This window comes from Cydia pomonella, chromosome 3, assembly GCF_033807575.1.
Source record: "Cydia pomonella isolate Wapato2018A chromosome 3, ilCydPomo1, whole genome shotgun sequence".
Lineage (NCBI taxonomy): Eukaryota > Metazoa > Arthropoda > Insecta > Lepidoptera > Tortricidae > Cydia > Cydia pomonella.
This window is the reverse complement of record NC_084705.1, coordinates 9,056,523-9,198,836: the sequence shown is the minus strand read 5'-3', so window position 1 is coordinate 9,198,836 and position 142,314 is coordinate 9,056,523. Positions and strand designations below refer to the sequence as shown.

Sequence of the window (142,314 nt, the reverse complement as noted above, 5' to 3'; positions counted from 1 at the left end):
CATGCATTTTGCTCGTACTTGTTCGTACATGTATTGGCGCGGGCGAGACGCAAGAATACCAAATAACATGAGTCAAATATCATTCTGATGTCCAGTGAACGTCCGAATTGGCCTGATTATCAAATCATCACCGTCGCCCATGATCACCCGCAATACCAGAGGGGTTGTAATTGCCTTGCCGGCATTTACGATGGGATTAGGCTTTTTTCTTGAATGGTTGGTAAAATTACAGAAAGACTACTTCGAATCACTAATATAAAGCGTGACATCAATTTTATGTCACCGGCACCAAACGTACGCTATCATGTCATTATATTAGAAAGTAAGGGTATTAAGTATTATGCCAGCGTGCCGGCACATACGAGATACCAAAATATGAGAAACTTAAAAAGTTTGAATAGGCTTACATAATCTCCCAATTCTATAACATATTTTTTTATAAAGTACCTAAAAACTTCTGAATAATGATTTTATTTAGAGAAGGCATAAATCGTCGCATGAGAATACGTTTGTACCATACGCCACTTACATTGGTTTGCAAGACAGCGAAAAGAAGCAAAACAAAAATATCTTTCTAAAAGTTTTATATTTAGGAAATACTTATTCAATTTTATAATTTAACCATATTGATTGATTGATTAGTTTTGATTAGTAGATTAGTACTCATTCTCTTTTGCAGTTTTTATAGTTTAAGATTGCGACAGAGTGACATAATTTATAAGATTATATTGTTCGGGTTCATGTAAAGTGGGAGCCCTACAGCCACCGAATTAACAAAACATCATTCCGACTTTCCCCTCTCCCCCAGCTATAACGAGACCTACGGATCCGTAACAACTTTATTTAATAAAATATTCCTCTTATACTGGTTAAGTCGTAGTTATACGTTCGAGGGAGTTTGTGAGTTATACTGGCTGGGGCGGGTCTGCCTACGCACGTCTCCCGGGTGACCGCCAGCCGCCGGCCGCGACGCTGAGACGATCACTAATGTTCATTGACATAATCTTGCTATCCAACGGCAAGAACTTTATTTACGTTGTAAAGTTCTTATAAAAAATATAAGTTTTTATAGAACATTAAGGATATAACAAACACTAGACTAGACTAGAGAACTTAGTTACAAACCACTAGACTAAGGGTAGACTTAGTAGAGTAGGGTAACCGGTCAAACTTTGTTTTATTTAAGCAGAACCATCTACTCACCAAATTTCATTTTTAGGGTTCCGTAGTCAACTAGTAACCTTTATAGTTACGTCATGTCAATCTGTCTGTCGGTCCGCGGCTCTGCTCCGCGATCAATAAAAATTGATAAAAAGCTGCAATTTCGCATGGATACATATGTTATGCATGGCGACAGAACTGTTAAATAAAAACTATCCCATCAAAAACAATACTTGTCAAAAAAACCAAGTCTCGCAACTCAGTTGTTCTGCGGTAAAAAGTTGTGAGATCCATGTAATACCAAGTCGGTTATTAATTTATTCAGTCTCTACTTAAGCGACTTTCTGTCTTAATACGTCCAGTCTCTAAGACCACGATCGTGGTCCATAATAATTGAAAATCAATTGTGTCTGGAATCTCCGTACTCGAAGCATTAAGTTGTTACGTAATAATTAACAGCATCTTATAGTGACGCATATCAATATTAAAATTCTTTAATGTTTTATATAAATATATTGAGACTTGGCCATCGCACTAAATAATTGAATTTACATGTGTTTTCAGGCGATTGAATTTACACGTGTTTTCAGGCTCTGACTTATGAACTTTTTTTCATGACGGGAATACCCATTTTTTGCTCGATTTGGCAGGGGCACTACCATGCGCCTATATTTATATGGGACTAGCTTAAACCCGCGGCTTCGCACGCAATAATAATAACTGCCGTAAAATATAAATAAAACATCGTTACGAATAAAGCCAATATTGAAAAATTTAACTGAAGACTTGGCTGTATGGGCTTAATTTTCTTTGCGGTCTTTTCTAGATTTTTTAGTTTTTCCTTGATTCATACACCAAACACTACTTATATTCCAAATTTGAAGCTTCTAGGTCTGCTAGAAGTGCCTTAGAATTTTGATGATCGGTGAGTCAGTGAGTGACAAAATTAAGAAATTTGACCCGTTATAATTCTTAAAATACTGGTTCAAATTGAATGAAATTTGAAATATACCGTGTCTTTACAATGCCTGCATGGTTACTGAAAATTTCAGTCTTCTAGTTTTATCCACAACGAAGTTACAGGGGGTCGAAAATGGTCTGAATTTCTTCGAGAAAAGGATGGTACGGCCGTGATGCTTCTTTGCTCGACTTGGTGGGGGCACTGCCGTGCCCCCAGATAAAAAAAATACGTCCCATACAAAATGTATTTTTATGATTTATTTTGCTTTAAGCCTATGGTGTAGGATATAGTTGGATAGATATTTCAAAACGAATATGGGTCTCCAACAACCATTTTTTAATTACTATTTACGGAAATAATCGCTCCGAATTCCACCTTCTAACTTTTGAACTATGGATCCGAAAAATATGAAAAAGATCGTGAAACAAAAGTTTAATAAATACTATATTGAACATGATCGGTCCAGCCGTGATTGAGTTATTGCAAAAAAATCTTCTTTCCTTAGTAAAAAAAAGTAAAAAGCGCTGCGAAGTTACTCCCTTATACTTGTAATATACATGATACTTACTAATAGCCCCCGTTTAGCCTATTCTGACATAATGGTAGCTACGGAGCCCTACACTGAGCATGGCCCTTGCCCAACATGCTCTTAATCGATTGTTAAAAACAGTTTTAAACACATTTACTGCCAGTGATTAAACACATTTACTGCCAGTGAGAGCTAGGCGCTACGAGCGTAGTCGATATATTTTCCGCCTTGTGTAGCGAAAAGCGCCTACAAACAGAGAAGCTGCCTAGCAAGTCGCTGGTAGCGAAGGTCTCAATTAAGTAGTTCATTCAAAAGCGAAACATAGTTGTGTCTTTTAGTAATATCATATTCAGTTTATTGATTAAAAATTAAATTAAGAATGTAGGATAAAAAAATCGAGACATAGTGGCAAGAAAACTTACACAGTTTTCTTCACATGAATATTTTAAAATTAACACATCATCTGCATATCAAATTAAATTAAAAAATATATTTCTATAAAAATGTTATTATAAAAATATTTTAATTTTAAAAACTGATAATAGTTTTAATAGTTAATAATCGAAAAAAAAAATTAATTCACAATTGTCTGACCAAAAAAAAACCAGAAGATTACCTAATTCAAAGCTATCAGTACGACATACTAGAAGTATGCTATTAAGTTCCCTTTATAGTCTTAATATAGGTATTCATTTTAACCTAGTTTCGTATGCGATCAAAATAAATCACTCGCCGATTCTCATGACACGGTGAGCCGGTGACATGCTTCGGAATATGGCAGCTGCATTAACTAAAACATACGTTGTTTGAATTTTAATTACAAAGGTTCCATTCCATATTCATGTTTTAATGGCCATACTTTTTTTATATAAATAATAAATAAATAATACTTGGGGCCTGTTTCACAATATCCAAATAAATTATTGGATAGCTAATTAACAAATAAAGTAACTGCCAGATAAAACTTCCTGCAAAACTTAGCACTTTATCTATTACCAGTTAAGATTATTGAATGATTGTGAAACGCCAACACCAATGACTTTATTTGCCAGATGAGTGGCAAGTAGCTTATTCAGGACTTGGATATTGTGAAACAGGCCCTAAATCTAACACATACATACACACTAAGAGAAAAGCGGGGGAAGCGGTAGCAGGTGAGTTTAAAGTACCTACAAGTTGTATGTAGCTATACCTATTATTACATTGCTCAAAATATATAGTTAAGGTGACGTTATGGTGTTGACTGCAACTGCATTACTGTTGAGGCGACGTTGTTGCCACGCTGTATCTGTCAATTTGACGAATCGCGGCAGTAAATAATGGTGCGGTAAACGTCACTCATTATACCAAGGATATTGCCAGATAGAAATTCTACCTACAGGGGCGGTAACGAAGACGCCGCAACAGCCTTACTCACTTACATGTTCTTTCATTTCCTAGCGTTGCCGCGGCATTCCGACGCGAGAAAGCTTGACACTGATGATGGTATTAGGATACGCCATGCACTCTGTATTAAAGAGGACGTGCGCGGGTCATTTTCGATACAAAAGTGTTTGCATCTTTTTGGAGTAGGTATTTAAGGAACTAGGGAGGGACCTATTGTTTTGAAAGGAGTGTGAGACGGTGCAGATTACTTGGAACACTTGGACTGCAGTTGCACGTACACTTGGACTGCAGTTGCACGTGCACTTGGACTGCGCTGGTGCTGGTCATTGGCGCTAGCTTTTTAACGGCATCTATACCTCTGAGGTGCCTTGGGATATAAACAATGACATACAACGCGGTATTTTAATTCACATTTAAATAAATATTCTAAACTATTTTATTGTACATTTAGAAGTGGTAAAAGAATACCAGCACCACCTAGGTTACAGTTCCACCATTTACCATTCCCTACCCTACTCTATTTATAATAAATAGCTCTGACAACTCTTCCCTGTTGGTACATTTATTTATCTCTATTTCCCCCATATTCAGTTTGAATAGAGGCCCTGTTTTTTGTTAAAAAGGGGTTTTTCAATTAAATTCTCTATTAAGATAAGATACGCTTAGTAGTAAAACTTGAGTCACTACGGAGATTTAGGTTGCCATTATCAAGCGTCTGCTAGCTATATATTTTCTAATCACTTCTCTGATATGTCATGAACAGTCTGTCAACGAAGTCTGTGACGAAAGCCTGTCATCATGTATGTAAAGGCTTTATAATAATATAGCTATCGGCGACCGGTTGTAAAATCAGTCATATCGTAATTTTCCTAGGTATATCGTGAAACGTGTAAATCTTTGTCTCGTTACCTGAGTCGACGGAGCCCCGCGGCTCCTATTTCTACAGTTTGCCTTTGGGCATCTGCAGCAACCTAACGGGCCTATCCTACCTATCTATTGGTTTAATGTGACTACCGTCAAAACATTACATAGAAACATTAACAATCTGCCTGATATTATCTGCCGCCGATATAGCAAACTAGGTATGTACTAAAAAAGCAAAACGTTACACACATCAAATCTAATTACTTAACATACCGTTACGTACTTATCTAACCTAAGGACCATAATATAACGTGTCTTATGCCACTGTGACTCTAATAACCAGTGACTAGTTAATTAGTAATAATGTGACTGCTGTTATTGATTTCGTCTATCTTTATCTGTGTATCTTCAATATAATTTACGAGCGGTGAGAACTGTTGTTGTTAAGTCACAAACGTAGACATATGGTATGTAATATGTGGTAACTATTTATAGTAAACTATTAGTTTGTAATTTGTTACAGTACCTAGTTAAGTAAAAATAAAAAATAAAATACACTGTATATAAAAATGCAACAATACAACCAAAGCACAGTTCTCACTTTACAATGTTCAAGTATCTTTCAATACGCATAAAATCTAATAAAAAGTTCAACTTTCAAGGTTGCGAATACTGTAAGAGTTCTAATGCTATACTATAACTATTCATTCCTTCGGCTAAAGTATGTTTCCCCGTAGGTAATGGTGTTTGGAAAGTTTCTTCCAGTTCTGCCTCGATATCACAACGATTGTTTATGTCACATGTTAAAAAGTGACTTTATTCCATCTCTTTACGGCTAGTTTCTATTTAAGGTGCCGTAGGTTTTTTAGAAGGGGTTTTCGAAAGATGGTACCGCTTTTTTAGATTACAATATGGTTGCCAATTTTTTAATTAGCAATCTTAAGGATTTTCTCTAGGGGCTTCATTCATTCGAATCCTGTTTTTTTGACTTTCCTTTGATAGAAAAAAATCACGAACATAGGTCTAAAACGCACTTTAAACGTTTGTAATAATATATGCACTAAAGCTAAAATAATAAACATGCTTCTTCAAATGTGCAATTTTATTTTCGAACTCATCTGTTACTTTTTTTTGTCAAAACTTACAACAAATTAAAATACAAAAACATGATATCCGCGGTCCCGAGCACGCACATCTATCTCGCTCACGCGTACGCTCAGTGAGAGTGAGAGAAGAACACGAACCCACGGGGCCTTAAGAGAGTTTATACATACATGACAAGTGTGATTTGGTTATTTTTCCATTCAATACAATCGAGGTAGGACGTAGTTGAAAATCTCAAAAGCAGTCTTAAATTTTGGTATGTTCTCTCCCTATCGATAAGATCGCTCTTTAGCGATAAGACCGCCCGTTGTCTACCATAGTCTAAGTTGTATGTCATTATATTCTTTCATATTGGTGAGCAATAAAGAATATTTGTATTGTATTGTATGTTTGTTAGTTAGGTCCCTTCTTCATATCCAGACCATTTCACGTTTAAGGATCTCGAGAGACTGCCGTAATTTTGACCAATTTGTGAAGCACCTGGAAACATAATTTGTAAACTCTGAATCTACGCATTTTACGAAACAGAGTAATAATAATTAAGACATTAGTGTCTACAAAACAAGTATTCAGGTTTTTAAAGGCGGGCTGTACTGTTTACTTGTTTGCCATTGACGTAGAATAGATGTTAAAGAATCTTAAATTAAATAGAAGTATACTTACAAGTACATCATTGTGTAGGTATTGTTTATCTGTTTCCATTTACAACGTCATTTATTTATAGAGTTCATTAAGTTAATTAATGAAAGGTAATTAATAAACAACTCCGTTTTGTAACCCTTTAATTAATCCTTTACTTTAGTTTAATTTTCGAGAACCCCGTCGTAAATATAAGCCTTGTGGGAGGTATAATAAAAACACGTGAAATGAAAGAATTCCAGTAATTCATTTTGCACATTTACTTACTTGCTTCCCAATGATACTAAATAAAACAAGTAATCACTATTGGAATTGGAATTCGCGCGACAATGATACCTAGCTGTGCTTGGGTCGCCGCCGTGAACATTGTCAGGGTTGTGCACAAAACAACCGTTAGGTACAGTCACATCTGAAAAAATCGATACGAAAAATGTGCCAAAAATATGTATACACTACCTTAATATATGGGCAATGAAGTCGTGTATATATATTTTTGGCACTTTTTTCGTATCGATATTTTCAGATGTGACCGTACATGTGAAGATTTAAAATGTGTTGACTAATTGAATTGACTAAGTACCTAGGTAAAGGTTGGCACTTTTTATGGATAGGGCTTAGTGACATAATAACGCCGAATGTGCTAGGGAAGCTCAACCCAAAAGCAACTGGAAGAAAACACACATGTGAGTTGGGTTGTCATGGGTCAGGGAAAACACTTAGTGCTGTATTAATTTGTATTTTGTTGTAGTAAAAACCTCAACGTAAATAAAAAATTATATTTTCACTTATTTTATAATCCTCTTTAGTAATATTCTAAACTATTTTTGTATAGATATTGTATAGATCCACTTACCTACAAATTATGTTATAGGTCCAATGCTCAGAAATGAGTAATACTAGTAGACAAATACCACATTAAAAATTATATATTTCATATATATTTATTTATTGAACACAATGCAAGTTTACAGTGTCAGACCAATTCACTTACATGCTAGGAAAACATAAATTATCAAGAATAATAAATTAATAAAGCTGAATCAAAGACATACAAAAATATAAAAATCATGCGCATAAAAATGTCAAAACTAATTAAAATTCTCATTTTACTTACACTCTAAGACAACAAGAAAATAAAATAAAATCAAAATCAGGAATATGGTAAAACAATATAAATAAAATAAATTAAATTAAATGTCAAAACAGATTACATAATTACCTTATACAATGTCAGTCAATCAAATTTATGAAAATTTAAAAATATTCTACCAATTTTGCACAAGTGTGCTAATCGATCGGCGAACATGTCAGCGTCATCGTGCCGAGTGAGCATCAAATGAAGCAATGATAAAGCACGCGTGGTAGGTGCGTGCCTCGCGAAACACGTTCGAGCGGACGGCCGCAGCAACACACACGGCCGGCGGCGCGGAGCAACCGCCCCGTCCACATCCCGCGGTACCCTCCTAGGAACCAACAACCCTATCTTCTCTAACACCTCTGGGCTATCAACTTGGTGGTGAATGATTGAGAGATAGTGCACCAGGAGCAATTATATAGGAACAGTTATTATTTACACCTTAAGAGTCCGCAGCAAGCTCTGTTCTCCATACAAACGTAGGTACGCTCTCATTTTAAAACGACTAGATATATTGCTCTGAAACTTTATACTTACAATAGAATGAGGTATATCTATGCCTGTAATTATTTTATGTAGCTTTAGATACGATAGTTAAAAAAACCGGTCAAGTGCGGCTAAGAATAATTGGGTAAGAGGTGTGATTTATTTTTTCCTGTAATATTTATGATAATATTAATGTTATGTTAAAAAAATAGAATTATTCGTTGATAAACTTCGGAGATAATGGGGAAATGGTTTTTTTTCTTCTCATTTTTGTTTCATAAAAAAAAAAATAACTACGAAAAAGAAATTAAATATGTTGTTGTTGAATTTGAGCTCTTTCTTATGATACCACACTTGACCTAGTAACTAGACTTTGAAATTATTAAGAAAAAATACTTTTGATGTGTCTTGGTAAGCGTTATTAATAACTATTCCAAATTTCAAATCGGTAGCTTAAGGAATTCTTGAGATATTTAGGAATGTGACAGACAGACGGACGAACCAAGTCGCACCATAAGAATTCCTTTTGTACCTTTTGGATACGGAAGCCTAAAAATAAAGCGTATTTATTTTTTTCATACAAAACTTGTTTTAACTACATTTTGTTTGTTTTATAAGCTGAAGTTATATAAACTAATAACAGGCATAGATATACTTCATGTCATTGTATGTACAAAGTTTCATTGCAGTCCAACACGACATAGTTTTAAAATAAGAACAAAACTCCGTTTGTATGGGAAGGTGAAATTCAGCTGAGCTTGCTGCGGACTTTAAAGACTCATGACGGATGAACTGTAGAGTATTGTTCGAAAATAGATTGATTGAAATATTTTATTGCATTGAAGCCACCCCTCCGCGGCAACGCACGCGTTCCCACAAAGATTCGATGCCGCGCGGCTATTACCCGTCCAAATTAGGCGGCGTCGGCCGCGGGCGTCTCCGGCCTAGGGCGGCGTTCACGTCGACATTTTAACTAATTTTTAGCAAACACAACAACAGCTAATAAATTCACATGTTAGCAATGAAACATATTGAAAAAAACTTGAAAACGCTGTTATTAGATAAATACAGGCTGTACGACAATTACGAGCATTGCATATTGTTGGTTATTAAAGCTTGCGTTTCCAGGCCCCTTTAAATGCAGTTGTATACCCAGTTGTTGTAGCATTATCCGCGTTATTGTTTTTTTCAAGAAAATTACCTTCATATGTGGAATTTAAATTGTTTATATTATTACAGACAAGAATTGTTTGAGTTGATATTTTTAGAAAATTATATTTTAAATATTTCCGGAATAATTCCTTCAACTTTATTTATCTTTGATGTAATCGTACCATTACAAAATCAAAGTTCACAATAACATGGTTCACAAGCGGGATACAAGCGCACGGAACCAAATATTTTCACACATGAAATACAAGTTCGAGAATAAGTCGCCTTATTAAATGTAAAGTAAGACTTTAGCACACCACACAACTCCATTGTGTACGCGCCGCAGCCGCTAGGTAGGCGATGTTTTGAGTAAACAGGGACCACATCAACATTCATTATTGCTGCTTATGACAAAGCGGCTTAGAGGTAACACGCTGATCGATTGCTAATTTCGTGCTACGGCGGTTGCCCGTCAAATGGACGACAGGGCTTGTTCCAAATTTGAATAGGCAATTTTAGGAGAAATTGATTGGTTTTTGGAATATTGATTGATTCAACGGGGCTAGTGATACAATGTATTAGAACCACCATTTCTTTATTTCGTATTTAGAAATCTGTCAAAGACAACATATTTTATCCACATATGATGCCTGTCAGTATCAAAAGCGACATTTCTTCAACCAAAAACGTCATTTTGACACTGACAGATCAGTATCATATCGGATACAGATCGAATAACTAAAACTCGAATTAGCCTATCACTGCTATTTACGTGTCCGATACTCAACGTTAAATTTTTGAAGTTTAGGTACTAGTAGAATATATACGAGTATTTACATGAGTTCATTTCATACTACTAAGAATAGATTTTCTATAAAATACTAATGGCCTGATTCACAAAGTCCAAGTAAAGTATTGGATAGCTAATTTTATTTTATTTTATTTTTTATTTTATTTATTAGGAGAACAAACAGAGTAAAATGTACATAAGGTTCTATTAAAACTAATTACACGTAAAACATGCATTTTCCTCCACGACAGTCCTCACCGAGATACACAGTCCAGTTCAGTTTACTTATTCTAATTATGATATGCATATCTATTTTCTATTGGCACAAACTATTGCATGTTGGTAAACATAAACAAACAAATTATAGCATCTTATGTGTAAAGGCTATATTTACAAATAACAATTATTGGATTTATATTTTTGCAAGGAAAAGAAAAGGTAATCTAATTAACATATGATGTGACTTATTAACTATCAGTCTTCTGGGATTATTCCAAGGATTTGCTTTTTAAATTGAATTTTGGTAGTGTTAAAGTATTAACAAATAAATAAACTGGCAAATGTAACTTCATGCAAAACTTTGCACTTTATCTATCAGTTAAGCTTATTTGAAGATTGTGAAACGCCAAAAATGACTTTATTCGTCAGATAAGTGGCAAGTTGCTTATTCAGGACTTTACTTGGACAGGCCCTTAGTAGTTAATTCTTTAAATATAAAAGAAGTTCTTTACTTAATGGTGCCTATAAATTTCATATAGTTGTTTTTGTAGATAGCTTCCAACGTCCTATCTTTAGAGCGCCGATATACCGCTTTATGATATCGAGAGAACAACAGATCACTAATTGAAAAGCATTAATCCTGTCTCGATGGTGACTGTCCTGAAATCCCCAAACCGTGGACCCGTCGGCGATTCCATCGATTGCACGGCGGCATGTAAAATGCATGGCCGGCGCGGTGATTGCGTTGGATTACTTCAGTGTAAGGTAAATATACAGTCGATTGTGAGGACACAAACTCGGCCCGACTCAATTCTTCAAACAAAAACGTTACTTTTGACACTGACATATCCGATCCATATCGTATCTAGACATAATATTTGACGTATCTTAAAGTTCGACTCGGGCCGACTGTCATGTTCTTGTAATTATATTTAGATTTTTAAGTCACCTAATCTAATTTAATTCTCTAATTCTAATTAAATTAGGATTTTCGTAATCGTGTTATCAGCAGACAACCGGCGATGTTGGACAAATACCAAAAATCCTGCTAAACCTTTTTTACAATTTATCTGCCTACACTAAAGTAATGTAATCGAGTTACTTCGTATAAATGTCTATTGTATGTTCTAAAGCTTCGAATTTCCACTCAGTCAGCTTATAAAATACCCAGTATAACTTTTAATATTGCATTACTGCACCGAAATGTAATCTTATATTGAAAAATAGGTTTTTAATTAAGTTGTTCCCGAAAATGCACATCTGCTCAGACATTCATAATTATCTCAATTAGAGACTGATCGCCTGGATTCCCGGATTAAAAACTATACAATATTGAAATGCTGTTCGTATGAAAATCCAGTAATAGAATTATCAGACGAAAAAAATTTCAATACTTTAAAAATGATATTTTAGTGCCTTTCATTGGCTACTCGCCATACCGCTTGTGAAATTCAATCATAGTTAACTAAAGAATTTACAAGACTAATGTTTTCCAGATTGGTTTTCCAGATTCCAGGTTCACTAGGTACCTGATATTTAATCTACGTATCAAATAAATGAATGGAAGTAGTATAAAAACAGCAAACTAAATAGTTTTTAAATAAGAGACGCATAGATCAACACTATGGTTGTAGCATATGTATTCTGCAACCATTAAAATATTTGAATTAATTATAATTATAATAATAATTATTATTTGACATTTAGAATTTATTCTAGAAACATTCTAGACTAGTATTTTTTATACAATTGTTTTTTTTTGTTGTATGACGATATTTTGTGAAATTCTTAGTATTAAATTTGATCTATGAATTATATTCATTAGTATTATATATGGAATAATATTTACAACATCAATAAATTGCTCTGATAATTAGCTTAAGATAATTATATGTAATACTGTCTTACTATTCATAAGTGCTTGTTGCTAGGCCTACATGAATAAAGTATATTTGAACTGAACTGAACTAATTCAACGTACCTATATACATCCCAGTGCTGAGACACATGCGCCAGAGTGCTTGGGCTATAGTCCCCATATATATTGTAATATTGTATTGTATTTAAATTAACACAAGTTATTATGATGACGTAAAAAAGTATCTCTAGTTTACCTACATAACTAGAAGCGGCTTTCGAACTTTAGAAATGTCTTATTTATTTGTTATTAATATGCACTCGTAAAGCATCTGACTAGCTTTTTATACATAGAAGTGCAAGATCCACGGACAAGTGATGTCAAAATGAGATCTGATCTAATCTTTCTAAATTCTAATTGGCCTCTAAGTCTTATTTAAAATTGAGGGTCGCAGTTACAATACACGTCGTAACCGAGAACCTTAGAGATCGTGTCATTCACGACGACGCGTGCCTTGACTCGTATTGGCATGTTATTAAAGGTTAGATTTGACAAATCTGCGCGTTATCATAGAGGACACGAACTATATCCTCCTGGCGACCGGGTATCAGAATTTTCCATTTTTAATTTAACTCTGCCAAATTGATCAAGACTCAAAAATTTGTTGGGGTCTACGTACATGTAGGACTCTAGTCGTCAGAACGTTAAATAGGTAACCTATTTTTTATCAGTTTCAAATTTTGCTTTTAAGTACAAAGGATTCGCAGGGTACCAGTAGGTTCATAAGATTAATATTCAATTATCGGTGTGTCTATCGACAGATTGGCCGATCATTCTAATTTCAGATTTAAACTAATATATATTACAGTGAAACCTGGATAACTGAGACTTCAAGGGACCTGCCAATTTGACTCACTTAAAGAGGTATTCCACTTACCCAGGGTCTCAGTTAGCCAGGTATAAGTAAATTTCTGTCTCATTTACAGAGGGTTTTACTAATAGAGGTGAAAATAGAGGATGTTTCAGTTATAGAGGTGGTTAGTAAGTTATTTTTAAACATTATGGATGAATTGTATTCTTTAACAATAAAAATAAGGTAAAATAATACTTGTCCTTCATAACTTTGAGTGAACGTTCAGTCTATTCAAATATTTTTTTTCCAATTTATTATGAATTATTCTTCACAGAATAGATTTTGTCACATTACATTTGATATTGCGTCTCACTTTTTAAATAATGGGTATTAATTTTGAGTCGTTCATGTTACTTATCAAGAATTTAGTTTTCGTTTCTCTAGTTTCAACTATTTAAACTAAGTCAATAAAACTAGGAGACCTTTAGACACTATTAACCAGATGCGGAATTTGTGGGTAAAGTAAGAATTAGTCAAAAAACGAGAAGTTAAAGAGGTCATAGATTGACGTTATTTCAGATACAGAGGTTGATTTCTATAAAATTCTAAAAAAACAATTGAGAAAAAGTATCCTTGCAAACATAGTCTCAGTAATAGAGGCAAATACACTCTGTCTCAATTACAGAGGTAAAAGTGACTATAAAATCCAAAATCCTAATCTCAGTTATAGAGGTTTGTTTTGTCTCACTAACAGAGGCGATTCAGTGCTAAAGTGTCGGGACCGCACCATGAGTCCCAGCTATGGAGGTTTCTCACTTATCCAGGTCCCACTTAACCAAGTTTCACTGTATATTATAATTTAGGTATTATACTTCTGTAAAATGAAATCTAAGAAAAAATATGATACATTTATTGAGTTTAAGTGAGTGAAGGCTTACCTTCAATGTTTTGTAAAGGTGATTTCAATTTCAATTAATCATTAAAGTACCTAATAATTAGACATCATAATCACCTTTTAACATAATTATATCCTGTATTGAAAGTAAATTAAAAACTCAACCCTTTCTTAATTCGATTTATATTAGTAAGTAATTACCAATTTGATACATTACAAGCAATAATTAATTAGGTAATTAGCTGAAGGATGCAACCGCTACCTACCTAATTAACTCAAAGTTAGGTCGGGCAACAAGATATATAAACGCGGTAATTCATTTAAATTATTCATTTAATTCTGAGCATTCAGCGAATATGGACTTACACTTACATTTAACTTTTGCGTTCCGGTCCCTGGATCAAAAGTGGGGGCAGGCCGTGGACTTGGATATGGAAGAAGATTACTCAACGGGTGTTCCAGCTTTTGTTGACCACTCTTTTACAACATTTTCATCAGAAGAATATCTGCGGACCATGAAGAGAGAGAAAAGAGACCGAGCAAAGCCCTATTTGAAAAAGCGGCCTCGTTTTAGTGACGATTCACTAACAAATATCTCCGTGCACAGAATACCGTCAGTGTCTGACTTAGAAGGGTCAATTTCTTTAATGAACACCAGTGGATGCAGTGACTTCTCTTCATCAGCTGATCTGTCGAGAACCCTGACGACAGAACACGCGTTGTTGGACAACGTAGAACACCAAGGGGGAGATGTACAAAAACCCATGGAATCTATTCTAATTCAAACAAAGAGTTTGGATCCGGATTTGAATGTGGAAAAACTGCAACGGGTTAACATGTTTAATAAACTGAAGAGAATTGCCAAGACACTAATCGAGCCGAATATGGGAATAAAACGAAGAAAATTGTTTTAGATTGTACGCACTTTACCAATAATCTAGATTATTTATTAATCCATTTGTTGTTAATTTATATTGACTACTTTTTTACCTTAATGATTTAGTTTTATAAAAATAAAATGTTATCGAAATTTTTGTTTTTATTTGTTATAATACCTTATAGTTTGAGTTTGACTCATTGGGTCTAGTTAATTAAAACCACATAAAATATAAAAATGTTACTCTCTTCTCTCTTAAATACTTAGCTGGTAAAGTATTTAAGAGTTCGCTAAGTCAACACGTAACTTAATGTGTATGTAATGATACCGATTGAGTTCACTTACCAATCTGCCCTAGTTCTAGCAGGTGTACATCATTATCGGTCATTATTTTATACCTAAATACAGAGCTCACTTTAAACGTTGGCTTTGTAATTTTAAGCCATATCGTTTTTATAGGTACTACTCTCTACGGAGTATGTTGTGACAAAAGTATGTTAAATGACAATCTAATATTTTTAGGTGCCGTTAATTGTAAATAATTAGATGACGTTACTATGAACTTGAACTTGAAAAGTGAGTAAATAGCTGACATAAGAGATTACTTTAGATTTATTTTGTTGTGGCGTGAAGGTAATATGACCTCTTTTCAAAAGGCACTAGAGCGTCCTTATAAATTATTCCCTTAGTGTACTAACGATAACTTTACTTAACGTCTTATTCGCCATGAAAATTAATGAGTAACGATGCTTATTTATTGTACGTATTTTTATTGTAAATGTTATGGCATCCACTTGAATTAAAATCATTACTCGTAGGTACATGAATAAAATATTTCAAAGTTGATTGTGTGTAGACATGACAGCGGAGAACGAGTATGTCTGGGAATCCGCAACGTGGGAATAATTGCACGTAAATGTGTTCTATTCCCAAGAAAACATATAAAGCACTTTTAATCGCTTCCATTCTAGATGACCTGACTGCTTAAATAAAAGTTGTTCAAGCCATTTGTGAACTGGGACCTCATAATGGTCAAATTTTTTCAGGTTCTTTTTTATTTATTTTGTGTTCTAATAATAAAGAAATAGAGACAAAAAATAAAATGAGGGTTTGTGAAAACAAATGGTTTTCTCGGCAGCACAAACACGCTTGGCAGCGTAAAGCGCGCGCGTTAAGCCCGTTTTACAAGGTTTTTAAATAAGGCACTTACGTTTTGAACCGCCTTCAAGAGGGTAAAAAGAAAATGCAGGAGCAGCATTCTTCTTTAAAAATCAGACCTTAATTTGTTATTAATATGATACAAACTTTATTATTGAAGCGTGTGAGATTCACTGCGAGGTGTCAAGGTCGTATCATATCAATAACAAGTCAAGTTGAGATTTATAAAGTTCGAATAGCCCTCCATGTTTATGTCTGCGGTCCGGAAGTTTTCTACCGAAAATAATTACTAAAAGTTTAACGACGAATTCGTGAAGCCGTGTAAACGATCCCTGTAAATACGAGGCGTCATCTTTTGAAAATGATTATAGAATATATGGAATATCATTTAGAATTTCTATTCGATGTTTTTAAAAGGGGAGTATATAGTGATCGTCCATAAAAAAAGAGAAAACTTTTTTTAATACTAAATATTTTACATTCTCCATGATTTTTAGTATGTTATTGACACAATAAAAAACTAAACTTAAAGGTTTTCTTTTTTTTTCAAAATTTGCAAATCAAAACAAGAAACATTTTTTTAGCGAAACCTATAGATATTTAGAGAGAGAGAATATATTATGCTGAAGCGATTGACATCAAAATCAAAGTGATTTTTAAGATACATAATCTAATCCGTTCTGCCACCGTGGGACTAGACGCGGACTTGCGTTTCACCCTTACGTCGTTACTCTGCCGCTGATTCGCACTAATCGCTACGCATCCAGAGGGCTTACCGCGAACCATGTTCGACGTGTTGTCTCCCTGTCACACTTACGTACGAATTTACAAGCGCGACAGAGTGGTAACACGTCGAACGTGGTTCGCGGTAGGCCCTCAGCTTTATCATGCGAACGCGTAAGGAGTGAAATTCACTTCCTGCAAATCTATTCCCAGTCCACTATAATTTAGATCTTTTAAAATCGAGAGTGAATAGACATCTTTTAGGTAAGCATGTTCCATCCTAGACTGCATCGGCATTTACGATCAGGTGAGATTGTGGTCAAATGCTTATCTTTTCCTAATAAAAAAAAAAAGATTTAATTAGTGGAAAACGTTTTCTCCCGAAATGGAATTTCATGGAAAAAATACCGTAATTTCGCTAGGATCGCAAAGCTATTCTTCCCCCTTAAAACTGACGTTACTTGTGAGTACATCCTACATAATTATTATGTCATAGATAATACACCTACTCTATGGAATATTGCGTTTTGATTTATTAGAAAAAATATTATAGAGTAATTTTTTTCACACCTATGTTTTATAATTATAAAAAAGACACAAACAAACAATATATTTACCCCCCAATAGTATTCTATTCAACCATCCATCCATCCATCCATCCATCAAACCATCAAAATTTAACTCTGACCACGCCAATTTTGCACAAAAATTACAAGTAAGAACGCATCCCTTTAAACTTTTTACTTAACGTAGCACTTGGCATCAAAACTTAGCGTGGTCCGATTTCGTTACTGTCACGTAAAAAAAATCAGTGAAATATATCTATGTGCCTGTCTGGGGTTTTTCTTTTTGTCTTGACATTTTCGTTGTTTACTTAAAAGCTGCATCGCAGATCGCAAATTGTTTTCTTTTTACTACATCAGCGATGCCAGAAGGAACTATGATTCAGCGTGTCGGTGAGTTTATCTAATATTCATTTAAAAACATTAATTATTTTTGAATCCACGTGGTGTTTTCGAGTCTTGGTCCATTTTGATTTAGAAACTGAGACGCGTTTTAATGAAAATTGTGATAGCGTTGTGACAAAAAAAATCAAGAGAATCCTGTATGCAAATGTGAATCCCTCAATATTTCATAGGTTGCGTAAAGCACATTCCTGCAAATGAAGGCAAAAACGAAGCCAAGTTTTATACAATATCTAGCTAATATTCGCAAGGACTTTGTTACAGGTACACCTAGAGAGGTTTTGTCTCGAAATGACTATCTGACAGAATATTCTTTGAGTACGGATATTTTTTCCTGAGTCATGGGTGTTTTCTATTTGTGTAAGTATTTCTATACTATATATATCGTTGTGTAAGTACCTACAACACAACCTTTATTGAGCTTATCGTGGGACTCAGTCAATTTGTGTAATAATGTCCTTATAATATTTATTTATTCTTGTCTCATATTACTTAATGTCAATGGTCACATTACGATATGCATAAGCAAAATTAAGTGTGGGATTCTGGGATTTAGGCGTCGATGCGATCATCGTAAATGCGTAAAAACTTATTGAGATTAAATAAAGCACCTATTAGTGGCAAGTGTCGTATTAAATACAGACAAACGTATTCGAACAAGCTCTCCTAAACTCAAAAAATTCGCTCTGATAAACTCATAGAAATTAAATGATTTTCAATTGATTGTTGTCGGTAGTGAATGTGGGGCTGAGTCAGTTACTCTACGAAATCTTACTTACCCACCAATGCAATATTCCACAAGATAAAACTTCAAAATAATTAGACTTCCCTGACTATATTTCTAAACTTGGCTGTCACACTATCAGTGTGATTAATAGGCAGAGTAATTTGCTTTTCATGTGCGGACATGAGTTGATATCAATTTCGTGTCAGTTTTTGCAAAAGCCGGCATCGGCAGTGTCGCTTAAACATTCAAACGACGTTAATAGCGCATTAAATTTGCGAAGAGACAGGGTTATAGCGATAACTGGAAATAAACAAGTACATGCACTAATATAAAGTGGGTTGTCGGGTTCGAACGCGAAATGATAAATTAATGCAATTAATTCTATAGGGTATTCTATAGATTTTATTAGTATGTAAAGTTTAGATAGAGATAGGTGACTTAAGATATGAAAAAGTAAGCTAAGTCGAAATGAGCGAGGTTGGTATCGCGAATAATAAGATTGTAGTAGCGTCCTGATAATATATTAGTAAAAGGTATTAACGTAACTCAGTTTTTTATTTTATTTAGATTGAACTATTTCTAAAAGTAAATTCTAAAAAGAATAGGAAAGTGGTAATTTTGCCATATTCGTTATTAGCATCATTTACAAATAGATAGTAAATTATAGTTAAGCTCAGTGGTCTAATTAGGTATCGGTTGACGGTTCGAATCAGGAACAACGCCTATAAAAAAGAAAAATAATAATAATTCTATTATTTAATTCCAATTATATATGCATGCGTCGCGCTCTCACGCGTGCGCTTGACCTAATAACGTAAAGAAATGTAGGCACGCAATTTTACATTTTCGGTATCATTTAAATTTTCGGTACAAATTAAATGCAGAGTCAAGAATAGAAGCCCAGACCAGAGTGGATACGTATTGTATTTTGCCCGTAATCGAGGAGTAGAGCACGCGCGCTCCGCGTACGAAATCGACTGACGCGTCCCTCAAAATCATAAATATATAAACAACACTCCACCTTATTCCATTCAAATAAGGCATTGAACGTAAGGTCAATACCTTACGTTCTTTTTAATTTTTCCGCCGCTTTACAGCGTCGTTTTCTCCCATCGTAAAGACTTTTAATTATTTCTGACGGAGCAAAATTTGACCCGAACACATAAACCATATGCATTCTTTACAGCTGAATTTAGAGACTATTCTGGCTTTCACTCCTTCTAAGGTACTGTAAAATAGCTATCTTCTCTCGTATTAAAGCTTCATCCTAATCCTTTTATTAATATCAGAAAAATGACGCATCTTATAAATTTTAAATGTCTGGATTGAGAACTTTGCTTTTACGTTTCTACAAATAAAGCTGTGCATCATAAGAACTTACTCAAATTTGAAACTACCCCCGGCAAAACATTTCATAGTTAGAAAACAACGCTCTCAGAGTGTTGGCATGAATAAGCCGATTAATTTGTATTTAAAATTGAAACAACGCACGGAACGTTTCCGTTTACCTACTCAAACCTGCACATAACAAAGTGCAGCACTCATTGTTATCCCTCTTGTTCAATCCCTCCTTGTTGTTTTGCCAAAATGTGACATGTATTTTGTGCTAGAAGCAGACCAGAATTGAATAAGTGTTGTTATGGAATATTTTACCAAAGTTTTTGCATTATACCTATTTTACTTACGGTGATGGAAAGAAGTACGGTACCTGCATTGAATTTAGGATGACAGGCTATTTTTATGTACTTGTACTTACGTGTCCTCGCACTACTTACTTTTTGAGATTAACAATGACAATAAACATACATAATCGATATATAGGGAAGACTACTAAAAATAAATAAAATAAATATTATAGGGACAATCTTACACAAATTGACCAAGTCTCACGGTAAGCCAAGAAGGCTTGTGTTGTGGGTACTCAAACAACGATATATATATATTAAAATCCATATAAGACATCCATGACTCTGGAACAAATATCTGTAGGTACTCATTACACAAATAAATGCCCTTACCGGGATTCGAACCCAGGACCATCGGTTTCATAGGCACTATAACTAGCATACCTAAATCTAAAATAGGCCCTTGAGGCATTGTACCAAGGATGCTGGCGGCATTTCCTTGTTGTATACTTATGCGAGGAAGCCGCCAGCTCTTCGGTCACCAGTTACGTTAATTGAGATTCAATTAAGATTTTATTCTCGAAATGGTCCTTATTTTGGTAAATGTTTAGGGTTATACCTACATTACGGGTACCTATTTACAAAGTCAACCAAAAAAGTAGTTACTTAAGTACAAAAACGAATCACTATTAAATAATTGAAATTATGTAGACTACACTTCACAAGGTGATTAGAAATGCTGACCATGCTGTCTAGTATAGTCAGCATTGTCGTTTCTAATAAACTTATGAAGTTTTGGTGAATTCTGACAAATTATACACGCCCCGGACTAATTCGGCTGAAGTGCGCCGCAGAACAAAGGCGGGCTACATCGGATTCTAATTTGACTTGATTAGATTTGACCGACATTTTAAACACTGGTTTAACTCAAGCCGGCAATTTTAATTGCTTACTATTCACGGTACGGTACATAAAGGTTATCTGTTGTTATTACTTACGGGTAATGCTGATTTAATAGCTTGAATGGAAATGTGATTATATTTTAAATGACGTAATACTATTAAGCTACACCGTATAAAAAATGCCAATCGTTCGCTCAGTAGCGAACGATACGCGAATGTTTGCAGCCACACTAATATTTGCAGAGGGCCTACCGCGAATACCGGAGTTCGGAAATTGTGAGCATCTTTCTCTGTCACTCTAAATAGGCCAAAAGAGATTGATGCCTGCAATCTGCGAACTTCGGTGTTCGCGGTGGGCCCTCAGATGTGTAGAAGACTCAAAATAAAAGCACTATGGAAGTATCCTTAAATTCATTAACAGTAACGCGTTTTTTGCATGCAAATGGAACAGATTAATTCACCCAATGTATCAAATAATATAAAAGTTTCAGTGACGTAAATGTATTAAATATTCGTTTTATTTATATTTATCTATACTCTGATTTAAAATAACATTGTTATTTTTTTATATACATATTTATATATTATGGGGTCCCAGCGCGCACAAGTTTTTTGGAGAAATCGCGAAACGTCTGGTTGACGTAACTGGTGACCGAAGAGCTGGCGGCTTCCTCGCACAACGTATCAGTATTGCGATACAACGAGGAAATGCCGCCAGCATCCTTGGTACAATGCCTCAAGGGCCTATTTTAGATATAAGCTAGTTATAGTAATCATCTGTATATATCCATTATGTATATTGTTATTGTCAATAAATAGAATATTTAATATGTGAAAAAAAAAATTATATATTTATATTTCAAAATTGTTTAAGAAGCGGCGAAGGATTTCTTCAGACAAAAACGTCACTTCTGACACTGACATCCAATCCATATCGTATCTTTAGCAAACGTTTGACGTATGTTAAAGTTCGAATCGGGCCGTTAGCTACGCGTACGTGGAACTGCGTAGACCTCAACGAGTGCATGCATCAGCGTAGCTATGTACACCTCCGTAGCAGTGGCAGACGCCCCGCGCCCGAGCAATTAAAACTTTACAGCGAAAAGATTCCTCGCCTCAACGCTTCTGTAAGATCCGTATGCATGTAAACAGATTTCTCTAATTTAAAAAAACTTGGCTTATGAAAAGATGCTGCAAAACTAGAAGTTAATGAGTCGCAATCGCATCATTTGTAAATAGAGGCAGGATTAGAGATGTGCCATGACCGGAAATTTCCCGGTAACTGCTCGAAGAGATTCCCCGCTGATACTGGGGTTTTTTGTAAATTAATTTATTTTAATTTAAAGTGTACTCGTACCCTTACAATTAATAGTTAATGCAAGTCGTTTCTAAAAGATAATTAAATACTTCGCAAATATCGCAAATTCCCCTATATTTCATGGAAATTTCCGAATGTTACCGGGAACGATATTGAAAAAAAAATCATGGATGCTTTGGCGTTACTCTTTTATCTCATGCCTTCCTATACGTTTAAGGCATTGTAAAATATATCGGGTGTGACCTGTAACAGAAGCAAACAAGTTTTAACTTTTAGCACATTTTAAAGTTTATTCTAAGTCGCAATGTATTGCGAATTTTGTTACGTTTAAAGCATGACATGCAACGTCAATTATACTGGTGACAGCGAACATTGTAGATAATATTTATTTTGTATGGTATATAGGAAGTCTAAAGCCTTCATAATTTTTAAAAGGTATAGAACAAAAGTGTCATCATTTGAGGTACAATCTGTGTAAGGTATTTGCTCGTGTTACAGGCCACACCCGATATAATAAGCATTGGATTTATGTTAGAATGAGAAATTGCTTTTTTTTATATAATTATGTCCGAGATAATGTTAGGTACTTTGCCTTTACATTGCAACTAAGTTAAAACGCGATATTGTGCTTTATTTAATCCAAATCATATGCATCGTCATTAATATGCATACAGATTTGACAAAAATATTTTTTTTTTACAATAATTAAACTAAAATCAAGTCTATATTTTAAGTTTTATTTGGTTACACTTGGGATTAGTAATTATATTTTTAATTCAAAAATATAATTACTAATCCAACGCACACAGAGAGTTAAATTCAATTTCCAGTTTCACTAAACGAAAAAATATAACTCCGTTGATTCCGAGTCAGCTTGTGAAAATGAAGTTGCTGAGAAATTGCTTGCATACAAAACTGTACAAAACTTCGCTATAGCTTTTCAGATAAGTAACTAGCTCGTGTTAATGTTTAGCTCTTTGTGATTCCGCTGCGCGTGTGTATGACGGAGTGTCGAACTGTTTTCTAACTTAATTTCTGTCTCGCGCAATCCATAAAGTTCCGAGTGGTGCCTCGCGAGGCATAACGCTTGTCGTGAATAAAAAACGTTGTCTTCGCTCAGATTTGTTAACTATCTGAGTTTCTAACTTTGCAGGAAACTTTCTTGGTTTTAAAGTAATATTTGATATGCACAAATAACGTCAGAAGCACGTATGCAGGTTGCGCATCTGGTGTTGTTTTCAGAAACGTGAAATAAGATACCAATCGAAGCGATTTGCTAAATTGATATCGCATTTATTTATCTTTGAATGCGTCTCATTATTACTTAGGTAATTGAGCTCTGCTCATTTATTTAGAATGAAACCTGCACGTACAACGACCTGCAATATTGCATGGACTTTTGAACGAATTAATTCATTCATAAAGTGGCCATGCAATTTTGCGGCTGGGAAATTTATTTTATGTAAAAATATAAGCTTTAATTTATAGTTTATTGCATCCCCGCTGCAGTGCATGCTAGATAAGCAAGAAGAATATCAAGTCAAAATCGTATTTTTTTTTATTGAAATGCTATTCTTATGATGGAAGTATACCACGCGATTGTCCATACAAAAAAAAGGTTTTCCACTTCTAAATATTTTCCATTCTCAATGATTTTTTAGTATGTTATTGACGCAAAAAAAAACTAGGTTTTCCTGTTTTTTTTTTTTAAATTGGGAATACAAAAAAAATTTTTTTTCAACAATTCTCAACCTATAAAGGTATAAACCTAGAATATATTATGCTGAAGCGATCGACATCAAAATCAAAGTGATTTGTTGAGATTTATTTAGTGGAAAACGTTTTCTCCCGTGATGGAATTTCATAGAAAACTTACCAATATTTCGTTAGATTCGAAAAGATATTCTTCCCTCTTAACATGAATATCATTAATGAGAATAGCTCACACACACAGTAACTATTTCTTTTTTGCTCCTAAATATGCGCGCAATGAAAACTAACTATAATAAAAATAATCTATGGAATTGGTAGGTTTATTCGGGCCCACCAAGAATATAAGCCATTGATTTGTATAGCTTTTTGTTTCTAAGACTGAATATTTTAGCAATATGTCGATAAGTAGCTCCAAAGAGTATGAGTGCTTTTTGTCTTGTAAATCCGATAGTGCAGGCAACGACTAGCCGTCTCCGTCGCTATCGGGATTAGGAACGCCTGTAACGATTGAATTCTTATTAACCGGGAGGCCAATTCAAACTTACATATCGATATCTAAATGATTCCATTTTGCTATCATTCCCACGTACATTCCACTTGTTCTTCTTCAGAAATGCATTGGCGCGAGCGAGCCGTACGGGCAAATGATAACAAAATGGCATAAATTTGACATCAAAATTTAAGCTCGCATTGGCCTCCGGAGCGAAGCTGATTTCCTTATGGAATTGATAAGAAACAATTCGATCCATGTTTAAGATAAGACCTTATTTGTGCAAAGAAAATAAACTTTGAAATTTGTTGTAATGCAACCTGCTTTGTGAATATCAAAGTATTTGCAATTTTGCGTAGATAGAACGCCGTCGCTTTAAGAAAATGTAGACAATCTTGTCTTAAACCAACTGGATTTATTATAAAACAATTTTAAATATTGTCTGTTATTAGAATTTCAAAGCACTTGTTTAATCTAACGGTGAAAATTAAATTGAGGTTTTTCAATAAAGTTCATTTAATATATCAAAACCAAAAGCTTATTCTATAAATAGGCCACGTGAGCGCCTTACGCGTTGGGTTATGCACAACAGGGCCAAGGGTTTGAAAATTGGACACTTGATAAGGAAGGACACTATTACAATAATAACTAGATTTTTACATTGTTGATGTTGATAAAATGGTCTTTGTTAAATATTGTAAAGACATGTAGAAGGTAGGTAGGTTTGCGTGGTAATTTGTTTGTTTTCTGTGTATTTTGTGAAATATGTATTTCATTGCATTTGCAACACCTACTGACACATGTAAATCTATTAATTTCCGCTACCCAATAAAGGTTGTCTCGAAGATCGCTTTTTAGCGATAAGACCGCCTGTTATTTAACCTCTGCTTGTGTTTCTGTTTTCTTTTGTATTGTTTTCTTTTATTGAGGTGTGCAATAAAGAGTTTGTTTTGTTTTGTATTGTATTGTATTGTACTGTAGGTAGGTTTAGGTACCTTCTACATGTCTATTAAACGATCATTAATATAGTTTTTGAGTTAGAAAGCTATCTTTCTATTCCGCCTAGTGCATTGCATATAAAAGCTATATTAACTATGCAGAATTCAGTAATACCAACCAACAAAGTTTTGTTTAAAGTACCCTAAAGTATTTGATATATTTTTGCATATAAAGAGATAACCGCGATCAAAGGATTGCTTTCAAAGTGGTTTACCTAGCGAGCATATTTAAGTTTTCATGAAGTGCGGAAATGGGAAATAAATTGGATTTGTATAACTTTCTTAGAGCAACATAAGGAAATATTTATTTTGAGTTTAACTGCGATTATAAGAACTTCATTATTGTTTTAAATTGCCTGGCACTAAATGGTACTTGTTCTGTTAACTATACTTGCGCTTGAACACATTCAACCTTTAAAACGAATGTAGAGGACCGCTTCTCCATACAAACGTAGTTAAGTCCCCATTTTCCTCCCTGGGTATTACATTAGGTATAGAATCATTTCTTAATAATTGAATGAACATTGACCATAGCTACTTATATATTTCTTTTTTTTTATTAGTATTACAAAACACTTCGTAGAAGTAAGCTTGTGGTTTCAAATCGGGCACTTTTAGCGGTAAAATTTTGAACTAACTAACCACGCTACATTAGATAGGTAATTCGATTATTAAAACTGCACGTTTACTTCTGTGGTGTTCTTTCTAAATGCTAAAAACGATGAGTAGGAGCTTAGTTAGACCTTTAAAAAATTGTATGGAGGTTGTTTTTTGCTCCTAAATTATAACTATAATTAATAAACATCTAATTTATAAAAATATTTTCCGTAATGTCAATATTTAGAGAAGAAAATGGGGACTACGTAGTCGTTGTAGTAACAGTATGAAGAACCAGTCGACCCCTTTCATCTTAAAAGTTCAACTGTAAATAAGGTAGGTATTAAAAGGAATCAACACTTCATTAGATATACCTAGATCGAAGTGGTAACCCTTATAGATTCGTCATGTCCGTCTGTCTGTCCGATTCTGTCACAGCCACTTTTTTCCGAAACTATAAAAGCTATACTGTTCAAACTTGGTAAGTAGATGTATTCTATGAACCGCATTATGATGTTCACACAAAAATAGAAAAAAAACAATAAATTTTGGGGGTTCCCCATACTTAGAACTGAAACTCAAAAAATCTTTTTTCATCAAACTCATACGTGTGGGGTATCTATGGATAGGTCTTTAAAAATGATATTGAGGTTTCTAATATCATTTTTTTCTAAACTGAAAAGTTTGCGCGAGAGACACTTCCAAAGTGGTAAAAAGTGTGTCCCCCCCCCCCCGTAACTTCTAAAATAACAGAATGAAAAATCTAAAAAAAATATATGATATACATTGCCATGCAAACTTCCACCGAAAATTGGTTCGAACGAGATCTAGTAAGTAGTTTTTTTTTAATACGTCATAAAAATTTAAAAAAAAAATTTTTTTCATCAAACCCATACGTGTGGGGTATCTATGGATAGGTCTCCAAAAATGATATTTAGGTTTCTAATATCATTTTTTTCTAAACTGAATAGTTTGCGCGAGAGACACTTCCAAAGTGAAAAAATGTGTGTCCCCCCCCCTGTAACTTCTAAAATAACAGAATGAAAAATCTAAAAAAAATATATGATATACATTGCCATGCAAACTTCCACCGAAAATTGGTTCGAACGAGATCTAGTAAGTAGTTTTTTTTTAATACGTCATAAAAATTTAAAAAAAAATTTTTTTTCATCAAACCCATACGTGTGGGGTATCTATGGATAGGTCTTCAAAAATGATATTTAGGTTTCTAATATAATTTTTTTCTAAACTGAATAGTTTGCGCGAGAGACACTTCCAAAGTGAAAAAATGTGTGTCCCCCCCCCCCTGTAACTTCTAAAATAACAGAATGAAAAATCTAAAAAAAATATATGATATACATTACCATGCAAACTTCCACCGAAAATTGGTTTGAACGAGATCTAGTGAATAGTTTTTTTTTAATACGTCAATAAATTAAAAAAAAATTTTTTTCATCAAACCCATACGTGTGGGGTATCTATGGATAGGTCTTCAAAAATGATATTTAGGTTCCTAACATCATTTTTTTCTAAACTGAATAGTTTGCGCGAGAGACAGTTCCAAAGTGGTAAAATGTGTGTCCAAAGTGGTAAAATGTTGAACAAGATCTAGCAAGTAGATTTTTTTTTAATACGTCTTAAATGGTACGGAACCCTTCATGCGCGAGTCCGACTCGCACTTGGCCGCTTTTTTTGCGACATAAACGGCCGTATATTTTCGGGGTCGAACGTACCTTTTTCTATATTTTTGCTCATATCTTGAATATTGGACAAAAGTTTAAATATAAAATTTCCTACAAATTTGGTTGTCTATTTTTACTCTACGATCAATACTTTAGGAGCTACAGGGTGTTTAAGTTAACAAAGAGACATAAAATAGGCGATTTAAGAAAACGTCGTTTTTTCGTAATTGCTCATCATAACTCTTTTTTTGTTTAGAATAAGTAAGCTTAGTCACCTGCTGACCAAATATAAAAAAAACGACCAAGAGCACGTCAGGCCATGCTCAGTGTAGGGTTCCGTAGTTACCCGTCCGTCAACCTTTACTTTCACGATTTTTTTCATATTTTTTGGACCCATGGTTCAGAAATCAGGGGAAGTAGAGGGGAAAACCTATTCTATTTTCTTTCAGAGCGATTATTTCCGAAAATATTACGATTATCAAAAAATTATTAATGAAGAACCGTATCGTTTTGAAAGACCTATTCAATTCAACGACACCCCACACTATAGGGTTGGTTCAACCCTATATTGCACAATGCACAACCTGCACAACCTGCACCCTCGAGGACTTTTTAGTATGTTTATCTGGAGACCACAAGGTATAAATATACCAATTTTCAAAACTACACGAATTATTTCCCCTGATTGCCCATATTCAGGTTCATTTTCTTGAGCTAAAAAGGAACGTTCCGTAACGAAACCCAAAAAGCGAAGTGCGTATCAGACCACGCATAATGACTTCAGGGCTTCGTAATACCTATATATAAAACTAAAACTAAAAATATCCCGGCACTTAGAAAAAATAAGGATTTCCTAAAAATCTGTTCAGAATGTCAAGTGTTATAAAAATAAAATATTATGGACATTCTTACACAAATTGACTAAGTCCCACAGTAAGCTCAATAAGGCTTGTGTTGAGGGTACTTAGACAACGATATATATAATATATAAATATTTATAAATACTTAAATACATAGAAAACATCCATGACTCAGGAACAAATATCCATGCTCATCACACGAATAAATGCCCTTACCAGGATTTGAACCCGGGACCATCAGCTTCGTAGGCAGGGTCACTACCCACTGGGCCAAACCGGTCGTCAAATGTTGTTGTTGTTATATAATAAGATCGTGTGCATTTTGAAGTCCTGACTGTATCTGTATCAAACCAAACCAGTAGGTAAATCTCGTCTACTGTAAAGATAGACTCATACTCAACAACATCTGATAGTAGAGTAAGGGTACAAGTGAATGAACCATTCATAATTTTTATTAAAAAAACGACTGATTGACTGAAGTTCCGTACTAACTATGCACCCATTTTTTTTTAAGAAGTTAATTTCTAAATTCTTCTCCTAATTCAAATTCAAATCAATCAAGATAGAGATATAATTATATATTTTTCTGTCACATTGATGGTAATTAATATTAACATTATGTATGATTTCATCTTTTTTCCTTGTTACACTTTAGAGAGACACTCCCTTGGGTGATGTTTTTTCTTATTCCTTCATAAATCAAAACTTATTCATATAAAAAAAAAATGTTTCCGAATGAACAAATCAAGTCCTTTCGTATTATACCCCCTCTTGACCTACTAGCTAGTCTTTGAACTTTTTTCCCCGACCTCCCCCGCAAAATTACTTTTTTGTATGTAAGCCCCCTTAAATATTTATTTTATTCTGTTTTTAGTAGGTATTTGTTTTTATAGCGTCAACAGAAATACATATTCTGTAGAAATTTCAACTGGCTAAGTATCACGGTTCATGAGATACAGCCTGGTGATAGACGGTCGGATGGACGGATAGACGGACGGACGGACAGACGTATCGATGGACAGCGGAGTCTCAGTAATATGACCCTTTGGGTATGGAACCCTAAAAATTATACGTGTAATGTAATTTAGCAGTGCCTTATTCGGATTATTAGCGCTTATATCACAAACGACGATTGAACCAGTGAATGAACAGGATTTTCTAGTAAATTAACAGTTAAATCCAAATTAATGTTTTAATGGCTTCTGGCTCTAAAAATATCAGTAAAATTAACTAGAACTGGTGGAATTAATGAATAAACCAACATTATGTTCGAATTCGAACTCATGTTTTCGTGGGATACTGGCCTAAACTTACATAATCATACAAAATAATGTATGTTACCTTATACCTTAACATAAATACCTAGGTATGTATGTGGTTCTAGTAAATTACCAAGGTTTTCAGTTATAGTTATAGAACATTAACATACCTGTTTATTAGTAAATTAGGTATATTTAATTATGAGCTAATAGTATGTATAAGTTACTTGTGGTTGATATATAACCATAAACCATAGTTTTAGATGCACAAAACAAGTAAGTAAATTGGCACATTAATCTCAGAGTGGTTTGCTTGTCTCCTTATTACCGGTTCATACTCGTATAATTATTTCACATCTTTAGCAACTCCATTTTACAAGTTATGTACTTTATTTAAACATGGATGTTGCAAAATAAAAAACAGCTATGGGAGAAATATTGAAAACCTTCCTTTAGAGAAAAGGTTTTGTTTATTCACTAATGCTTACTGTTCAATTCAATTCTTTATTCGTTCATCACAGGTACATAAATAGGTGATAACTCAGTATTCTAAGAAACAGCTATGTTGTGCCTTTTGGCGTACGAAATAACTTCTTATTATCACTTAATAACTTTTTATTCGTTCACTGGTTCACTTACCCTATCCTAGATGTTTCGACATGAAGTCTACGCGAGCAAGCCAAGCGCTCGCTTAATTAATTTATCTGTTAATGTTAGCTGTTTAGAGAATTACACACCGGGACGCATTGTTTTCTTGCGGGACGAGCTATTGACGGGCGCCGCCGCGCAAACAACGCCGCGCTGCCAGCAGCAACGGCATCCGCAGCTAACTAGATCTTTGAGCGCAGTTAGGACTTCGGTTTGATCGTGTTTGCTCGCTGCTCACTAGTTAGACTGCGAATAACGGATAGCTTCTTTGTATTTCAATTCGTAACTTTACTAACAAGCTGCCGGTGACTGATTAGCAACTTCAGGGTTCCGAATAACACGCTCTAATTATGACTAACTTTATTAACAGGTTGTAGTTCATTTAACTGACTGTACCGAGTTGTAAACAGTAGCCTATTTATAGATAAAAAGATATAGATATATAATGAACTCCCAAAAGTACAGTCAACATCTATTGAGAGTTGTCTAGTGGATGAAATAACACGCCAAAAGTAAATACCACGAGAAAATACTTTTCAAAATAGACATAATTATATCTCTACAGGTCGCGGTCAAAAATATCTGACAGCAATCTAATTGTTCTACTTAAATAGTAGTTATTAAACAGAGAATGGTAGAAACTTTTGACGCGCAATCTGATCCGCTATTTTTGAACCTGAGTGTATTAATCAAAATACTTTTTGTATAGCTATAGCCCATTATTAACAAGTAGTTAAACGTCTGCGAACGATGATATTAAATTAAAAAGTGGAAAAAGTCGCTAGGGTTCCCTAGACTCATATGGTGGGAAAATTTGCTGGCTATGGATGAGGTCTTGCTCAGTTGTTTAGTTGGCAGACCGCTGGAGTATAGATCCAGAGACCGTGACTTTAAGTATCACCTAAGGTAGTAAATTTTTCACTTTTAAATTTAAATATATGCCAAATCATCAAAATATTAATCAATTAAGTGAACAATTTATTTTATCCATCAATATATATTTGTAATTTTTACCTTCTGTATACTTCCATCTTACTAAGTACAAGACTTTGGAAGTAGCAGTAGGCAACTAGATGAGTACATACTTTTGGTCAAGTGGTTTAATCTCGTGAGACCCCGGCAGCTTTGTGACAAGTTAGGATAAAGATGATATCATCGGGCTAAGTTTTTACAGAATTCACGCAAGCGGTTTTAGGATTACTCGCCGACGATAGACAGGCACGGGAAAGATATATTTGGATTTCTTCCTGATTTTGCTTAACAAATGCACATCTTGATTCAATTTAGCAATATTTGCCAATTTAAGTAGCAACAAACGCCTTTGCAACATCTTTGGTTCTGTTAACGAAGCTTGATTCAGTAAAAACGGTGGTAAAGGCGGTATAATGCTTTTCCTCAACATGACGTTTTCCACAATTCCTTGTCTTGGATTTATATGTGGTGTAGTACTGTGACTTATTGGTATATTTGTCAAGATTTTTGCAAAATCTGGTTTGCCTACATAAGGACCACTGGTTCTTAAAACATCAGCCTCAATATGCGGTGGGTCATGTGGCTCAAGCAATTTGGGGTCTTTATTTGATCCTTCTTGTTTCCATCCTATTACCCCCTGCTGGGGTGTAGGACCCGAACCATTTTCTCCCACTGACTTCGTGGCCGGGTCTTTATTTGATACTCGTAAATTATGAGATTTGGGTTCATCTTTCCTATCGAGAGTTTTATTCAGAATCTCTTGAAGTTTATTAATTTTTTCATTCAATTTATTAAATTCCGTCTGCAGTTTTAAATTATCCTCGGCCTGCCTTGGCAGTTGTGGTGGAATTTTAAAATAGTTATTGTTTCGAATTGCACCTGCCATTGGAGACCTGCCTTTAGATGTCTGGGGTTTTATATGAGTGAATCCGTTAATTTTTGATTTGTCTGTGCTATTACTCGAGACATTTTTCAAACTTGAAAAAAATGGAAGATATGTAATAGTCATATTTTTTCCTTTGATTTTGGGCTTATTTGATGGCACTGGTTTTGGTGTTGTAGTATGCAAACGTATCTTTACGGGAGGATTTGGAGATTCAGGTGATTTTTCGTCTTCAATTTCAAAAACTATTTCCTCCTTAAGAACAACCCCTAAACCATGATCCGTCGGGTTACGTATTGTAGGAGGTATTGGTAAATTATCACTTAAACTGCGTCTATTTGGCAGATCTTCAAAGCCTTCTTTATAATTAAACCACGGTAGTTTATTACTATCTTCTAATGATGCCAAATTATATTGCGGCTCAGTTCTTTCATACATATTTCCGTTATTGGTAAAGCTTGGATTTAAATCTGTACTATCAGGTAAATACTCAAGTATATTATCGTCTTCTACTTTTTCAGAGTCTAAAAAAGGAAGTGGTATTTTATTTTCACTGTCCATATTGCCATCCTTGGCATGTTCTAAAGTCTTGTTGAGAGGAAAATTGCTTAAGTAAATGATTTTAGAATTTTTATTATTCAAATCATGTTCAGTAGAATTTGTATCTGCACCGGCACCTGTACTGACCGCATTTTGAACTATTCTTGTGGTCAATACCTCCCACATTTGTTTATTAGATGATGGTTCTTGTTCATGTTTCGGTTTCTGATTTTGGCTTATGGTTGTTTCTCCTGTTGTATGGTTTCCCTCAGTTCTTGCAATTATTTGTTCAATCATTTCATTGAAATGTTCAATAGGATTTTTCCCTTGTGCGGTGTTGTTCTTGACTGACACGCAATTTTTTATGTTTGCAATCACGGTTAGCGCGATGACAACTGAAATTTAGAAAAACACAATTTAGTTATTGATTAACCCAACTATTAAGGGTTCCATTTTTGCTACTTCGGCAACAGAATCTTAGAGTGAGTCCGCTTATTTGTTTTTTAAAATATGTTATCTGAGCATATAGCTCCTGATTTACATCCCAAGAAAATAAATATAAAGGGAAATTGTAAAATAATACGCGGAGTAACACAAAGATAGCATAGGGATATACAATACTTATAGGATAATTTAATGAAAAGGAAATAAATAACCACAGTATGGTTAGTACAGGATGGAGTAAGTACATTAACGGATTATCAAATAAAGTATACTGATTCAAGCTACTTACACACAGTTGGCTCCATGGCCATCGATTTCGGGCGGCTCGCACGAATCGCACTTTATATTGCCTCAATTATTCTCGGCTCCTGATTAATTTGTGTTATCGCTTTAATTCCAACTTCATTAACTTTCATTTGCTGTAAACACTACTAATGCGCCAGACAGAACTAATTGCTGTTTTGCCGTTTACAGAGTGATTACGTATTTTATTATTAGCGATTATGGTGCGTTTGAGTACGAGTTTGCGGCGCTCGCAGTACACTGGGCCCTTGGTCAGCCGACATGAAGACCTTTGTGAGGGTTCTGTCGGCACGGCTGATTGACACCACAGGAGACCCCAGCTCTGGCGCATATTTCTCGCAACTTATCGCCCTGGCGGTACAGCGAGGAAACGCCGCCAGAGTAATAATGAGCACCATGCCGCAGACGGACCTGCTGGATGGGGTGTTTTTTTTATGATTACGTTTTTTGTGTTAATTTTAATTTATTTGTAGTTTTAGCTTATTTAAGTTATTTTATATTTATGTTATTTAAGTAAGTTTTATGTTTAGATATATTCTACTCTGTGTAATCTGTATTTCTATGAAATATACAACATTATGAATAAAGATAGATCTTGACATATGAGGTATACGTAACCTTCTTAATGTTGGTGCGTTTGTAATCCGATAGATAATAAAACAAATACTTATTTTAGGTTCCCAAGTAACACAAAATGGATATTAAAGGGCCAACCCTTTACTGTTTTTTTAACCCTTCTTTGCATGGCGATGCAAATTTCCATCATAACATTGACCTATGAATTGTAGTTGTGAGAAAAAAATAGAATATTGACATTTCAAATATGAATTCGCGGGTTCGCCGTTACGCGCCAATTCCGAAAACGTTGGATTGTTAAGCTGCATCAAAGAGCATCCAGAGAGGGTTTTACTGCTAAATATGAAAAAAAAAACAGACATGTATTTTAATTTATTTAGTACTAAGCTTAAGACTTAATTTTGCATAATGTGGCATGTAATCTAAATTTTGTAGATATTCCCTCAATATTAAAAATGGATATATTCTGTTTATCTTGTCTTTTTTTCCTTAGTCTAGAGGTCAACTAATATTATCTTGATTTTTATCACAAATAAATAAAACATGCAAAGAAGGGTTAACTATCAGAGAAGTAAGCGGTAAGAAAGCCGAGTAAAAGCTGTACAAGCTAGTTAAAAGTTACATAAAGGCTTAATTATCAGCTTTTGCTCCTACTGACATAGTATAAAAAAATAAAATTACGATGGAAGTATATTGTAATAGTATAGTGACCGCGGCCCGCAAAACGCTCACTTTGTCGCTTGCCATAAGGACGCCTCGTCAAAGAATTCCTATAAAGATACAAGCAAATCTCGTGCTTATGGCAAGTGATTAATCCCTGCCGCTTCTTTTCGCCATCGCCCTACGCGACAACATTTCCACCTCATCACTTAGATGGTTGGCAGTCCTCAACAATGCGTTTCTCCAGGAACTTTCTGCCTCGCACAGCTAAACTGTGGCATTAACTGTCGCCTGCGTTATTTTCGGACCGATACGACCTTCAAACCTTTAAGAAAAGAGCGTACTCCCATCTTAAAGGCCGGCAACGCACTTCCAATCCCTTTGGTGTTGCAGGTGTCCATGGGCGGCGGTAATCGCTTACCATCAGGTGATCCGTCTGCTCGTTTGCCTCCTCTATCATAAAAAAAAGTGACAGAGCGGAACGTTTTACCAACCGCGGTCACATACTTATATGCCCATTTCTGTATGCTCATTGTTTCCATGCATAAAGCCTGTTGGAGCACAACTACCCAGTAGTAAAGTAGGCACATTTTACGATACCCACCTACTACAGTACTTTCTATTTTGTTTGTAATCCCGAGTCAAAATAAAGCCTATAGGTATCCACGTTCATACACAATTATGATTCGTAGGTATTGATGAATATTAATCCTGCTCATATTTACGAAAACGAGTTTATTAATCTGGTCCAAATAAGAGTCATCATCGGATTAGAGTCTCAATAATACGGTTCAAAATCAATTAGGTACGAGTCTATTGTTTCCCATAAAGTTTTACTAATGTACCTAATCGGATCTCTTTGTTTGGCATAATTATTGAAAGTCATAATGTAATGATAGTCATATTATAATTAGTCATAACTGTGAAACCGTTAACTTTTCAGGAATTTCCTTAGGTTATCCTATAGATAGGTTAGGTTAGGTTAGGTTAGGTTAGGTTTGTTTTATTGCAATCCTGAAAAGTTAAGTTTCTGAGATTAGAATTATTGAAAGATTTTATACATTATGACTTTAGTCATAATGTATTGTTTGTCTGTATTTTCGTTAGCAATAATTCTAATCTCAGAAACTTAACTTTAGTGACGGAAAACAAAACGAATGTGTGCTAACTAAATTTAATGTGTTTTCTGTGTTACGACGGATGGTGTAGTGTTTGATCTAATCACGAGTATCGTAATCGACATAAAGTTAAGAATAAAGCATAAAAGAGTTGGTCTTCAAGTGAGTTTTTGTTTTGGGTATGTTTGATTTTTTTTATGAGGGTGAACGTAAATGAATCTGCATACCAACGATCCTCCTCTAATACTCTACTCGAACTCATACGATCATTTCTCGATATACGATCACAATTCGTTATCTACGTCATATGCCGTGTAGTCTAGTGGCACCATCATTGCTTTTTGTTGGCTGTCGGCGTGCCTAAACTGCTGCGTTCGATCCCCGGCAGAGCGGTTGCAACTTTTTGTATTTATTTACGCAATGCATCGCGGAGGTTGCCAATGGTGGAGCTACTGCGGTGTCGAAGGTGCGAGGGAGCAATCAAGGACGTCGACGTTTGGCTTGTTTAGCCTTTTTTTATGAACTATAAATTTGTCGGCCTCTTTAAATTAGTGTGTGTACTGTAGTTTTTATTGATTTAGTTTTATATATATCTATTTTTTTTGTGTGTGATTAATTATTTTTGTTCCGTATATGTTAACGGATTTTTGATTATTTTTATTTTATTTCATATTAATTTTTAAAGGACTTTTGTTTTATGATTTTTTTTGTCTAATTTTTTATTATTTTTGACATAATGTTTTTTAAAGATTTTTATTTTATTTTATTATTTTTGATATAATGTTATTAATTTAGTTTTTTTTTGTACTATACAACCGGACATATTTTTCTATTATCAATTAATTTGAATTTTGATTGTTTTGACTATTAACAATTTTTGTAACGTTGGAGCAATTTACGCATTCTTGAATTATTTGCTGTTTTCGCTACCGTACTTTGTTATTTCGGTTCCTTTTATATATATTTTTTTTTTTTAAAATACCATTTACTATACGAAGGTGTTTTGAAAATATGAGCAGTCCATCTAGAGCAACGTGCCCGTATTGCCCGGGCTCGCCTAGGCTATATGTTGTACCTCGGGGTCTCAGCGTTCACATAAGTAAGGTTCACAAGGATGTGGGTCAGACCGCTACTTTAGCCGTTCCTGACGTGAATATCGTGAATACTGTGTCTCAGGCGGTCCCGGGTAGTACAACAGCTCTACCGCAAACGCAGGCAGTTAACTGGGAGGTTTTGCCAACCTTGAAGTCGAGCGTGCGTGTTTTAAGACATATTCCGAAAGGCGCAAGGAGTCAAGCTGCGCGAAGACTTTGCGAGATCATAGGGAAGGTTTTAGACACAAACGATGCTAATGACTGGTTCACCTTCCTAACTTTTTCTTTCGCAGCTCTCAGAGTACCAGAAAGTAAGTCGGATAGGAGATCGTTGACCACCAAAGTGAAGGAAAACATCGAAAGCTCGAGTTTGTGTTTTCCTGATGAACAAGAAACTCACGCATCGGGCTCTAAGTATCGCGCTATAGAGGCTAAGGTGTACGACGGAGATTTGAGGGGTGCGGTTCGGATGCTCCTGTCTGATTCTTCGTTGGCACCAATGGATCAGGATACGTTGAGCGCTTTACGGGATAAGCATCCATCTCCATCTAAGCCGCTGTGTTATCCCCCGGAACCAGATAGAAATAGCACCTTTTTACCGGTAACGTCCTTTGAGGTTGATAAGGCACTCGGCTCATTTTATAATGGATCGGCATCTGGACTGGATGGTTTGCGTCCACAACATCTTAAGGAGCTCACGTCTCCTTGCGCGGGTGATAACGGTCGGCGCCTATTGGATTCCCTTACTGATCTGTGCAACTTCCTATTGAAGGGTATGCTCAATCTGGAGGTAAGGCCCTACCTGTACGGCGCTTCGTTATGTGCACTTTCAAAGAAGGATGGCGGCATAAGGCCGATTGCTGTGGGCAGCGTGATCAGGCGTCTCACTGCGAAGTTGTGCTGCCACGCCGTTAGAGATATCATGTCTGAGCACTTGCAGCCAAAGCAGGTAGGATTTGGTACAACGAGGGGGTGCGAGGCGGCCATACATGCGACTAGATCGTTTGTTCTAAATAACGATAACTCTGATAGCGTCCTTGTCAAGATAGATTTAAAGAACGCATTCAATTGTGTTAACAGGGACATAATTCTGAAGGAGGTTTTAGATTTAGCGCCGTCTCTTTACCCTTTCGTGTACCAATGTTATTCGAGTGCTAGCAATTTGTATCTCAAGGATAGCTTAATTTTATCGCAAATTGGGGCACAACAGGGTGATCCTTTGGGACCTTTGATTTTTTGCTTGGCGATACAAAAGGCCATTGTCGCATTAAGATCGCCCCTTAATGTGTGGTACCTCGATGATGGTACCATTGGTGGAGCGCCTGAAGCGGTAATAGAGGACTTGAAGAAGCTCATACCCGCTTTAAAGGAGATTGGTTTGGAGGTTAACCCAACAAAATGTGAGCTTTACTCTTGTGGTCTCATACCAGATTCCACTTTAAGGTCTTTGGAAGAGTTGCTACCTGGTATTAAGAAGGTAGATAAAGCTTCTTTATCTTTGTTGGGGGCGCCAATATTTCCGGATGGTGTCTGTGCAGCTCTGCAAACTAAGAGAGAGGCCCTTGAGGCAGTACGAGGTCACTTAGGGAACCTGTCGTCACATGTTGCCTTAACTTTGTTGCGTAATTGTTTTGCCACGCCGCGGATGACATACGTTTTAAGGACGTCTCCGTCATGGCTGTTTGTCAACGAAGCAAGGGAGTTGGATAGGCAGTTGAAGTTGACCTTGGAGCTAGTTTTAAATGTGGAGCTCAGTGGAACTCAGTGGGTTCAGGCGGCACTCCCTGTTCGGTATGGTGGCTTGGGGATTCGTCGCGTGGAGGATATGGGACTAGTGGCGTTTCTGGCGTCTTCATATGGAACTGAGGGTCTAGTCACTCGCATTTATTCTTTGAACGGTGACAATTCCCCGGTACCATTCGTAACCGAGGCGCTGACAAGATGGTCGGTAACAGTCCCGGGAAATCTGCGGCCTCACAACCCTGCTGTACAACGGGAATGGGACGACGTGTGGAGTAAGCACGTGTACAGTTCTTTGGTGTCTGGTGCCTTAGGAGCGGATTTAGCGCGTCTCAAAGCCATCGCGGAGCCAGAATCAGGGGCGTGGCTCCATGCTTTGCCCTCACCACAGCTGGGTACCATGCTAGATAATGACTCGCTGAGGATAGCTGTGGCACTCAGATTGGGGGCAAAAGTATGTGAGCCTCACAGCTGCGGGGCATGGGTGGCGGAGAACGGACATCATGGCTTGAGTTGTCGGCGATGCGCTGGTCGATTTCCGAGGCACCACTCTATCAATGAGATTGTGCGGAGGGCCATGGTTTGTGCGAACGTGCCCTGTGTTTTGGAGCCACCGGGTCTCAGCCGCACGGATGGGAAGAGGCCGGACGGCCTGACGTTGGTGCCGTGGCGGAGAGGGCGTTGCCTTTTGTGGGATGCGACTTGCGTGAGCACCTTCGCTGCATCCCATTTGGGGCAGACCGTGCGTCGTGCTGGTGCAGCGGCAGAGGCTGCTGCTAAGCAGAAACACGCTAAATACTCCACACTGGCATCGGCGTACGACTTTGTGCCGGTGGCTGTAGAGACCGCGGGGCCGTGGGGTATGGAAGCCCGCCAATTATTTAGGGAATTAGGCCGGCGTTTGCGGGACAGGGGTGGTGATCCTCGTTCTGGGTCGTACTTGGTCCAACAGGTCTCCATAGCAGTTCAGCGGGGGAATGCTGCAGGCATTATGGGGACCTTTGGGCCAGGTGCAATGCAGGGGGGGTTATTTTAGGCTAAGCGTATGATTAAGTTTATTTTTAAGTTTTTATTTTATTTTAAGGTCTGTTTTCTTTAGTTTTTAATAATTTACTTGTGTGTGTTTAAAAATTGTGTATGTGACTTTTAGATTTAAAAAAAAAATGTAATGTTATAGTGCTATAAATCTAAATAAATGTTTTAAAAAAATATGTTCATATTGTTATCGTTATGAACTAGCTTAGGATGATTAAACCTGTGCATTAATTTGCACCTGACCTCCACAACATTAATGAGGGTGAAGTTTTTCACCAGTGCGTATTCAGTAGATATACCCAGTGAGTATAACGGTTAATATATGTTGCTTCGGCTATAACATACATATATATGGAACTACGTATATTTAGACTATTTTGAGAAATTATTTATTTAAATAACTCTACCGTATCTCGGAAACTGGGAATAGTTTTTACAGAATTATTACACAAATTATTCCTGTTTTCATTGCTCTTGTGTGCTTAAAATAAACCTTAAGTTTTAGCAGCTGCATTCAGCATTGAAACCCAATAACATTTTTAATTTACGCAATAGCAATTTACAAGTGAGTGGACATTGAAAAAAGCAATCTTGGGCGCCGTTAAGTTGGCTGCTGTGGCGGCATCAAGTAAACAGCTCGCTCCTGCCGCATTTCAATCGCTGAGGTATTTGTGTTTTATTGGAGATAGTCGGAGCGTGCAGCGCAGCCGGAACCACGGACGGAACCTTTGTTTTATTGACTCGCTTTATGGACTCGTCAATACAGTGAGTTATTAATAGAATATACTGTTTAATTTGAACATTTTAGACGTTTTTAAGGTTCTATAGTCAACTAAATAGAAACCCTTATACTATTCTATCGCTGTAATCCTATGGTTTGGGGTGTCGTTTAACGAATGGGCGTCTTCTAAAACCGTTCTCGATTATGTGAATATTTTAGAAATAATAGCTATGAAGGGAAAAAGTTCTCCCCCCCCCCCTCCCTCCACCGTCTACGTTTTGAAACGTTAGTGCAAAAAAATCATGAAAGTAAAGCTTAATAATGACTTTCAATTAAAACTGTACCGAAATTATTTTACCAAAGTACTAATCATACTTATATGATGAAAAAAACTTGTGTCATACTGAACGTCTCTTATTATAGGACCAATCAATTGCGTTAAACAATAAAATAAAAATCTTTGTTAGGTCTTTTTACTTATAGCTTTGCATCACGTTTTGCCATCCACTTTTTCTGTTTAATATTATATAATCTACAAAAAATAATAATTTACTTATATCGATAGGCATATGATGTATGCTGGTGACGAATGCTTAAAATACATTTTGGGTGTGTACTTCATGATCCCAGTCATTACTCGTTATAGTTATTTGTTAGTATCCGCCAGCGCATAGAATGGAAAATGTTTGTTAACAGTGTTACCCGTCCACAGAATATTGGCGAGGGTCACGTTGACACGTGGTTATTTGTCTACGCGCACGTTGGAATAATTGAGGTGTACATTTTCACTTTGTTCCATTTCCATTTGATTAAAATGGTTTTACCTCACTTGTACACAACCTATTCGGGGTTTACTAAACGATTTGAACGGTTCGCCGGGCTGTGCAACAGCCGCTGACTTTTTGTGCCGTTTGTATAAATTTTATAAAATCTGTGTTAGTTATCACAACTTCTCGGACAAAATACAGCGTAGAATATTATCAGTCCCTGAAGTTTTGAGTTAATATTATTGTTTCGTTATTCCGCCAAATCACCAGCACAGAAATTAAGCAAGAAAGTGACTACATTTTACTTGGTCAAGTGGTCTTTCAGTCCTACCGAACATCTACACTTTTTACAAAATATGATGCTAATTCTGACCATAACAAGATCAAAAGTATCAAAACCTCAGCAAATATTATTGTATACATCCGAAACAGCCTCTAAACCTGTACTATATATATAGGAGTATAGTACAATAATATGCTGTGAAGCTTTTTAACAAATAAGTACGAACTAGGCAGAAATACAAGTTACATTACATATGGTGCGTTCTCTGTTTCGTCGTGCGAAATTTTACATAGTTTTTTAATAAATCCATGTTGTCGGATTAAGAGGTCACAGCTTAAACCAAGCTCGAATGAAGTGCAATCTCATAGTTTGGCGTCAACGGCGAAATGCATACATCCCACTATATTAGGAGTCACCAGTTCTAGTTACTACCCAGTCTCGAACAATCAAACACCACTTTGCGATCTAAAGCTAAACTAACAAAGATAATAGTGGGAAAGTCGGTTAAACCCTAACAGAAGATTTTATGCAATTAAGTACCTAATGGTATTAAATGGCCCCGGGTACGTCCTTAAACTACGTCCAAAAGAGAGGTATGGGTATTGTGAATGTCATCTCGCTCTGTGGTAGGGCACAGCGCAGCGGATGTCATTCCAGATCTAGAGCGGAGCCCAACTGGGGAAGTACAGAAAACCGCAGCCAAATAACACTAGACCCTACTTATAGTGTTCTATTCCTGCCGGTGAGTAAGGTTGCCAGAGCTCAAAGAGGGGGGATGCTAGGGTCGGCAACGCGCTTGTAACTCCTCTGGAGTTGCAGGCGTACATAGGCTACGGAGACTGCTTACCATCAGGCGGGCCGTATGTTTGTTTGCCACCGACGTAGGATTTAAAAAAATGTTAACTATATTATAAAAAAATATACAGTAACTAGTGATATTTTACCAGCTCTACGTTAACGACTACGATTAACACACAAATTTAATTTCCACATAGGTACATGTCATACCACCGCCTGCGCAATTGAGAAACATTCTTGAGAAATGTATTTTTTTACTAGATGTGTCCCTACCGAGATCTTTTCGAGGCACTAACTACATCACTACAGTATAGGATCCTTAAAATAATTCCTTTTTGAAGAATCCTGTCCTGCAGTGCAGGTTTTAACCCATTCAGCGCTAATCACGACATGTTGTGGTTTTGGCTCTACGAAGCATTTTCGCTACATACCGGGAAACCTTAGCGGTGATGTGTTAAAGTGTTGGCAACGCGCATTCCCTCGACGTCTATAGAGTTGCAGGCGAAGTGTCCAAAATCTAGAGCAACCGCTTAACGTCAGACGCGTTATATGCTTGTTTGCTGATGTGGTATAAATGAAAAGAGCAAATTCCTAAGTCATTCTACAAAATGCAGCCAGTGAGGATTTATTTTATACGATTCAGTTTAACGTTCAATGTTTTATAAAGGTTAGTTACAGTTTACAGTGCAGTTTTAAATATATTAGCTACTAGGTCCCGCGGGTCGTCGGGTACATTTTATGGGTGTGTAGTAAAATTTTATCGTGTAACAGTAAAGAAGCAATCAGTCTGGTGGATATTGGCCTGCGGCATCCGTAAACACGTGCCTTTTTATGCCCGTGCGCAGTTTCCGCGATTAGAGGACGCGCGATGTGCATTGCATTAAGGATCTGGTTCGTTTTAAGTCTTTAGTGTAATTGCTAGAATACCTAATGTCACTAATGTATTTATATTTTTGGCTGGAAAGGAAGGAAAAGTAGCGTATGCACATAGTTATAGATAGACATAAGGTCAGTCAGGAATGAGGGAAGTAAACAGGAAGTTTAAATACCTATAAAACCCAATTGTTTTTATAAATCCATAATCTTGCACTTTTTACGAACAACCATGGTTCAGCATGAAATCATTTAGGTACATAAAAAGTAGTTAAATTATCCCCTAAGCTCCTTGTTTATCATGGTCATATTTCAATATAAATGAATTTAGGTTTAACTTAAAATTTCAATATGTGGCAGTAGAACATATCTACTAAGAACAAAACATCGACCATTAGTGTGCCTTATTTAATTGCGCTAAAGTTTATAAATGGGCCTTTAACCATGTTTGACGTGGCACGACCAAACTTCAGCCTAGGGAGTTAGGGATAGGTATATAGTATATACCTTAAGAAGCATTATTTTTGGTGGAGGAGGTATTTTGTCAGCTGATGATACAATACCATGTTATTGTTTGCACTAACAGATTCATACATAGGTCTACCTTCGTATGTAGTGCGTTGAACTTTTATACTACACCATATATTTTTATACACGAGAACTATATAAACAAGCGTCATCATCCTTTGTGTATTGTCAGGGGTAGGATGACAAACATATTAGTATAGCGGGTAAGTCCTGCGCAAACCGCGCGGAGCCGTGCGTGTCGGGGCCGGGGCGCGCGGGATCTCGCCGCGCCGCTGCACGCTGCCCTGAGATCAGATCACACTGCGTTTGTTGTCATTTCGGCTGCACTGTTTAAACACTAGAATACATAACGATTTTATCTGTTTTCATGAGAAATAGGTCATCGGTATCTCCCTTCGGTCGTGTTTTAATTTAACGCCACTCGTTGCGAATTTCCTCGCACTTGTATCGTAATGTATTATTTCTTTACTAAATTGCTTGAAACTTATAACTAGGTAGGAAAATTTCACGAGCCCTTACAAAGCTCTGCTTATTATTAGTTTTCTTCCAGTTCTCAAGAACATTTTCGAAATAGAATATTTTTATGATTTGTTTGTTTTGTTTTAGTTATCTACCCATCATTGTGACCTAGCCTTTGCAAGTATACCAACAACTTATCTCATTTCTCTAAAAAATATACGAGCACGTATACCTATTTTTGCCTAGCTTAATCATTAAATACAGGCTTTCTGCGCGAGTTCTAAAAACACTGTAACAATGAACTAACTTATAATAGTGCGGGCTTTGCTATTGGCAGCTAATTTCACTGAGCAAAACAGCGAGCATTCACACTTTTTTCTGCCGACATATCAACAAATTGCATTTAGGTAGTCGGCTGCAAGTGCTGAGAGTAGTTTTTGGGTTCTGTCGTAGAGATAAATATAATAATTTATGACAAATTAAATCTATGAAATTGTGATAAATAATTTTTAAAGTCACATATTTATAATATTTATACAAATCTAAATTTTCATTTCTAATGTTAGAATTCATTCTGCTTTAGGATATTATATTTCATGTTTCAATCGTTTAGGCTATAACTAACAGAATTTTTATTTGAATTCCAGATTTCGCTTCAAAAAATAGACCAACTTTTTGTTTATATTGTTAAGAATTTGAAGCTAATAGAGAGTAAACTATAGACTACCTAATTACAACAATCTGTCAGTCGGATCCGGATATTATAAGTACTCCCGTAGTCAACCATTAAGTTTAACGAGCTTACCAAACTTCAAGTCAATCCGGATGAGACCTTAACTAAGCCTTGACCTAATGAACTAAATACTAAGAGATTTAATTTAAACTGACCATTTGTAAGTATCTAAATCTCATAGCGTTGTAATAAGTTTAAATATATTATAGGTACATTACAGGTTGATCCAAAAATACAACAAACGTTTTAGGTTTAATTTTCTTAATAATACACATATTTTACAAAATGTCATTAAAAATCAAAACTACAATCAATTAACCAAAACAAAACTTAACGTATCTTCAAAATATTCTCCTTTAACTTTGATAAACAAACGAAAACGCTTGTTAAAATTATCAACAATATGCCGTAGCAAAAAAAAATTGGGCCAACGTACACAGGTCGGTATACACCTAGATAGAGTTCAAACAGGTTGTGTAGCATGTTCCCAATATCCTACAATTAACTAAAACGCTACGACTTACAAAACAATCTTGGCCGACCAGTAGAGCTTGGACTTTTAGCACTCGTGTGACTCGTCGCATCAAGAACTAATGAATAATCAATATTGTGGAGTGAATCGCGACCAGTTATGTTATCCCTTGTAGCCATATTCCTGTTGCGAGGATAGGCACGGACGCTGGGTATCCCTACGTTGGATACCAGTTTAACCAGCCAATATGTGTAATTGAAGAGGCACTTATTACGTCTGACAGCGGTTAGACTCGCTTGCGCTCGGTGCATAAATCCGTACGTAATTTACGCTCGTATACTATGTACCTATGCCTAACACTGGTCCCAGAAAGAAATACTTGGAACGGTGTTTTTATTTCGTTGAAATTTATGTGATGAAAAAGTTAATGGAATGATAATATTGATAATGGACTTCTATTTCTCTCTAATATAACAAAAACAACAAATTTGATAAATTTTATGACATAAAACACGTACAGCGCCCCATTGAAAGTCTTACCAAAATTTACCATCACATTACTGTACTAATTTGCACTAGGGTCTCGAAGAGGAAGCAAGAACAAATAATTTAAACGGATGTATATTTATTATCTTTCCAACTATCTCAACACAAATCCTCAGAATTAATACGACAAAAGTCTAACACCTTATTTTGAACTAACTTTCACTAGTTTGACGTAAGTAACAGCGCCGTCTACCGGATCATTGGCTAAACCAATTCCGGTATGCGTTTCGTACACGTTACCTACAACGTTCATTAGATATGCATAAAGAACATGTGAATATATTGTTTACACGGTTAGTTCAACGTAGTAATTACTCCTAATATTGAATATTATCACTTTACTGTGTTGGGCGCTTAACCTTTTGAGCGCAAAGCCAAAGCCTTACACCCTCTTCGATCCCTTATTCCCGATGCCACGGGACGGGAGCCTACTTGTTAGTGTTCGAACATAATTGTACGGGCGAATAATAACTATACGTGTGAATAGTAATAATTTAGATATCAAAATGTAAGTTTAATTTAAATTGGCCTTCATGTAATATACCAACAGTTAGCTGGAGAGGCGAATTCAGTTTTTTTTTGTTTGTCATGAGTAAAAATCGTCAAATCAATGACATATTCTAAAATAAGAATACTTGTAAAACAAGAGTTCGAATAATATATATCAATATTATATTTATAGTATGTATGTATGTATGTATGTATGTGTGTCTTATATTTATAATCTTATACCTTTAAAGTCTTTAAACGAGCAATTCTTGTATATATATTTATATATATATATTTCTGTGATCTCGGAAACGGCTCTAACGATTTCGCTGAAATTTGGTATATGGGGGTTTTTGGGGGTATACATCTATCTAGATTATTCTTATGATTGGGAAAACGCGTGTTTTCGAGTTTTCATGCGTTTTTCTTTCGTCGCAGAATATGGTCGCTAATTTCGTGTTGCCGACCACTGCCCGTCTGGTCCAGCGGGTTAAGACGCGGACTGCTAAACGAGTGTTACGGGTTCGAATCTCGCCCGGTGACTAACTTTTTTTTTTACATGTTCAAGTTTACATATAATTTTTTAATTTTTATTGTTTTAGACAAGTTTAATTTAGTAAAAATAATAACCGGCCAAGAGCATGTCGGGCCACGCTCAGTGTAGGGTTCCGTAGTTACTCTTCCGTCACAATAAGCTAAACTGGAGCTTAAAGTATAGTAAATTGTTAACCAAGGGATGAAACGGTACCTTTCACCTGAGTTAAACAAATAGGCAAATTTGCATAATCAGTACCTAATTAAAGTAAGTCTTTTTACTATGAAGGGAAAACTTTTTGCGATAACTCAAAAACAGCTAAACTGATCATGTCCGCTATAGTTTTCATTTAATGTCTTTCTTAAGCTCTACTTCCACGATTTTTTTTCATATTTTTTGGACTTATGGTTCAAAAGTTAGAGGGGGGGGGACACATATTTTTTTTCTTTCGGAGCGATTATCTCCGAATATATTCACTTTATCAAAAAATGTTTCTTAAAAACCCTATTAGTTTTAAAAGACCTTTCCAACGATACCCCACACTCTAGGGTTGAAGCGAAAAAAAAATTTCACCCCCACTTTACGTGTAGGGGAGGTACCCTAAAAAAAATTAAATTTTTAGATTTTATTGTACGACTTTGTCGGCTTTATTGATTTATATATCCATGCCAAATTTCAGCTTTCTAGCACTAACGACCACGGAGCAAAGCCTCGGACAGACAGACAGACAGACAGACAGACAGACAGACAGACAGACAGACAGACAGACAGACGGACATGGCGAAACTATAAGGGTTCCGTTTTATGCCATTTGGCTACGGAACCCTAAAAAATGAAGTTAAGATTATCACCTATACACCACCATATTACAATAAATAGTTATAACCGAGCTAAGCTCGGTACTGTGTATTTATGTGATATATGTGGTTTATAAGTATGTTATTTTGCTTTTCTTTTTAATTAATTGATTTTGTTGGGTCTCTATTGTTTCCCATAAAGTTTTAAGTCATAATGTATTGTTTGTCCGCATTGTCGTTAGCCATAATTTGGTTTTTCTCAGAAACGCGTAACTTTTCAGGATTGCCATAAAACAAACCTAACCTGACCTAATCTATCTATAGGATAACCTAAGGAAATTCCTGAAAAGTTAACGGTTTCAGAGTTATGACTAATGATAATATGACTATCATTACGTTATGACTTTCAATAATTATGCCAAACAAAGGGATCCGGATTTTGTTTTCTCTCTCTGCAATTGTAAGTGTCTCTGTTTCGCCCTATGGTTGACGGGTAGAGAATGTCATTTGGCATTAAGTCCGCCATTTGTAAATTAATTGTTGTATATATGATGTGCAGTAGATATTAAATAAATAAATACTTTTTAAGGTAAGTAGTTTCGAACTAAAATTTATACAAAACAAAATGCAAATCAATAAAAAATTTATAGAGATCACGATGGAACGTGATATTGCGCTTACGTATTGCGTCCATATACGATGCATATATGTTTATATGTACTTGCGACGTAATAAATTACTTATTAGTTTAACTAAAACAGGAACAATGGTTTTATCGGGATACCTATAATAAATATCTTGGCAGTGCAGCTTTTCGTAATTTCATCAACGTAATTTAACACCTTGGGCGCTCATATGGTGTAAGATTTTATTACGCCCCACCGGAACTCTAAAAACGTCATTCCCGTCTACAAAAGTTTTATAAAATGAGAACGGTTAGTATACGTATTTTAATTTCCTCAGTAAATGCGAAATTAACTGCTCACACCACGCTATAAAGGTAGCCGGGTATTAAAAGTAGTTGGAGTCGCGCGAAACGTTCCCTAACTTGGCCGCGTCCGTCTGCGGCGTAATAAAACCCGTCAGGATATCTCATGATATGCATATGTGACGAACCTGCCCACAGTACTTATAAACTATCAGTATACATCCTAACCATCACGTATCCCTGATTCCTCCCTGTTTTCTTACTCAACTCGTGTAAGTCAGATTTGTGATTTGTCAATGTTTTTTTATCCTAATCACCAATGGGTTATTAAACAGGGAGCGAAATAATATAGGTACTTATTTATGATATTATTTTAAGGAAAAGACTCCCAAAAAACCTTTTAAAAAAAGAGGTTTAAAAGAGAAAATGAAAATTTGAACTGTTGGAAACGATTATTTAAGTACGTTATCAGTTTTTGAATAAATACTAATAGTTACGTCGTAATCTTGAATGAAAAAGGAAGCATTTTACAAAATCCGCTCGTCTGTAGGAATAAGGCCTCTTAAAGGCTACAATGTATACTTATAAGGTTAAAGTATTTAAGGTGAACGACTTCCAAAATAACTTTCGTGAGTGGACCTCGGCGGCTAGTACCAATGCGCTGCTCGAAATGATTCGTGAATTAAGGCATTATTATTAGGTAACCCGACTTATCCCAACGTCTACTTTTCACTCTGGATTAGAAGGACAGTCGCTTTCATGATTTAAATAGGCAAACGGAATAGAATATAAATAGACACAATCAATTATTTCTTTACAAATGTTTGCTTATTTGGATTAGAGTTTTTTTGTAAGTCAGAAATGTTAGTTCTTAATAGTTTCAATTTGCACGCATAAATCTTAACAGGAGGGCGATTCGAACCTTGTAATCCATCAGACTCTTTATAATCTGACAAATTATGTCCATAAATGTTTCAAAACAAGATTATAAAGTTCGAATCACCAATTTTCACACGAGTTTTGTTTGCAAAAAAAATCCTTTTAGTAAAAAAAAAGTCATTTTAGCTACGAGCTACGGCGCTACGGCGTAGCACTCGTAGAATTGCTGGCTGGCTGGGCAGGGTAGATATTTAAATAATTTGGCGATGTTTGGATATTGATATATTACGGGTTATAATAATTTATCATGGGACAATCTTACACAAATCAAACAGTAAGCTCAATTAGGCTTGTGTTGTGGGTACTAGACGACGATACATATAATATACAGTGAAACTTGGTTAAGTGGGACCTGGATAAGTGGGAACCTCTATAGCCGGGACTCATAGTGCGGTCCCGACACTTTAGCACTGAATTAACTCTATTAGTGAGATGAAACAAACCTCTATAACTGGTATTAGTTGTTTCGATTTTATAGTCACATTTACCTCTATTATTGAGACAGCAGTTGTATTTTACCTCTATTACTGAGACTATATTTGAAAGATTACATTTGCTCTGTATGTGAGATAACGTCATCTATGACTTTTCTAACTTGGACTTTACTGAATATCAATTTCCGTATCTGTACAGTTTAAGTCTTAATCTATCCACAAATTCTGTTAATAATTTGGTTAATTGTGTTTAAACGAATTCAAGTTTTATTTAGTTAGTTTAAGTAGTTGACACAAAATAACAAAAAATAATTTTCATTTCTTTATGATCTAAGACGCGATGAAGTTCATGACAAATTTTATTTAATAAAATCTATCCTTTGTAGAATAATTCAAAATAAATTCGAATATAAATTTAAATAGCCTTAAAAATATTTAAGAACAAGGATAATTTTACCTTAATTATTTTCAAAGATTACAACTCATACTATAAAATACCTTATTAACCACCTCTATAACTGAAATATCGTCTATTCTCACCTCTATTAATGGAACCCTCTGTAAATGAGACAAAAATTTGTTTATACCTGGCTAACTGAGACCCTGGGTAAGTGGAATACCTCTTTAATTGCGACGAATTTGCTCGTCCCTTGATGTCTTACTTATCCAGGTTTCACTGTATATGTATATAATATACCGGTATATTCTAATTTTAAAATTATGGATATGAATTCGATCTGGGTTAGATATGGATCGAATCGTATAATTAAAATTAGAATACGCCTGATAGCAAACATTTACACAAAAATAAACACCCTTACCATTTGAACCCTCCTGCTTGTCTCGTAGGCAGGGTCACCGACCGACCGACTAGGCTAAGAGGCCGTTAATATATAAATGTAATAGGTAGTGAATAAATAGGTTTGTTGGTATCATATAATACGTGTTTGAAATAATAATGCTTCAGGATACTGATTATAATATTCGATTGTGACTGACATGGTGCTGACAGTAAAGGTGTGTCCTAATTGGAACAGCCCTAGTTTGACCATTCCCTCTTGGACCTCTTCTTCTATTACTCACACTATAATGGTTCGGTTCCGGGCCGAGGCGTCTGACACTTCATTTTTAGGGTTTCGTACCCAAAGGGTAAAACGGGACCCTATTACTAATACTCCGCTGTCCGTCCGTCTGTCACCAGGCTGTATCTCATGAACCGTGATAGCTAGACAGTTGAAATTTTCACAGATAATGTATTTTTGTTGCCGCTATAAAAACAAATATTAAAAAGTACGGAACCCTCGGTGGGCGAATCCGACTCGCACTTGTCCGATTGTTTTATAGATTGAAACTTGCGAGCCTCAGTGATCACGTAAGGCCTTCTATAGAAAACGAAGGATTATTTCAGTTACCACCAAGTTGTTACCGGTGTAACTACTGTAATTTTTTCCCCACCTTTACCACTGGGGAAAAAACCCTTTTTTTCTCCAGTAGTTACCACTGGTAAAAGGTGGGTTTTTTTTCCAGTAGTTACCGCCAGAATGTTGTTAGAGTTTAAAACTAATAAAACCAATAGAAATAGAACTGGGAAAAAGTCAAACGAAATCAAGTTGGTGGTAACTAGTGGAAAAAAAATCCATAAAACAATCTCAGTATAGTTACCACTGGTAATAACTTGGTGGTTACTATAAATAATCCATGACGAAATGTCGGATGCCTCGGCCCGGACCTGGAACATTTTAGGGTGAATCATCCTTAATAGCAAACTTACTAAAAGAGACTCATTTGTATGCTTTTCAAACATTTTTCGTATTCGAGGTGACGGTACGGACGTTAATTCCAATAACGACTATATCGACGAAAACGTAAAACGAAAAATGTTACGGAAATTTGTTCCTGAGACCCGTTTCTGGATTCAATTTGAATAACAAATAAAAACGGTATCAATATATTTTATAACAAGACATTAGTTTGTAATGAAAATGTACTGTTTTGGTGGTAGGTAAAACTGGTAGTTACATGACGCAAATTGACAGTTTTCACTTGTCGTAGACACATGATTTCTTAACGTCATTTGATTTTGAAAACCGTATAGACCACCCTATTAGATTAAATAAAACCACTTCTGATTTGAGGGTTTACCATATATTTTAATGCGGTTTCTATTTTTTCTTAAAATATAAACCGCAAAGAGCATAGTTAAAATATTTTTTCTAATAATGTAGTTCAATTGTTATGTTACTGTAAAAGCCCGAAGTACGGTAAAACCTAGGATATACCGGTAAGACCTAGGTTTTACCGATGCCGATCGGTAAAAGCCCGAAATGTGAAATAATAATTGTTCCCTTCGGGCTTTTACCGACATGGATTTGGTAAAACCTAGGTCTTACCACGGCGACCGGTAAAGGTTGAATCATGCACTGGTTCTTGACATTATTAGATGAAAATCTTGTATCAATGTAAGGGGCGTTATATGTAGCGCCATTTAGAGAGATGCTTCGTATTGTTTCGGCTATTTTACTAGTCATATAGATCTAGGTTTTTCGGTTTTGCTGAAGGTGAGATTGAACTCTACTCACTGCAAATTCGAACGCCGTGAGCAGGTATGTAGAAGTCCGGAGAGCAGAGTAATGTACAGTGTGTCACATACCCTCTGTAAGCAATATGCCTAGTTGGTGGGAATTTTAGGTACCAAGGTTTAGGTATAGTTCACAGTAAAAACAAATTAGGTATCTATTAATAGTTCTCGCTAGTTGAAGCGATCAAATGACACCCAGACACTTTCAATTAAATCAATCAATCTTGAAGATGCTGTTGCGGCTGCCGAAGCACTGCAGCGCGTCCGGCATGTTCGCTGAGGCGCGAGTTGGTGACTTTTTTGGCATCAGGCGGAAAAGAATCGCCTCCATGCTGAGACAGGTGCGCGGCAGCAGCAACAGTATACTCAAGGTGTTGGCCGAGCGCCCCGTTGTATAGAAATGTGTTGGAGAACTTTCTGGAGAATATTCTTGGGAGTAATGAGAAATTTGCTCTATTAAGTTTAAAATATTGTTTCGAGATCACTTCGCTTTACTAATATCAATAAAACACACATACGCATTTATTTGAGCAAAATAAGGAACATTATCCTAATAAATAAGTATGTTTCCTTCAATAAATGGACAAAGAAAGTGCTCGAGAAAGTTCTCGCGAGAACATTCCCAAGAATATGCTCGGAAATTTCCCAAGAGTGAAGAGAAAGTTGTCTTTAGAGTAATTTGTTGGTTTCCAAATTGTTTTAAACATGTATAGTTTATAACATTAGAGTAGTCAGTAGCTCGTAGCGCAACGACGACGGTTCGTACGCCTAAGCGAGTGTGTCGCAAAAAGGAAGGGCGAGGGACCGCGCTGGAGCTCAGGCAGTACTGAGCGAGACCATCGACTCTTGGAACTCCAGCTCGAGTAATAATTAATGCCCTTTGCATTTTGCTGGATTTTCGGGGGTCGGTGTGGGTGGTGCAACTAACACCTCTTGAACATGAAAAGCAACAGCATGAAAGATAAGCGTGTTCTCCCTGTCCTCCTTTTTTTTGACGCAGGAGTAAATGCATTTACACATCTCACCCCGGGCTGGGGAAGCCCATTGGGGGGTGGTATGTGGGACTCGCTCCTCCCATTACTCCCTCTGTTAGCCAGAGGAAGGGGAGGAGAATATCCACTAACATCCCCTGCGGTGTCATCCTCTTTGCCGTTAGGGAGCGTCATGGGATCGCTTGCGGCATTCTATCCGTGACGCCCCTCGGCAGCCCGACCAACCTGTGTTGGACACCCGCGCCACTGAGGAAGAGCACCAGGACGCTTGGCTCTCCTCCCACACGTGCAGAGCCGTTCCGTGTGGGCCCCCAATCCACTGGCTCTATAAGGGGGAGGAACTAACTGTTGGCTAGGGTATATTGCCTACCTAGGGATGAAACCTTCCCTCTCCGCCTACGCCGGAGCGGTAGCGCATCTGCACTATCTTCGCGCAACCGCTCCGCTGCTTCCTTTTGGGAAATCACGGTTTCGCAAAAGGCTTCAACTTCCTTTTATGCCCTCTTGCTGCGCAACGTGGCCGACACGACGTCGTGCAGCGAGAGGTCCCCACTCGTGATTTCCGCTGCCACCACCATGTTTTGGCGTACCACAGCCCATCGCCTGCACGATTCAAGTGTGTGCTGGGCCGTGTCATGGCAGATTGTCGTTGGCTCTCTCTTAATTTCATGCAGGTAATGACCGAAGCAACCGTGTCCGGTTGTTACCTGCGTCAATCTGTAGCGGGGGTACAGATTGACACGGGGTGTTCTCTATCGAGCCACCGGTTGAATGACGGGAGGAGAGCCCCTATACTGCGGACTCCATAGGAGGAATCCTCCAGGTCGCTCTTCCAGCGGTCCCTTAGTCTCTTGACAGCCTGTCGTTGCTCTCTCTTCGCCTCCTCTGGGTCGAGGCATTCTCCACGCGCTCTGACCTCTGCTCTCATACGGTAATTTCCAGCTATCATATTAGCTTCCAGCTCCCAGGGTGGAGTGCCTGCCAGGGCTCATGCCACCGCGAAATACACCGTATGGTATGCCTTTATTATGCGCAAGGCCACCACCCTTAGGAGAGGCTTGGCTTTAGCCAAGAGCCTGTCTGCCCAAATTCGTGCCCCGTATAAGGCCATGCTCCGAACAACGCCCACGTACAGGCGCCGACAAGGGACTTTCGGCCAACCCACGTATGGTAATAGCCGGCTTAGGGCTGAGGCAGCACCCACGATTCGGGGCGCTAACTTGAGGAAATACTGTTTAAAATTCCACCTCCGGTCAAGAACAAGACCCAGGTATTTCATGTGTGAATTGACCGGAACCCTCTCACCTGCAACAGCTATAGTTAAGTCCTCAGGTAGCGCCCTTCCAGGTCCGCCGAAGACAATTGCTTCAGTCTTCGGGAGTGACACATTCAATCCTAAGCGTTCGATGCGACCCACTGATATCTCTGTCGCTACCGCCGCTCTGAAAAAGTTATCTTCCATGTGCCTTCCCCACACAGCCACCATGGTGTCGTCAGCATAGCAGATGGTGATCATGCAGGGAAGCTGGGCCCCCCCCTTATGGCCCAGTCATACCATATAGTCCACAGCAGGGGGGTGTTCTCCTTGTCCCACCTTCCGTACTCCAGACAGAGCCGCCGCGGCTTGTTGTTGCCTACAGCAAAACCAGAACATTAACAGTCAGCACTATGACTATTTTTATAAAATACAAGTGTTAAATATATTATCAGTGGGAGCGGGACAGCAATAAACAGTGTAACGATGCACGTTATTCTAATCAAAGTAAGATTAGGTTATACTGTGCGCGACTGTACAATCGCGAGAGTAGTCTCAGCGTAGCAACAACGTTAGCAGTTTTGACCGCGCGGTACGTTCAGAGTACTCTGGCGCTGATGCACTGCTGCCTTTAGGGTCCGGTCCTGTGCGGTCGTGTTTATGAGCTTCGCGCCGTGACATCACACGCGACGCGTCGGACAGGTCAAGTGTCTCCTTTTCTTACAGAATAAAATGTTAGGTATAAAAGTAAATATTTTAGCACAACCTTTAATATCTAGAAAAGGACGTATTTAAGTTTCGTCTCGTACCCTGGGTATAAATAAAAAACAACAAAAAAAACCGTTTATTTCAGATCACTGATCCATAACGACTATTTGTATAAACTTAAAACTATGCTAATTAGGTACTAAGAGAAAAATAAAAATAAGAACTTATAACTAAACACTAAGATGTGTGGAGAGTAGGGGCGCAGGTTGCCATACTCTATTTCGCTCTCTCAATTGCCACCTCCACCCAAAACTTTATAACGGGACAGTCGAGGTGCTCGGCCAACACCTTGAGAAGACTGTTGCTGCTGCCGCGCACCTGTCTCAGCTTGGAGGCGATTCTTTTCCGCCTGATGCCAAAAAAGTCATCTACTCGCGCCTCAGCGAACATGCCGGACGCGCTGCAGTGCTTCGGCAGCCGCAACAGCATCCTCAAGATGTTATTATATTAAACGCGCAATGCGTTATAGGCTCGTTGTGTAAACTTTACCCACAGGCTGCACGTGTAGAAAGTCTGACAGAAAGCTCTAAAGAGCGTCAATTTTACTGATGTGTTACACCGTGCGAACCTGCGGGCAAGCATATTGCCTCTGCCTGCCGCCGCTCTTTTCTCCCTTTCCAGATCCAGATCGTCATTCAATTTAGTTGTAAGCATATGCCCCAGATACTTATAGCGATCTACAACTTTTAGGGGTACGCCACACAACATGATCCTCGGCTCCGTAGACGGGTTATACTTACGAGCTTTGAATATAACAAGCTGACTTTGGGCCGTCTTGTATTTTAGACCATACTGCCCGGCGTATTCCTCACAAATATTGATGAGCTGTCGTACCGCGTCAGGCGAAGACCCCATGTCGTCAGCGTAACTTATATTGTTAAAACACACATCACCTGTATGGCAAAACCGACAGGTGCTGAGTGCCTCGATCAACGTTTATGTAGACGTTGAAAAGGAGAAGGGATGTTAGCTCTCCCTGTCTCGGTCCACATTGTAGTTTGTACACGTCAGACTCCTCTCCCGCCCATCTCACTCGGTTGACCTGGCTGTTGTACCAATGTTTAAGCAACGCGACATATTCAATGGAATCTCCCGTTTTTGCAAGCTTGTACTATAGCTTGTCTTACACAACCAGATCAAACGCCTTTGACAAGTCCAGAAAGCACGCATAGATCGGCGTGTCCTGTCCTTGTAGTACCTGACAGCTTGCTTAAGACACAAAATCGCACTTTCGATCGACAGCAGTCTCACAGAATACAGCTGTAAGATTCCGGTTCAAATAACCCTTTAGCGGCGCGGTTTCTTTGTTCCGACCGGCCGTACCAATAGTTCCTAGGGACGCAGAGGCCTCCTTTCGCATCCACATCAGCTGTTCACGGCGCTTAAAGACGTTCCTGGCTAACCAGGAGCGGCCCTCGATACGACCAACTAGCATGACAGGGGAGTACCAACATACAACGGAACCAGACAGGTTTATATCTCTCCCTTACGAACCACTACCATGACCCACGCTTGGCAAAAGGTTTTTTGGCAAAAGGTGTCATTTGATCACCCAGCCATAGTCGTTTCAACAGGCGAGAACTATTAATAGATACCTAATTTGTTTTTACTGTAAACTATACCTAAACCTTGGTACCTAGTCAAGATGCCAATCGTTCGCGATATGATAATCTCTGCATTATGCAGTGCACCCTAGTCATCTGGAAAACGAAGCACACACGGAATGCGTTTCTGTTACCCATTACAGCGGCTAGCTACAGCCCGAAAATTCCCACCAACTGGGCATATTGCTTACAAAGGGTATGTGACACACTGTACATTACTCTGCTCTCAGGACTTCTACATCCCTACTCACGGCGTTCGAATTTGCAGTGAGTAGAGTTCACTCTCACCTTCAGCAAAACCGAGACACCTAGATCTATATGACTAGTAAAATAGCCGAAACAATACGAAGCATCACTCTAAATGGCGCTACATGTAACGCCCCTTACACTGATACAAGATTTTCATCTAATAATGTCAAGAACCAGTGGATGATTCAACCTTTACCGGTCGACGTGGTAAGACCTAGGATTTACCAAATCCATGTCGGTAAAAGCCCGAAGTGAACAATAATTATTTCACATTTCGGGCTTTTACCGACCGGCATCGGTAAAACCTAGGTCTTACCGGTATATCCTAGGTTTTACCGTACTTCGGGCTTTTACAGTAACAGTTATACTAACTTGCTTAATTAAATATTCGTTTTAAATTTTCATTAGGTACTAGCAACGGGTTTATGGTTCTTTTTTCAAATACTTGAATTGTTGATTCGCCTATATCGAGGCTACTCAAATAGATACCCAGCTTAAACCTGGAAATAGGTCCAAAGAGCTCCGCTTCAATGAAATCTAGTTTAATAGCTCTGCACGTAAAATATGAAGAATTTTTCTCGCATGCGTTTCTTTATTACACCTTATGACGAATGCTTTGCTTGGTGACACTTGATTAAAGTGGGATAGGTATTATTATAATTTCAATTAAATGGGTACGAGACTTGTAACTTCCAGTTGTTATTTCAATAAGTACGCAACGTATTTTAATAAATAATAAGAAGAAATATATATTAGTGTACCTATCTAAACCTATTAGTCTATATTATAATTCTGGAATCACAAACCTTGTAATTAATGTAGACCGTTTATACTTTTTACAGGTTCGAGCCACCGAGGGGGCGACCGCCGTCCGCTATCATCCCGTGCCTATGCCGCGTGCTGTTTTACCAATGGAATTAATTTCATAAATAATTGATGGGCCATATTCCGATGTTGAGTGAGCCGATGGAAATGCACTCGGCAAATTGACTGAAAACCGCAGTCAGAATCGGGAAAAGGCTAAATACCGGCTAATGACAGTGCAATTGATGCAGACTTTCTCGTAACCTCAAAGCCCACAACACTTTCGAAATTTGTCGGATATGAAAATAATATGGCCACTTAATTTAATTAATTACGATGAAGCCGTTCATTTCAGTTGAATGTATACGATTTTATATTAAAAGGTAGGATGGTATATTAAAACCTTTTACAGTACATACGGTGCTACTTTACCGCACTAGTGCGAAAATTAGCATATTACGTTACTGTGTCGAATATTTAAAGGGCCATATGTACTGTAAAACGTTGTACGATACATGTGCGAATAGTTAATTCGCAACTCGTGTCGATTTAAAACACTCCCTTCGGTCGTGTTTTAATTTATCGCGACTCGTTTCGAATTTCCTATTTTTCGGACTTGTATCGTAATGTACTATTCTGGATACATGAAATAAGTAACTAGTTAATTTACATTCGGACCTGATAAGTTGAAATAAAGAGTTTAAAAACCGTTACAGCGGTAGCATTAAATATTAATAGAATACATTTTTAAATAGTTCTAGATAACAGGTATACTAGGGTCGAAATTATTTTCGTTGTCTGGTTTGAGACCACTCTGGCACGCGTGTATTTCTGTATTTTATCAAATAAATAAATAATACTAGTACAATTGCATGTCTTTTTAGCTTTAGATAACATTTACCATGATAAAAATTTACAAACCTCATACAAAAAACCACAATCCGTCACATTTTTGGGGGCAAAAAACAAGACGAGAAGAATTTTGATCCACTTACACAGACAAATCCTAGAATAACGATATTTATCTTATTGACTGTACTAAAGACCTAGTTTTAATCTTTATTTTTTAACTAAATATACTTTGTTCATTTATTGTGTGGTGCACAAAAAATAAATTCCTGTTCTATTTACTATATCAAAATTAGATTTAATAATCATTACATACACACGAAACATAAAAGTTTTTCTAAAATAAACGGTTATTCTTCTATATTAACAAATAGGTAGGCATTACAGCAACTCTAACAATATCTTCCACTAACTCATTACTAGACGATTATCATACATCCCCAAGTCAACATTGATACGATAGAACTAAAAGGCTCTTCTGATTTCGCTGTTATTCCAGAAACGAGAAACGCATGTGAAAATAACACAGTTCCCGGTTAGTTACGAAGCTCTATTATCGGATTCCCCAGCGTGATCCCATAGCAACGTAATACGCTTCTCATTCCGGCCGGCTAGCACTAAATGAATACTAATTCCGACACAATCAAACTACAATAATCCAAAACTACATTAGCATGTTTATGGGATTGGAACGCAAATGTTCCTTAAATATATTGTTTGCTCGCAGACTATAAGTATTAAATGTCAAACTTGATCCAAATATGCTCGCCTAAAAAAATTACAATACTATTTTATATTGATCATGCCTTAACTCACAGAACATTAACTTAACATATACATATGTAGGGGAGGGGAGGATGGAGTATATGCAGTGGGTATGTATATCATGGATTGCAGTTATCACAGTGGATCTTATGCAATAACTTTGTTTGTATTATTACTACACAGATATTTTTTCTCTGATCCTCCAACGTTATCGGAGTCTATTTTAAGCTTTCTCATTCATTCCAGTTCTCGCATTTATTCTTCTCGCACTTTCATGCTGCATACTATCTTTCATTCACCCTCATCTTTCATGGCTTTTTCTGGGTAGGATTACCAGCTACGCTACTCTGTTTACATAAAAATGTCGACTGGGATTATTTGGGGAAGGTTGTTTTTATTTTATTTTAATGATACAAGGTTCAGTGGTTTTACATGTTAAGTTATTTTCTTGCTTATATCTATTTATATATTTATTACTCTATTGTTTGCATTCTACAGCTTCCTCTTATGTCAGATACTGTGTAATTCTTTGTTGTTTATTCGTACATTATAGGTTATTATATTGTTTAAACATAATTTGCTTATTTCGTTTTATTCCTATATTCCTATTGATTACAGCTTTTACAATTACTACACAGGTTAGCGCTTATGCCGTTACCCTTCAGCGTTATCTACTCCCTAACGTTATCCCAGCTTTTTTTTGCCACGGCATATGGAAGTCTGGGGTCTGCTCGGCAAATAATCCCAAGAACCGTTACCGCATTAATACCCCTCTGTGTGTCAAATTAGTTACCTGTTTCAGAACATATAATTGCAGCCACCACCAAGCTGTTAATATTTCTATATTAAATAAAAAAATAATTTTCTTTGGCTGGCTTAGTGAGGAAATAAATATATCGTGATCAACAGATATATCATCAAGCTTAACCAATATTAACGACGTAAGACCCAATCAATAGGTACCGCCGCTCACACGTGGGACTTGCTCCACTTTTTAGAAACCCTTTCCTGTCTAGATTTATCGTTAAGTTTCCTTACAGCTTTTTTGTTATTAATATATTTAAGAAATAGGTATAGTATGAATTTTCTGATACGATTTTTTAATAGATTAGGGCAATCTATTAAAAAAAAGGTATTGTTTCTTTTATACAGCTATTACCAATGCCACTGCTACTGACTGAACCGGAACAAACCAATTGAAAAAGAAATTTTACTGTCCTTTTTGTATGGTTCAAATTCATGTAACAGCTCATTATTTTACCCAACAGACGACCAATCGTCCTACATTACCGAAACTCGTTATCTCGGAATACGCTGTTACATTTATACCTTATACCTTATACTATCACGATAGTTGCTTTTTAACCGACATTTTAGCTTTGGCACGCGCTGAAGACGACTCTGCACAACTTACAAAGACTTTGGTTTAACAATTTAAAACCCGAGCCGAAAAAACATCTCAGAAAATTCATACTATAGGTAATATGTACTATAAAATTTAAATGAGGAAACTTCAAAATTTCGGTGAAAATGGCGCAGCATCCACTATACCCCAATGTCCCTGCCTAGAAGATTTACAGCCCTGGTTGTGTTTTGGAAATAGTTAAACTACCTATAAAAAAAAACTAACAATAAAACAAGGTATCCTGCCTGTAGTTTACCTATCTCTTTATGTAACACAAAAATGAATAAATTATCCGCATGTTGAATTGTATACTTGGGTACATAATACATACCTAATATATATTTATTTGCATATATGTATGTATGTTGTGTATATACGTAGGTATATATTGCTATTATATGTGTAAGTGTATAAATAGAATATTGTTATATTGCTTAGAATAACTTGATTTGTGTTTCAAATTCCCTCTCGTTGTGTACAGTCAGCATCAAAAGTAGCGGATCAAACAAGGTTTCAAAAGTACTACCATTCTGAAACAGCTTAACAAAATGTGGTGGTTCTATATGCAGAACAATTAAGACGGTAAAAGATATACTTTTGAATGTAAATTTTACAGATTTATCTATATTTGGAAAAGTTATCCGGAATATCAGATACTTTTGGTGCGTTGTTTCATCCGCTACTATTGATGCTGACTATACAATCCTGCACTAACTGCAAGTTTCTGTTTGGTCCAATGGTTGATTGGTAGAGTATACCTTAAGGCATTAAGTCCGCCTTTTATACAATTTTATATCGTGCAATAAATTTAGAAATAAAAATGCTATTATACAGTAGAAGACTTTCTACAAGAGACAAATGATTACACTTTTATTCATAAGTCTTCTCCACTCACTTGCTTCATATTTTTCAGTGACTTCTATTATTATAATAAAATAAGGGTGACAGCTGGTAACCGCAGTTACCAAAAGCAAGTGAGTGGCTAGGAAAACCTGATTTGTAAGTATGTATAATAATTAGGAATAATTATTAAGCATAAAATAATTATAATTAAATTTAAATATAAATATAATTAAGCATAAAAATTTACTTAATTATAAGAAACATCTGTTATTGCCATACCCGATATATAGGTAGGTATCATGTATTGACATAATTTCATTGTTACCTGAAGACCTGACATATGTATATGTAAGCAATTCATTTTAAATTAAATTATGTGTGTTTCCATTAAATGTACATACATTTATTCTGAGGTTGTGCAATAAAGAGGATTTGTATTGTATGTATTGTAATCTTTAATCCGATCTAAATACTAACACATATTTATGTTGTTATATTTAGTTCTCAACACATAACTATTAGAATCAATTACACATATTTATGTTGTAATATTTAAGTAACTTTACACGAAATTAAACATGCAACGAGAAGTACTTGTCAAACAGTGAGGCCCACGCCATAATTGTCCAAGCGGGCGGCAATCAATGCTCGCGAGTTGGCGTTCAGTTTCAACATTACAAAATTATTCCTGTTTGCTGTTTGGCAATCATATTTCCACAGCCTCGATGTTAAACACGCAAGTGATATACTTTGTTCGGTTACAGATCCCGTTTATTTATGTTATATTTTTACACAAATTTTATTATTTATCGCTATTATTAAGACAAATAGCAAGTTTGTAATTAAGTGCCAAAATGGCGCAGGAAAATTCTAAAAACATTATTTTTGTGTTAAGAAAGTAATAAAATTCAAACGAAATAAAAATACGCAATCAATGTAAATAACTCATTTTCGACATACGTAGACATACTTATATAACAACAAACATTATTTTATTTTTTTAAACTAACCAAAACAGAGAGTGTCTAATTTTTGACCGGTATTATTTTTCTTTTGACCCATATGACACTTATTTATTTATAAGTACTAATCGACAAGATAAAACAAGCCTTTGCAAAAATCTTAAGACAACAGCAAAAATCGTTTTTCTTTGTTTTCGTAAAATAAAATTGTCTTGACGTTGCGGATCGTATCATGGATGCGAATATTGCGATAGATTGAAATGTATTTCGTACCCTCATTATGCGTCATGCCTAGGCCTCCCATATCATGCATCAGAAAGATAAATGAGTGATCATAACTGTCATTTGTATCTACATAATAATATGTTTACATTACGTTAACGTATTAGAAAGTTAAATTTTAATTGAATTATTGCGGCCATGACAAAATTGTGCAAACAAATTAACGAGAGATGTGATTGGAAAATCTAAACAAACAGTGAGCTAAATATTCACTGGATTTATGCATATTGGATTGGTATTCAGTTCGCACTATTGTAATCTAGGTTTGGCCGCTTGATTGCAGGGTTTGTTTTTACGACCTGCATTTGGAACCTTTGTAGTCTGTTTCATTTTTAAATAAAAAGTTTGTAAAATTGTGACCTTAACATGGATTCAGGACTTTTCTCGAACATAATTTTCTACTTTATTGGAGACACATAAAATTTAGCTTCCTGTGTCAATCATCAAATTCGACACAGAACACAATGATAGAACACTTACACTACACACACTACCACACACTACACACACTACACACTTTACTGCCATGGTAGAACACAATGATGTATACCTAAAGAATGCAAACATATATAAGTACATAACCAACTATATTAAATGACGAATAATTTAAAAAATAATACATATATTTGGTTATAGGTAAGTACATATACCATAGATACGAAACGACCAAGAGAACGGTTCGTCTTCAGCAGAAATCAGCAAGTGGGTCACGTAACTTTCGAAATGGACATCATTCGTTCATTCATTCGCCTTAACAGTGATTAAATAACGTCATCTCTTCTCGAGGGAAGTTTACTTATTTACAGACTTCACCCGCAAGCATTGATTTCAAGCCGGGTCCAAAAACACACTTTCCACCCTGGGGTGAAAATATATTTTTATTTTATTTTTACGATTAGCGCATTAATACGTCTCGAAGTGGATTTGCAGTGTTGTTTAAATTACATACATATACGATATTTAACTCTTAAAAATTTGACCGAGCGAGCGCGAGCGTATGTAAGCGTCTCTATAGCAGTTGGGGCCAAATATTTGCTTTTTTTCGGCTGTTTTGTATGACAGATCGCGTTGTTTCTCGACCGATTCTCGTTAAATTCTGTGAACACATTCGATAATTTGTGTGGACTGTTTTCTAAATTTCGTTTTTTATTATCTTTTGGATTATTTACGAGTATGATGGAGAATTATAAAGGTACGAGTATAAGTATCAATCCTTTGTCGTATTGATAAGTTCACGGCACGTGGTTGTGATACGTCGGGTCGGAGATAGTACTGAACGAAAGGGGCTGACTGACAGATAACTTACAGCTAGATAATTAGTGCGTCTAGAGGAGCTCTTTGGAGATAGGAGCATACAGCATTGTCTGTACTTTTGATTTGATTAACAAACAGACTACACAACGTGTGTATTTAAGTACCTGAGTTACCTAAGTATTAACTATGACATTTGTGTGTACGAGTACACATGCCCGTGTAGTTGACCACCCCAAATCATTATCCGCAAATGGCCTATCCACTCGTAGGTATATCGTTTGTTTGTTCAGTAGGTAAAATCGTTAGGAGTAGGTACATTATAAATAAGTTACATATTAAGTGACCTGTTTTCATTGTTATTTAATTGCGTATTCGATTTTTTTAAAGTCAGTTAATATAGTTTACTACTCAAATGCACCCGATTGAATGTCGTTGCGTGAGAGCTATTTAGAACTCTGTCCGTCACTATCTCTACCTACACCTTATAAAACAAAAGTCCCCCGCCGCGTCTGTCTGTTTGTACTTTGTATGTATGTTCGCGATAAACTCAAAAACTACAGAACGGAATTTCATGCGGTTTCCAGCTATCAATAGAGTGATTTTTGAGGAAGATAAAGGTGTATATTTTATTAAGGTTTTGTGTAACCCGTGCGAAGCCGGGGCGGGTCACTAGTTCTGTTTTCCATATAACAGCCATCGAAACTCAGTTTGAATTTGAATTTTACGCCATGAGGGTAATAGTATTTTATGCAACCGTTGTTTAAGAGAGGTCAAATAAGGCGAGTGGCGTGAGTAACAATTTGAGGCGAAGCCGAAAATTGTTAATAAAGACCCTACGAGTATTTTTTGACTCAGTTAAACAACGTTGCATACAATACTTTTTCTACGACCAAGCACTCACTTTGAAATAAAATTGTAAATTTAACAAATATTTTTCATTTCATATATCGCGATTTTGAAGGCAGAAACATTTTTAGTGACTTGTTGGACCATCACTGATATTTCTTCAGGCGTAGACACTAAGTTTTCGTCTTCATCCATTTTAACTTGAAATACATACTGTTATTTAACACAAAAGTTAAGTTTTTATTCGACAACCACAATAACCTCATTCAAGAAGTAACAAGGAATGTAGGGTACGGGCGGGAAAATGAATGAATAAAATTAAAAAAAACTTGTTTATGGTTCACTTATTTGTCAAAGATGTCATTTAAAATAAGGTTGGCAACAATGTATTTCATACAATATTCTTTAAGTAGTCATTACACGAAGTATCTATAAGTACCAAAAAGATACTGCGTGTATGCAAAAATGCGTTTTTAGGGAATAGACTAAAGACTTGTCTTTGACAACTATAAGATAGGATTTTAAAGATGTGTGCACGACCCTTTAAATGACATATAAAAGTACGGGAGGGAGTAGAAAAACAATTGAATGAGTTTTCCGATAGCTTTTACGCGTGGTGACGGCAGAACTGTCGTAGGCTTAGATAAGCAGATGAATAATCAGTTACACATTCGTACCTAACTACTGATGGGCCGTCGAAAAGCTTCCAAAATTACGATATTTCCACATTGAAACATTAAGGAAACTTCTCATAGTTTTGTATTAGGATTTGGCATGGAAATGTTACTAAAGAAAAAGTGACCAGCCTTCCGGTGGCGGCGGACCCTTAATAAAAATATTTTGACTTGTGTTCTAGTGCATATCAGCGTTGAATAATACATGCTTCAACAGGAATGTAGGAAAAACAGTAAAATGGACAATGCGTTTACTGCGTAAGGCCTCATTCGCAAGAGAGCTCAAAAGCGTTGCGTTAAGACCTGACGTTAGAAGTTCCGTACGCTAAATTTAACGGCCAACACTCAAAGTCTACAATCCAACAACGCACGATTAAAAAGCACTACCGCCATGCGTTAATAAATACGCACGCCAACAAACTGTTATGCAGTTTGGCGAAATTTTTGTTGCTGTTCATGTATGTTTTTTTTATAAGCAAGAAAAAAAAGGTATCCATTTTTGTCATTCAAACCCTTTTTTAACGCGCGTTGAAATAGCGCTCGTGCGTATGAGGCCTAAAACAATGTAGTGTCATTAGATTATCATGTAAAATGGGTGTGCGGCAAACGGATCGCGTTTATCGCATAAAACCATTGCGCGCTTTTCATTGCAGCTACTTAAATCGAAATAAGACCTTTATAGGCATCATTTTGGCTATTATTATTTTGTCCATTTATCGTTACCGTTGTGAGGGTCATTTGTTTAGTGCAGGAAAACGACGACAAAAAATAAAATCTTTTTATTATCTTATAGAACAATTTATCTATCATAGTTTACTCGGAAACCTTTGCATGTTAAACCATAGATTTTCATTAAATATTGTTAATAAGGCTACTTTTGAGCCTAAGTAAAGTTAAACTGTTCCATATCTCCAAGAGTAGGAATGACTAGTTAACTTGGTTATAATATAAAGAAACACAGAAAGTCTATTGCACGTAATGAGCGGTTCCTTCTTACAAAAGTAGGTACTTAGAAATGGCCGGAAGATACAGACTACAGTAGTCCAGATTTTTTCAGAGATCATTTTAGAGCGGAAAATAAATAGAAAACCGGACTCGCCCACCGAGGGTACTTTTTAGTACCTATTTGCTTTTATAGCAGCAACAGAAATACATCGTCTGTGAAAATGTCAACTGTCTAGCTATCACGGTTCATGAGATACAGCCTGGTGACAGACGGCCAGACAGACAGACAGACGGACGGACAGCGGAGTCTTAGTAATACGGTCCCGTTTTACCCTTTTGGGTGCGGAACCCTAAAAACGGTGGAGTAAAATATTACCGAAGAGACGCGTAACTCTTATATTTACATATACGATGAAACTCATTCGCAACAATCACAACAATGCTCCATACTAAACGCAAACCAAGCAGACTTAGTACGAATGCGCCGCGACAGTATCTATGTAGGTATCTGACACGGAATACCTGTAAAAGCCACGTAAAACTCATGGTGAAGGAGTTTTACGTGGCTTTAAACGGTAGCGACTGCGTCATATGAAACGCAGTGGATCTCACTTGCACTAATGTCAGTACGAGCGAGATGCATTGTGAGTTAGTTACCGCAGTCGCTAGCGAATATGTAAGTGTCAAACTCGTGGTAATGATACTACAGGCGCTGCGCACTCTATATATCGATAGACTAACCGTATTTTGCTAAATTTGACCCACTTGCTTATTTCTGTTAGAGCTGAAATTTTGCATAATTACATATGTAAATCGGATGGCAATACAATATTATGATGACATGGAGCTGATTTGATGATGGAGACAGGAGATGGACATAGGCACTCTGTGATAAAACAACGCTAATTAGTTGTGTTTGGGGTTGTTAGAATTGTCTCGATGAATATTAGTTGCCTGGGGAAAGAAAAGTACAGTCAGCGATAAAAGCTTGTACCTAACATGTTTTTTTTGCAAAAATAACTTATTCCTTTTTGTCAGTTAATTAATTAAAATAAGAGTTAATTTAAACTGGGAAATTTTGATTCCTAGGCGTAAAGAGGTTATGATAAAATGTTACATACTTTCAGTAAAGGGTATCGCGTCGTAAATACTATTGTTAGGCGCATCTACAACTACAAGTTGGTACCTACCTACGAGAGTATAATTAATTGGTAGTTTCTACCTTACAGTAGGTAGTGTAGGTACCTACTTGTCAATAATTCTAAATAATTGGAAATGAAAACGAGAATATTTATTTGGTGTATACCTCCATCGAACGTCTTTACATAATGAAAACAATGATACAACTAAAAGTACTTACATCCAGCAAAAATGCATGATACCACTCAGCGCAGATGCGGCGCTACCAAGCGTAGCCGATGTGGGTGACCGCCTACGTCCTATACTTACGTATCTCAAAGACTCGTACACAACGTAAAAAATATATGCGCCACCAGAGGGCCTCGCTAAATGTACCTTGTCCACACCAAATTTTGGTCTTGCCCTGCCACTGACTCAGCGTATGTCGTGACGCTTGTCACAACGCTGGTTTTCAGGGCAAGCAGAAAATACAACTGCACCTTCTGCAGTTATAATATGCTGCGCCATAGCTGTAGAACTAGCATATATTGCGTTTGTCCGGGGGACGTGCGTTCTGTAAACACGTGTTTTAATCAAGCCTGTTGCTTCGCTTCCGTTTGCTGCGGCGCTACGCTTGCCAAAGAAAAACTTTGCATCTGTTTTATTACGACGGATGCGGCTCGGCCTCGGGGGTTAATTTCGACGTCCACGGATTAATTGTTTTTAGGTATACATAGTGTGTAGGTAAGGCAAACACTTGAAAAACGAATTGCGAATTATATTGGTACCTACTGTTACCAGCCCTACGACCTACCTTAACTGAATACGTAGACATGTCATTAAGCAGCGAATACGTATACCGATAGTCTTTCGTTTAGGACAAACTACGCGTGATGGATTTAGTACCTGCTTAGGTATTCCAAATTACACCGTGCATTTGGATGTCTGGTGACGTATACTCATCTTGGTTTTTTTTTCTTCGGGTTCAGTTACGGCCTCTTAGTACTACGCAATGCCTTTAAAACATGTTCCATTGGCAAATATGAGTCGAATCCTCACTGAAATCAAATTACATAATTCTATTAAATGCAACGAGTATGACCCATTCAGTTGACTGCTCCCGGATGTACCAGTCCCAATAACGTAAACATCCACTCAAGCGTGAATGTGCAATGAAACTTAATAAATCTATATAAATAACAACAATTCACTTACTAAAAAAGTGTCCAATTGTTTACACGAGTTGTTCCCAAATGGCCGTGGCCCGTTGTTCGGGATAATCGAGGTGAACAATTTTACGCCTCGGGCGCCCGGGCCGGACTCACTCGATTAAAGCCGCCCGAACACGGAAATTATCAAACGAAACGCACCGACAAGTCAGCGGGCCGTGAGCGAGCGCCCCTAGCTACATTTATAGTTTTTGTCCAACTCGCTCGTATCGAATAAAGATGAAAGTTTGGTGCACTCCACTTTGTACGAGCCAACAACTGTTTTAAGGCACCTCTCGTTTTGAGCATCAGTTTAAATGGGGATTATGTTGAAGTACGGAAGTAGCTAAAGTACCCTAAAATTATTATATTGCCAAGTTGACAACACGCCATTGGATCATTATTTTGATTTCAAGCTATTTAGAACACAAGCTTACACCTAAAAAAATGTAGATTTAATTGTAAATTCTTTAAAAAATGGGATTTATATATTTTTTTCGATGTCATAAAAACGCAAACTTCAATTATAAATTAAAATGTTTTTGAGGAAATAATGGTATTAGAAAATATTACATGTATTTAAAACAATGGTTCCCTTTTTTAGTGGCGTAAATATTTTTAATAATTATTTTTAATTTCGGCATTAGAAATCTTCAAACCCAACGACCTGGAGCCATTAAGATAGCCATCTCACCAAATAGCTACATGCGTACACAGGCTGTAACAGCTTCTGGATATAATAAATATGGTATGCACTTACCCGGTGTCGGGTGTCTGTAAAAATCTCGCTTCCTCCACTCAAAAATCCCAAGTGATCGTGCACTAGATGTAGCTGCAGGCATTTGGTTACCCTCACAAAAATTGATTGTAATTAAAACTGATAGATGCGAGCTCGTACCTAGCCGTACTTAAAAATTGGGTCAAATGGCACTGTTAAAATAATTAAAAAAAAACTAGAATTCATGTTTCATATTTACACAGACAGAATACACAGGCCGCAGCGCTGGTTCCGGTTCAAACCGGAGGTCACGATTTTGAACCCCGAAATAATCAATAAGGCTTCCTAAGTAAATAACCTGCTTTGGTTAATGTATTATCGTCTCACTCTAGCCATCTCTAGCAAAGGCCTATATAGGATCCTCAACAGCAAATTTTAACAATGTTCTGGCCGAAATGTTTTTTATTGCTTTATTTTACTGGACATTTTTGAAAGCAATTCCTTAACTAAAGCTGCCAATATCCCGGGTTCACATCTCGGTTCGTAACCCATAAGTTGGCGCATTTTTACGTCTGTAAATTATACTTTTACGATCGAAAATCATTTTTATGTTTTCGGAGGAATTTAATATCACGCCAGCACACAGCTATACTCTGCACATTCGCTCTTTTATTGCGCTGTAATTTTATTGTTTTCTCAATTTTTATTAACTATTAACTAGCTACTTAGCTTGTGGTATAGCCGATCGATAAGCTTTTACTGTATCCTATTTAATACCTACCTATTTTCTACCACGTCTGTGCATTCATTTTAAAAGCATTATTTGCAGGAGTAACGCAAAAAGATAATATTTCCTGGAATAAAGTTACAAAGAAAAGAGATAATTGCTTAAAGAGTTTTCACAACACACCTACGATTCTGTGGGGATTTTCAAAGGAATTTTATGTAGCTACTCGGTTTTTTTTGTTTTTAAGCAATCGCTTTAAGCTTTATTGTATAAACAGTTTTCTATTTACGGCGTACCTGTTTACGCTAACTTTAGCCCCCCAGGCGGCGCCGTGTCATAGTCCAAGTCTATGGGTTAGCGAGTGCAATTAGTGCAAACCATGTTATGTCGAAATAAAGACTGGCACACGCGATGCATTCTCTCTATTTCGGTGACGTAATTGAATTGTATTCGATTAAAAACTTATGCATTTATAGCGCTCACGTTTTACGGCGTATTCACAGGTAACCGGGCCTATACGTACGAGATTTATGAACATTTTCAATTAAACGTGTAGGTAGGTATACCTCTTGCGTCGAATGATGGTCCCTGTGCCATTTTTATATGGAGCAGCTATAACGAGAAGTTTATCATATTAATTTATTTTGAAATGTAATGATTAAGTAATAAAATTATGGTAAAAACATATTTCTTCATTTTTTCAAATTTAGCCCAAAATTCAAAATTCAAAAATGTATTCTGCAAGTAGGCCTCAAGGGCTCTTTTACAAGTCAATACAACATTTATAGTAACATCATATAGTGACATGAAAAATACATAACAACATTTATAAATACAACAGCCAATACCTGGGTAAACATTACATAATAATAATCTTAAAATAAATAATTAATACAATACAATAGAGATGTATAGTCTCTATGGTTAAAAACACATTAAATCTGGAGATGTAAAAGGTCCCCAATGTCAGAGTACTAATACTAATAAAATTTGGAGGTGTAAAGTCTCTCCAAGTGTCAAAATAAAATTTATACTAAATAAATAAACCGCGTCTGGACTGTTAAACTAGCAGTCTCATAAACTAATGCTACATTCTGTACATAACTAGTATGTACCAAGTCAAGTATATTATACAATATGACAGAGACGTATAGTCTCCACGGTTAATACATTAAGTTTGGAGATGTATAAGGTCCCCACGGTCTGAGAAAAATAATTAAACAGACTTGAAGGAACGGTCATGGGAAATATGAATAACAAAATTCATGTCAATATCATCATCAATCCCTGACGTACAAAACATAGTGGGTAAAAAAACAGTGGCACTCCAGGCGTGCCGACAGAAGTAAAAACTTGAACAATTATAAATAAATAAATATTATACGACATTATTACACAAATTGATTAAGTTCCACAGTAAGCTCAATAATGCTTGTGTTGAGGGTACTTAGACAACGATATATATAATATATAAATATTTATAAATACTTAAATACATAGAAAACACCCATGACTCAGGAACAAATATCCATGCTCATCACACGAATAAATGCCCTTACCAGGATTTGAACCCGGGACCATCAGCTTCGTAGGCAGGGTCACTACCCACTAGGCCAAACCGGTCGTCAATTACGTGTGTATTTATTGAATCGTCAGGAAATATGCCAACATGCATGTCTATCTATGTACGTACACATACACAATACATATATGAACATACTTACATACAGAAATGTCGGATAGGGTAACGGTAACAGTGTCGCGAGTTCAATGATTTTTCCATCACAAAAATGCCCAATGCACCTAAAGAAGTTTTCACTTCAAGGGGTGTTGATTACGGTAACGTAACGGTAACAGTGTTGCGAGTTCAATGGTTTTTTCCCATCTCAATAATGCCCAACGCGCCCAAAGAAGTTTTAACTTCAAGGGGTGTTGGTTACGATTACGGTAACAGTGTCGCGAGTTCAATGGTTTTGTCCCATCTCAAAAAATGCCCAACGCGCCTAAAGAAGTTTTAACTTCAAGGGGTGTCGATTACGGTAACGGTAACAGTGTCGCGAGTTCAATGGTTTTGTCCCATCTCAAAAAATGCCCAACGCGCCTAAAGAAGTTTTAACTTCAAGGGGTGTCGATTACGGTAACGCTAACAGTGTCGCGAGTTCAATGGTTTTTTCCCATCTCTAAAAATGCCCAACGCGCCTAAAGAAGTTTTCACTTCAAGAGGTGTCGGTTACAGTAACGGAAAGTTTCGCGAGTCCAATGGTTTTTTCCCCATCTCAAAAAATACCTAACGCGCCTAAAGATGCTGAAAACTGAAAACAAAAAGATTATCACAACACAACCGTACAGTTAAAGAGTATAGTACCTACTATGGAAGGTAGAGGCAAGGAACAAAATCTCCATATACCAAAAAGTGTCTGACAAAAAACCATAAATAGGTGGCGCTACAATACCAAGAATACTTGAGAAAAAAATCTAGTCATAGCGCACTTCACTCCGTGTATAATGCCTAGGTTCTTCGCTACTGTAGCGCTACTCTGGAGAGATTTGGAATTATTATCTATTTATAGCTGACAGCTGGACACTTTTGCAACAATTCTGCCTAAGGAGTTTCTGTTCCTTGCCTCTACCTTCCATAGTACCTACTTACTTTATTGGTTTGTTACTTACCTAGCAACCACTGACACTGCCGCCAAAAGAAAATAAATATTTCAGAAGCCGTCATGGCAACGGAATTATAGTTTTAGCATTAGCATACTATACACAGATTGTTGATTATTTTACATTACTTATTACTAAATATTTACTATTAATAAGATGGAATTGAGGAGGAATGTGGATATTTCTCCAAAATCGGACTGTTTGAAAGGTGTTGTGGCGTGTCAGTGCGAGTTGGGTCGAGAAAAGCTACTCACAGCTCCTCCCTATCGATTCGCTTATACCAAAAGTGACGACAAATCGCGTATATCAACAGCCCCCTGTGCCAGGGAGCTCGACCTCTTCAAATGCCCCACCAGCCAGATACTCGTCACCTTCAAATCGCCCGTTCACCCCAACGAATCGTTTAGCAAGGTCTTCCCAGGGAGCACCCAAGTTAAATTTGTCAAACGCAAATTAGCCAAATTACTTTCCGTGTCAAATAACAATCTCATATTAACCAAAAACAGAAATGTGCTGAATGACAGCAGCCTATTATTAGACTTAAAGACTGACGCTCTTGGAAATCTAGTTATTGATGTACTGACAAAAGACTCGGAAGAATTCTCTCTCTCATCTATTCCGGTGGAGTACTACGTTTATGAACTCTTGCAAGCAGTTGCCCCAAAAAAGCGAATGATACCGTTCATTGCCATTAAATTTAGAGTACGGAATCAAAATGGAATATTTACACGATCGTACCATTCTATAATGAAAGTTCATGAAGTCAAGAAGAATCTGGCAGGGCTATTTCAAACCGTTCCGGATAATTTAGTATTGTTGAGGGGGGAAAATCCCCTTGCAGACCGCATGACTCTTTTAGACCTAGACTTTGATAAATACGGCATTGTGGAAGTAGAGCTACTTACGAAAAATAAAGAGGTGTTAAATTTAGATAAACTATACAAAGAAATGCCGGTCAACGATGTTTTGTCAGTCAATGTGCGATTTGGTAACACTGTAAAGAAAATCAATGTTGAAGTTTTTTCTTTACCAATGAAGAAACCTTATTTAGGCGGATATAAAAATATACACACAGGTAAAAATACACAATAGGTAAATTTTAAGTTTGTATGCAACATCTCAGCTATAGATACCGCGTATAAAAGATGAACACCGATTTTGGATATTGTTATGATACGATCGCTCGCGCTTATTAGTGCGCGCGATTAGGTATGCACCGTGCGTCGTGTAGATAATTGTCGTAACGTAAAAATATCAAAACTGAAGTCTGTCAAGCCTTTTCCCTAAGTAGCAAAAAGTGGCTAATTAAAAAAATGTAGGCGTAACGGATTTCGCGCCTTTTTCTACTGACAAAGTTTGACCGGCTATAAAACTTCTTAGATTTAAATATCGTTCTCGTTGTACGATGTATAATACGTACGTACGTGTGTATGTATGTACTGACATGTACTGATCGATTTTTTAGGACAAATTTATCATCATGCCTATACCCAGACACCGCAAAAACCTGAAAAACTACCGCCAGAAAAGAAGAATTGTAGAGATACACAAACAGCGGAGGAAAGAGAAAAGATTTATGTAAGTGCGTCAAAATTACATTATTTATATGGTAGCTTAGGTAAGAATATAGGTACGATTAAAAAATAAAAATTAAACTTTTCATCAACAATCTAACTCGTGCAACGCACCCTGAGAAATAGGTAGTTATTATACCTTGTAGGTACCTCCAAGTACTAAGCACATACCTACGCCTAAGCTATATGACGAGCCATACATCCTACATTGCATTAATCAATTCATCATTTAATTTTATCTATACACATATCATAAACCCTCTATGATGCCTTCAAAATCCGTAAATAATGGTCAACATTACAATAAACTGTTTTGTTACAACAAATTTCTTATCTGTGATAATGTTGTAATTATTATAATGGCTTCATAACTACATCAAAACCGATTTGGTAATGACATTCAAATATGGAGCATCTGAAAAAAAAAAAACTGAAAAAAAAGCAATTTGACCTCTATTCTCATATCAGTCGAGATGCCTTTTTGTTCGAAATGAAATGTTAATTGCATACAATTTTGACAAAGTTCGCAAGTTAGTTTGTATCGAATGATACGGAAATAGGCCCCCGACTCTAGTTTGTCTCTGAATTAAAAAAAACTACAGATGCGTGACATGCGTGAAAAAAGTTTACATTTACCGCCATTTGACGTGAAGCCAGAGTTTATCTTTTAATTAAGTAGTTTTAAGTATAAAATGAATTTGTTTTGTTGTTTTTAAAGTAACTATAGCAAAAGTGTTGTGTAAAGTGAGCGATAAAAATATTTCGGAGGCGCCACCACATACGAGTTCCGCCAAGAGAGCAACGATGCCCTAACGTTGGCTGTAATTTGGGTTAGTGAATATTTCATAGAAAGTTTATAATATGTGTGTAGATAAAATAGTGTATGTAACTGTACATAATTAGGCATTAAAACACTCGTGTGGTCCTTTTAAGATGGTAATAATATTGAAACTAATTACAGCATCTTTAATACATAAAAAACAAAAAAGGACGAATAGGACCTTCAACTTTTAACGCATAAGTAAAGCGGTAGAAATTTTACAGGTGTTGACGGTGAAATATCAAAAATACTCCAAATTTTCTGTTAAATGTCCCATAATTGGTGCTGTTAACTCTTCTTCTTCCTCGCGTTGTCCCGGCATTTTGCCATGGCTCATGGGAGCCTGGGATCCGCTTGACAACTAATCCCATGCTTTGGCGTAGGCACTAGTTTTTATGAAAGCGACTGCCATCTAACCTTCCAACCCATAGCGTAAACTAGGCCTTGTTGGGATTAGTCAAGTTTCCTCACCATGTTTTCCTTCACCGAAAAGCGACTGGTAAATATCAAATGATATTTCGTACATCAGTCACGAAAAACTCATTGGTACGTACCGGGGTTTGAACCCACGATCTCCGGATTGCACCAGCGCTTCTGAATTGGTGCCGTTAACATAGTTTGTTTTTATTATCTTTTTACAGGACACTAGCTACAGCCGGGCAACACAAATGAACTCAACCCAGGCATACATACCGAACGTCACAGACAGAATAATGGTGCCGAAGCATTATGAGACCTACGAGGAAATGAAGGCGCGCCTGAAACACGACCACTTCGCCTCCGTCATACAGCGGGCTTTCAGGCATCACCAGTTTAGGCAGAAGGTGGAACGGTGGCTGAAAGTATGCATGTGAGTTTTCGTTACCTACCTGCATTCATAATCCCTATTAGAAGTGCGTAAGTGACTTTGTCCTGTGTGCTCTGACGGAATGTCGGAGTCCTATCGGTCTGTCTGTTACCTCTTCACGTTTAACCCGCTGAACTGATTAAGATGAAATTTGATATGGAGATAGTTTGAGGCCCGGGGAAGGACATGAGATAGTTTTCATCAACCATCATCATCAAATCACGCCGACAGAGTCACGGGAAGAAGCTAGTAGCAAATATACATTCGACTGAAAAGCTGATGTTTTTCTATAGGTAACGAAAATGTTATGCTAATTTAGACGTGCAGAGGGTAAACAATGTATAAACTCGCTAATAGGCATTTACATAGGTGACTTGCTTTATCTCCTTTATATATAGATACTTATAGATATTGGGTGTCAAAAGATTACTAAAACAGCACTTGCTCAAAACGGGGTTCCAATTTGGTTTGTTAATTTGTTTTCAACAGCTGTAAAATCAAAACTGTAACAATAAAACTAATCTCGTTTTTTGGGTTCCGTAGACAACGACGACGTAATAGTTTTTCCATGTCATGTTTGCCTTCTCTTATTCGTTGCACTGTTGTTCAGCACACAGTGTATTGGATACCTAGTATACCTACTTACCAAGTTCTGCATTATGTGGACAGGGAAAGAATAGCTCGTATGAAGGAGGAAGATCGTTTGGAGCTGGAAGCTATGGAGAGGCGTTTGCGCCGCGACCTGATCACCAAGACCTTCCCTAAAACGAGAGAAGACTTCGACCAACTTTACGCAATGGTATGTACGAGTATAACACAATCAGAAATCTACTTGTTTTGTTGGTTGTAATTAAAATCATCCAAGTTTTTTACACAAATATTTAAATTAGAAAAGTACCTATTTCAAGTACCTACATGCTAGAATTCCTACATTATTTAAGGTCGACAACTGCCATGGCCAGGGACCGGGTTAATTAAATGTACCTTCCTATCTATATCCACAAAACCTATCATTTACTTTCAGGTTGACAGATGGAAACACGCTGAGATATCCAGAATTTCACAACTGCATTCAAAAGGACCAAAAATTGCTGAATTTACTCTATTACTGGATAAAGAAGTTGAGCTGCTTCGCTGCATTGAGTCCTACCGAGTCAAAGTGAAAGAGGACAGCCGAAAGATCAAAGAGCAGCAGTTTTTAGAAGAAATATCCAAACCTATAGCATGGTACGGTAAGGACGACAAGCTTATAACAATGGAGACAGTCGAAATACAAAGAGCTAGAAAACTAAAGGAACTCTATAACTCTTTTCTACGTGAGGATATGGAAATAAAAGAACGTTTGGAACTTCTCGTGGATATGAAGTATGCTTTAACAGAGTTTCGCCATCCTCTGGCCGAAGAAATCATCACATTATTGGACAGAGAATGTGACCTCGTCGTGAGAAGATGCGATGACCAACAACTCGACTTTCTGAGAAGAAGAATCGCAGCTAGCGTGTTACAATTTATCAAAACGTCTGAACTGAATTCTGGGGTGACAAAATGCAAGGACATCAGAGATTACAGGAAGATGGAAAACACTCGACTACACTACTGCGAGATGTGCAATAAAGTGAAACCTTATTCGGACTTCCCTCTAGATGCACGAATGAGTTGGTTCCTGACTTGCAAGTCGTGTTCGTGGAAGGACGCAAACGAGAGCCTGTGGATCGACATGACGCCGTACAAGTTCATACTGAGAGCCGTGCAGCGCGACGAACGGCGCCGCAAGTGCTGGGGATCGTTGGCGTTTGTTCTTCACGAGAAAGATATCTTCTTCATAGTAGAAAAGCTCTGGCATTCGCATTCCGCGATCAGCGAATGCAGAGACGTGACAGAATTGCGGCTGTGCCGCTGGAACGTGCACGAGGACTGGTCGCCGTGGAACTGCTTCCTAGTGACGGTGGCGGAGATGAAGGCGCACCTGCGGCTGGAGCGGCCGGAGGAGGTGTACGACGAGGAACTGGTGCAGAAGGTGAGTAACAAGCACAAGCTGGCGAAGGCCAACTTCGAGCAGATGACGGCCGTCAACAAGCGCTACACGGAGACGGGCACGTGGCAGGCCGTGCGGGCGCCGGCCGTCGCTCGTGTGCCTGCGGTTGAGCCGCTTTAACTTTTTGAACGACGAAGAGCACATAAGCTGTCGCGCTTGCAGCGTAGGCAATTAGGTATAGGTTGTCAGAAAGTGCCTTCAATGAGTGTAACGCACGGCACGGGAAAGTAGTGGCACAGCGTTAAGCCATGAGTCAACTAGGCGACAAGTATTACACGGCACGCGATGCCAGCGATGTCTGGTATTCTCTGGTTACCGAACTTCGCTCGACATTCTACTATGAATGAATGAAAGTAATGAAAATGCTTTATGCTACAAACGGACCTCCTCGACTTGCGCCACAAACATTTGTTGCCTAGTGAAGCCCTGGCTTAACTTAGGGTAAGCATCCACCAGGGTTGAACGCAGTTGCAGTTTGAGGATGCGTTCTCAATGATGCCATGCCAATTTAGCTTCGTGCCACGATCAATCCTGGTGGATGCTCCTCTTTATCAAAATTTTTAGATAATTATCATTAGTATCATTACTTATAAATATTTTTTTTAAATCGTTAATGAATCATGGTTAGTTATTTCTTTGTATTTGTTATGCACGGTAGTGTACTTAGCCTAGTTTTTAGATTGTTGTTGACACAGTGCATACTGAAGATTAAAGGTGTGAGAGTGCTAAAAGCTTAAAAAATACCTTTGAATTCTATTATCATACCAAAATTACACCTTATTTTTTCTTAAATGATTATAATGACGGTGTCAACTGTGTGATTTCAATTTTTTTACTATAAACAAGAAACATAATCTGGTCATTGTAATCATGTAAGTAAAGATGCAACATACAGTAATGAGTCGGCTAAAGTCTCAAACCTCGGAACTCCATTAAGACATTATAAATTAGCTACTTTAGTCAATAATACCTAAAGTTGCAACCCCATTAACTCCTCGGAGGAGTTGCAAGATTTGTGACGTTAGCCAACGAATGGTAATAGAATTAAAAAGAGAAACATGTCAAGCTAGAGGCGCTGATGTCGATCCAGCAATGTTGTTTATCGCCGAATTAATATTGGGGTATCAAAATAAAATCAGCTTATTTAAATCGTCCTCGTTTTAATAATTACACGTAATACTTTATAACATAATTACACATTACATATACAATAATAATTTCTCAAGATATCAAACTCTCGTGGTACTCTAAAACAACATACTATATTCAAACCCAAATGTGATAAAGGTGATATTTCATAACGAAATGCACGTTAAAAGCTACTCTTAGACAATACATACATGTGGTCAATAAATTACGTAAATATAATTTAGGCATCTGTACAACAAACAAGTCTCCAATTGTTAAATAAAACGTTACCAAGAGGAGTGATCCCGCCACGGCGTAAGTCACATAGTAAATGATAACACCTTACACATGAAATAAAGCTGTCTCATGGCTGACGGTAATGCACATGAGTCGCGTTCTCGAGGTGATTGTCTGCCTGAAAGTTGTTCGCTATTGTAAAACGTGGACTTTGTACGAGAATTCAATATGCAGTCTCAGGCAGACAACCACTGCCGATCAATAACCGGCGGCTAGTGACAACAGAGCGGTTACAGCCCAAGTCAGTTTCAGATTTAGTCGAAGCAATGGAAGTACACGAACGACGTACAGTGAGCTGCAAAATTGCATGAACACGTTATGAATGAATTCATTCATAAAGTGGCATGTGTGGTGTTATCGCCAAACTGTCGAATACAGGGCGTAACGGGTCTGGTCACTGCCTGCGATCAGGCAGGAAGTCGACGAATGTGCATTGGCATCAGTCCAACCTCTATACAGTGTTGGCCGAACGTGAATTAGAATTGAAAATCGTAACGGACGGTTAGTTTACGGTTACATTTGTAATGGATAAATTTCAATAGGGAGTACTACCGCAATATTCTGCCGCCAGAGTGCAGCACTAGTACCTTTCCTAAACCATAGAGTAACGTATGCATATTGTGCCTTAAACTGCTTTTTAACAAGTTTTCATAGATAATTAAATATGACATTGATGCATCAAGGCGGTTTGTTTACAAAGGGCCAATCGGGAAACGCGAAAATCGAAATTTATCTATCTGCCTCTCCATCGCTCGAATATGTAAGACTGTAAGAGTGATATAGAGGTTAGATAACGAAATTTTCTTGTTTCGCGGCAGACCCTCAGATTATGATGGATTGTGGTAGTGGCGCCCCCTACGCAGTTTCGCGTATTATTCCCTATTCTAATTAAAGTTTGGCCAACACTGCCTCTAAATGTATATATATAACAAGATTCCGTTCATAATCTATCTGTTGATGCATTTTGGATAATCTAAAAAAAATAAGGCCATCTTTTGAAAATTAAAATACGTTACAAATTTAAGTAGATTCGTTACTTCAAATTCAAGATTTACGATTTATCCAATAAAATGTGCTCCCATAGTACAAATAAAGATGAGAAAATTAAGTAATCGGTGCTCCTTAGCAATTCGATATTATATAAAAATATTAATCTAAACATCAAATTTTGGAAAACTCAATTTCCGCTCTAATGTACAATCAGTCAATCGTAAAAAGAAGTCTAAAAACACAAAAATGGAGAAAGATTAATATCATGCGTTCACCGTCTTAGCCCTACCCGCTAGTCAATAAAGTCCAACATCATAGATCGTCCTACTCTTAAATACCTCTAAGCAAATAATCGTTCTCTCATTTGGGGGCAATAAGGACAAGTGTTTGTACATTGTTTGTCCTCGCCGCGCCGAGCGCCGCTCGGCTCCGGCTCCGGCGAGCTCGGCCGCGGACGAGCGGCCCGGACGCCACTCGGCTCCGGCTCCGGCGAGCTCGGCCGCGGACGAGCGGCCCGGACGCCACTCGGCTCCGGCTCCGGCGAACTCGGCCGCGGACGAGCGGCCTGGACGCCACTAGGCTCCGGCTCCGGCGAACTCGGCCGCGGACGAGCGGCCTGGACGCCACTAGGCTCCGGCTCCGGCGAACTCGGCCGCGGACGAGCGGCCTGGACGCCACTAGGCTCCGGCTCCGGCGAACTCGGCCGCGGACGAGCGGCCTGGACGCCACTCGGCTCCGGCTCCGGCGAACTCGGCCGCGGACGAGCGGCCCGGGCGGGGCGAGCTCTCTCATCAGTTTCATTTCTAATAACCGCGCCTACGCTCACTCGACGGGGACCGCACTATGGGTACCGGTCGAAACTATTTACAATAAGGATTGTGCCTCAGCAGAACGATGATTTATAAATCTCTAACTCTCTCGGAGTATCATTTATACAAAAAGTGCGGACACGATATTCACAGACAGAAGTACGATATCAATAGACACTTACTGTACTATTTTTGCACTTTTATATTGCCAGTTCGGTGGCTTAAACTCGGAATATCTCAATTTAATTAAGACTCCATAACCCATACCTGATAGACGTAAACTAACTATACCTTAATTGTCTGCGAATATTTACACGATGTTTCAGAGAAGGGAAAGATATCGATACAAAAAGTTGAGGTATAATAGCCGTGTGCAATCCACCTATCGTTACATTACAAATGGCATACACTAGTACTAGTGGTTTACAATATACAGGCGTTAACGTGTCTATTTACACAAGACGATCGCACGAACTAACATTGTCAATAAAGAAGCAAACGTTCAAATCGGAACCGACGACCGAAACATCATATTTCACAGGCGACACGTACGTCAGGGGAACAACGCGGTTTACATTTTAGCTATCCTACTATAATAAAATCTAATATGGTGGAAATTTAACTAGCGAAGATCCTTAAAATTCGTCAAAGTGCTTTTAAATCCATTCGACGGGACCGATTTACACGTCGATTAAGTAACGATTAAAATATGGTGCGGAACCGTTCAAAGGAACATACTAATTCTATTTCCACCCTACAACCGTCATGTAAACTAATAAAACTCAACTTTTTCACAACGCTTCACACTACAACCGTACGCCGCACGTATCAACGTTCTCGGGCACGCACATTTACCATCGTTCATCGGGACCGACAAAACGGAAGGGTCGGCCCCGGAAGTTCCCCGGCACCCGTTCACGAGGACATGCGGTCGGCCTGCGGGCGGCAGTAGTTGAGGCCGCTGAGCGACATGTCCTGCGGCACGTCGGAGGGCGACGAGCCGTAGTAGTGCGCGGGGTAGGCGGGCGCCGCCTCCGCGTCGCTCCGCTCCATGAACTTGATGATCACGTGCGTCGCCTTCACGTGCGCCACTATCATCGCTTCGGCCTGGAAACGTATATTATGTTTTAATAGTGCTGGCTGTATGCTGCAAATGGTGTTAAGACCATGAAATTGGAACGATTGATCTTAAGGCCATATAAATTAATCTGACCCGGAGCACACAAAAAAAGAGTTACGGCGTCATCTTTTTTTGTATGAAAAAAAAACTGTTCTGAAACCTACCGTGTCAACCGTGGTATCAAATAAAAGGGAATTCTGTCACTTATTTTAAATTAATAACCATTTTCAAAACATACCAAGTTTAAGTTTTATATTACCTATGTATGAAGGGAAATGACAAAAAAGCGCTAGTAAGTCGAATTGTCCTATCTCTTTAGTACCCGCCTTCAGCAAAGTTATCGAAGTTGGTCTCAACCACCATATGTTGTCACGAGGTGGTGTGGGCGGTGCTGAGACCGCGCGAGGCCCGCGGCAGGCGGCCGTGCTGTGCCTTCTCGCGCGCCTTCGACACCACGGACCAGTCTCGTCGAGGCCAAGCTTGATCACTACAGCTTCCGTGAACCCGCGCTTAGTATACTAGTGTCCTTTATAAGGAACAGAACCCAAACTGTGGTAGGAGCCCGAGAAATAGTACGATCTGCAGATCAGAGTAGCATAATGGGAGTTCCACAGGGCTCCTGTTTATCTAATACACTGTTTACAGTGTTGCTCAACGATCTACCGGGGGCTCTCGCTGACGGTGTAACCGTAGTGATCACAGCACCGGATGATTACTAGAAGTGGATTTAAATGACACCGTTAATGGATTACATATTTGGTTTGCGCAAAATGGTCTTGCACTTAATACGGAAAAAAACCTACTTTCTACGCGTTAGCCTAAACGGTCACCCTAGTGCTGACTTTGAGATCCACAAAAACAACAAACCTATAACAAGGGGATGCACAAAAACTTACAACAGTCGGTGTTCGTCACCATCTGGTGATTCGTCCGTTCGTTCGCCTTAGATATCATAAATGAAGAGAGGTATGGGCATTGTGAATGTCATCTCGCTTTGTGTGGTAGGGCACAGCCAGTGGATGTCATTCCAGATCTAGAGCAGAGCCCAACTGGGGAAGTACCTCCACCTTACAGAAAACAGCAGCCAAATAACACTAGACCCTACTCATAGTGTTGTGTTCCTGCCGATGAGTAAGGTTGCCAGAGCTCAACGAGGGGGGGCGGGTTTAGGGTCGGCAACCCGCATGTAACTCCTCTGGAGTTGCAGGCGTACATAGGCTACGGAGACTGCTTACCATCAGGCGGGCCGTATGCTTGTTTGCCACCGACGTAGTATTAAAAAAAAATGCGTAGGGGCGGTACTAGTACTCACACTGGCGGTCAGCGACAGGAAGTTGTAGTACTTGTTGAGCGTGGGCAGCAGCGGCGCGTAGCTGGGCACGCGCTGGCGCACGGCGGCGGCGTGCGCGGCGCCCAGCACGGCCGTGTGGCCCAGCAGCAGCGCCGTGTACGCGCCCACCATCGTGTGCTCCATGTGCGTGCCCGCGCGCGCCAGCACTGCAAGCACGGACGGCACTCAGTGGCCCGCGTCTCTACTGTGCGAGCGCACGGGGGAAGAAAGGGCGGGGGCCGAGAGCTACTTGTGCGATCAGTATGGTTTCATGGATCAGATTTTGGAATTAAGCGACAATGACTCGCAAACATCTTCATTAGCACAATTAGCCCGCTCCCTTACTTCCAGTCACGTAGATAACGGCTACTAAAAATTGATTTGTTTGACATTTCTCAATAATATTCATTAATAAATATTAGCCTCGTAGAAAGATTAGTTAAAAGAATTTTAAGTACTATGTTTACAATTATTTACTAAATCATCAGTAGCCATAGAGGATTGAGTCACCACATAAACATTTATTTTAATTATACAGTGTCCAGGCCGCAATCGCATACGACTTAAGGGCAGAATAGCCAAAATAAATATTCGTCTTAATACTTACGTTTCGCTACAGTTTCGTCGATGTCATCTTGTTGTTTTTTCTTGTCAGTCTCCCCATCAGTTTCCTTTTCGCCATCGAGCAAAGCATCTGTGTTTTCTTCAGCTCTCCTAAAATAAAATAAAATATTTGAGTTATACTTAAAGCAATTGCTAATCATACAACATAATTCTTATTGCGATGCCCTTAACAATTCCTACTAACATTTTAAATACGAAAGTTCATCTGTTACCTCTTGCAAGTCTAGCCTAACCACTCTGCCCGAGAGCATGCTTTGCACCCAGCAGATAGTGGTGGAGTCCACCTCCTTGGCACTAAGCCCCTCCACCAGTGTCCGAATGGGTATATTATCGAAAGCGCACTCAATATCGAGGAAGGCCGACAGGGCTATTTCCTTGTCTTCCAAGGCCCATTCCACTCTGACGAACAGCTCCAGCAAGGCAGTCTCTGTGGATCTGCCCCTACAGTAAGCATGTTGGCTGTCATGTATTAGTTTACTCAGAAGACAGCTCTCCCTGATATGCTTGTCAATTACCTTTTCCAAGGTTTTAAGAAGGAACAAGGAGAGGCTGATGGGTCTGAAGGACTTGGCCAGAGCGTAATAGGCTTCGGTATAAATAATACCTTAACCTTGTTCCACTGCTCTGGTAGGTATCCCCGGGCGTAACTAGCTCTGAAGATTCTAACCAGATGCGGGATTAGGACTTCAGCTTCTCGTTGCAAGTACAGGGCTTACTCCGTCCAGGCTGCACGTCTTGTGAGGTTTAAAGGAGCTAATAGCCCATCTCACTATCCCCGGCCTTATGACCAGGGCAGCCTGCCTCCAGTCCTCCGGGCGAGGCCTATGCAGGCCTCTGTCCACCTGGGGGCCGTATGACTATCCTGTCCCTGGACAGTGAGTTTCAACTAAGAGCTCCAAAGTCTCCATCTCATTAGTAGTGAAGGAGCCACCTTGCCTTCTAAGAAGGCCTACTTGATTACTTCTGTCTTTGGAGAGTATTCTATGAAGGTTCGCTCCTTGGGGCGTATTTTCAATTTCCTCGCAGAACCTCCTCCATGACGCTCTCTTAGCTTTCCTAATCTCTTTACTATATTCATTTAGGGCTTTCCGATAGACCTCCCACTCGTTTGTCCTCTTAGCCCTATTTAATAACTTACGTGTTTTGTCCCTGAGCCTCCTGAGTTTGGAGTTCAACCATGGGACCATACGTTTAGTTGATTTGACCTTGGGAGCACAGTTATCTTCAAAGGCACTTACAATGTCCTTTGAAACTACCTCTACCGCAAGTTCTAAACTCTCCCGCGTTTATGATTAGGTATATATTACCTGGCCAAGTCGACCCGCTTGTAGAAGAGGTCCACAATCAGGTCCAGCGCAGAGACGGTGCGCGAGATGATGTCCTCGTCGCTGTCGACGCGGATGCGAACGTTGAGTAACCGGTTCGCGTTCTCCTCGTTGTTCTGGACCAGGTTTATGAGTAGCAGCAACACCTGGTTAACACGTGTTAGAAGTTAAAAGCGGGAACTTAGTTTTTTCGGGTACTCCGACAGTATTTATAACAGCATTATTTTACATAAGTCATTAAAAAAACTTTCATTTTTAATCATATGATCAAAAAGGTGGGTCCCAAAAAGTGTAAAGAGAATCAACTAGTTTTAAATTTGTTACTATGAATTATAAAAAATATGCCATAATGTATTATGATCAACTTTTGTTCAACCTGCCTCTCTAATATTAATTTTTGTAAACATCAACTTGTTTTAAATAAAGTGTATTTTTATTAGTTTGATTTCCCTGCAGTTAACTAACCCATAACCCATTTGTATGCTGCAGATGAAACGATTATTATGAACGAGTCTCCTTTTTTGAAGTATTTATCAAGCTTCATGCTTGTAAATAAAGCGGTCCTGTATATCAGTTCATCATTTTGGTATACAATGAAATCGTCGATACTCACACAAACACTGAACTCGAAGTTTTTGCTATCTGGTATGAAATTCTCCTGGTTGTTGAGGATGATGAGGCACATCTCCATCACGCCCGGCTGCTCGCCTATCACACGAGCTCCGGGAGACACTGCAAACAATATTTATATTTAGTAAGGTAACGTAAATTAACGTTAACCAAGAAAAATACAGTCAGACTTTACAGTGACTATTAAAGTTGCCCAAAACAACACAATTATTATTATTTAAACTTTCATTAAACAAAAGTATAACTTAATAACTTAAAACTAAACCTAATTTGCTGTCATTCTTGCCATGTTTTATCAAGGACCGCCATTGACAGTGACAATATATGATATACATTGTATGTTTTCATAGGGACATCACAGATTTACAATACTGTACAAGATTGCATGTGAAATATCAAAAGCGGCACCAAATTCGGAATGATGTCAAGTGTCATTGGAAGTATCGAATTCAGAAATAATATGTATACCAAAGTCCAATAGAAAAAGCAAATAATTTAAACAAACCCGACAGCTTTTGTTGGCATTTGACATTTAACTTAAAATTTTTATGGAGGTTGCTTTCACTGAAATATTTTATTAATTGATGTATATTTTAACAAAAAAATTATACAAATAAAATAAGCAAGTATATAATTTGTTTATAAGATCATGACTGTCGTCAAACAGTGCGTGATTACGAAAAAACTTCATGGCGCGATCAGATAACACGAAAGGGTCTAGCCGCAAACCTATAGTGAAACTGCCCCTGGCTGAAATGTATACCTTTCTTAGAAGAGTTAATTGGACTTATTATAAGATATCATTTTACAATATTTCAAGCCTGGAATCCCCTTGGTTTGGATAAAAAAACAAAAATATATAAAATCTTTTTTAATTTTTCTAAGCTAAACTAATGGTTAGATTTTTTTGAAATTCGGATTATACATGGCACTAATAGCAATACATTTTCAAAAAAAAAAACAAGGTTCTAACTTATTTACAAAGGCCTAAAAAAATATATTTTTTTGTTTAATTTTTTTTTTTTTATTATTTACAAGAGGGCGACAACCTCAATTTTTAGGTATTTAATGCACAATACAATATTGTATGAAATATTTTTTTTTCATAAAAATCCATTTGTGGCAACAAGGTAAAAATGCCCCTCTTTTGCCATCATACTTTATGAAGCATCTATATACCTTCTTAGACATATGCCGAGAATGTATCTATATTTTATGATTAATGGTCGTAAGACGAATGGCCTGCATTAGTAAGACATTTTTATCTTATTGCCACAGATGGATTTTTATGAAAAAAATATATTTCATACAATATTGTATTGTGCATTAAATACCTAAAAATTGGGGTTGTCGCCCTCTTGTAAATAATTAAAAAAAATTTTTTAACAAAAAAAATATTTTTAGGCCTTTGTAAATAAGTTAGAACCTTGATTTATTTTTAGGGTTCCGTAGCCAAATGGCAAAAAACGAAAAAGCCTTATAGATTCGTCATGTCCGTCTGTCTGTCCGATTATGTCACAGCCACTTTTTTCCGAAACTATACTGATCAAACTTGGTAAGTAGATGTATTCTATGAACCGCATTAAGATTTTCACACAAAAATAGAAAAAAAAAAACAATAAATTTTGGGGGTTCCCCACACTTAGAACTGAAACTCAAAAAATCTTTTTTCATCAAACCCATACGTGTGGGGTATCTATGGATAGGTCTTCAAAAATGATATAGAGGTTTCTAATATAATTTTTTTCTAAAATGAATAGTTTGCGCGAGAGACACTTCCAAAGTGGTAAAATGTGTGTCCCCCCCCCCCCCCGTAACTTCTAAAATAACGGAATGAAAAATCTAAAAAAAATATATGATATACATTGCCATGCAAACTTCCACCGAAAATTGATTTGAACGAGATCTAGTCATAGTCATAGTCATAGTATCTTTATTCATGAACAATACAGAATTGTGTTTGAATATATGTACATAAAGTGAAAAACATGAGAAAAACAACAACAAAGAACTTATCAAATGTAGGTACCTACAAGTAAACAAATAAATATCAATCTAAAAATACGGCAACATTTAAATACTAAATAATAACAAGAGAAACAATACTTAAGACTTAAACAACATTAAACACTTCATCTACCGTATAAAAACATCCTCTCAACAAAAACTGTTTCAATTTGTGTTTGAAGATATTATACTTTGAAATTGTTTTAAGCTCTTCAGGTAATTTGTTAAATAATTTAACAGCCTGGTGTCTTGTACAGTGCTCCTCTACTTTCGATAATGGACGGAAGTTAACTTTTATATTTTTGGTGCGCGACACTTTGCGCATCTCCTGTTCTTCATCAGTTTCAAATCTAGAGCTATGTTTAACGAGATCCGTGAGTAATATAAGCACATATAAACTAGGCACCGTAAGGATACCAAGTTTTTGAAAATATTGCCTGCAAGATGTCCTTTGTGGGATGCGAAACATGATTCTAATAGCTCTTTTTTGAGAAATAAGAGCTCTATTGATGTTATACTGGAAGCTGTTTCCCCATAGCATAATACTGTATCTCAATTTAGCCTCTATTAGCGCATAATAAACTATTTTAAGATGGTCTATGTCAATTTCATCTCTGAGGGTTCTCAGGGCATAGCATGCTGAACTAACTGCGTTCTCAATAGCATCCAGCTCCTGTATCCAATTTAACTTAAAATCGAGACGTATACCGAGAAATTTTACACTATCAACTATTGCTACGGAGGTTCCATTTAAAGCGATTTGAAGCTTGTCAGTTTTTTTAGAGTTTTGATTAAACAGCATTATTTGAGTCTTATCTGTATTTAGGCATAGATTATTAAGAGTAAACCATTCGTAAAATGAAGATAATGCAAGATTGACTAATTCATTGAGCTCTATTATGTGATCAGCATGAATCACTGCATTCGTATCATCAGCATACATTATTAAGTTGCAATTTGGTACTACATTTGAGATAAATTTGACAAGATCATTTGTAAACATAATGAAAAATACAGGACCTAAGATGGACCCCTGCGGCACACCTCGTCTTATTTTCACTGGTGCAGACTTAAAGGATTTTACGCAACCATTTTTTATATCTTTTATTTCTACGTACTGGATACGGTTTTCAAGATAATTACGTAAGAGTCCGTAAGCTTTGCCCCTCACTCCATAAAAATCCAGTTTTTTCAGTAGCAGATCATGGTCTACTGTGTCAAAGGCAGAACTAAGGTCTAAAAATAAGCCTACTACTCTCTTTTTATTGTGGATTTTTGATATGACATCATCAATCAAGTAATTAATAGCATCTATAGTGCCTATGTTCTTTTGGAAGCCAAATTGCCTTGGATTAATTATGCTATTGTATTGTAGGTGTTGCAGAAGGCGGGTTTTAATAAGCTTTTCGAAAATCTTTAACAAAACTGGAAGAAGTGATATGGATCTGTAGTTTTTCGGATCTGTTTTTTGGCCTTTTTTGTATACAGGCACAACTTTGGCTACTTTTAATTGATCAGGGAAGATAGATTCATTATAACATTGGTTAAAAAACTGTGCTAAAGGTTCTGAGAGAAGACCGATAGTCTGTTTAATAACAAAAATTAGCATTTCATCAACGCCATAGGATTTTTTATTTTCCATGGCTTGCACGGTCTTTGTAACTTCAAACGGTGTAATCGGCCACCACAGCATATCGTTATAGCAGATTTCATTGTGATGTTGTAAGAAGTTGATTGCGGAGGGCAAATTACCTGTACTTGACGTTTTACTGCAATCAAACTGATCAGATAATAATTCAGCAACATCTTGGGGTTTATGTATAATATTGCTATCGACTTTAAATACTAGTTTATTTTGTTTCGTGCCAGTTGATTTATTTCTATGCCTATTAATAACATTCCAAATACCTTTAATTGATCCTCCTGTTTCATATATATCCCGTTGTACAGCTATTTTTTTTGCATGTCGAATAACTTTTCTGTATAAAGGACAATGGGCACTTTTGTATGGGGAGTGTCCCATGGATGTATACTGTTGAGACATATGTCGTTTTAAAGCTCTTAATCGTAGTATTATTTTATTGTATGGCACCAACCTTGAACCACTTGCAGGGACCGAGCTATATAAAAAAAGAAGTTGCGCATATAAGCAGTTATATTTCCTTATACGCGGGATATAAAAAGTTTTAGCGTATTTTATTCGAAAGAATATAAAAAATGCTTTATGTTTTTTGTATCAACACCAATGATAAAGTATTTAAAGGGACACAATGTACAGTTTTAAAAAATCGTCATTCTAAAAATTACTTGATACACAGCGAAATAAGAGTGTATACAAATGCCATGTATATTATGTGAAAAGTATTTTTATAAGCTATTTTTCGTATAATATAACTGGGGTCAAATCGTTGCAGGGACCAAAATAAAACCATTTAATGAGTTAATTAATTGTAGTTAATTACGCCTTAACTTTTCTACTCAACGCCAGATGTCGCTCTAAAGCAAAATTCTACTTGACGTAAAACATTTATACATAGCGGTAATCTCGTCAGTCTTACTCCATCATTTTAAAAAGTATAGACTAGTTTATGGATTTCTAAAGTTATGTCAAGATGACTCTGAATGTAATATTGTCAACAATAATTGTCAAAACACGCAATTTAAAATATTCAACATTGTAATTACAAAATAGTATATTTCTAATACGCTATAATTTTCTCCAATCGAAAGGCACTCCATTCCATTGATCTCAGAGAGTATGCTCCTTGATGATCTTCACTATTCATGGGGTAGGTAAGATAAAAGTATTATTTTTTCTCGTATAGCTGCTATATAGCGTTCGACTCCATGGAAAATAAAGGCTCCAAATTATATAAAAAATGTAGCATATATACAAAGTGCAATTTAGATAGTATTCCAGAAAAAAATGCGCCAATGTAAATGCTGAAAAGTTTCCTATCGTATTGTCGAACAAATTCATATCTACTTCTGATCTACGCGACCTTAGATTAGAAGTTTGGATTGTCCTACCTAATCATTTTACATTTTATTGTTTTCAGAACAAGAATTATTTTACTTCCCACTGTCTATGTAAGGGGACTTAGAGCGGATTCATACTTTACTATACGTGTCGTGTCGAATGATAGTCCCTATGTCAGTTTCTCCAATTCTATTTTGCGTAGGATAAGTTAAAAAAATAATTTAAAATATGTGTTACCGTATTTTTATTCATGAAATTACCTATATTTCTATGTTAATGATTGTACTATACTTCCAAAAATATGTCTGACAAACATTTTACATGAAAGCCATTTTTCCATGTAAAAATGAACTGTTATAGGGACCATCTTTTGAATTTATGATAATTTATTCATATTTTAATGTACTCGGGTAATATTGCAGGCATTATATCAGCACCAAATAAATGCTGTGAACCAGATATATATTAAGTGGCGAATAACGTTTCCAAATCGCATTTTCTTTTGACATATTTTTCTTTTTTTTTGCTCTTTTTTTCACGACCGGTTTGGCCTAGTAAGTCGATGATCCTGGGTTTGAATCCCGGTAAGGGCATTTATTTGTGTGATGAGCACAGATATTTGTTCCTGAGTCATGGATGTTTTCTATGTATTTAAGTATTTGTATATTATATATTATTATGTCGTTGTATGAGTACCCACAAAACAAGCCTTCTCGGCTTGCCGTGGGACTCAGTCAATTTGTGTAAGAATGTCCCTATAATATTTATTTATTGTTATTATTATTGTATGTCCGGTAACAGAACTCCCCAGGAGCACTCGGGTGTGTAAGGTCGCTACTCCCCAACTTATTATAATTGTTATTACTTTCAGCATTTTTAAGTTGTTCATCGGACACTGAGGCCATTGAAGTTTCAAGCTGGCGGCATCAAAATGGAGTACCTAGGTACTGTTTCAAATAAATGGGTGGTAAGTGAGTACATTTGGTGAAGTGGAGCTGCTGATGTTGATCAGAAACGGAACTCTTCCACGCGCGTGATTTGTCTTCTTTGTTAAGTTTGTAGCGAGTAAGTTTCAAGTACCAAGGTTTTTAGGAACCTTTGTGTCAAGGTAAAGGTCTGACGATGGGTTCCATGAGGAAGCGAGGGAACACCTCAAATCTTATAGGCATATAGTCATTTTGGATTTTCATCAATACCTTAAGCTTTTTCATTCCCACTAGTGGCATTTAATGAAGTGGAACTACTGATGTTGACCAAAACGGAACTAATGAACGCGCGCGATTTTTCTTCTTTGTTTTTTTTATGATATAAGAGGCAAACGAGCAGACGTCACACCTGATGGTAAGCGATTACTGCCGCCCATGGACACCTGCTAAACCATAGGGGTTGTAAGTTCGGTGCTGGCCTTTAAGATTGGAATACGCTGTTTTCTTAAAGTTTTAAATGTCGTATTGGTCCGGAAATACCGCAGGCGACAGATCATTTCATAGTTTAGCTGTATGAGGCAGGAAGTTTCTAGAGAAATGCACAGTTGAGGACTGCCAACCATCTAAGTGGTGAAAATAAAAATGTTGTAGCGTAGAGCGATGACGAAAAGAGGCGGCAAGGATTAATCCGAGCAATTCGATGGAACACTCGCCGTAATAGATTTGTCCTGATAAGTTTGTAGAAAGTAAGGTTGTTAAGAAACATCTGTGTCTAGATCCAGGTCTGATAGATACCTCAAACCTTATAGAAATACATATAGTTTTTTTGGATTTACATCAATAACTTTGGGCGTTTTATTAAAAAAAGCTACATTTAATTAAGTGGAACTGCTGATGTATTCCAGAACGGAACTTTTCAACGCACACGTTTTGTATTCTTTATTAAGCTTGTAGTGAGTAAGGTTCTTAAGGTGTACTTAATACATCAATGTCCAGTTCTGATGATGGGTTTCATGAAGAATTGAGGGAATTCCTAAAATCTTTTAGGCATACTTGTAATAATTTCTGGGATTTTATTCACATATCAAGCATTATTATTAAAAAAGTGTCATTTGACTAAAAGTAACAGCTGATGTTGACCAGAATGGAACTCGCCAACTCGCGCGCGATTTGTTTTATTAGTTAAGTTTGTAGCAAGTAAGTTTTAAGTATTAAGGTTTTTAGGAACATTTGTGTCAAGGTAAAGGTCTGATGATGGGTCCCATGAAGAATCGAGGGAATTTCTTAAATGCTATAGGCATATATGTAGTACTTATTGGATTTTCATCAACATATTATCAACTTTTATTCACAAAAGTGACATTTGATGATGTGGAACTACTGATGTTGACCAGAACGGAACTCCAACGCGTGCAATTTTTCTTCGTTAAGTTTGTACCAAGTAAGGTTCTTAAGAAACATTTTTGTCAAAGTACAGTTCTGATGATGGGTTTCATGAAGAATCGAGGGAATTCCTAAAATCTTATAGGCATACATGTAATAATCTCTGGGATTTTATTTACATATCAAGCATTTTTATTAAAAAATTGTCATTTGACTAAGTGTAACAGCTGATGTTGACCAGAATGGAACTCGCCAACTCGCGCGCGATTTGGTTTATTAGTTAAGTTTGTAGCAAGTAAGTTTTAAGTACTAAGGTTTTTAGGAACATTCGTGTCTGGTAAAGGTCTGATGATGGGTCCCATGAAGAATCGAGGGAATTTCTTAAATGTTATAGGTATATATATAGTACTTATTGGATTTTCATCAACATATTATCAAGTTTTATTCACAAAAGTGACATTTGATGATGTGGAACTACTGATGTTGACCAAAACGGAACTCCAACGCGCGCAATTTTTCTTCGTTGTTAAGTTTGTAGCGAGTAAGGTTCTCAAGAAACATTTTTGTCGAAGTACAGTTCTGATGATGTGTTTCATGAGAAAGCGACGGAACTCCTCATTCTCCTCAATTTTTATAGGTATATAGTAATTTTGGATTTTCATCAATATCTTTAGCTTTTTTTATTCACATTAGTGGCATTTGATGAAGTGGAACTAGTGATGTTGACTAAAACGGAACTCTTCAACGCGTGAGATTTTATTCTTTTTTTGTTTGTTGTGATATAAGAGGCAAACTAGCAGACGAATCAACTGATGGTAAGCAATTACCGCTGGCCATGGACATCTGTTACACCATAGGGATTGTAAGTGCGGTGCCGGCATTTAAGATAGGAATACGCTCTTTCCTTAAAGTTTTAAAGATCGTATTGGGCCGGAAATACCGCATGCGACAGATCATTTCATAGTTTAGCTGTATGAGGCAGGAAGTTTCTAGAGAAATGCACAGTTGAGGATTGCCAACCATCTAAGTGGTGAAGATATAAATGATATAGCGTAAAGCGGTGACGGAAAGAGGCGGCAGAGATTAATCCGAACAATTCCTCGGAACTTTTAAGTTTGTAGAAAGTAAGGTTCTTAAGAAATATCTGTGCTAGACACCAGTGTCTAGTGTCTAGGTCTGATGATGGACACCTCAAACCTTATAGAAATACATATATATATATTTTTTTCATCAATATCTCTAGGTGTTTTATTTAAAAAAAGTTATATTTGATCAAGTGGAACTGCTGATGTTGTCCAGAACGGAACTTTTCAACGCACGCGTTTTGTATTCTTTATTAAGCTTGTAGCGAGTAACGTTCTTAAGGTGTATTTATATCAATGTTCAGTTCTGATGATGGGTTTCATAAATAATCGAGGGAATTCCTGACATCTTATAATTTCTGGATTTTTATTTACATATCAAGCATTTTTATTAAAATGTGACATTTGACGAAATGCAACAGCTGATGCTGGCCAAAATGGAACTCGCCAATTCGCGCGCGCTATGTTTTATTTGTTTATTTTGTAGCAAGTAAAGTTCTTGAAGACATTTGTGTCATAAGGTCTAGTTCTGAGGATGGGTTCCATGAGAAATCGAAGAAATTCCTCAAATCTTATAGGCATACAATACATACAGTAATGTTTGGATTCTCGTCAACATATCAAGCATTTTTATTTAAACAAGTTAGTGATATTGACCAGAACGGAACTCTTCAACGCGCGCGATTCTTATTCTTTGTTAAGTTTGTAGCAAGCTAGGTTCTTAGGAAACATTTGTGTCAAGGTCCAGTTATGATGATGGATTCAATGAGGAATTGAGGATTTTAAATCCATTTGAATTCACAATTGGGAGGAATTGAGGATTTTCGTCAACATATCAAGTTTTTTTTATTTGAACAAGTGACATTTGATGAAGTGAAACTGCTGATATTACTGAAACTATGCTGATACTGCTGAAATGGAACTCTTCAACGACAAGTATTTTACCTTAGGCGTTTTTTTTTATTTTATTTCGTTTATAGCATGTAAGGCTTTTAAGGAACATTTGTGTCAAGGTCCAGTTCTGATGATAGGTTCTACGAGAAACCGAAGGAGCTTCTCATATTGTATAGGATAGGCATACATATAGTCATTTTAGGATTTTCATCAATATTACAAGCATTTTTACTCAATAAAGTGACATTTGTTGAAGTAGAATTGCTGATGAAGAACGGAACACCTCAACGACTTCCAGATTCTTTATTTTTATTACTCTTCTTTCTTTTTCATTATTCTTAGAACAGGTATTTCTACGAAGTGAACCGAACTGCTACTATTAAAAGTAGGTAGGTAGGTAGGTTAAATAGGTTAAAACTGTAAGGATTATTATGTATAAGTAGTCTTTCTTTTAATTAAACATAGGTAAGTAATTCTATTTAAGTATAAGTATCTTTAAAAAAAACATCAATCGACTCTTATCTGTCACTAGTTCCAGTTTCAGAGTATAAAATCCGGGTACACAGCCACGGCTAGCCGGGTAGCCAGACAGTTCGAATACCGACAAGTTATTGTGAATAAAAAATCTTATCGTCTTGCAAAAGTTAATGTCATAAATGTATAGGTTTCGAATACATGAATATAAAGTGAAAATGCTGGTAAAAGTATTAGTTTTTATCATTAACCATTTTATATCCCAACAAAACTGTTACCCTTACAAAAATAAAATGCTTTCATTACCTAATGTAGGTTACGTTAGGTAATAAATAAATAAATATGTAGGGACAATCTTACACAGATTGGCCCCAAACTAATCAAAGCTTGTACTATGGGTACTAGGCGACGTTAAACATACTTATTTAGATAAATATATATTTACGTATATACATAGAAAACACGCATGCATTAGGAACAAATATCTGTATTCATCACACAAAGAAATGCCCTTACGCGATTCAAACTCGGGACCATCGGCTTCATAGGCAGGGTCACTAACCCACTAGGCCAAACCGGTCGGCAAAAGGTAAAGATAATTAGGTAAAGACAATGAATAATTAAACGTATTATAAATTGACACCAATATCCATCAAATAGTATAACTAGGTATGCTAAGATCGGGCTTCAGGCCATTACGTCGCACCTTTAGAATTAAATTAATTTGACTCAAAAAGTACGACTACTTTATATATGTAGTTTGGTAGAACAGTAAGAACTCACTATATGTGTCTCTTTTTCATGCGGTGAAATCCCCCCCACCCGGAAAGGGTAGCGACGCCCATTTTATCGACTCTCGAGTCGACTCCAATCTGATACTAATAGTAAGTAAGTACTTACTTAGTAAGCAAATTGTAGTAGTTATCCCTTCTTAGTAAAAGGAAGTATTGTAAAGATATTACTTTTTAACCGACTTCAAAAACTTTTTTTTTGTATATATGTTAAGTAAGATCTTCGTCATTTCTGAACCAATGTTGAAAATTAGTTATCGTTTGAAAGTGGGTGTATAGTTCCAAGATGGTCCTATTTTTGACAAAACCACGAGGAATTAAGGGAACTCCCCAAATCTTATAGGCGTTTTTTAGTTTCATCAACAGACCAGGCATTGCCATTCAAAAAAGTACTATTTGAAGAAGTGGAACTTCTGATCAGGACCAGAAAAGAACTCTTTAACGATGCGTATTTCACGCTAGATGATTTGTCTTCTTTGTTATGTTTGTAAAGAAGCTACTTGCTTAACGAGGTTTAAAGAATATTTGTGTAAAGGTCAAGCTTACATCATGGGTTCCATGAGGAATTGAGGCAACCTCTCAATTCTTGATGGAACGTAAAACTGTTTATTGACATAATTGTCGATAGGTATCCCATCTGCTCTAATTTACCCCACTTGAAAAAAAAGGTACTTACATGAAAAAAAAAACTTCTCTTAAAAATAGGAAACCGACTTCAAACATAGGTATTAGAAAACAATACAAAAACTGTTATTGTATTTTCAGAAACCATACGGAAATAATGAGGATGCGATGCATCGACATAAGAAGAATCGAACATGGGCAAGATAAAGTTCAAGAAAAAAGCAAATATAATGTGTACTTGTGTGTAGTCAAAGAAAGTTGAAAAATAAAGCATAATTAATGGCCATAGAATACAGAACCGATACACGAACATTAAGACTATTAAAAATAGACATATAGGTTGATCGTACTACTCGTACTAATGTATTTCTTTTGTTCAATTATATTATTGCATTAAAGTTAGATTCTCTAGATATATATTATTCATAGGTTCTGTATTCTATACGAATTGTTTCAGTGTAATTATTGTACTAAATACCGTTGACCGCCTGTCAACAGTATTTATTTCTACATTACTATCACAGAAGATTTTAGGCCCTACCGTACAGTTTTTGAATTAGTATTTACTATGGACAAATATAGCGAAATGTGAGTTTTTACCTAAAATATCAATCTTTTGTGAACGTGGTGTAGAGTATATACCGCCTAAGACTAAAGTAGCTACGCGGGTTACGTTTTAAAAATAGAATCGTGTTCATGGCCGGCCCATGGTAAAAATAATTAGGTACCCGTAGACCCGCTGGTGAACACTGTTTATGATAACACTTAAAATAAACCCCGTGGACCCACCAGGAGAACATATTGGAGAGACTAGAGATAATACACCGCTTTAAGGGCGGTCGCACTCGGCATTGACATCTGGCGTCTAGATGGCGGGTGGACCTCAGCGAATTTCAAAGAAATATTTATAAACATCCAATGACGTTCGGCTCGGACACCAGATCTTCAATCTCCTGATTCCTGTGGAGTCTCCAGGTTCCATCCTCTCCACCTGTGAGTCCTAGGATTTTTCGCGCTGCCAGACTCCGATGACTCGGGCACGTAGTCCAGATGGGTGAGGATCGTGCAGCCTGGAGGGCGTACTCTGAAGTTCCAAATGGCCGAAGACGAGTCCCGCTGGAGAGACGAAATGCAAAAAGACCTTAGCGAACTCGGCGCCGTCGACTAGATGGAAACGGCTTTGGACAGAGAAGCATGGCGGTCTTTGGTGTCGGAGGCCAAGATCCACTTCGGGTCGCTGCGCCATAGCAGTAAGTATTTATAAACATACTGTACCTTCTGTGTACCTAACCCAAAACGAGATATTTAAGAAAAAGTCCACCCGCCATTCTGACGTCAGGATTGCGGTTGGACCTATGAAATCTTGCATTATACCGCACTAAAAGTATGCAGTTATATGGTACAGTCGCCATCAGATATATCGGAGTGGCCGAGGTGCTCAAAGATCTCTAAACACGCACTCTAACCTCTTGACAGTAGAGGCATGTTCAGATATTCGTGGGTACCTTGGCCGCTCCGATATATATGATGGTGACTGTACCTTCAGTGTACCTCTGTAAATAGAAATAGAAACCGGTGTACCTCTCCCCAAAACAAGCTAGGCTAAGCTCATGCACAATATAACTGCATACTTTTAGTGCGGTATAATGCAAGATTTCATAGGTCCACCCGCCATCCTGACGTCAGGTTGGCGGGTGGACCGTTTTGTAAAATATCTCGTTTTGGGGAAAGGTACACTGGTTTCTATTAAAGGTACACTGAGGTACACAGAAGGTACAATATGTTTATAAATATTTCTTTGAAATTCGCTGAGGTCCACCGCCATCCTGACGCTTACCATATATCTAAGGACCGACCTTAGGGGCAATAACGATAGTGCTAGTTCAGTTGTGTCATTCACAAATTCGAGCCAATCGTGCTGTCTAACGCAACTAGGTGCGATCAATCGCGTGCGTAATGCGAACTCATCAACCAATCACGTTGTGGTACTTGTGGCGTTAAACTGCACGATTGGCTCAAACTCGTGTGCGTAACACCGCTGTACCGGCCCCATTCTTATTGCCCGTAAGGCCCGTCCTCAGATATATTATGTCAATGACACAGTCGCGATTTTAAAAAATCACATCGCTTCTGCTACCAAGTTGTTGAGCACAGGCTTTCCACATGGACCAACTACGTATGCACAACTGGTTGTGCCATTAAAAATATGTATTCCTAATGGCACAACTACGCACAACTGGCACAACTAAGCACAACTAATGTGCTCTCGAACCATTTCTTATAACACAACTACAATCAAAAGAGGAAATAGATAATTAATATGTGCTCCTCCGATGTTGCTTATGTCCATGGGGGGCGATGACTGCTTCCCATCAGGCGGCTCGTTTGCAGCCTATTAGGCTATTACATAAAAAAAAATCCTCTTTAGATATTGACAGTGATAATGGCCACTATTCTCACTTATCTTTGCATTATAATATTATTAATAATTGAGCGAAATTGGAACAATTTCGTCGAGGCTCCTAATAATTCTCTCAGGTTTAACGAGGAGTACACAAATGATTGATTTAAAGTTGGTAAATTACAGGTAGTTGTGTAATTAGGAACTAAAATTAAATCCTTGATAAACCAGTTGTGTCTATGGGAAGGATTTCGAAAAAATATTCCTTATGGCACAACCAGTTGTGCATACGAAGTTGGTCCATGAGGGAAGCCTGGTTGAGCATAACGTTTTCCTATCCATAGGTTCCATCTGTCCAGTAGGATCCACCATCTCGATCCACCAGATTGAAGAGATTGTTACTTAACTGATGGATCGAGATAATGAAACCTACTGAATAGAGCGGGTCGATTGGATATAACAAAGTACGCTTATATGAAACGCTACTCCGGTGTGCGAGTGAGACAGTCAGGCCAATTTGAACTTGCATTTGACAGAAAACTGTCTCCATCAAACGCTACCAGTTCCATTGCCGGCCTCTTCGCTGCCTTCTATAGTGGTTCAATCTTACCTTGCTTATGAATAAAAAGGGGCGTGCACACCGATATTAGAGTAATATTGGAATCATATCAGTTAGTTGCGGGCGTCTCGCTCGCACAAATACATGCGTATAAGTGCGAAATGAACGCACGAATGACAGCTAACTGGTATCATTCCAATATTATTCTAAAATTGGTTTAACCCTTTACCAGGCCAAGGGATATATTCCACCCACATCTTATATCGGTTACCGTAGTCAGGTTTTAACTCCAAACCACCTACAAAATATTTTGTCAATCCCTGAAATATTATTTTATGATCTTCATTCAGAACACGCTTCTAAATTGCGTAATATATCTTCGGCAGCCGTTTAAATTCACTTGAACGCTAATTTCAGTAAACTACGGAGAAATTCGAACACTTTCCATAATTTCTATGAAACAGAAGTACATAGGTCGAACAATTTTTTGATATTTTGTAGATTTTGAGTGTTGAAAGCTAATGTAATCGTAAACATTGCTAAATATTCATGCATTATTGTGTATGACCAGAATTAGGATGTGGGTTGACATTATCCCATGGCCTTATTAGAGTTTAACTGTGTGGGAGCTATTTTTCCCATGGCCCGGTAAATTGTCTTGTCATGTCATAAAAACTCACGTAAGTAAGTAGTGATTGATATAATGTTTCGTAGGAGATTTGGAGTTAACCCTTTACCAGGCCAAGGGATATATTCCACCCACATCTTATATCGGTTACCGTAGTCAGGTTTTAACTCCAAACCACCTACAAAATATTTTGTCAATCCCTGAAATATTATTTTATGATCTTCATTCAGAACACGCTTCTAAATTGCGTAATAAATCTTCGGCAGCCGTTTAAATTCACTTGAACGCTAATTTCAGTAAACTACGGAGAAATTCGAACACTTTCCATAATTTCTATGAAACAGAAGTACATAGGTCGAACAATTTTTTGATATTTTGTCGATTTTGAGTGTTGAAAGCTAATGTAATCGTAAACATTGCTAAATATTCATGCATTATTGTGTATGACCAGAATTAGGATGTGGGTTGACATTATCCCATGGCCTTATTAGAGTTTAACTGTGTGGGAGCTATTTTTCCCATGGCCCGGTAAATTGTCTTGTCATGTCATAAAAACTCACGTAAGTAAGTAGTGATTGATATAATGTTTCGTAGGAGATTTGGAGTTAAACCTTGACTATTATAACCGATATAAGATGTGGGTGGAATATATCCCTTGGCGTGATCAAGAATATAATAAGACAAAATCTAGTATGACAGTTCATTACTTAGACAGGCGATGGGATAACCGTAACCCACATTTTTATTTCTGGTTTAAAGGAAGATCTCCGACTTTCATAAATACATATTTTACAAGGCGTTCAATACGGTTGCAACAGCATATAAAGTACGTATTAAGACACGCTGGTTCTTCGGGGCCTGGTAAAGGGTTAATGTCAGTTGCACTTTCGAATTGGCCTACATAGCGATTTCCTTAGCCTGCACACCGGATCGGCGTGTGGGCTATCTAGCTAATGTAACGCCACCTCATTAGGTGCTTTTAGCCTTTTGAACGGCAAGAACACCTAAAGATGTGGTGAGAGAAAGCCGCGCGTCCCTCATGCACTGCACTCGCTTTACAGCTTGCATTGCGACCAATGTATGCCGCTCACCGCCCCGCCGGTCGCGTGGGTCCAATCCGCGGCCCTAGAAGACGTACTTTACATATAAACAAGAGCACGCGAGCATTTTGCGAGTTGTGTATGTGTACTTGTGTTATCTAGGCGCACAAACGGTTACATTGATATTTTGCCCTTTGAACGCCATAACAAAAACGTTACTCACATGCCAAGGTCACGGGCGCAAGTGAGCTTGAAAGTGCATGAGTATTACATTAGGGACTTTGACAGCGATTATAACAGCTATAATCATTAATGTGTTCATGGCCCTTAAATCATGTCTAGTGACGGCGCCTTTAGGTGTTCTTGACGTTCAGAAGGTTAAGGGCGTTTGCTAGCTGGCGCTAGTGCACGGAGCGGGCAAACACGCGCAGGTGCCTTTGTAAGTAAAATCAGTCGCACGCGTCCGCGCCAGTTAGCGTTGCTCATACTGTAAGCCGCACGCCCGCTCCATGCACACGCGCGACGTTGCGGACGCCCTATGCCCTAAACCTTACTTGAAAGTGTGAAGGTTACTCTGACAGCGGCTATATCAGCTATAATGTATTTATGACGCTTTGAGCATAGCTAGTTACGACGCCTTAAGGTATTCTTGGCGTTCAAAAGGTTAAGGGCGTTTGCTAGCTGGCGCGAGTGCACGGAGCGGGTGCACGCGCGCGGGTGCCTTTGTAGGTAAAATTCGTCGCACGCGTCCGCGCCAGCTAGCGTCGCCAGTTACTGTTTTTCGTTAGCCCGCTCCAGCTAGCAAACTCATCGCAAATGGTCCGAGATTGGCGCAATAACCATGCATTCCCTTATCTGGATCTGGATGCACCTATTCACCAATGCTTGCTTTAAAGTAACTTGTCGACTCGTCCTGATAATATTTGTGCGACCGTGAAGAAAATCTATGCCGTCACTTATTTTTCAATTTATATGAAATAAAGATGTTAAATGTATTCAAAAGTTTTTATTTAATAAGGTATGTATAAGTTCTCTGTGCATCCGCACCAGCTAGCGGTGCCCTTAGCAAACCAATCGCAAATGGTCCGAGATTGGCGCAAAAACCATGTATTCTCTTATCTGGATCTGGATGCACCTATTCACCAATGCTTGCTTTAAATTAACTTGTCGACTCATCCTGCTAATATTTGTGCGACCGTGAAGAAAATGTATGCCGTCAGTTATTTTTCAATTTATATGAAATAAAGGTGTTAAATGTATTCAAAAGTTTTTATTTCATATGTATATATAATGGAACGAAATACAGCTACTATCTTAGCTTGGCAAGCAGTTAAGAGTCGCTGATGCTTGTAATGTATTCACTGCGTTAATTTTAGGTTTAAGATTCTTTATTCTCACTAAGAATTTGACAATTCACTTACATGAAAACTTAAAACTACACAATTTAATCCTGCTTCATATGGCAAACGAAGGAAACGTTGCTTTGAACCGCGACGCAATCTCAAATATTTCACTTTTACACAATTTTCCTGCAGAGAGACATAACAAGTATGTACATAGTACCTTTTTACGATTTATTTTATCGTAACATATAAACTTAGATTTATTTTCTTGCTGCTAATTATGGTACTCCAACTACTCCATAAATACATTTACTTACCTACTTATTGCTTAGGAATCTTATTTCATGTTTAATAATAAGTTTATATAACGTTTCTAGCGGGACATAACGCGAACTTTAAAAAATGTAATGCTTTTTCTACCTTTATCACTCGAATATGTAAGAGCAAGAGAGATAAATAGACGAAACTTACTAGTTCAAGGTAACCACTCGTTTTATTGTCAAAGTTCCGAATTAAACAAACTTATTCTTCGGTGACATTTTTTAGCGTTTATAAGCGACTATACGGATCCAGCATTTGCCGCTCATTCGGTTCTCCTATTGCACGCAAGATGTCAGTACTAGGGAGGATTTGAAAAATCATAATTAAGTAGTTTAGTGCCATTTATTGAGCGGTAATAATTTAAAAAAATATATAAATTACTTTTTCATTATATTTCAGGCATGCAAAGTGATGTAAATGGTTACAAAAGTAACTCTATATGAATGACATTTTTTAGTTCCAGTTTACGCCGCAGCGCATGATCAAAATTATTAATATCATCTTCCCTGGACACTTTCGGTCTTTGGTGTCATATAAGTAATTAATGCTTAATTGAAGACCTTCCAAATAGGATATGACTCAATTGTATATACCAATAGTAAAAATTACCCAAACTGCTACCAAGGCTCCATCTAGTGCCAGGTAGAACAAACAAAGCGGCATTTACCACAATTAATTAACGAAAAAACTCGTTTTATTACCGCCCCTGCAAGCATTTGAGTGCAAGTATATATATATTAAAATACCTTATAAAAATGTCTTTTAAATGATATATATGGCTTGAGTATACAAGCAAGTTTCAGTGTTTAATAGCAGTATTTTTAATTCAAGCATATGTTATATCAACTAATTCCAGCCCTGTACGTACTTAAACGTAAGTAGTGGTAAACAGAAATCTAGAATTACTCATATTCTTTCATACAAAACACCTAACAACCGGCTACATAACAAGTACTTTGTAAAACAACAGTTTATATTCGCCACTCTTTTTTTTAAATTGCTCAGTCCCTGCACGTTATCCAAAGTTGGTGTCATACAATAAAATAATGCTAAGAGTAAACCCTTTCAAACGAGATATGTCTCAACAGTATACATCCATGGGACAAATTGCCCATTCTCCTTTATGTATTTATCACGGTATGCTAAATGTGTTATACTCTTTTCATTTTACTAGAAATCTTTACACCTTTTGTGATCCATTTTAATTTCTTTTGATCTTTATTATTGATTTTCTTCTTTTTTAAAATGAAATTTAGATGAAACTCTTCCGATATTTTACGAAGAAACCCGTTTATATCCAAATTTGTCCAACATATGTCTGCTAACCTACTTCTAAACGACTCTACAGATTTTTTGTTTAGGTATCTTTTCTCTATTACAGTTTGATCGCCATTGCCTGCTTTTTCTGAATTTAAGGTAAGACTACAGAAAATTGCAGCATGTCCATCTGCTAACCCATTATGTTCAACATATGTTGATATGTCTTGGGGAGAGGGCAAGTTGGTTATAAAGTTATCAACACATGACTGCAAATGGTTACGTTTAAAGGTTATGTCGTTAATAAGATGCTTAAAATTAAAACATTTTAGAAGACTAAGGAAGTCAGACCGTTGCTTTGTATCTTTTAATAAATTGACATTGAAGTCACCACAAATTATTGCTTTTTTATCACAAAGGTAATCTAACAAGAGCTCTAGTTGTTTTATAAATACTTCGAAATTACTGTCTTTGGGACATCTATAGCAGCACACAATATATACATTCGTTTTGATATCTCTAATTCCACATATTTCAAAGCCGTCTGACACATATATTTTTTTGCATATTTCCATTTCTTGTGTCTCTCTATTTGAAGACGGCATAATAAGTGTACCACCCCTTTTTTTTGGTTGGCCTTGTGTTAAATGAGACTAACTTATAATTGGGTAGGGTAAAAGATGAAACAGAGTTTTTATTGAGAAAATGTTCGCTAATACATACATAGTCCATTTGTTTATCCTGTTCGTCAAGGTAAATTTCTAGCTCATTTGTTTTATTTAAGACTCCGCATACATTTTGATGAAATATATTTAAAACGTCTGTGTGACTTATCCTGTTAGTTACGAAAAAAAATATCAGAGCTATCACTAAGATTTCGTCGGTTTTTTGCTACCCATCGTATGTTATTGCTCAAATTTTGTATAATATTCCTCATACCAGAGTTGTTTAACCTACCATTGTTCGGTGAAAACATTTCAAAAGTTACATTAAGGTTACAATCATAGATATAGAAACAATCATTGTGGTTTTGTAGGTCGTTAAATAGCAAGTGATTAAAATATTCTACTTTACTATTATAGATAGGTTTGCCATATATGTATGTCGGGCACGCTACAATCAGGTTTGTAAATGTGATATATTTCGCAGTTTCTCTTATTAATTGTACTAGTGCACCAATATCTTGAGTATCTTGAAAATCTTCTCCAATTAGAACAATACAGTAGTCATTCATAGACATACCACATAGTTGACTCTGTATATTCTTGAGCAGCTCTCTTACGCCTCCGCCTGGAGTGATATGATGGCAAACAGAAAGACCTTCGAAGTAGTCATCGTTTCTAATAATGTTTATTATTTTGTTCCTATTGTTATTACTTAAGATAAGCAGTTTATTTTTTAATACGACAAGTAAGTAGTTTTTTTTTTAATACGACATAAAATTAAAAAAAAAAATTCATCAAACCCATACGTGTGAGGTATCTATGGATAGGTCTTTAAAAATGATATTTAGGTTTCTAATATAATTTTTTTCTAAACTGACTAGGTTGCGCGAGAGACACTTCCAAAGTGAAAAAATGTGTGTCGGCCCCCTGTAACTTCTAAAATAACAGAATGAAAAACCTAAAAAAAAATATGATATACATTACTATGCAAACTTCCACCGAAAATTGGTTTGAACGAGATCTAGTAAGTAGTTTTTTTCATACGTCATAAAATAAAAATATTTTTTTTCCATCAAACCCATACGTGGGTATCTATGGATAGGTCTTCAAAAATGATATTGAGGTTTCTAATAATTTTTTTCTAAACTGAATAGTTTGTGCGAGAGACACTTCCAAAGTGGTAAAATGTGTGTCCAAAGTGGTAAAATGTTGAACGAGATCTAGTAAGTAGTTTTTTTTAATACGTCATAAATGGTAGGGAACCCTTCATGGGCGAGTCCGATGTGTTCTGAGACATTTCTTATTTTATTGGCCTCGGTATGTAATCTACCATTGCTGTACGTAAACAACTACTACGTAAACATTCCTATTATGAAATACGCAATACTGCATTAAAAAATATATACTTATTAAATAAAATATATATAATTTTTCTGCTCGACTAGCTGCTGCTCGTTAATACCTACTAAATGGTTGTAAAGGCGGAAGTACACAATGAGCCAAGTACGTTGGCCCAATGTGTAACCTACAGACGCCTTAAGTCGAATGGCCTGCATTAGTAAGACATTTTTACCTTGTTGCCACAAATGGATTTTTATGAAAAAAATATATTTCATACAATATTGTATTGTGCATTAAATACCTAAAAATTGAGGTTGTCGCCCTCTTGTAAATAATAATAAAAAAATTTTAAACAAAAAAAAATATATTTTTAGGCCTTTGTAAATAAGTTAGAACCTTGATTTTTTTTTTGAAAATGTATTGCTATTAGTGCCATGTATAATCCGAATTTCAAAGAAATCTAACCATTAGTTTAGCTTAGAAAAATTAAAAAAGATTTTATATATTTTTGTTTTTTTATCCAACCCAAGGGGATCCAGGCTTGAAATATTGTAAAATGATATCTTATAATAAGACCAATTAACGCTTCTAAGAAAGGTATACATTTCAGCCAGGGGCAGTTTCACTATAGGATTGCGGCTAGACCCTTTGCTGTAAAGAGGCCCGAATTACGTGAACTGTTGTCGGAATCGTTCCTATATCTAACGGCGCATGGCACACCACATCCGTTCCGCATGTCGCTCCGAAGTTTGAGCGAGAATGCTGTGCGCGTATTATAGCGACATCCCGCGCGCACGTACGTATGCGCCTAACGGTTGGTGGGGAGCAGTAAGACGAGCACTTTGACGGCGAGCAGCGCGAGCTGCAGGGGAGCCGGCCGCGGCGCGCGCGTTGCCTTCGCAGCGCCGGGATAGCTGGGCATCTCGCTCTAACAGTACTGACCGTTGCTGGGAGAGAAGGAGTGCGACAGGTTGACGAGCACTTTGACGGCGGGCAGCGCGGCGTCGAGCAACGCGAGCTGCAGTCGGCCGGCCGCGGCGCGCGCCTCGCCCGCGCAGCGCCGGAACAGCGCGCAGAACGTGCGCGCCGCGCCCAGCGACTCGCCCACCAGGTACAGCTGGTTGTCCTCGTTCTGCTGCGTCACCTAAGGAACATGGGACATATTAGTTGGGTATCCACGGAACGTTGCAAACTCGGAGTCTTCGTGCCTCGCAACCGCCGATCGCTGCGCACACACACCTGCCGCGCCCGATCAGTGTGTACAGAAGAATCGTTCGGTATTACTTACTCTAAAGAGATATTTCTCATTTCCACTCCTTGAGATAGGCGTCAAGACAACCTGCTGATTCTTCGCATTAGGTTGTGACACTTTTAGCTCAAATTTACTCGATTCATGAAGAAATTTATTAACGTTACAAATTTCCCTACACTTATCATTCCGACACCGCTCAGTCCTGGATGGTGCCGCGCTGTCCACCACTTTGTACTTACGTTCTCCAGCACGCGCAGACAGCGGTCGGCCTTCCTCAGCACGTCGACGTCGGCCGGGCTCCAGCTGGCCGCGGGCGCCTCGAGCCGCGCCGCACAGTCCTGGATGGTGCCGCGCTGTGGTCTCTCTGTCCACCACTTTGTACTTACGTTCTCCAGCACGCGCAGACAGCGGTCGGCCTTCCTCAGCACGTCGACGTCGGCCGGGCTCCAGCTGGCCGCGGGCGCCTCGAGCCGCGCCGCACAGTCCTGGATGGTGCGCACGATGTGGTCCACGCCGCCCAGCACGCGCAGCTCCTCCTTGAACCACTCGCCGGCGCGCTTCGACGTCAGTGATAGTAGCGTCTCCATGGCTAAGTGACCCACCTGCAAGGGTAAGGTCTTAAACACTGCACGCAGTAGTCAAATAACAATCAATTTGACCCGATTTATAAACAGCGAAGAATTATATGCAAAACGGCAAGTCCACACTGAAACTGCTGCCTCGCAAAGAAATTGCCGCCTGATAATTCGGCTCAACCTGTTAAGACGTCTTGAAGCCAGGCCACACCGATTGCGTGCGCGTTTCGCTGCGTTGTAAGCTAAGAAGTCTCATAAATAGAAATAAAAATAATAATAGTCTAAGAAATGTCACACCGCTTGAAGTGCGCGTGCATTGCAGCTCCGACAAAACAAATCGGCTGCGCGTTGCGCGCACACGTACACAGAGCGGAACGGCATCGTCGCTCGATGCGTCCAGTGATGATGTTGTATTGAATAGCGTTCCCTATGAGACGGCGAGCCGAGCAGGTTCGGACACGCACAGCTCGGTGGTACGTAAGTTTTGTGCGTGCCACGCGTAGCTCTCTTGTATTTTACACCGACTTTCAGTACAAATTTGGTTTCCAAAAATACATTCGTCCATAGTTCTGATTATTCTAATGTTAGCTATTAGAATGTGTTATCGTCCGACCAGAAATACATGAATGATCATTATCAAGAGGGCACTGTTATTCTCATATATAGAGTGACAATTCAGTATAGTATGAAAAATGTAGTTCCAATGAAATTCCGCAATATGGCGCGTGATCATGATCATATACTACTGGTCAGGCTTTACAACATTTGTTATTTCTTCTGATTCTGAACAAACTGTGCTACTGTTTCCTGCCTGATAACACAGAAAAACAAAAAAAATGGTGGCCCACCCACACTTGAATTGAAATCATAAAAACACTAAGGATAATCACTTACGGTGATATTATCCAAATCTAAATGCTTGGCTTTCCCTTGGCTCTTGATTTCCGCGCACAGCTCCCGCACCCGCTCCTGCGTCTTCGCCAGCTGGGCAGACGTGAGCCCGCAGTCATCAAGCGCATTTCTGTACAAAGTTGTTTAAGTAAGAATGTAGAAGTTAATTAAACGTATAAAAATGTCGTCATAACCATCATATCAGCCGACAGACATGTAAAGATAGGACCCTATTCAAGGATTACCATTACTATCGAGTGTGGTGCCGTTATCCGATCCAGTTCCCTGTGATCCAGACCCGAGTATCGGTGCAAATTGATGGGCTGGTGCTTCACTTACAGAATGCCAATTAGAATGTAGGTAAATTGAAATTTGGTTTATAAAATTGACAAAAAGAAATGATTAAATGAAAAAGCGGTTTTTTTTTTCTTATGGAGCATGAGCACAACCACATAAGATCATTGCTTTATGCTGCAATATCCAACGACACGATTTTTTTTTTAGTTGTCAAGCGGACCTCAGGCTCCCATTAGCCATGGCAAAATGCTGGGACAGCGCGAGGAAGAAAGAGGAGACCCAACGATGCGATTTTCCGCCTAATCATCTTAGAAAATATACTAGTGCTTCATACCTTCTCGTGAACATTTCTTTTCGCCTTAATTCGCGAAATGCCTTTTGTTATTTATAAGTCATATACTTTCAAGTATTAGGGGGACGCGACAAAATAAGAAGCATTCTAACATAACTCGAAATAACTTACTTGTGTGAGACATCAGATTCGAGCAAATTTAACATGAGCTCCAAAGACTCCCGGTCCAGATCCATGTTGAGTCGGTCTTGCGACAGCACGAACATGACCGTCGCCGTGCAAAGGCCCAGACTCTGAAAATTAAATTAAATTTGTAACATCACAATACATGTTTCCAATTGTAAGTAAACTTTAAACTTACAATGTAAGTACTAAGGTATGCTTGCTTGTTTAGGTCAAATCTTGCTAACAAGTTTTATCTAAACCAGTTGCAGTTCACTGTACATACTACATATTGTCATGATACAGTCAAGCTAGTGTAATGATGGGGAGCGAAGGCGGCTATGGCCATTAGGGCTCGCTCAATAATAAAACAACACACTTTTATTGAGTTCAAGCTGGTTAGAATCATTTCAAAGAGTAATAGATTACTGTCTAAGAAAAGTATAATGATATATGGGCAAATAAGCAGTACTTATACATTTTGTTTTCAAATTTTAACTATATTAAGTACAAAGATTAATAAATATATTTTATGTATATATTATTCAGGGTTGGCAAATATATGCGGAACATCATGTCTGACATATGTCCACCACAAACAGCAGGCAAATGTGAGCCCTAATCATCGCAATTTTCAGCATAGTTTCGCACATTTTCGGCGTTATCTTAGTGAATTTGTGTCGGATGGTCACTGTTTAAATTTCATCAGCTTGTTATCATAGACACGGTCACGTAATTTTAGATAGCCCCACAGAAATAAGTCAGGAGCTGCAAAATTTAGGTGCCATTCTGTTTCTCGAAATTAATCAAGCAAATAACGTGTTTTAAGCAACACAACATTTGAGAAGAAATTGCTTGCTGCTAGAGGTAGACATATGGCAGAAATTATGTTCCATGGATAATTGCCAGCCCTGAATCACTATGAAAAAATGTTTAATAATTTTGGACTTAATGTAGTAAAAATTGAAAAACTAACCCCCTTATTCATAAACGTCTACTAAAGTTGACAGGCCGCTAATAATCGTTTGTCCCTTTCCGACGTATTGGTATGATGGAAAGGGACAAACGATTATTAGCAGCTTGTCAAGTTTAGTAGACGTTTATGAATAAGGGGGAAAGTGTATACCTCTTATTTGGCCACTCTGTACACGGTATAAAGTTTGATATGAATTTATTATAATTATATTCGATTGTAAGAGAACCAAGAGAGAAACACGGCAAATTGACTCGCTGCATAAAAAAATATGTAGATACGAGAGTCATTCAGATAGAAAGTACAACATGCCCACTCAAATGTCATGTTAAGTGAGATATTTGATAGATGGCAGCACTCGCATCACATTGGATAACCGAATCGAACCCTATGTAGGTCACGTTACTGTAATAATCTTATTGACCTGAGATGCTTTAAGTTACCGTTCTGTAATAACTGGAGATGTAATTAAGGGGAACATATTTATACATTTAAGAGTGCTTCGTATTAATTATAAGAATTTGAAACATATTCGGTAAAAACTTTACCTTATGTCGCTAGTTGCAAGTTGTATAAACATTTTACGTCGTATATCTAATGACGAATGATGGTCCCCATGACAGCTGTTTTTTCAAATCTCTTTTGGTTGGGCTAAATTTAAAAAATAATTGAAAAAATATGTATTTGCCGTATTATTATTACTTAAATGTTTCATTTCGAAATATATTAAGCTTGACACACACCGCGGGTGCGGGTCGGGCGCGCGGCGTGTCTATTCAGCTAGCTAGTTTTAAAGGAACGTCATCACACAGGCCGCGGGCCGCTTTTTTGTGATACGTACGTTTGTCAACAAGCACACACACAGCGAACGTGAGCGCGTTTCATTTACGTTGTATTTTATAACAAATAAAATGGACCTTAATTCACACTCCAACCCGACCCACGCTCTGTGCAAAGGGCCTCTTAGACGCGGCGCGTGCCCGATTTGCCACGCACCTGCCCTGCGTGTGCGTTAAGTTGGTGTACTAAACTTCCAAAAAAAGTCTGCAAACATTTAAAAATGAACTGTCATAGGGATATTATTCGACGCCAAAGGCATATATTATGTAATTTATGTAGGCCTACATGTAATTGCGTACCTGGTCGTTGGTTGCGTCGTGCAGCGCGCTGAAGAACTTCTGCACGGTGCCGTGCGCGCGCAGGTGCATGCGGAAAGCGGGCGCCGTGCACTTGCTGGCCAGCGTGATGGCGGACAGGCAGCGCGTCGAGATCGGGTTGTTGTCCTGTTGTTTAAGCATTACATTTGCACATTTTATTTGGAAAAACAACCTCTTGGATGCCCAAAAGCTTGAGAAAGCTTAAGGGATGTGATGACCCCGGCAATTTGACTCTACAATGTTATTAATTTTCCTTGAGAAAGCTTAAGGGCGGTGATGACCTCGGCAATCTGATCTTACAATGTGATTTTCGACTGATTTCTGATTCCGATTAGTGACTGAAGCCCAACCCTTAATCATAGAAAATATGGCTCATTGAGATGGTATGAGAGCTGGCATGCGATTTCCGTTACGTTAAAGACTACTAAGGTGAACAGATTTGATTGATCTACCAAATCTCGCATTGTAACGTCGAATGCAAGTTATCGTACCATCTGCTGGATGTGTAGACAAGATGCCAATCGTTCACGCTCTGTAGGATAGCACAGTTATCTCTCTATCACTCTTCTTAGTGTGACAGAGACAGTTGCGTTTCGTTCCCACGCATGCACGCACGCACCCAGGAACCTTAAAGTTAAATTAACAACATTTCCAAGTAACTCACCTGTAATGCGTCTAGAAGGTAATCCACATCATCATTAAACTCTTGGTACTCTCCAATCTCCTGTATTTGATGTGCTTTCTTCACATTTCTCACTACTGTATAATACTGTAAAGAAACAAAAGGAATAAATTAATAAACCTGCTGTACTTCTGTAGCTATAAGGTTCACAATCCGGATCCGAAATGTATGAAATATCCCGAAATGGATCTGGATACCTGGATCTTCCCATACATATCAGATCCGTCCTGCAAACCCTACTCCTGTACGTACACTTTTCCATCACATTTTATTAATAAATAATATATAAAATAAATATGTAATCCTCTTTTTCTGGATCCTTCACCACATGCAAAAAAAGTTAGTTGTTTGGCAACTCCATACTTTTCGCTTTGCGACCAACTAGTTGATTGACCCTGTGTCATTTTACCATAACCCTGGCCTTTGCTTTGGCCAAAGACATAACTCAAAGTTACTTAAACAAAAACATACTAATTATATTTGTTTAATTACCTACCCTAAGTATTCAACAACTTACAAAAACGTCGGTGGCAAACAAGCAAACAGCCTGCCTGATGGTAAGCAGTCATACAAACAATTTAATATTACATAAAGAAAAAGATACACATACCTCTTTAGCTTCTTTAGCACACCTAACACTAGTATAGGGCTTGACAGCTTCAATAGATGTTGGGTCATCCATGATGGGATCAGGTGCCCTATACCTTGTGACTTTTGTGAGCTCTTCGGGCACCTGGCTAGCTGGGTTGCTTACTTCAGTGTTCTCGGGCTGCTCAGGCCGGGGTGTTTCATTTCCTTTCTGCAAATTATAAAAACAGTTGTTAATTATATCAATCAACTAGCTGATGCCCGCGACTTCGTACGCGTGAATTTGTATGTTGGTGGTTATATATTCCTCAAGAGCGTAGAACATTATACAGCAAAAGATTGCAGTAAGGACAGTTAATCATTTGTTACTTTAATTATAAAAGGCATGAGATTCGTGTGTCCCATCCCAACCAACGAAGTTTCTAGATCTTAACTAAAAAAATGCTCTCAATAGTATCCCTGTCAACCACCCCTTTACAAGATTTTGAAGTCCACTATTAAAAAAACTGTTCGCTCCCAATGCAAACTTTCAACCCATTTTAACTCCCTTAGGGAATAAATTTCTAAGCATGCTGAAATCACTTTTCTTGTTATTTTCTTATTGTGTCTTTTCAATACATTTTAAGTTCACTATTTACCAAAAATTTCGTTTCCGGTGAAAACTTTCAACCCCTTTTCACAAACTTAGGGTATGAATTTTCAATAACGCTGAAACCAATTCTCTAGTATTTTAATATAATACCTTTTTACATAGTTTCAAGTTCCTGGCTCAAAATTAAACTTGAACCCCATACATCAATTCATCCCCTTTTTAACCCTCCTTAGGGGTTGAATTTCCAAAAACGTAGAAATTACTTTTTTTGTAGTCAGCTAGCCAGCATTTCTAAGAAATTTCAAAGTGTAATTGTAACAGATTCAAACTTTTAACCCAGTTAGGGGATGAATTTTTAAAAACGCTGAAATTACTTTTCTTGTATTCTAACAATATGCAAAAACACAAAGTTTCAAGTTCCGCACTCGAAAAACATTTTGATCTCCATACAACTTTTCAACCGTATTTCACCACCTTGGGGATGAATTTTTAAAAACGCTGAAATCAGTTTTCTTGTATTTTAATAATATACAAAGTTTCAAGTTCCCTAATCGAAAAACATTTTGATCTCCATACAAACTTTCAACCCCTTTTTCACCACCTCGAGGGATGAATTTTCAAAAACGGTGAAATTAGTTTTCTTCTCTTTTAATAAAATACCTTTTTACGAAGTTTCAAGTTCCTCACTTAAAATAAAATTTGAACCTAATGAATGAATTTAAAAACTCTGAAATAAGTTTTTTTCCCTTTCATTATAATACCTTTTTACGAAGTTTCACGTTCCTTACCGTAAAATTTGAACCCCAAGACAAACTTTCATCCCCTTTTAACTCCCTTAGGGGTTATATTTTTAATAAAGTTCAGATAATGTTATTTTGTTATATAAGATAACATGCTAAAATTCAAGAAGCTGGTTAAAGCACATTTACTTAAAATACAGAAAGGAGATCCCCCCCCCCCCCTAACTAACTAACTAACTAATAAATATAAATTACATAAGGCACTAAGTCCGCCATTTGTACCTTCATGTATTGTGCAATAAAGATTAAATAAATAAATATATATATATATATATATACACACACATATTATATATCACACACGCATACACACACACAGACATATTCACAAAAGCAACCGCGCCGATCGCATATACTATGACTTGGATTGTATGACTGACCGGTCAAAAAAAGGGACCCGTCTGTAAATTAGCGCTGGGTATATATATCTAGCAATAAAGCTGAGACAGGTACCCATTGTCTATACCAAAAAACCACATAGGTACCTAAGAGCTGTAGTAATTTTTTTGTGCAATTAAGTGTATTTTGTTTTATCTCACATTCTATGTTATTTTTATTTTGTATCTTTGGTAGTTGTGGCAATAATCATTTTTTATCTTATCTTTATATTATGCCATTATAAGAAGTCTCAAAGAATTTGTACTGTATTCCAACTCTCAACCCCTTTTTAAGCCTGTTAGGGGATGAATTTTTAAAAACGCTGAAATTACTTCTGTTTTAATAATATGCCCATGGACAGTTTCAAGTCCCACCATGAAAAAAAATTTTGATCTCCATACAAACTTTCAACCCTTTTTTCACCAACTTAGGGGATGAATTTGCAAAAACGCTGAAATCCGTTTTCTTGTATTTTTTTTACGAAGAATCGAATTCCTAGCTTAAAATAAAACTTGAACCCGATACAAATTTTCATCCCCTTTTTAACCCGCTTAGGGGATGAATTTTGAAAAACCCCTTCATACCTACTCACTTGCTTTTGGTAACTGTGGTTACCAGCTGTCACCCTTATTTTATTATAATAATAGAGGTCACTGAAAATTATGAAGCAAGTGAGTGGATAGTGGAAAATGTTATAAAAACTATCTATTGTGAGAAATTCAGCTCTCTACGTCCAATGGTTTAAGTGAGTCAGTCAGTCAGGACCTTTACGTTTATATATGTAGATAATAATAGGTGTGATCGTGGTCAAACGCCTGCCTATCCTCCATAAAAAAAAAGGACTTGCAATCAATTATCAATAATAAATGTGAAAACAGACTTTATACTATAATACAAATTGCTATTATGATAACAACCCATTGTTTAAGTGGTGAATTTTACCTTGTTGCACTGATAGTCTCAAGTTAAGGACAAATTTAAACCATGATAACTATGCATTAATACTTACATCATTGGCCCATTCATGTTTATATAGATGGCGTCTTTTCCTTGCTGGTAGTGGAGATGGATTATCATTAACAAGTGATTTGCTCTTGAATATAGAACCCTTTTTTTTGGTAATAACTAATTTCACACTAGGTTTATCTTCAACATGGTCATCATCAATGCCATGCGGTGATTTAAACACATCTTCCTGCTGATTCTTTTGAGAATCATCCTCTGAGAATTCAGTTGGACAACTATTGTAATCTGAATCTGTAGCTTGAGTGGGAGGTTGTGAATGACTTCTTGTGTCATTTATATTTGATTCAGGTGCAGTTTCAATTTGTTCATCTTCTAAAGGCTCATGCTGGTTCTCGTCTTGTTCATGTGTAGTCTCCTGAGACAGCTCAGCTCCATAATCAGGGCTAGAGTGCTTGTTTTGTAATGCTTTAGCTTTTTGTTTTTTGTGCTTGACTTCTGATTTCCCCTCATCAACATTTGAGCCTGACAATATATCAATCAAATCATTCTTCTCTATGTGAGATTCTCCTTTGCTTTCATTCTCTGCTGCAGCAGCCTCTAGCACAGCAGCCTCATGTTTCTTTCTCCCTCTTCTACTTTCTTTTTTAAGGTCACCAACTGTTTTAACAGTTTGCTTGCTAGAATGGCCAGAAGTCAATTTATCCAAATAATCATCATTTTCATTGTAGTTAATGACTTGCCTAGCTCGACGGGCCCTACCACCCTCTGGAGGCTTTGGTTCTGGTGGTGGCTCCGTTGGTAGCACATCTATCCTAGGGGATTTATGTGATGACCCAGTGGAATCGAGCTTTGCTAGTTGAGACTCAATATCATCTTCCCCACTTGGAGCTTTATTTCTGTCCTTGTCACTATCATGAGCTGGGGAGGCAAGGGTCTTGTAAAGATCATATGTGTCTGAACCAGGCAATGGTGATGTAGCTTTTTTGGCATCTTCATCTATACTGGCTTTGTGATGTTTCTTATGAGACTTGTGTTCTTTTTTATCCTTTTTCTTTTCTTTTTTGCTTTCTTGGCTGAGACCACTACATTTGATAGTGATTTTAAGACCCTCATGTTTTGGTGAACATATTGTCTCCACTGATGGGCTCTTCTTGTGATCTAAACCAAGATCTGAATGCATGTCCATAGATGAATGCCTGTCAGAACCAGGTGATGTGAAACCTTCATTAGAATCAGTACTGACTATCCTCGATGTACCCTTTGATATTCTTAGTACAATAGGAGGTGGTTTTCTTTCTTCATTACCATCTTTGCTAATAGAGGGGCTCACCACTTCTTTACTAGTTGAGGGACTGGCCACTTCAACTTTAGGGGGCACAGGGCTTGAGACTAACGGGCTTGTTTTTGGTGATGATACTCTCGGAGCTAATGATTCATATCGTGAAAACTCAGGAATGGGACTGTTGCTGCCGTCCTCAGCATAGTTAATTACTTTATCACGATTGCGAACCAAATACCGTGTACTCCTAGGTTGAGCATTTTCAGGCTGTGGTTCAGCTTTCTTGGCAGCCTTTGTAGCCACAGAATTTTTTCTAGCTTTAGCCTTTTCAGAGTTCCGTCGAGGCAATTCTGGTGATGAAGAGTCCCTGTTGTACGCTCTACTTCTTTTGGTAGCTTTCTTTTCTTTGCTATTCGAAGGGTGCTCCGGGGATAATGGAGCTGCAGGTACTGGTGGTGCATATGTAATTTGAGGAACAGGCGGGAAAGGCTCTGCATTGCGCGACTTGAAAAATTTCTTAGGTTTAGGTGGGGGTTGGTCGGTTTCCACCGCAGGCACTGTCAGCGGACTGTTCTGATCTTGGACTGGCTTTTTAAGAACATTACTAGTATAGGCTGTAAATAAAACGAATATAAAATTAGGTTATATAATGATTAACATTAGCAATAGTAGCCATTTCCAAGTCATGGGAAATTGTACTTGTTTTGTTTATTGTGAAATCAGCCACTTAGTATCATATGATAATAAGAAACTTATTTTAACCTTCGGAAGTAGAAATCCTCAATCTCTAATAAGAACTATAAACGATGTGTGTGTGATGTGAAACTTTTATTGAACAATTTAGGCTTAATTACATTTCTAGGTAGTGAGTGTACTAAAAGGCGGCAAAGACGCAGAATACATAAAGTACCTATTGTATAGAGTATAATTGTGTTTAAGTCTTATAAATGATTAAGTACACGAAATTAAGCGAATGTGTGGTAATCCTTACCGTAAGGAGCGCTTCTAATCGACGTAAAGCTTGTGATTCCCCACTTCCCGACCGTGCCCGCTGAGCGAGCGGCCGTCGGGCAATTACTATTTTCTCTAAACAGGGCACTATCAAGCGGCACGGCCACACTGCCGCCTCGGCCTCTGCCCCAGCGCGACATACTGATAATTTCATTAATAACGATGACACCTGCACCGTTTCTCCCGAATCAATCACTTCTTCAAATGTCAAAACAGCAAGATACAAAACATGCCGTCCTACTATACGTAATATAACTGACACTCAATACGAGACTACAATCACTTTTAGCCTATTCTTTTACTTTCTCTGAATGATATGAAAACACAATCAGTAAAGATAGACCCGCCATTTTTACGGCAGCCAAGTACTTTTCTCACAGAAGGACGCATCGACTGGATGATTCTTTAACAAGCGTGGCACGATTATGTAACTATCGTTAGAATTACCGATTATCTTTGAACATATGAGGTAGATAAATTAATATCAACTAAAACAAATTTTGATTATGACAAATCCAACACAAACTACGATGTTGTCATCTCATAGCACAGACGGCGCCATGTTGGAAAACAAGATGAAGTAATAATTCAACCAATGGGGCAATGGCGAAATAAATACAATACAAACTCAAAATTTCTTGTCTATGACCCACTAACCATAAAGAAAATAATGCCCGGCCACACTGTTTATTTATTTTTTTGATTATTTTAAATATAAATACGTTTTATGGACGGAATACAAGCATATTATAACATATATTATATTCACTTAAACATGATTTTCAGAAACCTGTAGTATTGTAAATCGCTACGATTATAGTGACATCTAGGTTGATAATTCTGAGACAGTGTTCTACTGTTGTGGTTATGCAGTCGGTGTCGAGTTGAGGACAATAATATGTAGATGGCGCTAAAACTAAAAATTATGTTAAGCCACAGACCAACCCCTATAGACTGAGCTATAGGACGACTCGTGGTCACCGCCCGTATGGTTTACAGAGCACTTATAAGATAGCACGCCGCGACGCCGCTCCAATTAGTTGCGCCCAAATTTACGACCTGTTAGCAGTGTGCCCGTCTGTACGAAAATAAATCGTAAATTAGTATAGTATAGTCAAATTCATTATTTTGTTCAAAATTGTTCCTTGTCCGCGGGGTTCATGTTATTACTGGTCAATATGGTTGTACTGAGCGGGAACGAAGTAAGCCCGTCCCTTTTCGTCAACTTGAAAATGCAATGTACTATCCCTTTCACGTAAACGAATAGTGATGTGACGATGATGGTTTCATCAGTTGCGGGAAGTTCGTGGTTTCGTCTGTACCGTATTGTGCCGTTTAAAAATATATAAAAGAGAACTGTGATTCTTTTTTATTGAGAATAATTAATATGTAGTTTAGTTAATTAGTTGGTAGTTTATCTTAGTAGGTAGGTATACGTAGTTTAATTTTTAAGTTAGTAGAATGATCATTATTGAGATAGTATCAAAATAAGAAATGAAATAAAAAATCCAATTTTTAGCAGGCTTTCAGAGAAGGGAACGCCCATGTGACATTCTCCTAGTTGCAAACGTCCAAAGGCTGCGATTGCCACTAAAGTGACGATTTATAAAAATATGTGTACTTTTGAAATTCGAAATTCTATTCTATTCTAATTCTAAACATGATTCATTCATAAATCAAGAAAATTTGCATTGCGAACCTCTTACGGCCGTATATTAAAAATGATTATAATATGTCACAGCGATACGACACCGATCTGTCAGTGTCAAATCAAAAGTGACATTCAACGTAAACCAAAAACGTCACTTTTGACACTGACAGATCTGTATCGTATCATTATGACATCTTATAGGCATTGTTCGAATACGGCCGTTAGTATATTGTAAGGTCCAGTTTCACAAGATAGACTTGATGATGAACTTCGAAGATGTGTGAGGGTACTCGGTGTTGGTTTGTGATATGCATATGTTGTGTGGGTTTTTTAGAAACATCTTGGTTAGCAGTTAGGTCTCGGCTAACGAGATGGACCTGATGATGAACTTCGAAGAAGTGTGAGAGAACTCGGTGTTGGTTTGTGCTGGGCATATGTTGTGTGGCCTTTTTAGAATCCTCTTGGTGAGCAGTTAGTTCTCGGGTCACGAGATCGACCTAATGATGAACTTCGAAGAAGTGCGAGGGAACTTGGTGTTGGTTTGTGATAGGCATATGTTGCGTGGCCTTTTTAGAATCCTCTTGGTGAGCAGTTAGGTCTCGGGTTGGTTTGTGATATGTATATAATGTGTGAAAATTATACTTTTGAATATTGATTAAGCCTATAAAAAACTGCACTAGAAATGCAAATAAACGAGTTATATCTGTCAAGTATAATTTTACGACTAAAATGTAAAAAAAAAAAAATTGTTTTACCACTCCCTTTTTGGCGTATTTAGAAATGTTTGGTGAGTAAGTGTTAGAAAATGAAGTTTTTATAGTTTATTATCACATAGATTAGAAACACTTCATGCTTTGCTAGAGCACTATCTATATATTAAATATTTCTATATTATCCTGTTTGGAGTTACCCCGAAGCATCTTATTATTTTAACGCCTTTATCAAGTACATACATACTGTGTAAATCTCATTTATGTGAATTTCACCACAAAATGTATGCAACATCGAATATTCAATATCATACATATATTTTCTGGGACCCTTATTATTTTATGTTTAAAATCTTATCCCATTAATATGCAAAGCAATTTTTTTAGATACATTGTGAAAGTAGTTAAGTAAACATTATATTGTTTTAATTTTATTAAGTAATTTTTCTGTAGACTTTATTGATAACAATTTTACCACAATATATTACCACGATAAATTACGGTACCGCTGGTACCAGTACCACTTCCCGTAATGAACATGTCCCATCCCTACGCATACACGAGACAGCGCGCCAAGTTTGAACGGCCAATCGCAACGCCGTGAGCACCCGTCCCGCACCTCACGGTTTTGGTGATTCGCGTTGCGAACAAAATGGCCAATATTAGGCTTCTATAGCCGGTTTTCTGTGTGTTGAGCTCTTATCAGGGACAAGGGACAACTTATTTCGTTTATTCGTGTAATGTTATCGTTCATAACGATTTCTTTCGGCCCGATTCGAAGAATGAAATACTAGGTATAACGATATCTTCTGGCTTAGACAAAATCTCAAAATATAAGACTTCGAGCAACACCGGCTTCCAACACGCCGGAAGGGAGGAGCCTAAGCGATATCTTACCGTACAAATCTTTCTGCCATTTTTTGCGGGGGGAAACGTGCACACAGTCGCACTTCTCACAAATGCATAAGAAAATGACACACTGTATAGACAAATCTTACACACCTCGATCTGTTTTTGTGTACGGACGACTCACAACACACACACTAACGCATTTTCGGCATAGAATTTTATTGCTTTCTGAGTGATGTGCTTGTACATAGCAATATCGAATACGCGCATGTAACTCCTCTGGAGTTGCAGGCGTACATAGGCTACGGATACTGCTTACCATCAGGCGGGCCGTATGCTTGTTTGCCACCGACATAGTATAAAAAAAAAGAATTATTATTGATAAGTTAGGGTATTTATCGTATAAATAAAGGATGAAGGAATAAAGGTAACTAATTGAAACATTTTCAACTATAACATAAAGTATTTGTTTCTTTTTTATTTACAAACTTGTACAGGAAAACATCTCATCCGAAACAACATTAGTAATATTATTAGTATCCAATTTGATCCTTTAAACACGATTAGGGTTTTCAATAATCCGTCAATAGCGCCACACGTGCGCCTCTGCGCTGAATCTTATTCTCTGAACGTCGTTGCGTGCGATCGACATGAGGGGTAGCGCGGGGACAGAGCGCTTAGCTAAGCTCCGAGGCCCCGAACACTCAAGGACATTGGGGCGAGGATCGTCTTAACGATTGTAACGTTGGCTACGCGGCTAGGAGTCCATAGGCATGCCGAGGCTATCGAGCCGTGCCGTGCCTTGCCGAAAAAACTGGATTGGATAAATCATAGTTTTTAAGGTTCCGTACCCAAAGGTTACTTTTATTTTAGTTTTAAGCAATTCTTTTTAGTGTGATATGGGTGTACTAATGTACGTGATGCCTGAAAATAAAACTTTATTTATTTTATTTATTTATTTATTTTATTTAAAGGGACCCTATTACTGAGACTCCACTGTCCGTCCGTCCGTCCGTCTGTCACTAGGCTGTATCTCATGAACCGTGATAGTTAGCGACTTGAAATTTCTACAGATTATGTATTTCTGATGCCGCTATTACAACAAATACTAAAAACAGAATAAAATAAATATTTCTTTCCAATCTCGAGGTTCTCATTCAATCACCGAAGTTAAGCAACGTCGGGCGGAGTCAGTACTTGGATGGGTGACCGTTTTTATAGATAATGGTACGGAACCCTTCCTGTGCGAGTTCGACTCTCACTTGGCCGGTTTTTTGTCGAGTATTTTGACTCGCTCGAGAGAAGAGATTGTAAATATTCCATAAAATACCAACGGCTCTGTAATTTTTCGTGTTCCTTATTCACCCAGCATTTATATAAAATTAAAATCGACTACGAGTACCTACTACCACGATATTTTTTAAAGTCAGATGATAGGTATTAATCAGTAATAATAATCAAACTAAAACAATAACATTTATTCTTATTTAATTCAGAAAGATCCTTGACTTCATTAGTTAAGTTTTTAGATTAGATTAGATACAAGTTTTTAGATTAGATACATTTCAATGCAAGTTTTCCTAAGCCGAAATTATAAGAATTCACATCACGATCGTCAAAAACTAGAAACCAACATGCAAGAATTTAATAAAAACCATAAAATAATATACCTAATATAATATTTTATCTCCTAAATTATTATCACTATGATCAGAATGGAAATTGTGCAACAAATCCGTTTAACACTAAAAGTTTAGTTGCTTATCGTAAAAAACACCCGGCCAAGTGCGAGTCGGACTCGCGCACCGAGGGTTCCGTACAAACACTACAAACCTGTAGGTATATATTTATATGATGTAACTAAAAATGTACGGTTTTCGCAATTTTTCCTTTATCTGTGCTATAAGACGTTGCTTGCTTCGTACCAAATTTCAAGTACCCTGTAGGTTTTGATTCTCTTGCGAGTGTCGAAAATATGCGGAAATTTGCGGCATAAACGGCTGTATCCTTTTGATTCCGTTGGCTTAGAAGTTTGATTTCGATGAAGTGTCACAGCTCCATCCAAAGGACAGTAGACCTGAGTATTTGATATAAATTCCAGCTTGATACCTCCACGCGTTCCTGAGAAAAAGGGTCTTGACAGACAGACAGACGGACGGACGGACAACAAAGTGATCCGTTTTTTCCTTTCGATGTACGGAACGCTAAAAAACAACAAAAACGTTCTCTGAAAATACAGTGTTCTAGAGCAGTAACGTATCATTTTCTGCACACTTTTTAGAACAACAGCGACCTACTTTCAAAGCATGAGAAATGAAAAATTATCTTCAATGTAATTCAATATTGAATTTCAATAACGAAAATTATAAAATGAATTTGAGGTATTTTCCAAGTTTTGAAACTTCTTCGTACCTAATTAAATGTGAAATTAATTAAACCTACCTAACTACTTAAATTGAAGCTACTGAAATTTTAGGTTAATTACTTATAAGTATTTTTAATTATCTGCACACGCTACCATTGACAATGTAGTTTCATGTATTAATTCAAAACCGACATGCCTACTGTTTAAGCCGTTAGGTTAGTGTAAGAACGTTAGGTTAGTGTGGTGTAACATTTTGCCAGCTGCACAGTGCACACTCGCTCTATGTATCCTTTAGGGCTACATCGAATCCATTTTATAGGCATACCCCATTGTTGTGGTAATAAAATCATAAATAATTCCCAACAATTTCCAAAACGTAATTTGGCCAGTGTCATAAAACGTTGAGTGCGTAAGGCTAGTATTATTCAAGATATGCAATTTTCTTCCTGGGGTTTATATTTTTTTTATGGCCGTCTACTTGAGTAATGAAAAACTATTAAAGTGCCCGCGTGGGGATAAAACGAGGGTCGTTGGGACCTTCTTGTTTAATGGCGTCCTGGCGAATGGGGCTAAAGCTATTTTTACAACCCTGCCAATTTTATGGGCTTCGCAAAAGATGGCCACGGGTAATGTACTTAGTAAGCAATGTGTAGCTAGCGGTGCAGGGTAAGTACCATATGTTAGGTATCTGTATAGAATGTGGGCTCTGTAGGTAATAAACTAAAAAATAAACCGTAGATGACTTCTGTTGAGACTTCTGGATGCGACTAGCCCAGGACCGGAATAAGTGGCGTGCATGAAGAGAGATAGCAGTGGGCGACCCTGGGTCTGCTTTTAGCAAACTAATTTCAAGAATTGGTGCTGCTCCATGGTATATGGTATATGCCTAGGTACTTACGAAATTGATTGGCATCTGACCTTTCAATTCCACGACGGAAGTTGCAGCAAGCACGCATTTTTTTTTGGAGGTGATGGAGTTCCAATCCCGAAAGGAAACTGGATCTTGTTATTACGTTATTAGGAATATTTTAGTCCAGTTTCCTCACGAGTTTTCCTTCAGCTGAGAGCAAAAAAGCAACGTAAAAATCAAATTAAAGGTAGAAGTCACTAAAAATTAACGACAAATCAAAATACCTCATACCTCAACTTTAGATATTGTTGAATTATACCTATGTTTGAACTTGTTCCAACAACTTTTACTTGTGTTTTTATATGATTAAGCATATAATCGAGAGTATTTGTTAAATTATACCTATTTTTGAACTTGTTCCAATAACTTTTAGTTGTGTTTTTATACGACTAAGTATAAATAGTGTATATTTAGGTAGGTACCTATACAAAATATATTTTATTTACATTTTCGGGTCCTTAAAAGTTAAGTTACAGTGGTTATTTAGTTATACTCTTTATTTGTTACCTATTATGTACAAACAAAACTCCCTAGATCTATCCCTAATTATTTAGGCTATAACCTATATCATTTAATCGTGTAATGTTTTCAATTACCCACAAATAGCAAAATAATTCGTCTCGTTTACGTCCTTTAATACGGCCAGAGATAGGTAATATTACTAAACCATATTACTATTGATTAACAATTCATCCCATGCAATATAGAACACCCCTATGATGAACGTGGCGCTAGTTATGGAATGTATACCCTAAATTCTGTAAAGTAAGTATGTACTTATACTTAACGACCGTCTGGCCTAGTGGGTAGTGACCCTGCCTATGAAGCCGATGGTCCTGAGTTCCAATCCTGGTAAGGGCATTTATTCGTGTGATGAGCATGGATATTTGTTCCTGAGCCATGGGTGTTTTCTATGTATTTATATATTAGGTATATACATATATCGTTATCTAAGTACCCTCAACACAAGCCTTATTGAGCTTACTGTGGGACTTAGTCAATGTGTGTAATAATGTCCTATAATATTTAATATATTTTTTATTTATTTTATACTTATCATCAGTGTTTAAACACTGGCCACATTTTACCATAAACAAAAGCCTTAGGCTGCTTAGATTTGACGTTTCATTCATTTTTGTTTATTTTGAGATATCTAAATGGCGCCATACTGCCCGGCACTAAAGAATATTTGTCTGTATGTAACAATGTAATCTCCTTGGATTTCACGGCCCTATAAATCCCGGTCTTTTGATAGGCTTGCGTGGGGATATAGATCCAACACGTAGAGGCCTCTTGGAGAGCTTTAATATCATGTAAAAAGACAATGTAATTATTATTATATAGGCACAATGATATAAAGTGTTTTTAACGTATATTGATCAAACTCAATAAATCCATAATATGTCGTATGGTTTATAATTTATCGCGTCTACATCCAGTGTCACGAGTTAGTCACAACACAGCCAAACAATCCTGATTTACGATACGTAGTAAATCTCAAATTAGAGCTTTACGTCCATTTTACGAGATACGCGTAAACCAGAACTAATCAGTTTATCCTGTTGATATTTTCCCATCTCGATTCCGGGACCCTTGTTTCGTGTTGGCTAGGTTTATGTATTCGTGGGGGAGAAAATGGGAAAGCAGTCGTTAAATTGTAAGTGCGGGACGTGGATGTTAGTTATTACAAAAAACACATGTTCTTATATGTAATGTAAGTTGTACGAGTAGGTATCTAAAAATATGTAGGTAGTATACTTACCTATTTAGGTATACGTTATGTGTGGCAATTCGCAATCGCAATGCTTTAAGTATAATTTTAATACAAAAGATCGAAATACCAAACCTGGCTCGCTTTAAAAATTTAAAAATTGAACTGTGTTTTTGAAAGACTACCTTATATATATATATTTTTTTAAAGACGACACAATAAATAATATCACCAAAATTCTCATGTATAATGTTGCCAAGTTAAGACCATATTGTTTGCACTGTCAAAAAGTTATCAGATCTCATGTAGAGCTAAGCTTCCAACTCTACTTAGAGGTCATAAGTTCTGTCACAAACGTTTTGACTATATGTAAACGATAAAATGTAGGCAATACAAAGGTTATAAGATTGCCATGATTTGAAAGTTTTGTTAGGGTTCCGTACCAAAAAGGTACAAAAGGAACCCTTATGGTGCGACTCTGTCCGCCCGTCTGTCTGTCTGTCACATCGCTTAATATCTCGAGAACCATGAAATCTGGAATAGTTATGAACAACGCTAACCCAGACATAATGAAAGTATTATTTTATTTTTAATGACTATGGATTGACGACCGGTCTGGCCTAGTGGTTAGTGACTGCCTATGAAGCCGATGGTCCTGGGTTCGAATCCCGGTAAGGGCATTTATTTGTGTGATGAGCACAGATAGTTGTTCCTGAGTCAAGGATGTTTACCATGTATTTAAGTATTTGTATATTATATGTATATTATACAGTATGTCCTTAGCCATTGGACAAAGCCGAAATGTACATATGAATTAGGGTATTTAGAACCAGAGTAAAGAAATTAACAAATTAAGATTTTGTACTTTGGATTTTTTCTCGCAGGGCATTCTACCGTGCCGTCCCCCCGGCTGCCCTAGTTAAATGTGTTGTAGCTCCTGAGGTAATATCCTCAAAGAATAGTGTGGAACCTTCTTCGACCCTTTTGATTATCTTTTTATTTATGACTCTAATAAGATTCTGCCTTTTGACAAATGTCATCAAATATTTCAAGCAAATTGTCAAAAATACTGCCAAAGATTAATACAGTGTGTTTCTTTTTATTATCGATTATTGCAAATAACTTTTTTACGAACATTTATTTTTTTATCTTTTGTTCTAAAAATATTAACGTTAGAGCATTCCTGAAAAGTACCCCTACGTGAGATTTCAGGGTTTGTCTAATGGCTAAGGACACACTGTATGTATCGTTGTCTAAGTACCCTCAACACAAGCCTTCTTGAGCTTACAGTGGGACTTAGTTAATTTGTGTAACAATGTCCCTATAATATTTATATTTTATATTTATATTTATATGGAAAATGCTCAATATGAAGAGGGGGCAAAATTTCAAAGTCTATTGACTAGGTCAACTGGGATATCATTTGAAAAAGGTCAAATTGTACATTCCAAAATATTTTGTTTTTAATTTTTTTCGTAGTGAAAAAAATATATTTATAAAGTTTCCTTCATAAATATTTTTACATTTTCATGTGAAAAAATACCATTCCCCCCCTCCCTTATCTCCGAAGTTTACCGACGAAAAATAATGAAGCTTTTTCAAAATATTGACATCAATATAAATTGTACACGAAAAATATAACCAGACCTCTATCTTGATAACCTTTTTTTTTAATTATAAAAAAACTTTACCGAATGCGGTTTGCAATTTAGCCAACTTTACGTGTGTTTATTACACTTGAATTTTTTACCTGAAGCTTTACACCTTTTTTCAAATAAATGAACATTTTTTGAAATCGGGTCACATGATAGAGAATTATCCTCGAAAAACCAACATACGTGCATTTGTATTGCATCGCGAAAATTTGTTAGAAAATTTGCCGATCGATGGTGCTGTAAGTACTTCTGAGCTCAAGTCTTTCGCCTTTATGCACACAGGTACACGAGATAACTCCAAGTTTGTACGGAACTGTCGCCACTGTCGGTGCGTGAGTAAAACGAATTTTGTATTACATTTAATCAGTCGACCTTTGTGACCTAACTAAGTAATTAGTTTAAAATTTAGATCGCGTCTTTATGTACTACTTGTTTACTTTGGGATTGTCGTTAGACGAGAATACGTGATGGCAGGATTGTGAAAAATTATATGTACTTCACAAAAGGGAGTAAAAATCAGTGTCATATTACTAAAATAGGTAGGTACAACTGTTTATTTGTATGAACCTACTTTATAAGAACGTTATTTTCGTTATTATATCACGAGCATTTAGTTCTCCAACATGTCTGTACTTCAGCTAATACCCTTCAAACTTAGGGTATATACTTTTCAGTGACACACAAATTTTTGACTGCCATTCAACGAGTAGGTATGGTAAAACATGTACAGTTGCAAGTTTGGCAGCAATTATATATCTAAAGAAAGAAAAAAGATCCAGATTTTGTTTTATATAAGATTTAACTATGTAAAAAAGTAGAATAAATAAATAGGGATCAAAATCACCTTGAACAGGTCGCGTATTTTTTGCATGTTTTTTTATAGCATTTTTCCGAATATTACATAGAATCGTGCAAAACTGAGACAGTAAATTAAGTTAAATTATATTGTAAGTAATTCAGCATTAAATAAGCTTTCAACTCATACATATGAATAATAAGGGATCTGTACCCATAGATTTATTATCAGTCAAAACCTTTTTGAGAGAACTTATGACCTGACTAAGTACACGCCCCCCTAAAAGCCATAACCTATGTTAAAGACAAAACTCTACAGTCTCTACACCTTAATCAAAATCCACATGGCTGGGCCGTTTCATCACTACAAGAACTTATTGTATAACAGAAAATAATGTGAAAATAAATAAACAGTGACTACATTTTTCACAATACGCCCATATATGTGACGGTAGAGTTACAGGCGTATTCACGTTTTTTGTTTGAGTAATTTTACTTTTGACACGGATAGATCAGGTCCATAACTCATCTAGATCTTATTCGTAAACTGTTATTAAAATCAGAATACGCCTGTTAGCTTAGATTTAGAAGCTGGGCTCTACATGAGCTATTGTACCTATTATTCAATTGTTAAACCTTTTGACTTTTGACTTTTAACTGTGGCATTATGAATAAAGATTATTATTTGTATTTGTAGGCATAATAAAAGTACCTAGGTATATATTTTATATATTTCGGTAGGTATAAGTATAGATAGGCGCAGTAGGTAGATGCTACGTAGTTGAAAACAAATAAAACTGAAATTGCTTCCTTATCCTGGACGGTAGCGCCAACACGTACGCAGTAAAAATAAAAAAGCTATTCGAACGACCGCTATAAAAAGCGAGGCACATTCATTTTGTTTTATAAGTCTACGCTGATGCAGCAGCCTTGTCCGGACCCCGAGCAAGTAGGTACGGCCGTTGTACGGCCACATATTTAGGTACCTATAAATTGTAGCTGCTAACAAGTATTCTGTTTGGACTGTCTGGAAACTTCGCAGCTATTATTTTTCAGATAGATTGTAATTATTTAACCTCTTACTGACGTTGGCTTTGGCTTTTTGCCGTGGCTCATGGGAGCCTGGGATCCGCTTGGGAACTATTCCCGACAATTCGCGTAGTCACTAGTTTTTACGATAACGACTACAATCTGAGCTCTATTAACCTAGAGGGGACCTTATTAGGATTAATCAAGTATATTACAATTAGGTATTATTATTTTCAACACACTAGCTCAAAACGACATTTATTATCCACCGATTTTTGGCTCATAATCCTAGATATTAAACACGCGTGCTTTTTCATTATAATATCCGACTGAGTTAAGAAGGTAACTGATTGCTAATAATATGCATGGAAACGGAGCCTTCTTAATTTGGTCGAGTAATTCATTTTTGTTACCAACTAAGTATTAGGTTTCAAATGTTAGTTCAAAGAGGTTTTATCACACCAAACATAATTTATAGATTAAATTATCTCGTAAATTACATTAATGAATAAACATAACATTTTATCCATTTGATCTCCATCCGTCGAATAAAAATACGAAAATATTAGCTTTTTATATTTTTAATTGGCTTTTTGTCGATTTCGTTCGCGCCTTTGCCTTGCGCGCGCATTAGAATCGTGCTTAAAAAAAAAATAACGCGCCAGCCATTTTCCTTATTTGTCATATAATTGGAATAGTTTTGCATGTTTTTGTTTAAATATTGATAAAAATTTCATTTTCAAGCATTGAAAATGAAGAACACATAAAATTGACGCTGCCAGTAATACTAATAGGGGCAAGAGCCGAGAACGATAGCCTTTTACCATCAAAATCAAGTGAAAAATAAAAGTGATAAATAATTGGCGGCATATGAAACTTTTATTCAATGGAAAATCAGCAAAAACGCCCAGTCTTTCTTGGAAAACGTGTATCTTACTTCAATGAACTGACGAATAAGTGCCTACAAGCCCAGCACGCTTTGGTGCAATTATTCGATGTTAATACTATAAGCCATTTTAAAAATTATACTTTTACTGTTTTGACAAAAAAATCTCATTTATAAGTTTTGTTTTTTCCTCGCAAGAGTCTCCTCAGTCCAAATATGCGCTGTGCTCCTGCCCAAAGGTGACAGCAGTACTTCATATGGGATCTGACTTGCGATTTATATACCTACCTAGTAGCAGTCTTAGCCGAGTAAGTATCGCCTCGCTTTATTGAGCACACCGAATTTCTGGGATGCTAGCACAGCCTTCCCTTCCAGATGGCCACGGAATTGGACGTCACTGGAGATATCGACACCGAAGATCCTAATACTCTTCGATAAGGTCTGTGCCTTGAAACTGTGTAGATACACAGTAAATGCTGGGGTTTTCTTAACTTCAAACTTGTGTCTTGGTGGGATTGAATCGGACTAAGTTGTCTCGACCCCACACCGACACTTTGGATAAAGTGTTCTCAATATCGGACACAAGCTTTTCACAGCTTTCCAGCATCACAGAACGAGGGATGTTGGCACCGCCTGTGTATTAATATGTATCCCTGTATACTGTCGTATTTTCCTTGCGTTTGTGTGGTGAAAAATTACGTTTTTCACTCGGTAGTAAAATTTCTTTAACCATCGTGCCTTGAAACCTTTTCGCAAATCGCAAACGCTCAGGGTTCCAAACCAATATTGGTTTGTACGGGTCAAATCTAACAAGTAAAATTTGAATCACTTGATGAATCAGAAAATTTGCATACATATTATTATGACATGGAGTTGATCTGATCTGATGACGGAACGTGGCCATGGGAATTCTGTAATAAAACAACGCAAACTGCTTGATTGTTTTGGGGTTATTAGAATTGTCTCGATTAGTATAGTCCGCGCCACTTGAATAGCCTCACCCACAAATCTCTTTTTAAATCAATGTCCATATAAACAAATGGCGTTTTTATTTCATAAATAAACTTCAATAGTCGATTGCTACCGTTTTATTACAAAAACTAGACATTTAATAATAAATAAAGACTATGATACACTTAAGTATGAAAACAGGGTGAGTCACTTGAATAGCCTCAGTAAAACAAAATACAAAAAATATGATTTAAATTAACTTTAAGAATTAGTCTTGCGATACAGCGAGGAAATGCTGCTAGCATCTACGGCACCATGCCGCAGGGGGATAGTTTTATTTTATTTTAAGTCTAGTTTTATTTATTTTTAGATCTAGGTTTTTAAGTTTTGTAGTTTAGTTGTTAGACTTGGTTATACTTAGTTTTAATGTAGGCTTTCAAGAATGTTTTTGAACATATTTGTGTTAGAAAAAATAGTGATACCTATTTAATATTGTATCAGTTATTACTGTATTTTATTGATTAACTTTTAATATATTGTGTACTTCATTATTTTTTATAACGTCAAAAATTCGATTAGGCATAGATTTATATAATTTTGAATGTAATTTATATCCAAATTATTCCAAACATTATGAAATTCTTGTATGAAATCTCCACTGCTATTAAAACTGCGTCCATTAACAAACAATTGCCGAGATAGATTTTCTATGATATTCAAGTCAGGAGAGCTCGATGACCAATCTAAAAGGTGAATTTTATTTTGTTGAAACCAAGTTTTTATTTCATGTGACGGATGTGAATTGGCATTGTCTTGTTGAAATAGCCACTTTTTTTTTTAAGAACTTTAGGAATGTGTTTTATCTTCTCTTTCAGCAGGTTTAAATACATTTTAGAAGATTGGTGTCCATAAATTATGGAGATTTTAATGATACCGTGCTAAAAAATTGCACCCCACACCATTACTGAACCACCTCCTGAACGACGACGTAATTTTTTTTTAATATTTTTCTCAAATTGTCAGAATAATATGATTACCCATCTGGGCCATCTAAATTAAGCTTTTTCTCGTCACTGAAAAGAACATTATACCTACCACTGATCTGTCCAGGACATATGTATTCTGGCTAATGATAATCGGGCCTTTTGATGATAATAACAAAAGAGTTTTCCTTTCATTTTTCTCCGTGTAATGTATGATGATGACTTGACTATCCATCGCACCGTAGTCAGTGAAGCACTGGTGTTTACGCCATTTGCAATTTGTCGTACTGTCTTTGATGCATTAGAAGCTGCACGCAAAATAAGACGGCGTTCACGTGACGAAGTTACCAATTTCGTTCAACCTTTATAATTAATTGATTCCATAATTATCTTTATTTTCCATATAGTTATTAATAGTTTTAGGGCTACGACCAATTATTTTCGCAATTTCGCGATTAAGTAGTTAATTTTTGACTCAAATAGAATTTTACTTTTCTATTTCAAGGTCAGATAATTTAAAATCACGACCCATGTTAAACAATAATTGTAATATTACAATCAAGATATATGTAATACACAACGTTGGTGCAATGAAATGATCCCCAGAAATTACAAAAAAAAATGTCCCTGCATTATGCAATTAAAATATATTAAATGATTATGTTATTTGCGTATATGAATAAAATAATACAAAAATATGGGGTGAGGCTATTCAAGTGGTGCAGACTGTATAGGTATTAGTTGCCTGTTGAAAAAAAGTACAGTCAGTGACAAAAGCTTGTATCAAAAATGAAATTTCATAATAGTTTTAATTTCATCATGATGCACCGTTATTAAAAGCCTGAAAAAAATGTTAAAGCTCATTAAAAGGGATATCTATACCTATTATTGGTCGAATAATTAAGCATACATAATATGTTAAGGCCTTTACTCACGAGGAGGTCCGCTCATTCTAATAAAAATAAATAAATTGCTTTTAGATATAATTTGAGATAAATTAATATAATAATATAAGTTAGATTTAACCTTAGTTAAAAACTGTAAACTTTTGAAATGAGTCGGAATAAAAAGGCTTATTTTTAATATTAAGTACCTACCTAAGATATATTTTTGTTTTTTTATGGAGTAATGACATAATATTGCTGGTCTCAATTAGGTACCTAAGTGTAGGTAAGTTACCATTCGTGTACCTAAAGCACGAAGGATTTCGTTCCATTGAAAGGATGAAAGGGATCCCTTATTTTCATTTTAGGATTGGGGATTTCCTATAAAGGGAATCTTAATTTTTATTTAATGAGAAAATAAGAATGCTGAAATTATGTTCCATGGATTTATTAGGTAGGTAAGGTACTAATGTCATCAGAAAAAAACAGGCAGAAAAGGTATTAAGGCACAACATAGTCCCTTATCCTGCCACGGCCTGTTGCTTCGAAAGTTCCCACTACACACGAATGGATAGGCACCACCCCACCAAAGACAGTTTGATTTTATAACGCACGTCATTGGTAGAAAGTGTCCCATAGGTGTCGGAAACGTTATTGATCCCGTCTTACAAGCCCGCTGCACCGCCCTTGCAGCGATGGCGGTCGGGATACGGCGCTGCGATTGGCTGAAATTGCCGCGCTTTCTCTCGCAACCGCGCATGCGTTGAGCTTTCAATATGGCCGCGATGCAATATGACATATGCAATACATGTGTCACGTGCGACAAGCTATGAGCTGTGATATTTCAGTTCGTATTTGGAAAAAAAATCGTGGATAAGAAGAGAGCATAAAAATCAGAGCACGGTAGAACTTCAGGTTGGCTGTTTTGGACAAGGTACTCCTCTCCTCTATAATAATTATACTGGAAAAAATGTTTACCCTTTTATTATATACCTTTTCCTACTCCTCTACTATTATCTGTCATTTATGCATTCATTAACACGAATATAAGAACATACATAAAAGATTTCAAGAAAAGTCTATATTGTCTATTCCTCATAAAAGCTCTTGTGCTTTTATACGCTATAACGTTACTGCGATTAATGGCTACCAACCTAACAAAACCAAAACGAATACGGTTTTAAACTAAGTGCATTGATGCCAACTTACAAAATATTCATTTGGTTGCATAGTAAAAATAATTACTAAATAAGTCAGAAACACGCATGTGACACCCGTAATATAGCAACACCCATAGACTACGAAGACCGCTTAGCGTCGCTCCGTAGGCTACGGTGGCCAAAATTGAGAAAAAACTGTCCAAAAAATTAATTTAGCAAGTAGCAAGTACCAGGGCCTCATGAGTTACGAGGAGGTGTCGCCGACCGGCCGGCCGCGGCCCGGGGCGGGCCGGGCGCGTAACAAGGTATGCTCGCGCGTCTTGGCTATATACTTTTGCTGTAATTTGTTTACCTAAATTAAGATTTATTTTTGTTGACTCGTAGGAAAAATATTGTATGCAACGTTGTATAAGTAGGTCAAAAAATTCTCGTGGCGTATTCCTTTACAATGTTCGCCTACGCCTTCGGCTCCGGCTCACATTGTAACTCACGCCACTCGCCTTTTTTGACCCTTCTTATACAACTGATGCATAATAGTATTTTATGCAACAGTTGTATAAGAAGGGTCAAAAAAGGCGAGTGGCGTGAGTTACAATGTGAGCCGGAGCCGAAGGCGTAGGCGAACATTGTAAAGGAATACGCCACGAGAATTTTTTGACCTACTTATACAACGTTGCATACAATATTTTTCCTACGAGTCAACAAAAATAAATCTTAATTTCGGTAAACAGCAAATGTATATAGCCAAGACGCTCGAGCATACCTTGTTACGCGCCCGGCCCGCCCCGGGCCGCGGCCGGCCGGTCGGCGACACCTCCTCGTAACTCATGAGGCCCTGGTACTTGCTACTTGCTAAATTAATTTTTTGGACAGTTTTTTCTCAATTTTGGCCACCGTAGCCTACGGAGACTAACAAGCAACGCTAAGCGGTCTTCGTAGTCTATGGGTGTTGCTATATTACGGGTGTCACATGCGTGTTTCTGACTTATGAAGTAATTATTTTTACTATGCAACCAAATGAATATTTTGTAAGTTGGCAGCAATGCACTTAGTTTAAAACTGTATTCGTTTTGGTTTTGTTAGGTTGGTAGCCATTAATCGCAGTAACATTATAGCTTATAAAAGCTCAAGAGCTTTTATGAGGAATAGACAATATAGACTTTTCTTGAAATCTTTTATGTATGTTCTTATATTCGTGTTAATGAATGCATAAATGACAGATAACAGTAGAGGAGTAGGAAAAATACTAAAAGAGATTAGAAAGCCATATAGGGTTATAATACATATTTAACTCTGCTGACAGCTTAAAGTTCAAATTTAAACAAATATTTTTTTCATATCACCTATTTGGATAAGGGCTTTTTCTTTCCTGTTACACTACTATTATAGCATGGACTAGAGGGTTAACAGAAATGAAATAAGGTCGATTAATTTAACCTACACCGCTCAATAGCATACCTATTGTTTCTGGAAAAAACATTACCTAATACTTATATTAGGTAGGTACCCTACTATTGAAAATGAGGTGAACAATCGAATGATTAATAACAATCTACAAGTAAATTAATTTCTAATTTAGAAGTACCTATCTAGGTAAATCAGGGTGTGAATTAGGTGGTTTGTTATCGTGAAGTTTATAAGTTTTTTTTTAAACTGATTCAATAAAATTTATAAACATAAATAGATTTTATTAAAACGTAAAAATAATTTGTCACTTACCTTATAAGGAATAATGCACCATTTCCACTTAATATGTATAGATATAAAGGTTACGGATTAATCTACTAATTAAGTTCACACAATTACCTACGCACTGTACTATTAGACGCACCAAAATATTCATAGCTAGCTTTCATTTATAGTGATTAGTAGGTACCTAGTACCTATGTTATTATCATTGACACAACACTATCAGAGATCACTAATGGCTTGTGACTCAATCGTTACTGCCGAATAGGTACTGAATTTGTTTACACCTTGGTATAGGTAAGTACCAGACTTCGAAAAAGAAACATTAAATTAGGGCAATAAAGCCACAACCCAACGAAGTTGACCGATGATGTGACAAAGAAATCGTAACAGGGATGGATTAGGAACCTTCATCTGCTAAGAAATATTTTTTGAAACAGTAATTCCTTTCCTAACTACGGAAGCCAAAACCGAGTATCGGACGTTTTTCCTTGGACGATAACTTGGTTTTTTCTTGGTAGTACCTACCTCACATTTAAGGTTGCCACCTTTTTTCTACAGAAAAATTGTATTTTTGTCAAAATATTGTACCGATCTATTTACTGGGAAAATTGAAAAAATAGGACTCCGATTGAGGGAATTGCGGCGTTTAAAAATCCAAGTCGCAGTCCCTTTCTTCAGTGCTGATAATATAGTATTTTACGTACCGCATAAAAGGAAAGGTCTACAAAACTGCTGTCAGACCGGAGTCGAATGCTAGCCAATGCAGAAGACAGACGTACAAAAGCTTCACACGACAGAATTATGGTTCGATGGTCGGGAAGGGTTACTAGGCTTGAGGTCAGAAATGAACATATACGTGGAACCTTCAAGGTAGTCCCTATCCCCGAAAAGCTAAAGGAATGTCGTCTGCGGTAGTACGGACATGTCGTGCGCAGAGATGACGAGTATGAGTAGTTAAGAAAGCACTATACCTGCTAGAAAAAGAAAGAGCTAGAGGCCGGCCCCCAACGCCGTGGTGGACCAGTATGACCAGCCTGTTAAAGAAAGAGGTGATCCGACAAAAGTAGTCATTATGTCATGGCGCTGAAAAATTGGAGAGCCGACCCCACCTAAAGTGGAAATGAGCAAAGAAGAAGAAGAAGAAAGTTGTTTTTGTATAATAATAGTACAATTGATTAAAATATAGTGCGATACTATATATAAGTATTATAGTACGGGTGTCCACCCTACTTGTATTAGCAATAGCAACTCAAGGGCTGAGCGGTCAACGGTAAGTTTTAACTGTTACAAGCTCAATAAATAAAATCTCTATATATACATAAACATGTATAAAATATTAAAGTTTTCTCAACTTCATAACTTACCGACATATTATTCTTGTGTCACAAAACCTAAATATTCAAATTAAATAATACAAAAAAAACAACGTTCAAATCCTGCCCTGTTTAATATAGTTACAATACAAGCGCAGTGCAACAAACCCTTTTATCGCACGCTTTAGCACACGTTTGGTCACCATTAGGGTAATTCCGGGGTAGATGGCCATAAGGGCGAGATGGCCAATCGAAATATTTCATGGTTCTACGGCTAGATGTCGCTAGTTTTTGTTTTAGTTCGCCGCGCGTCGTGAGTGGGAGCAAGGGTACGGCAAATATTTTGGCGAAAAAAAAAGAAAAAGTAAGTAAAATCTGTGTTGATTATTTTGACAAGTGAAAATATTTCAAAGGAGGTTCATGTTTTAACTTGTGGTGATGTTAGTTTCTCATAATATTGGTGTTTTTAGTTTTTATTGCAATGTATATGGATGTCGTTATGTTCTAACCTCAAAATTATGCAGATCGAGTTTTGACTTGTTTTCTTTTTAGGTGTGGTCATCTCTCCCGGAAGAAAAGGAGAGATGGCCAGATTAAGTCGGTATGTCATGGCCATATGGCCATCATACACTGATGGTGCAAAAATGATGCCTTATTCATATAATTAATTTTTTTTGATGCCAAACAAGTACAAGAGAAAAGCAGTAGCTGTCAGAGGTAATTGGTCAGCACAGTCACTTAAAGCTACTATTAGTGCTGTGAAAAATGATGGGTTATCCGTGCGAGCGGCGGCTATCCAGAACCAAATACCACGAAAAACGTTAGAAAGAAGATTGAAGAAGAATAATGACAAAAAGGGGCCTATGGGACCGTCTTCTTGGTTTGGAAAAGAAAATGAGGATAAACTGGTAGCTCACATCAAAGGTAGCATAAAGTCTAATGTTTCAAAGCCTGGCACTCCGAAAGAACGTCCCCTCAATAAAAATCCAGACTACACCCCATTACGAATTTTACAGGATATATCACCTATCCCACAAAGACTCGGTGAAATTCGCAAACGAGCTAAGTAAGTGGGAATGCTACTGACTTCGGAAGCACATATCGGTGCTATAAAATGCGCTGAGGAAAAGAAAATTAAAAAAGAGATCAAGAAAATACCCGGAAACTCCATTAAGAAGGAAGGACAGGCAAAAAAGAAAACGGCTCGGGTAAACAAAAGAAAGGCTATCCGAAGGCTGTCGGATAGCAGTGGCGATGTCCCGCTTGCCATAATATCGAAAAACAAGAAGAAAAAGAACTTGAAAGGGGAGGATAACTGTCGTGGATGCGGAGAAAATTATTACGAAACTCTTCATATTGAAGATTGGCTCCAGTGCACGATTTGTATGTTTTGGGTTCATGAAAATTGCACCGAATTCGACGATGCATGCTCCAAATGTGGCCAGGAAAAGAAGAAGCGCCTCAGTACCAAAAAATAAGACTGAAGACATACAATAATTTAGAGTTAGGTTATGGCCATCTTTCCCATACTGGTATGGTCATCATACCCAGATACCCCGGGAGAGACGGCCAATTGTGATTTTTTTTTTAAACGATTTTTCAATCTGATCTCAATAGAAAATATTTTTTGTTTGTTTAATTATCTAACGTTGATTGTTCAAAGTTTATAAATAAATAAAGATTTCTTTGATTACTCATATACTTTTTTTTTTATAACGTTCTAAAAAAACTATGGCCAACTACCCCGGAATTACCCTATAGTCATGAATGACACCATTTGCATATACAAAGGATGTATAATCTTCTTCCATTGAAGAACTGGCATTAAAAAAAATCAAACAATTGATGAATGGCAAAAAGGGTTGTTGGGCGGTTTGGTAGGATTTTTTACGATTCCACTATAGCAACAAAAGTAAACCTTAATACAAATAGAATAAGGTCTATCTTCACCTACAGTAAGGCGTGTTTCTGTTAGTATTGAGAATTCGTACCAGCAGCTGGCACTGTGTTATGTGGTGGCCTTATTTTGACTAAGGTGTAGAGTTTGTGAAGTTAGCTTGTAGAGCTAGAAACTTGGCTCTAAAAGAGATCTGATAAGTTTTTGACCGTGTGCCTTATGGTTTCGTCTTGAAAAAAATGTTTTGATGGGATCATTTATTTATTATTATTTTATTTACTTATTATTTTGACTTATTCATTACTGCCCATGCCCGTGCCAAGTGTAAGAACTGATAAAAATATCTTTTAAATATTATGATGATCATAATTTAAGTCGTTCACAAACGAAGAAACTTTATTTTTTCCTAAATGACAACATTTAGAAAAGGCACAAGTCTCCTTCGTGTCTCGCTCGGCACGTTATTCTTTCTTCCTCTTAATAATAAGTCAAGTCAAGTCAAGTCAATATATTCTTTATTCAAATAGGCCTAGCAACAAGCACTTTTAAATCGTCAAATTTTACAAATATTATCTTAATCTAAATATCAGAGCAATTTATTGATGCAGTTATTTTTCTTCTAAAAAAACATTGAATTATTATAGATATGGTAAACTAATCGAACTAAACTAACCATTGAATTATTGTAGATATGGTAAAGTAACCTAGCGAAATTATGTAGTATTTTTGGAACAGGAAGGGTACGCTGACAGATGTCATTTCAACACAATTATGCGACATATGGCGTTTTATGGTTATAAACTGTATGGAGAAAAGCGCTGGTGGCCTAGCGGAAAGAGCGTGCGACTTGCAATCCGGAGGTGGCGGGTTCAAACCCCGGCTCGTACCAATGAGTTTTTCGGAACTTATGTACGAAATATCATTTGATATTTATCAGTCGCTTTTAGGTGAAGGAAAACATCGCGAGGAAACCGGACTAATCCC

At 37.2% G+C, this 142,314-nt stretch overlaps 3 protein-coding genes across 3 annotated transcripts; 1 reads left to right on the top strand and 2 right to left on the bottom strand.

Annotated features, from left to right (window-relative positions):
• Positions 1–31,535: 31,535 nt before the first annotated feature.
• Positions 31,536–34,159, bottom strand: LOC133515992 (uncharacterized). Its single transcript, XM_061848648.1, has 2 exons — positions 33,703–34,159; positions 31,536–33,364 (listed from the first exon to the last, which is right to left on the bottom strand). Exons 1-2 carry the CDS (start codon positions 33,722–33,724, stop codon positions 31,752–31,754), a joined length of 1,635 nt encoding a protein of 544 aa, XP_061704632.1. The 5' UTR covers positions 33,725–34,159; the 3' UTR covers positions 31,536–31,751.
• A 34,780-nt stretch (positions 34,160–68,939) lies between these two features.
• On the top strand, positions 68,940–80,174 carry LOC133515991 (IQ and ubiquitin-like domain-containing protein). The gene is made up of 5 exons (XM_061848647.1): positions 68,940–74,824; positions 75,215–75,327; positions 76,785–76,993; positions 77,660–77,789; positions 78,015–80,174. The coding sequence occupies exons 1-5, from the start codon at positions 73,906–73,908 to the stop codon at positions 79,143–79,145; spliced, it is 2,502 nt and encodes an 833-aa protein (XP_061704631.1). The 5' UTR covers positions 68,940–73,905; the 3' UTR covers positions 79,146–80,174.
• On the bottom strand, positions 80,166–120,483 carry LOC133515990 (protein wings apart-like). Its single transcript, XM_061848646.1, has 14 exons — positions 119,870–120,483; positions 117,643–119,492; positions 114,886–115,074; positions 114,258–114,362; positions 113,576–113,719; positions 111,473–111,594; positions 110,716–110,842; positions 109,486–109,848; positions 108,937–109,138; positions 87,262–87,380; positions 86,631–86,794; positions 85,307–85,413; positions 84,682–84,866; positions 80,166–83,356 (listed from the first exon to the last, which is right to left on the bottom strand). Exons 1-14 carry the CDS (start codon positions 120,027–120,029, stop codon positions 83,165–83,167), a joined length of 4,029 nt encoding a protein of 1,342 aa, XP_061704630.1. The 5' UTR covers positions 120,030–120,483; the 3' UTR covers positions 80,166–83,164.
• Between the last annotated feature and the right edge of the window lie 21,831 nt (positions 120,484–142,314).

What these genes read in the sequence shown, in the direction of transcription:
- LOC133515992 (XM_061848648.1), bottom strand. Translation starts at nt 33,724, where the DNA reads ATGGCCATGGAGCCAACTGTGT. An exon ending in GGCCATGGAGCCAACTGTGT is followed by an intron (nt 33,365 to 33,702) that starts GTAAGTAGCTTG and finishes TCTAAATTTCAG; the next exon opens with TTGTCATCGCGCTAACCGTG.
- LOC133515991 (XM_061848647.1), top strand. Translation starts at nt 73,906, where the DNA reads ATGGAATTGAGGAGGAATGTGGATATTTCTCCAAAATCGGACTGTTTG. An exon ending in ATATAAAAATATACACACAG is followed by an intron (nt 74,825 to 75,214) that starts GTAAAAATACAC and finishes TCGATTTTTTAG; the next exon opens with GACAAATTTATCATCATGCC. An exon ending in AGGAAAGAGAAAAGATTTAT is followed by an intron (nt 75,328 to 76,784) that starts GTAAGTGCGTCA and finishes ATCTTTTTACAG; the next exon opens with GACACTAGCTACAGCCGGGC.
- LOC133515990 (XM_061848646.1), bottom strand. Translation starts at nt 120,029, where the DNA reads ATGTCGCGCTGGGGCAGAGGCCGAGGCGGCAGTGTGGCCGTGCCGCTT. An exon ending in CGACGAAACTGTAGCGAAAC is followed by an intron (nt 84,867 to 85,306) that starts GTAAGTATTAAG and finishes CCGTGCTTGCAG; the next exon opens with TGCTGGCGCGCGCGGGCACG. An exon ending in TCCTGTCGCTGACCGCCAGT is followed by an intron (nt 83,357 to 84,681) that starts GTGAGTACTAGT and finishes ATACGTTTCCAG; the next exon opens with GCCGAAGCGATGATAGTGGC.